The sequence below is a fragment of the Heptranchias perlo genome, chromosome 11 (assembly GCF_035084215.1).
Source record: "Heptranchias perlo isolate sHepPer1 chromosome 11, sHepPer1.hap1, whole genome shotgun sequence".
Lineage (NCBI taxonomy): Eukaryota > Metazoa > Chordata > Chondrichthyes > Hexanchiformes > Hexanchidae > Heptranchias > Heptranchias perlo.
In genome coordinates, this window is record NC_090335.1 from 31,967,108 (window position 1) to 32,108,462 (window position 141,355).

General features: G+C 41.6%; 1 protein-coding gene across 4 annotated transcripts; it reads left to right on the forward strand.

Moving 5' to 3' along the window:
* The first annotated feature begins 24,401 nt into the window (after positions 1-24,401).
* Positions 24,402-120,378, forward strand: tab3 (TGF-beta activated kinase 1 (MAP3K7) binding protein 3). 4 transcript variants are annotated; one of them, XM_067992799.1, is made up of 8 exons: positions 24,402-24,625; positions 73,422-73,617; positions 78,036-79,551; positions 82,160-82,320; positions 93,816-93,909; positions 100,312-100,404; positions 108,041-108,136; positions 118,561-120,378. In XM_067992799.1, exons 2-8 carry the CDS (start codon positions 73,516-73,518, stop codon positions 118,707-118,709), a joined length of 2,211 nt encoding a protein of 736 aa, XP_067848900.1. In that variant the 5' UTR covers positions 24,402-24,625; positions 73,422-73,515; the 3' UTR covers positions 118,710-120,378. The 4 variants fall into 4 exon arrangements, with proteins under 4 accessions (XP_067848900.1, XP_067848903.1, XP_067848902.1 ...); XM_067992800.1 differs by lacking the exon at positions 24,402-24,625 and adding an exon at positions 76,941-77,055 and having other exon boundaries at positions 73,532-73,617; XM_067992802.1 differs by lacking the exon at positions 73,422-73,617 and having other exon boundaries at positions 24,403-24,625.
* The last annotated feature ends 20,977 nt before the right edge of the window (positions 120,379-141,355 follow it).

Genomic DNA, 141,355 nt, shown 5'->3' on the forward strand with positions numbered 1-141,355 from the left:
TATTGGCCCAAATATTGCTGGAAAAATAACGACTATTATTAATGCACAAATCGGCCAGCAAGTTTAGGTGAAGAAGCGATGTGCTGTGACTTTGCGATTCGCCATAACTTGCTGGACATAAGAACATAAGAAATAATAAATAGGAGTAGGAGTAGGCCATACGGCCCCTCGAACCTGCTCTGCCATTCAATAAGATCATGGCTGATCTTCAACCTCAACTCCACTTTCCTGCCCGATCCCCATATCCCTTGATTCCCTTCGAGTCCAAAAATCTATTGATCTCAGTCTTGAATATACTCAATGCCTGAGCATCCACAGCCCTCTGGGGTAGAGAATTCCAAAGATTCACAACCCTTTGAGTTAAGAAATTTCTCCTCATCTCAGTCCTAAATGGCCAACCCCTTATCCTGAGACTATGCTCCTTAGCTCCTTAGCAGCCAGGGGAAACAGCCTCTCAGCATCTACCCTGTTAAGCCCCCTCAGAATCTTATATGTTTCAATGAGATCACCTCTCATTTTTCTAAACTCCAGTGAGTATATGCTCATTATACTCAACCTCTCCTCATAGGACAACCCTCTCAGCCCAGGAATCAATCTAGTGAACATTCATTGCACAGCCTCTAAGGCAAGTACATCCTTCCTTAGATAAGGAAACCAAAACTGTACACAGTATTTCAGGTGTGGTCTCACCAAAGCCCTGTATAATTGTAGCAAGACTTCCTTACTCTTGTACTCCAACCCCTTTGCAATAAAGGCCAACATGGACAATTTCCGTCACTCCACCATTTGCCTCGTTCAAATAGCAACTCGCCCTCAACCATCCCGTGATTTTTAAGAACTTGCTGGATTTGAACATTAAACTCAAATTAAACTTGCTGCAGAAAGTTAGAGCTTGTAATTAGCAGCTAATGTACCCTTTTAATGACATGATAATTGTTAATGTAATACCAATCAACCTCTTCAGACCAGAAAGGGAACTGTTTAAACTGTTGAGTCTCACTCCTGCTAAAGTAATAAATTCTTCTTAGAGATTTAAAACATTTAAAATTTTTAATTTTAAAATCTTTTTCTTACTTTTCCTTTCTGTCTCTTTTTTCTCTCTCTCTTAATCCAATCTTTCTTTCCCTCCCTTTATTTCTCTTTCTGTGCCTGATTTGACTCCAATTGACTCGAATTCACCCTCCTTCTCTGTTGTTCCTCTGTTTTTTTCCTCAATTCTTAAATCTCATTGGTTAAGGAGATAGACTGTTGCTCCCAATGTTCAATAAGGTCCCAGATGCCTCGTTACCCTCACCATGCCGTTATCAGCTCGCACTTCCAGCAACTTACAGGGCAAAACATTTTTTGAGCTGAACTGTCTCAGGTGGAAAGCACAGCCTCTGAGACACTGCCTTGCAGAGAAACTCAGGAAAGTCCGCCTTTGTTTCTAAGCTTTCTGGTGTGGATATCTGCCTCTAGAGGCTAGACTGCATTGATGCTGCTGGATTAGCCTGACCCCATCTGCTCATCCTCCTGATGCTCATCAACTTCTTCCTCATAGCAGAGGAACAAGGGAATTATTTTTGAACGTCTGCAATATTTTTAAATTTTTGCACTGGAATATTCCTGCTTTAATTTCCGTCTCAAGTACAAATGCCTATAAAATACCAAGTATACTCGCAGCTCTTCACAATCCTACAGTTATGAATTCCACAGTCTCCTACAGCTTCTGGGATACAGCACTCCAATTTACAACACCATTCTTACAGTGGCGTTATCTCCTGGGGGTAGGAAAGGGACGGGACTGAAGGAAAATGGAGTGGTGAAGGAAGACCCGCCTGTTTCACCAGCATTTCCATGAGGCGGGTGGGTGGCTGCCATCGAATGCCGAGAGCTGCAGGAAAATCTCTTTTGGGGTCTGCTTTTGGTGGAAGGCCTCCGTGTCCCATCTTTCTTTATTTTCCACCATGGTGTTGGGTGGTAATTTGGAGGAACATCTTCCTTGAGTTTCTGGGGTAGGCAATGCAATAATAAAAAGATAATGGGCACGATGTTATCCCCGAAGTCCGGGTGCATCGGGGGCGGGGTGGGGGGCAAACAAAATCACGGATTTCCGGAGCGGGAAGGAATCCTGGCTCCAACCTGCTGAAAAACACGCACGACCCAGACCCATCTGGGCGCATGCGCTTCAGGAAGTCAGGAGTCCCGCCGACAATTAAAGCCGGCGGGCCAATATTTAAACCATCTATGAAGGTATTTAAAGTCATTGAAACATTTAATTTAATGTTTATTGAGGCAGGGAAAGGATTTCAACTGTGCCTCAATGTGTTTCCCGTGCCGTGTGAAACACACCATGATAACAGAGGCAGGTTGCAGCCAGCAGCCTTTTGACCATTTAAATCACTGTTTGACAGATGGGGATAAAAGGTGAGTTTTTGCTGCAGGGCAATCAGTTCTCTCAGACAAACTTTTGGCTGGGAGTTCTTTGTGTTTAGACTCTCAGATTTCTTGGTTCACACTCAGAATTCTTCTGTTTACACATATTTACCTACTTTTTGGACACCCTCAAACTGACAACATCAGGATAGGGCCGGTGGGGCACATTGGCTGCATTCACCAGTACATCCGAGGAGGAGGCACATCACCATCCACGCCAGGCAAAGCGTGCAGTTCGTTCACTTGCAGCAAGACAGAGGTGAGCCACAAGGACCTGCAGAAGAGCAGATAGGGGAACAACGGAGGGGCCGACGTCGCAGAGTAGGTAGACGGGAAAGTAGGGTTGAGGTCACAATCAGATCAGCCATGATCTTATCAAATGGCAGAGCAGGCTGGAGGGGCCGAATGGCCTACTCCTGCTCTTAACTTGTATGTTCGTATGTTCTCTGGCAGCTGCCATGACTCTTTCATTCTGCAAGAATCCAGCATCCCGGCCCTCTTCCACGCACCAAACAGACCTAAGGGCTGGTTCCTCGGTGACAAGGGATACCTTCTGCAGACGTGGCTCATGACACCTGTGAGAAACCCCACCAGCGAGGCACAGCACTGGTACAATGACAGTCACATCACCACCAGGCCTGTCATTGAACAAGCCATTGGAATGCTCAAGATGCGGTTTCGGTGCCTGCATCGATCTGGGGGAGCCCGTCCGTACTCATCGGTGAGGGTGGGTAGAATTATAGTTGTCTGCTGCGTCCTCCACAACATCGCGCAACATAGAGGGTTACCAGTGGATGAGGTCCCATGCCCTCATGAAGCATCTGCATCTGCCATCAACATGGAGGAGGAGGAAGACGAGGAGGATAATGATGGGCAACCCATCGGCAGAGCAGCGGCTCACCTGACTGCTCATGATGCTAGGGAGTCACTAATATTTGACAGATTCTCATAAGGACATCTGCAAAGTGAGGATAGTCAAGTCCTCAGACCACCTGGAACGAGCACTGCCAAGACCAGCCCCCCACCCCGGAAAACAGTCCTACAACTACAAATACACCCACTGTAAATGCACCCAGTGGGTGGCATCAAATCTCGCCGTTCATGATGAAGCACATGAAAGGGCGCTATCACGAAAGGGACTCAAGAATGGGTAAGGCGTGGCAGTAGGGTGAAAATGATAACATTTAATGTGAATTTAACAAAAAACAAATATAAATGAAAAACATGACAGTCTGTCAGATACCCTTGTGCATACCCTTTGTAATCACAAATCCTTAGCTTTTCGTTTTCTACTACTTCTACATGGTGCATTCCTTGTGGCTGTAGCAGAGGTAGTGGCAGGTTGCTCATGTTCATGCCCTGACTGCTGAGATGCTCGCGGCCTTCGCCCTCTGGTTTTTGGAGCCCGTGAAGGCCCCGCCAAAGTCTGCTCCACCTGCACCTGTGCAAGGGCAGACTCGGCCACCTGGAGAGGAGGCAGCATTGCGGGTTCTGGTTGAGAGGGGGGCAATGGGTGAGACGTGGGATTGCTTTGAGTGGAGTCCCCACTTCTATGTCCCCTTTCGCCATCATCCTTCTCCTGGGCCAGGGCCACATCACTCCTACCACTCTGCTGGACAACAGCTTGGAGGACATGTATGATGCCTTGTAAGGCCACTTCTAATATCTCTGTCACCCTGTTTAAGGCAGCAGAATGTAGTTCGCCCTGAGTCCGCAAGGCCCTTGTCAGGGCTTGAAGGGACTCATTTCTGAGCCGTGCTTGAAGCTCAATGGAGGCTGCCATTCTCTCCATTGCAGACATTCCTGCATTTACCTGTGCCGCCATTCACTAATTCTAGAGGTGGCTCCTCCATTCTTGCCGCTATTGTGGAGAGTGTGCGTGGCACATCTTTCAGTACCTTGCAAATATGCTGCTGTCCCTCAATCATTCTCCTTTTAAATGATGGCCCCCAGGGTTCAGCATCTGTGTCCAGCTGAGTAGAGCCTGGAGGGGAGTGCGCCCACCGACACGGACTCTCCACATCTGCCCCTGCCACCAGTGTCTGCTCTTGCTCACTTGTATGTGGTGACTCACCAGGTGCCAACCCAACTAACTCACTACTAGGACCCACCAAGGTATGAGTTTCTGTGCTGGTGCATGGCTCACTAAGGTGTGACAGTGCACCCTCGAAGGCCAGTAGCTTCTCTGAGGAATCGCCCTCCCCTCAACCCGTCACTTCAGTCATTGAAGGGCCTGGAAGAGAACAGAAGGCAATATTAAGAATCATCACAGATGTAATGTTGTGATGAGCAAGCTGAGGTATTCAACATGCCAATCATTATTAACATCAATTCATGTTGTGCGTGATGGATGTTAAAGTTCTGTCACCAGACGTTTGTGGGGTGCCATTCTTGGCATCTCCGAGGGACAGGCACTCGACGGTGCAGCTGATCTGCAGGACCTCCTCTTCCATCTCTGTGAGGACCACTATTTGTTGTAGGCCCCCTCCAGTCCTCGCCCTCTCCCGTGCATTCTGAGCTCTCTTTTCCTACAAGGGGAGACGTGTGAGTGAGTGAGGGTGAAGTGGTCAGCCGATGAATGTATTGCTTTGGGTGAGGCTGACCATGAAAGAGATGCATCAGAGGGTGAGTATCAGACAGAGACATCACCTTGGATTAGGATTGGTGTGAGTGGTAGTGGTGGGTTCACAAATGGGGAGGTGAGGAAGCGCTCAGAAAGTGAAGGTAAATTGACGATGAGCCTTAAGTGGGTGTGAGGAGTGATGTGATGGAGTAGTCTTGGCAATGCAGAATGTGAGGAGGAGTGGTGGTGATGATGCAGGAGAATCAGTAAGTGTACTCACTTTTGCTGACCTAGTTAGGTCATTGAAACGCTTCCTACACGACACCCAAGTGCGGGAGATCTTGCTGCTGCTGGTCACCTCCTCAGCCTCCTCAAGCAAGGCCTTCTTGGCGGCAGAGGCAGGGCACTTCCTCTTGTCCGCTGGGTAGAATAGTTCCCTCCTCCTCACCCTGGCCAGCAGCACCTCAAGTGAGGCATCACTGAACCTTGGAGCTGGGTTGCATCTCTGCTGCTCCATTCTGCCCGGTTCCTCGTTTCTCCAGCAAAAGCCATTGCATCTTTGACCCTTTAAATACATACAGTCCAGCTGACAGCAGGTCATGCAGGTGTGCAGTCCGCCCGCTGTGCAGCTTTCAGACGGCAAACCCGGAAGCCACATTAAGGGCCATCAATTAAGTCGCGATTGCGTGGGGAAATGTAGGGATTTTTTTGGGGTTTCCCGTATGCCCATTGACCCCCCCCACCACTGCAGACATCCCACCGGCATATTAAAATCATGCCCAATATATTTCAAATATATTATTGCCTGTTCTATAAAAAGAATAATTTTACTTTGAGGGAATAATTGTTTACAGATATCATTTTAATTAAAATTTTCATAAAATATAAATGTGTACATTTGATAGTCTGCATCTTTCTAAATTTAGAAAAGGAATAAAAGCAGAATTTTTTAAATTATTGAATGCCATTTCATTTCTGATAAATACTGGTTTAACACACTGCTGCCATATTACTCCCAGTGAACAAAAACACAAAGCAAGCCAACATTTATGGGGTGAAACAAATTAATTTAACTGGCAGTCCTTCTTCTGCATTTTAAAATTGCATACACTACAAGCACTGCAGGTCGTAGTTGGACCAAACTTTATTACTGCTGACAGAGTTAAGTCAAAACATTTTTCGAATAGCTTTTTGCCGTCTTGGCAGAATTTTTAATATAAAAGTAGTGTTTAATGCTTAAAGTGCAAATTGTTAAGAAACAACGCTCACCCAATACCCCTGCAGCCCAGTGCCCTGAATAATCTCTGACTCCCACCCCATAATCTTTGAATCCAGCCCATTAACTTTTTGCACTGCCAACTCATATGATTTTAGCTTTTGTTTGTTGACATTTGTTGATTTTATAATGTTATGACAGTTCAGTTATAGAAGGATTTCATAAGTACTCAGTCATATCCACATAAAAAGATTAGTAATACATGTTTGTACAAGGCAATGGTTAGGCCACAGTCAGAATACTGTTTGCAATTTAGGGGATTAAAGGATATTAAGGTCATAGCAGGCATTCAGCATAGGCTAACTGGGATGCTACCACGGATGAGAAATTATAGTTATTAATAGAGACTTGAGTTACTAGGACTATTTCCACTGGAGCCGAAAAGACTAAGAGGGGATTTAATAAACATCTTAAAAAATTTGAAGGGCCTTGATAGGCTGAATCGCAGAAGATTTTCCTGTGATTGGGGAATCAGTGTTGAAGGGTCATTAATTTAAAATAATCACTAAATGAGTGAGGGGAGAGGTTCAGTTCTTCCACCATAAATTGGGACCAGGGGAAGGGATCAAGGAAAAGGAGTGAAAATTAGCAAAGTTCAATAACAGGCAGGCGATCTGCCCTGCCAGTTTACCGACCAATCAGTGAGGGTGAAAATTATCCCATTGATTTCATAGATTTCAGTAGAGATGTCAACATTCGAGATTAGATCGGGTAGGTGGATGAAGGAAAAGGGAATAAAGGGATATTTGTTTCAGGGCGGCTGTGTGTGATTAGGACTATTTGCTCACATGGAAGGTAAATGCCGCCATGAACTGATTGGGCCGAATTGTTTGTTTCCATGTTATAACTTCCACATATTTAGATAAAGTGATTATAAAACGATTCTTTAGCTGAGAGTTTCAGAGTTTGATAATCGTGTTGTGCAGTAAACTCTGGCAAAGAAATTCAGCTTGGCCCCAGTATTCTTTACTTGTGCATAATGGCCCTGAAATTCTGGCTGGGGCCAAGGTGGAAACCTGGCAGACTGAAAAATGAGGTGGAACCTGGTTCTGCCAGGATTCTGCATTGCTTCCTTGGTTTTGTTATTTTCTGGTGGGCAAACAATCTCAAAATTTGTTGACAATGCAAAAGTAGGAGGATTAGCAAACATTGAGCAAGACTGTAAGATGCTTCAGAAATATATAGATAAGTTAGGGGAATGGGCAGATAGGTAGCAGATGCAATATAGTGTGGATAAGTATGAGATAATACATTTTGGGAGAAAAAACAAGGAACTGGAGGTAGACACGTCTTAGAAAGACACTGGGGCATAAATTCAACATAGTTGCACCCACTTTACGGGTGTAAAAAAGGCACATTGATAACCAATTTAGCAGAGCAGAGGCCTGCACCCTGCATGGACGTTTGGGCCTCTGCTAAATTGGTCGGAGCTTTTTTTTTTAGGCGACCCCTGGTGGCTGCCTGAAATGAGTGCTGGCCTCACTTCAATATTGGAATGAGGCTCCTGTGCCCATTTCCGACCCAAATTCCTAAATTTGGTTAGACTAGTCAAAGCTTGGTCTGCGCAAGTTCTGACTAGAATTTCTGGCTCTTCAGCAACCTAATCAGCAGTCTTTAAAGCGACTGCTGAGGCCGCATAAAAAAAGGCCCCAGAAATTTGAGAAATTTCACTTACTGTGAAGGAACAGGAGTGATCCTCCTGGCTCCATAAAGCAACAGTGGGCTGATGCGGCCCATTTTCACCGCTCCCCCATCCCCACCCGATCGCCTCCCACTCCCCCCGTACTTACCTGTGGACCTCGGCGCCGGACGAAATTGGTTAGGCTCCGACCAATGACATGTGTTGAGGCTCCCAATTGGCACCCGCAGCTCACCAGAGTTATGATGATGAGGTCCGAGGGCCAATTTAGGATGTTCCTCAGGCATCTCCATTCTGGCCTGCCGTCGCTGTGCACCACCAGAATCGCTTCTGGTTTTGTGCGCTGTCCAATTTCTGCCTCCTGGAATGCTGTGAATGAACAGAGACCTAAGGATTCAAATACATAATTCCCTGAAAGTGCAAATAAAGGTAAAACCATAAAAAAAAGCCAATAGAATTTTGGGTTTTATAAATAGGGGAACAGAGTACAAGAGGAAAGAGGTGATGATAAATTTTTGCAGAACGTTAGTTGGGCCATAATTTTGGGCACCCCATTATAGAAAGGACATTAAAGCCATCGAGACCATTCAGCATTGATTAACTGGCATGATGCAAGGGATAGGAAACTATAGTTAGGAGAAGAGACTTGAGATATTGGGATAATTTCCACTGGATCAGAGAGGGCAAAGCGGTGATTTAATAAAGGTTTTTTGTAAGAATATAGATATGTTTTTACATTACTTTTATGCAGAACAGGATAGACGCATATAGATTATTAAATAAATAAGCTGGGTGGATAATATTGAGTTAAAAGGGTTGTTAGGATTAAAACACACAGGGGGTTAAATTGGATAAGCCCCGAAAACGGGCTCTGGGATCGTGGTGCATGATTAATCCGCACCCGTTGGCTGCGACGCAGGCAGCATGTAACATTCGTGCTAAGAACATAAGAAATAGGAGCAGGAGTAGGCCATACGGCATCTTGAGCCTGCTCTGCCATTCAATAAGATCATGGCTGATCTTCGACCTCAACTCCACTTTCCCGCCCGATCCCCATATCCCTTGATTCCCTTAAAGTCCAAAAATCTATCGATCTCAGTCTTGAATATACTCAACGATTCAGCATCTACAGCCCTCTGGGGTAGAGAATTCCAAAGATTCACAACCCTCTGAGCTAAGAAGTATCTCTTCATCTCAGTCCTAAATGGCCGACCTCTTATCCTGAGACTATACCCCCTAGTTCTAGACTCCCCAGCCAGGGGAAACAGCTTCTCAGCATCTACCCTGTCAAGCCCTCTCAGAATCTTATATGTTTCAATGAGATCACCTCTCATTCTTCTAAACTCCAGTGAGTATAGGCCCATTCTACTCAGTCTCTCCTCATAGGACATTCCGCTCATCCCAGGCTGCCTGATGATTTGAATGATTACTGTGTGCAGCCAGTGTTACCTGCACTATTGATTGGCTGCACGCATCAGCAGGGGGCCCCGATATAGGGAGCGGCTAGCACTACTTAAATGCATGTCTTAAAGGGGAGGTGCACTGTGGCTGCAGAAAGTGGTGTGAGTCATGTGAGATTCCTGGGCTGTGATACTTGGAAGAATGGTTGCCCCTGCGAGAGAGCGTGCACCAAGGTTCTCTGATGAGGCACTGGAGGTCTTGGTGCAAGAGGTTGACAGAAGGAGGGGCATCCTATATCCGCCGGGGGGCATGAGGCCCTCCTGACATATGCTCAAAAGGCAGTAGGAGGAAGTAACGGACGAGGTCAATGCCAGGAGCATAGCGCCAAGAACATGGATGCAGTGCAGGAAGAAGTTCAATAATTTAACACGGGTGGTCAAGGTGAGTGAGTTCAAGTTTCAAGTGGTGTCTCCTACCAACTGTACCACTAGCCTCATCCACTCCTCGATGCACTACACCCCCCATCACCCACCTACCAACTATCTTTTTCACTCAGTTCCCAACCCTTCAAATCAGATGCTTCATCTCACCCTCACACATTACCATTGTTGCAAACCGCACAACCACAACTCACAGGTCACACACACTGGCAGCTATTCAACCACGAGAGCCACATCACCCAAACATCTTGCAGGACACTCACTGACACACTTCTCTCTTTCTTGCAGGAGAAGATGGCGCCTGACATTAGGCAGCAAGAAAGAACTGGAGGACAGGCACGCCTACACGTCCTAACCCCCATGGAGGAGACAGTGCTGGCCATCATTGGAAGGGCCAACGCAGAGGCCGTGGCCACTGGTGATGCTGGAGGGATTGATGATGAGGGTCTCTGCATACCTAATCCTCCTTCTCACTTCCCACTTCTCCCTCAGCCCACAATCCTTTCTGACTCACATGCTGCAGATGATGTAATTACGTATTTCTTACTTTCTCCTCTCCCCTCACCACAACTCAACCCGTGTCGCATTGTCATTTCAGATACCCAAGAACTGGAACCTGCCCAGTCAGAAGAGGCAGAGGCAGAGGCAGAGGCAGAAGACAGTGATGATGAAGACACACCGTCGCTCGATTTTACACTCGCAGCCACCAGCTCAGAGACTGACACTGCGCGTAGTTTAGAGGCTAGGAAAGAGGAGGGACCTGCATGTGGTGAGACACCAGGCACAAGTACACCGGTGCCAGGGGAGGGGGGGAAGGAGACCCACAGGTGCTAGCTCGCCGGAGGGCGAGGTCGCACACTAGTTCTGCTGCCGAGGAGTTAGATGATGACTTCGATGGGCCAGGCTACAGAAGAAAGCTGATGGGCGGACACAACCAAATGCTTGGTGCACTGGAAAGCCTGCCAGAAAGCCTGTGCACAATGGCAAGGAGTATAGAGGAATCCAGCTCCAACTTGGCACATGGCTTTGCACAGAGCTTGGAGCCCATCCTTTACCACATGGAACGGGTGGTCACCTCCATCAGCGCACCTGTGAAACCCACCATGATGCAGCTTCTGATGACCAAAATCACAGCTTCCATTGCAGCACAAACAGCTGCCATCAACAGCTGCCAATGACTGCTGCATTTGGAAGCTCAGATTGCTGCTATTGTGGTTTTGGGTACCACTGTTGAAAGGGGCTTACAGGACATCACAGCAGTCCAGCAATCTGTTCTCCAACAGATCACCAGGATTGCTGAGGCACCGCCCCGGGAAAGTGACAGTGGCGCCATGGAAGACGAACCTGCTGTCCTCTCTCAGGATGACAGCATTCCTGCTCCCACCCCTGCCACTCCGCCAGTGCCCTTGCTGTTGCCTGTCAGCCAGCCAGGCCAGACTGCTGCAGCCCAGGCCAAGATGGTGCAGTCTGAAGCCGGGCCCTCCTGGCCCAGAGCTGCTCAAGGTCATTCTGCAAGCCATTCTGCAGCCTCCTCAATTGAAGGTCAGCAGCCTTCCACCACCCATGCTCCGGTCACTGGGGATGCACCTCGCAGGAGCACTAGGGTAGGTAAAGGCACACAAACAACAGGCACTAAGGGAATGCACAAGGGTGAATAGTCTCATTTTGTTTGCATCATTTCATGTGTTAATTTATAAATGTGGATTTGAATTTGCATTTGCTGTTGGTTTTGATTTCCGCGATGAGCTGAGGGAGGAAGCATTGTGTAATCATAAGGAGGGTGATTTGATGTTCATGTGAGAGAGGAAAAGGTAAGGCATGTGGGACTATTGGTGAATGGGGAGGTGTCATTGAGGTTACTGGTATCGCTCATTAATAATCTGATCACATAGAGCCCTGGCAGACAGGGCCTGTCTACCTTGTAGCCTCCCTGCCTCTTCCTCCGCTTCCTGCTGCGCTTCATCCTCCTCCTCCTCCACTTCCTCTTCCACCTCTTCCTCCCCTTCCTCTGCTTCTTTGTCTTGCTCAGGTTATCGCCTCATAGACAGTGGCAAGGGCTGTTCCCTCATAATGGCGATGTTGTGCAGCATGCAGCATACAACAACAAATCTTGATACTCGCTCAGCTGAGTACTGCAGGGCTCCTCCAGAGCGGTCCAGGCAGCGGAAGCGTTGCTTGAGGGGATAACCCTTGTTGCGCACTAGTCAGTCTTTGACTTGCCGTGCTGGTTGAAATATAGGTGGAACAGAGGACTGCCACAGAATGAAGGAGTCATGGCTGCTGCCAGGAAAGCGAGCATTCATCTGCATGATGCATTGCGTGTGGTTACACACCAGCTGCACATTGAGGGAATAGAATCCCTTTCTGTTCATGAGCATGGCCGAGTTCAGATGTGGAGCAGGCATGGCAATATGCATGCAGTCAATGGCACCCTGCACCATGGGGATGCCTGCAATGCGAGGAGACCCTCATGCTCACTCCTGCTCCTTGTCTCTGGCAAGAGGGAATGAGATGAATCTGTTTCTCCATGCATACGGAGCCTCAGTGACCTCCCTTATACAGCAGTGCACTGCAAACTGTGAGATGTTGCTTATATTGCCAGCAGCAGCCTGAAAGAAGCCTGAGCCGTAAAAATTAAGCGCCATGGTTACCTTGACAGCCACAGGCAATGATGTCCTTGCTCTGCTTTGATGCAGCAGCTGTAGCTGCAACAGTTGACAAATTTCAGTCACGACCTCTTTAGTGAACTGAAGACGTCTGATGCACTGGTCGTTGCTGAAGTTGAGGTAAGAGAATTGGTCCCTGAAGACTCTCTGCGGATATGGCCTCCTGCTGAGTGCCCTCCTCCTCTTCCCTCTTCTAGCAGCTTATCCTGCTCTGCGTGACCTCTCTTCATTCTCCCAGTCATGTTCAATTACCAGAGGAAGCCCTAGCAGGCCACCCACATCTGAAAGCAACTTCTTCAGCACTATATTTTAAATGCCACTAAAAGTACTGCAAGACCAGCTACGCCACTCTCTACAGAATATTGAAACTTTAGCCAAGTATAGGAAACTTCCAAAAACATGTACAATTGCACCAGCAGCCAGAATAAATGATCCAGCAGCTAACCTGTAAGTACTTCATGTTCCCTTTAAATAGCGCTGGTGGGGGGGGTCCTTCATGCCGTTTAAGTCTTGTTCAGCTGTGCGAGGTAAAGATAGTGCGTTGGCTGGAGTGTGGAGTTCCAAAATGTCACCGGCTGCTTCAAATCAGCGTTGCACACTGATTCACATCATAATCTCCCTACTCTACCTGCTGCCAGCAGTCGTTAGGTTTGAGCAAACCCCTTTACCAAGATGGCATCCTGCGCACTTCACATTGGAAGTGCGCTCACGCACCTCGGACGCCATCTTTGGGACTTGGGTGTCCACATAGCGCCTACAAAATGGGTGCTTCACTGACCAATTTCGCCCCCGTAAGCTTTTAAAACACAAGCTTTTGATCACAGCAGTGGGGAGTGTAAGAGAGGAGATTACTGCAATATAAAAAGGCAAAAGGTTGCTATAGAGCATACATCAAAGGTTTGTACAACAAAGCTATGGCCCAGGAAGTAACAGCATGGTATGAATAGACACGAGGCCTGTCTTCCATATCTGGCAATTTATTCAAAGAATTGGGAGTCATAAAACACTCGATAGTGTTGCATCCAGTAGGAAGTAGAAAATGGTATAAAAAGAGATTCAACATTTGACTCAGTGGGAACTTTGCTTTGCCAACAAGACCAGGTACTTGATTAGACTTGGATAAGCCATTCTCGTGATTTACCCCTGGAAGTTCCCTGCACAGATGGTTTCAGACGTGGGGCTGAATGTACATTATACCGAATGAAATGTCAAATGATGAATGTTTTGAAGCAAGAATAAATTAAGTTAATTCTTAGACATATTACCGTCGCTAGCTTTACAAATCTGTTAAAAGGATAAGCAAGGAATGATCCAACAGTTTTTGGATAGAGCGAATAAGGAAAGATTATTTCCAATGGAAATGAAAATCAGGAGAGATGTATAATGGGCAGAGGAATCAATATCACCCGTTTTACACCATCATCCAAAGTCAAAATGACCTGTTACCAAGGAGACCACAACAACAAACCTTGCAACATTGAATCAGGAAAGGCCAGATACAGAAGTTGGCTTTAGCTGGTTGTTAAAGTTTCTGGGCAGAATTTTTCAAGGTTCTGCACCACTAGTGGAGCTTCCCACACAGCGGCCAGCTTATGGGAAACTACTGAGTGCATTTCCTGCGATTTTCCATTCATTAACGTCAATGGATGGACACTGCACCCGCGATATTCCGATAAGATGCTGCCATGTGCAAGGCCATGCAAGTGGCACAGGGCCTCAGAAAATTCTGCCCATTCTGTGCAATGACTGAGATTTAAGGTAACAGCTGCCACAGCAAAATTATACAAAAATGCATAATTTTTGTTAGAGTGGGGGCGAAATTGGACCTCGTGCTACCTGCTACTCGGGTACCAAATGGGGGAAGAAAGGTTCAGTTTCACGGGATGTCATATTGACATCACTGCCGGGTGCCTTTAACAGGCATTAGGCCCCTTGCATATGTTAATGAGAGGCCTAATGTCTTTTTTTCAAACCCCTCTCCAAAATTGGTCAGAAACTGAGCAGTGCAAGCGCCAGGCATGCTTTGCTTAGTTTTATCCTTCTGTAATCTAACCAGCGGTCCCTTTAAGGATCACTGGAGGCCACCAACGGAAAGGTAAGTTTTTTCTTTTTAATTTACTTTAACTTGGAACCAAGCAGAGCAGGAGTGCTCCTCCTGGTTCCATAGCATTTCTGTGAGCCGCTGCTGGCCTGCGCTCCCCCCACCTCCTTTTAGCTTTTCTCCCAGGACCTACCTGAGTGCCACTACCAGCATCGTAGCTGGCCCAAATTGGCCCAGAAGAAACTGGTGTGCTGTCTCAGGAAGCCCGAGAGGCACCTGCAGCTCCCTGGGATTATTAAGATGAGGCCCAAGGCCCAATTTTAGATGAGCCTCGGGCCTCCGGCTTCTGGTGCGCTGCGAGCGCTGCGATCATTTTGGGCCAAAACCCCAGTTACTCTTCATCCATTTGTCTCTTTCTGAAGAAGTTCCTGGTGTTCGAGATATCACGTACAAGAGTATACACCGCACCACCCTGCCTGGAGCTCCAACATGCTCTGTCATTGCACTGATGAACATGTAAGTTTCATTTTAATATTTAACTTTGACTACGTGTATATCATATAAAAATGATATTGCATACATTGAGTGGTCAGATAATGGGGTAGATTTTAAACTTGCTGCCCTGGTGTAAAGCTGCTGTTGTGGATTGGCTGTCACCCAGTTTTCATTTCTCGGGCAGCAATTTGAAAACCTACCCCAATTTTTATTCCGCTTGTTAATGAGATCTGCACGTTATCTTCTTCTTAAATGGAATAAATATTAAATTCAACAATAGCTACATATGGAGTTTCCTGCATAACATCCTCTGTTTTGTGTTCAAAGTATTTCTGACTATTGCATACTCCAGCCACCCTAGCTCGCAAGTCACGGTTAACTCTGTGTTCACACTTGTGCAAACAGGAGATGAAGGTGGGAGGGGGTGTGGGGTAATAATGTGACCACAGCGCAGTGCTACTGATGACAGCACTAGATAGGCACTCTGTACGCCTGTGTGCAAAAGAGCTAACATTACACCCATAACATGAGGGCACCTCAGTTCCATAATTTACTGGAAGTCTGGGGGTGTCTCTCATGATGCACTGGGAAGTGCAGGGCTGCATTTCTTGCATCAGCAGCCAGTGAAGGGCCACTGACTGCCTGATGTGCATTGAGCACTTTCTGAGGGTGGGAGAGAGAGGTGCATTGTATGAGGGGTCATGGGGGTACCAGGCAATGGGAAGCACTGGTGCTGGGGGTGCAGGACAGAGGTGCCCAATTTTTTTTGTCATTTAATGATAACCTCCCTTTCAAATATCCAGCAGGGTCCTAGTACCCACCACACAACTTGTGCCCTGGCTCCTGACCCCTTTTGCGTTCGGCGCCCACATTGAGATGTGCTGAGTGCCTTGGACTCAAGCCTGAACACTTGCTATTCCAGGGAACTGCCATTGTTTTGGCCCACAGGACTTTGGCACCAAATTACAAAATGTTACACACTTCTTTAAAGTGCTGCTCTCTCCTCCCCACCCGGCACCGACTGATGAACACAGTTTTAGATAGTTCATGCTTTCCAGGAAAATTTTGATTGTATTTTTTACATTAAAATTGGTGTATTCTGGATGATTTTAAACACTTTCAATTTTACTTCACAATCGATGGATTTTTAATCTTAAAAAAAATTATCCGAAAAATAAGTAATATTTGGGTTTATCCATATTCTATACCCATAGATCAACCAAACCATAATTTGATTGGTTGCAGATTTGATAGACGTGTTCAAAATCATGAATGGTTTTGATCGAGTAAATATGGAGAAACTGTTTCCAGTGGCAGAAGGGTCGGTAACTAGAGGATAAAGATTTAAGGTGATCGGCAAAAGAGCCAGAGGCAACATGAGGAAAAAATGTTTTCGCAGTGAGTTGTTAGAATCTGGAATGCACTGCCTGAAAGGATGGTGGAAGCAGATTCAATAGTAAATTTCAAAACGGAATTGGATAAATACTTGAAGGGAAAATATTTATAGGGCTATGGGGAAAGAGCAGGGGAATGGGAATGATTGGATAGCTCTTTCAAAGAACCGGCACAGGCACAACGGGCTGAATGGCCTCTTCCTGTGCTGTACCTACTATGATAACATCCCCAAAGGCTACTTCATCGGTTACTCTCCCCTTCCTTTACAGAGGCATTCCCCTCTCTTTTATCATCTTTCCCCAATTCATAGAGGCACTCACTTCCTCTAACCTCCTATTCCCAGTTCATATTGGTGGTCTTCCTTTCCTCCCTCAGTTTACACCAGCACGCTCCAGTCCACCCAGTTCATGCTGGATTCTACCTCTTCTCCTGTCTCAGTTCATGCTGACACCTTTCACTCTCCCTGCCCCTACCTCAGTCAGTTCTGACATCTTTCATCCCTCTACCGCCTCAGTTTTCACAGGCAGATTTTACTCTTCCTGCACCTCCTTTAGTTCATATGGTTACCTTTCACCTTTGCATTCCCTGTTCTTCCCGAGGTTCATGTTGGAACCTTCTACTGCCCTCAGTTCTTGCTGGTATTCGCTTCCCTTCCCTCTGCTTTTGCTCCTACCTCCCACTGCTCTGGAGATGAAGCAATACTCCCACAACAGTTTTTGCAAGATTGGGATTTCTGACCATTGTGAGAATCCCCTCCCACAGCAACGTTTCATTCCTGGAGCAGTCGGAACTTAGAACAGGGAGCGGCATTGAGGGGCTGAACAGGGACCGGAGCTAATTTTTGGCACCCAGCGCTTAAAAAGTGCACCTGGCTATACTCATGCAAGGGACAGACTGCTAAGCAATGAACCTGGCTGGGAAACAATGTCACAGGCAGGAAAAGCAATATTTGAAACTTTGCCACTGATATATTGTGCACGCATTTTGGATAGGTGCAGACAGTTTAGATGCAGCTGGAGCAGCTCTTGTCTTGCTGGCGTAAACATGGAGGTCTGGCTTAAGCACTAAGAACCTTTTGTTGCTGATCCTGTCATAATCTTACGGAGGATTAACAGCCAGCCATGTATGTATGATGTTGTAGAAGGTGTTCTCTTAGATGGAGTAAACCATTTTCATTATGTACATAGCACTGCATTGAATGCAGAAGTGAGGGATGGGTTTAACATTGCACAAAAGAACATAAGAAACAGGAGCAGGAGTAGGCCATACGGCCCCTCGAGCCTACTCCGCCATTCGATAAGATCATGGCTGCTCTTCCACCTCATCTCCACTTTCCTGCCCGATCCCCATATCCCTTGATTCCCTTAGTGTTCAAAAATCTATCGATCTCAGTCTTGAATATACTCAACGGCCCTGATATTAAAGCGGAGGCCGAATGGCAGCGGGGGGGGGGGGGAATGAATGGGCACGCAGGTAACCCGCCCAATAAAAATGTCCGCTCCCCACGCGATCGCGATTCAATTGGTGCCACTTAACGTGGCTTCCGGATTTGCCGTCCGAAAGTTGCGCAGCGGGCAGACTGCGCACCCACATCACAGGCTGTCAGCTGGACAAGCTCTATTTAAAGGGGCAGTCCTCCAATGGCTATTCCTGGAGCAAACACCCACACACCACAATGGAGCAGCATAGGGGCAAGGATGCTCCAAGATTCATTGATGCCTCACTCCAGGTGCTACTGGATGGGGTGAGGAGGAGGAGGGATGTGTTTTACCTGGCGGATGGGAGGAAGTGGCCTGCCTCTGCCACCAAGAAGGCCTGGCTCGAGGAGGTCACCAGCAACAGCAACATCTCCTGCACATGGATCCAGTGCAGGAAGCACTTCAATGACCTGACTAGGTCCGCAAAAGTGAGTACGCTTACTGATTCTCCTATATTTCGTCTTCCACATCACTGCCCCCACCCCAACTCATTCTGCACTGCCAACACTACTCTATCACATCACTCCTCACACCCACTTAAGGCTCATCCTCAACTTACCTGCACTTTCTCAGCACTTCCTCACCTCTCCATTAGTCACCCCACTGCTACCACTCAACCCAATTCTTATCCAATCTCATGGCTCTGTCTCATACTCACCCTCTGATGCATCTATTTCACGGTCAGTCTCACCCAAACCAATGCATTCATTGATTGGCCACTTCACCATCGCTCACTCGCACTTCTGTTCTTTATCCCCTTCTAGGAGAAGAGAGCACAAAATGCACGTGAGAGGGCGAGGACCAGGACCAAAGTGGAGGGACAAATCGTCGTCCTTACAGACGCAGAACAGGAGGCGCTGGAGCTCAGCTGAATCCTCGAGTGCCTGTCCGTCGGGCAACCCACAAACGTCTGGTGACACAACTTTAACATTCATCACACACATATGAATTGATGTTAACATGCCTTGCCATCTCCAGCACCTCAGTATGCTCATCGCAACATGACACAAATGTGATGATGCTTAATATTGTCTGCTGTTCTCTTATAGGGCCTTCAGCGACCGCTGTGACACCAGAGGGCGATTCCTCAGATGACCTGCCGACCTCTGAGGGTTCATCGTCACATTTTAGTGAGCCATCCACCAGCGCAGATACTCACGCCTCGGTGGGTCCTAGTCCTCAGTTAGTAGGGTTGGCACCTGGTGAGTTTTTTTTATTATTCGTTCACGGGATGTGGGCGTCGCTGGCAAGGCCGGCATTTATTGCCCATCCCTAATTGCCCTTGAGAAGGTGGTGGTGAGCCGCCTTCTTGAACCGCTGCAGTCCGTGTGGTGACGGTTCTCCCACAGTGCTGTTAGGAAGGGAGTTCCAGGATTTTGACCCAGCGACAATGAAGGAACGGCGATATATTTCCAAGTCGGGATGGTGTGTGACTTGGAGGGGAACGTGCAGGTGGTGTTGTTCCCATGCGCCTGCTGCCCTTGTCCTTCTAGGTGGTAGAGGTCGCGGGTTTGGGAGGTGCTGTCGAAGAAGCCTTGGCGAGTTGCTGCAGTGCATCCTGTGGATGGTGCACACTGCAGCCACAGTGCGCCGGTGGTGAAGGGAGTGAATGTTTAGGGTGCTGGATGGGGTGCCAATCAAGCGGGCTGCTTTATCATGGATGGTGTCGAGCTTCTTGAGTGTTGTTGGAGCTGCACTCATCCAGGCAAGTGGAGAGTATTCCATCACACTCCTGACTTGTGCCTTGTAGATGGTGGAAAGGCTTTGGGGAGTCAGGAGGTGAGTCACTCGCCGCAGAATACCCAGCCTCTGACCTGCTTTCGTAGCCACAGTATTTATATGGCTGGTCCAGTTAAGTTTCTGGTCAATGGTGACCCCCAGGATGGTGATGGTGGGGGATTCGGCGATGGTAATGCCGTTGAATGTCAAGGGGAGGTGGTTAGACTCTCTCTTGTTGGAGATGGTCATTGCCTGGCACTTATCTGGCGCGAATGTTACTTGCCACTTATCAGCCCAAGCCTGGATGTTGTCCAGGTCTTGCTGCATGCGGGCTCGGACTGCTTCATTATCTGAGGGGTTGCGAATGGAACTGAACACTGTGCAGTCATCAGCGAACATCCCCATTTCTGACCTTATGATGGAGGGAAGGTCATTGATGAAGCAGCTGAAGATGGTTGGGCCTAGGACACTGCCCTGAGGAACTCCTGCAGCAATGCCCTGGGGCTGAGATGCTTGGCCTCCAACAACCACTACCACACACAAGTGAGCACGAGCAATTACAGGTGGCAGGAGCAGCTGCGGAGAGTCCGCGTCGGTGGGAGCACTCCTCTCCACGCTCTGCACAGCTGGACGCAGATGCGGAACCCTGGGGCCATCCTTTAAAAGGAGAATGATCGAGGGACAGCAGCACATTTGCGAGGTACTGGAACAGGTGCCACGCGCACTCTCCACAATAGCGCAGAGGGTGGAGGAGTCCAACTCCTGAATGAGTGGAATGGTGTCACAGGGACATGAGGGAATCTCTGAGATAGTGTCACAGGGACGTGAGGGAATCTCTAAGATAGTGTCACTGAGACGTGAGGGAATCTCTGAGATACTGTCACAGGGACATCAAGGAATCTCTGCAATAGTGTCACAGGGACGTGAGCAACTCTCTAAGATACTGTCACAGGTAAGTGCGGGAATGTCTGCAATGGAGAGAAGGCTAGCCTCCATTGAGCTTCAAGCAGGAGTCCATTCAGGCCCTGACAATGGCTGTTCGGACTCAGGCTGAACAACATTCTGCCGCCTTAAACAGGCAGACAGATACACTATCACTGTCCTCACAAGGCATCACACATGTCCTCCAAACTGTTGTCCAGCAGAGTGGTAGGAATGATGTGCCTCTGGCCCAGGGGAGGGATGATGGAGAAAGGGGACATGGAATTGGGGACGTCACTCAAAGTGCTCCCATGTCTCACTTGTTGCCCCCCCTCTCAACCAGTACCCACAATGCTGCCTCCTCTCCAGGTGGCCGAGTCTGCCCTGCACAGGTGCAGATGGAGCAGTCTTTGGAGGGGCCCTCACTGGCTCCAGAACTCAGAGGGCATGGGCCCAAAGCATCTAAGCAGTCAGGGCATAAACAAGAGCAACCTGCCACTACCTCTGCTGCAGCCACAGTGGGTGCACCATGTAGAAGTAGTCGTAAGAGAAAGGCGAAGGTTTTGCGAGCACAAAGGGTATGCACAAGGGTGTTTGACAGACTGTCATGTTCTTCAATCATATTTAGTTTTTGTTAAAGTGACATTAAATGTTATGATTGTCACCATTACTGCCACGTCTCGCCCATTCTTGACTGTCTTTTGTGATACGGCACTTTCATGAGTTTCATCATGAACGGCGACACTTTTCGCCACTCATTGGTTCACTTTACAGTGGGTGTATGTGTAGTTGCAGGACTGTTTTATGTAGGGAGGGGTGGGCGGCCCGGTGTGGGCAGTGCTCTATCCAGGTGGTGTGAGGACTGTACTCTTCACACTTTCTGATGTTAGGAGAACTGTTCACATATCAGTGACTTCCTGGCCTCACAAACAGCCAGTTGAGCCGCTGCTCTGCCCATGGGTTCCTCCTCCTCCATATGGTTGGCAGATGTGGATGGGGCCTCCTCAAGCGCTGCCCCTCTCTGTTGTTGCCATCTGTGCTCTTGTGCAGGTGCCTGTGGCGCAGCACTGTGTTGTGGAGCTGCAAGTGGCGGAAGTGCACGCCGTGCCTGGCGAGGCTGGTGATGTTGCTCGTCCACGAATGTAGCGGTGAATGCAGCCATGGCGCCCCCCCCCCCCCCCCCCATCCTGATTGTGTGAGTTTGAGGGGGTCCAAAAAGTAGTTAAATATGTGTGAACAGAAGAATTTTGAGTGGAAAGTAAGAATTTGCAGTGAAAACACAAAGATCTCACAGCCAAAACTTTGTCTGAAAGAACTGAATGCCCTGCTGCAATAAGTGACCTTTGCTCCCCATCTGTCAAATAAGCACTTGAATGTCCCACTGGCTGCTGGCTGAAACACATCTGTTGCAACCTGGAGTGTTTCCCACAGCACGGGAAACACTCTGAGGAAGCTTCAAAATCGCACCCCTGCCTCAGTGTGGAGAAAATTAAGTAGTTCAACTACTTAAACTATCTAAACAACTGTGTCAAGTATCATCCCGCTGGCTTTAATTGCCGGTGGGATTTCCACAATCGGGAGGCGGCACACACCCAAACGTGTCAGTGGAGAACCCGGAAGTCTGCGGGTTGGAGCCGGGTTCTGAACCCGAGCGGGATTTCCCCGATTTTTGGAGCCCCCACACACCCGCAATTTCCTGGCAAAAATTGAGCCCAACGACTCAGCATCCACAGCCCTCTGGGGAAGACAATTCCAAAGATTCACATCTCTCTGAGTGAAGACATTTTTCCTCATCTTGGTCCCAAATGGCCGACCTCTTATCTTGAGACTATGATCCCTAGTTCTATACTCTCCAGCCAGGGGAAACAGCCTCTCAGCACCGACCCTGTCTAGCCCTCCAAGAACTTCATATGTTTCACAACACAACTGTAATGCTGTAGCATATCCTAATATATATTGTGATTACCTCAGAGGATGCAAACATTAAGTAGTAATAATTGCAAGTTTTTTGCCATAACAGTTCAGTAAAAACTCTTGAGTTTTTCTTTTTGTTGAAAAATAGATTCAGCTTATGAAAGTCTGAACTTGGTTTTTGGCTTGATTTTACCAAATGCCTAAATGTCATTCCTGAATTTGCATCCATAGTACAATTGTTAAAGTAATGTAAAACTTCATTGCCAACACTATAGCAACTGTAGCCAACCTCTCAGCGTAAGATTTTACTCCATTCATGTTTCAGCAAAAATAAATTTTGATTACAAATTAATTTTGCCAAGATGCAAATAAGTGCACTGATTCACCACCCCCCCCCACCCCCATTTGCCTTGGGGTTTGTGTATGGTACCCTGTAAAAAAGAAGTCTACATTAATGCAGCTCACAGCAATGCCCAAAGCAGAATTTGGTGCCTTTTAGGGTGGCATATCTGGTACAAAATGGAAAGGTGCCATATTAGCAGCATGTATGGAAAAATAATAGATGTTTTAAATTAAAAGTCAAAAAATCCTCTTAAAATTGACCCCTTTGCTTTTACATCCAGAAAATGTGCAAAAACAGATTTAAATGTCCCAGCAGGTGGTTATTTAGCAGTGATAAATGACACTTTGAGCCATCCAATAAAATAAGAAAAAAATGTGCTTAGAGTACCCATACTGATGAATGCATCATAAATAGAACCCTGCCTTTTGAAAGGTAAAATAAACTGCTTGTCCTGTACCACAGGGCCTCTCAGCGTATCTATTGTGATATAGTTTTTGCCAAGCCATTTAAGAGTATTAGTACAGCTTTTTAAATCATTTTTTTTAGTGCAACCATGATTGATGATGCCATCATAAACTTAATTGCACATCACTTTTTAGAGATACTTTGTAAAATAATCAATTTTTCACTTTACTAGGATCATAATGCCTCTTTAAAGTTAAAGTAATTTAAAAAAATATATTTTGGAATCCTCCTTTCCTTAAGTAAAAAGCAAAAAATTAAATTAAATCTAAACAGTTCAACAAGTTGTGCTTGTATCAAATTTGATTTTCCATCATCTTTTGTCCAACTTTATTGTTATAATTTGCTTATATTATCATTTATAAGCTTACACAATTTAAATGTTTATTTACAAGAAATATTTGCAGTAAGATTTAGATTACAAAGGAAGACATGGAATGCAAACTCATTGAACCAAATGGAATTACGTACGAACATACAAATTAAGAGCAGGAGTAGGCCATTTGGCCCCTCGAGCCTGCTCTGCCATTTGATAAGATCATGGCTGATCTGATTGTGACCTCAACCCTATTTTCCCGTCTACCTACTATAACCTTTGACTCCCTTGTTAATCAGGAATCTATCTAACTCAGCCTCAAAAATATTCAATGATCCTGCCTCCACTGCTCTCTGGGGAAGTTCCTCAGACTCACGACCCTCTGAGAGAAAAAATTTCTCCTCATCTCTGTCTTAAATTTAAATTATTAAATTATTTTTAAATTGCGTCCCCTAGTTCTAGTCTCTCCCACAAGGGGAAACATCCTCTCAGCATCTACCCCTTCAAGCCCCCTCAGGATCTTATATGTTTCAATAAGATCACCTCTCATTCTTCTAAACTCCAATGTACACAGGCCCAACTTGTCCAACCTTTCCTCATAAGATAACCCCCTCATCCCAGGAATCAGTCGAGTGAACCTTCTCCGAACCGCCTCCAAAGCAATTATGTCCTTTCTTAAATAACATTCAACAATGACTTGTATTAAAACATGTCAAATCAAAACAAAAAGTGTTATATTCTTTCTACAGTAAAGTTTTATTTTAAAAAATAAAATAAATAATAATGTCGTCTAACGGGCACACCTGGTGCTGCAGATTTCTGAGTCTAGGTGGCAGCACTGAGCAATCAGTCCCAGAGACCGGAAGTGTTGTCTGTCGGGCCTATTGGGGAGGAAGTCTCGCGAGACCTGGCCTCCGTGGCCGCCATATTGTATTTTGGCTACGGCCTTTTAATAAGTTAGAGAGGGAGCGGAACAGGGGGGAAAGAATAGAGAGAGAGAGAGAGACGCAGAGCGGGCTCGGGGTGGCCTGGAGCAAATCGAGCTACCCAGGGAGGGGGGGAAAAGAGAGAGCGAGGCCGCAGACAGCGCCCGCCCGCCCGCCGGCTGAGAGGAATGAGACTGTGGGAGGAATGAAAGGCGGTAAGTGGAGGGAGGGGAGGTTTGTGTCTCAGTCTGTGTGTCTGCAGAGGGGCTGGGACCAGCCGGCGAGCAGAGCCTCTAACCACCGCCCCCCCCCCTCCCCCTGCCTGCAGTGAACCTGGAGGCATTTTCTGCTGCTCCTCCTCCCCATCCTCCTGCCCACAGTCCCACCTTCAGCGAGGGAGAGGAATACATCTCTGCTGCATTGCCACTCACCCCCTCCCCTTCCTCCCTCCCTCTACCTACAGCACAGTATTTTACACACAGACCTGCTGCTGTGCTTGTTCACTGTGTCACTGATATGTTGACATGATTGGGAGACATCACTGTATTATGGTAATTTGTTTTGAAAAGCTAGGATTCTGCTATTTGGTGGCAGAAGGTTTTGATTTGTCACTGTCAACTGTGTCCTGGTAAACTTAGTTGATTTGTCAATATATTATAATTGATGTGCTGTATGATTTTGTTTTGTGTTAGGAAAGTGCCATGTCCAGCCATATTTGTGTGTTGGCACAAGTTGGTGCCAATGCTATTGTGGTGCTTAATTGATAATACTAAGGTTAAGTAAATGTTTAAATGTCAATTTTTGCTAGTGGAACAGTTAAAATAATACTGTAATGACAATACTGAAATATCAAAATACAAGACCTATAATGATGGGAAATCTGCCTGATAAAACTAGAACATCTATGACTGTTAAAAGTTGAGCACTGCTGCAAGAGGTGTAAAGTCTAAGAAGCCCTGTTAATGGTTATAGATTGGTATGTGGTGTGTACAGTATGGTGATTTGTCTAGGCTGGTTTTAGCAATCTTGTTTGTATTATTTTAGTATAAGATGATTTAGTTCTGATGTAGTTCCATTCATGTGTGTTGTCATTCCATGTTATACAGTACAATTACTGGCAAAATAAAATCAGTTCTGGTGTGACCATATTTCCAGATGTTACCAGACCCATTTATTTACAGTATTTTCTGTCTTACTCCAGATCCTAATAGTTTTGTATAATATGCTTCATCATAGTCAGTGCTATGTGTTATTCATGCCATGGCCCTCAATTATTTATTTCTGGTGGAGTGGTTGAAAATGGTTTACTCCACTTTGCAATTAGTTGCAATACTAGGAACTCGAATGTCAATTTGACACAAATTTGACACTGTCACAGTATGAGTGCTTAATTTCCCTACAAAGTTGGTCCCATTATCTTTTAGGGATAAATTTGTACCTGAATAGCTTCAAGACAATGGTTAGGCCTCAAAGATGGTCCTAATTGATGCAGTGATTGCTTCAGGGGCAATTTTTGGCAGTGTTCAGGCTGTCTCCTGTGGAACCAGAGGGTTTAACTCATATTTGTTCCAATCTGCTTTAGACAGCTCTGCTCATTCGAAAGTGTGCTCCAGATAGATAACATGTTTAAAATAATTTCATTAAAAGGGGATTGAATTACTGAAAAATAGTGAAAACATCTATAGTGATCGTTTTAGTTCCAACCTGGTTCTCTTTCATACATACAGTCACCAAGTTGCAACTGAGTAGGAATGTAACAAGTACAATAGAAAGTTTTCTTTTTTCCTCTTGGACTTAAAACCTATTTTGTAAAGACAATTCTAGATATAGAAATGAAGGAACTGTGAAACAATATCCATGAAGCTGAGATTAGCTTTGTTAGTGTGCAGTGTAGTTGTGTATGCAATTACTTCAATCCATCCATGAAAATTAAGTAGCTTGTGGGGCTATACTCAACATGGATTACAGATCATGCATGATGCTAATAGAAGTTGTATATTTGTATGTGTTTAACATACATATTAAACATTACATCTGAAAACCTGCACATGTATATCGCACAATACTTATTGGCTTCTCTGAAGACTTCAGTATGTCACATTGGTGTTTGCATTAACTACTTACTGCTGTTAATTTTTACATGTAGTTATGCAGCCAAGAAATGCATGTTATGATTTGTGGAATATTGGTGCAACTCTTTGTACATCCAAATTTTAAAACCTGCATTGAATGATCACATTTGGGATTGCACCAAACGGGTGCTGAAGATAGGCAGTTGTTGAATCCAGGTGACTTAAGTATAAGAACTTCAATCATTAACCTGAAAATGAAAATTGGAAACACTGATAATTTTTAAATGAATACTCTTGGGTATTTATGAGGAAAATATCCTTCATATTAACAAAATTCTCTATTTAGAAAGACTTGTGATGCAGTGGATGGCTTCCTGAGCAGGAAATAATTTTCACATGTTTGAGGTGCTAAACATTGCCGTTGCTTTCAGCCTTAGTTTCCAGCACCCTTCACTATTTCACTAAAAGCATTCAGCAGCCTTGTAAGGTGGGAGCAGGCAAAGAGCACCCTGTCTTGGAAATAGTGCTGAAGTTGTTGCTTCGATCAGGAGGCTAGTCACTGTATTGTAAGGCTTTTTAAAAATTGACCTTCCCCATTTGCAAAAAAGAAATGTTTGTATATTTCCCATAAATACTTGAGTATCATGCAATCAAAGAATCATACAGCACAGAAGGAGGCCATTCAGCCCATCATGCCTGTGCCTACTTTGAAAGATCTAACCAATTAATCCCACTCCCCTGCTCTTTCCCTATAGCCTTGCAAATTTTTCCTTCTCAAGAATATATCTAATTCACTTTTGAAAGTTACTATTGAATCTGCTTCCACCACCCTTTCAGGCAGTGCATTCCAGAATATAAGCACCATTTCTTGAGGTTGAATATGGTTGCTTGATCCAGGTATTTACTTGCAACTACCATAAGAGTAGGACCGTAATAATGTTGAAATTTCATTCTGTTGCAGGTCTTGCACTGAATTGAAATTAGAAAATTGGTAGGTGAGAGAAAATGTCTGCTGAAGCCAGATGGCTATTTAATCAAAATGAACAGGCAGCTTACTTTCCTAATAGTGTAGTCAAGTCTTCCATCTGTAGGTTTGTTTATGCTTTCATTTTATTATTTATTCCTAGAAACTGGTGGTATCAGTATCAGGATATTAGGTTATTTGTCAGTTTACAATAAGTGAAGTGTGCTGGATCATTAAGTACCTGTATAAGGTGCAGTTAATTGCACCATGTTATATGGGACCTTTTAAATTTTTTTTTGTTTGATATTGGACAATAGCTGCTGTTCTAATGGTTTGTTGTAGAGGGTATCCAAGTTTTGGAACCAGTGCAGATAGTATTCACCAAGACTTTTTGCTGGTAATCCTTATAGGGACTGCTGCTACCATTCCTTTTATCTATTTGTCTGTGTAATTGTGTGCATAATGTAATATGTCTGAATGAAATTGATTATTAAATCCCTTTTTTGTAAGACTCCCTGATATAACATAGTCTATCATTTTATTTTCATTAAAGTCCTCCCTTTAAGGAACTTTAAAGAGACTGTATATAAATTACCCTATTAATGTACTTTTTAAATAAGGCAGAAAAAACACCTAGCAGTTTTTTCCATGCATGTCTTTATATCACAGCACCTGTAATGGTTGTGGGTTACTGGAAAAGAACATTGGGATTTCTAATGTATATTGAAGGGATAGTATTGATTTTGTTAGAGGTATTATCGTAAACTAAGGTCGAAAGAGGGAACTAGGTGGTGCACTGGTTTAGACACTGACTTTTCACTTCAGGGTCTTTTGTTCAAATTCAACTCAGACTAAAGGGATGAAAGTTTTCTCTACTAGTTGCAAGAATCCTATGAGTTTGAGTAGTCCCAGTCCAGTTCCTAGTGGGCATTGGCCTAATTTGGCATTAATTAGCAATCTTGCTCAAAGGCTACAAGCTGACTGGTGTAAGAAATGGAAAAAATGTCTCAATGGTAGGGGAGACTCTTGAGTCTAGAACTGAGGTACGTTATTGGAGGAGACTAGGGGGAGCTGCACTTGGCTGTGCTATATCTGACTTGGGAGTGTTTCACTGGGTGCGTGAAATGGGGAGTTCCATTCCCCAGCAGTAATGTAACTTGCCTTGGTATGCACAAAAAGTGTAAAAACAAATTGTAGATGAATATACAGATGGTAATATCACATGTTTTGTAAAGGACTTTGGCTGTGACCTAACCATAATGAAGGTTTTTTTTAACTTCCCCTTCCTGAATGTGTTGCTTTTTTAGACACCATATGCTGTTTAAATATGGGACGTGACATGAGTAGCTTCCCTGCTGGACTGAATGAGAGTTCATTGGTTAAAATTAAGGAAGAACAGGGAGCAAGAAGGATCAGAACTTGGTTCGAATACTCCAGTTAGATGCTACCATTAACAAAGTGCTGGATAGGAAGGCAAGGTATTGGCAGAGAGAATTTTTGCTTGTGTTGTGACGAGTTTGCTTGACTCTTAAAAATAGAGGTTTTTTGTTTGTGTATATGTGTCCTTTTTTAATGATGTTGTGAGACGTGCAGTGACTAAGCTATGAAGTTACAATACTTGGTCAGTGATTCAGCACACAATAACTCAGCTTACTGTACATCGTAACTAAAGGTGGTTTACGGGTACAAGGCATTGTTTGACTTGTGTGCTGACTAAATACCAGGCCATTTAATCAGCACACATAGTAACAGTTTATGGCGACTTCGATATATGCCATGAGGAAAAGTATCTCAGCCTCTCAGAACTTATTTTCTTGCCTTTTTTTAGATGCCATGGCTAAGGTTGGGAATCTGTGTGATGGATCCAAAACCTGTACTCTACCACTTGGTGCATAGCAGATACCACAAAACTCCCTCTCTTTCTAAGGCAAAACCACATCAAACACCCCATTTTTAACGTGCTTTTTGTAGAGCTCTCAAAAAAAGCAATGCAGAAAATGCTCTTGCACCATATCATTTTATGATATTTCATCAGAACCATTTGAGGGACATGGCCTTGTTAGTTTCTGCATGTTATCCATTAGAACTCAGTGGTGTACTACTCTATTCATGCTTTCCTTCTTTTAATTAGTAATTGTACCGATTTAAAAGGTTTTGGGTATAAAACGGTTTTGTCTTCTACAAAGAATTGTGGGTATGGATATTTTAGATTGTTTTCTGACCGGTTTTTCAGAACTTTCAACTTTTGTTTTCAACTTAGATATTTCTAAAAAGAAAACAGTGTGCAGTGATCCAATTGGAAATTTGACAATTTCCCCCTAAAGAGTGTTTTGAACAAGTTCTACTCTTGTGAACCCATTGTGATTTGGTTTTTTGTTGATGGCACAAGGCCACAAAGTACAGTTTATGGATACTGACTGTCTAATAAACCTGGAATATATTCCTAATGGGACTTTTTTCTCCTAAATGGACTCTAGTATTACATTCTTTTTTTAAAAAAAAATAATTTTGAAGTGTGCCCAATGGCTAGGAAATGCATTACCAGGCATGGTACTAAGTCTTATTAACCAAAGAATTCATGTTTGATTGCTCTGTGCTGAGTTGGCTGATCTCAGCTGAGATAATATTTATCTCTATTCCCATGAGCAAGGGAGGGGTATAATTAATCATCCAGAGCTCCCACTTCAATTTCAAGTTCTATCCAGTGTGTGGGGATCAGGACAGTTCAGGATAAGGCTTGAGTGTGATGCATTTCATGGTGAAATTGCCTGCTCTCACCCATTGCCTAGTTTCACAGGTGAAGAGTGGGCACTTGGGTGAGGTACTGTGGGGCTGGCTGCACCTTTAGACCTGTACCACATTAAAAGGGAGCTTCGTAAGCAGAGGAAGGGAGGAAAAAGTCTGATTTAGAAGAATCAGTGTGATTATTACATTTTTGAAGTATACTGGCTGATGTTCCATGGCATTGCTCACAGTGAATCAGAGATTTTATAAGAGTGTGTTATGCTGAGTAGTATTGCTTGGGACAATTACCTTTTCAGCATTGGGAGTGGTCCTGGGAGCATTGCAAATGGGGCAAGGGGTCTGGCAGTACTGGAATTGGGTCTCGGGGTCTAGCAATATTTTGAGGGAAGGAAATCCTAGGTTTTGGGAGCTCACGGAGAAGGGGCGATCCCACTGTTTTTGGGAACGTTGGAGAATGAGTTTTCAGAAACACCGACACAGGGTCTGTGGTCACAGGAATCAGACCCTGAGATCTGGGCCTGTTGGGAAGGGGGATCTTGGGTCTGGGAGCATTGGGGGCAGTTCCAGGATCAGGCAGCACAGAGAATGCGGTCTGGGGTGTTATGAGCACTGAGAGGACACCTGGGAGTTGTGGGGTGGGGGGGGGGTCCCTTGGGTCCAGCAGGACTGGAAGAAAGTTCTCGAGTATTTGCGGGGCCAGAACCTGGCAGTATTGGGGGTTGCTGGGATCTGGCATTTTTGGGCATGGGGTAGGTGCAGAGTGAAGTCTTGTTGGGAGGAGGAGTCCAGGATAATGGGACCAAGAAACTGTTATCTAGTTCCTGCCTTGAAGCATTTAAGTGTAAATTTTATGCTTATTAAAATGAATGGATGGAAAATCAGAGTGGGAGTGTGCGATTTCTTGAAATTCACCCGTGGCATGTGCCAGTAACGGAAAGTTTAGTACATCGTTAGAGTTTACTGACTTACACAGCCTTTAATAAACATAAATTCCCACCAGAGAATGCTCAAAAGTTTATGCAGTGCCCAAGATTTTTTAGAAAAAAAATCCCTAAGCCTCAAAAATGGTTCATGAGAGACGTTTTTAACTGAATTTTAAACAGGAATGGCTAAAACAGTCTATCTTCTGTCAACAATATTTTTGTTTTTTCTAACCTTCAACAAAGATACTATGATCATAAGTACTGCTGTTCACAGGTGTTGTCTGTCTGAACAGTTCATAATAGAAAATAGCATTTGCTGATCAAATTATATAAATGCCAGACTTGCTTGTAATTAAGTTTTAAGAATTCAATCTCCATTTTCTTGTAATGTCTGAGAAAAAGCAAAGCAGCTCTGAAATCCTTGTAGGATTAGGGGTCACACTCTTCCACACTTCAACTCCCATTGATGAACAGATTACATGCTCAATGCACATATATGATTGAGAGCTCTAATCAATTGAAACGCAATGTAAATCCAATAGTAGAATTCCTGTATATTTGGTTAACACCTGTCACAATCGGCTTGGAGTTGCATTGTATATTACTATATAATGGTTTCTCCTCACTTTGATTTTTGCTGAATTAAAATACTTCTCTGTCCTTGCCGATTAACATTGGTTCCTGATTCCCCAACATCTCAAATTTAAAATTCTCCTCCTTTTATGTTTAAATGCCTCCATGGCCTTTCCCCTCTCTATTGCTAACCTCTTCCAACACAACATTCCTCTGACCCAGGCCGCCATTGAGGGCCGTGCCTTCGGTCATCTAGGCTCCATGCTCTGGAACTCCATCTCCCTGAAGTCTTCAGTCTCTCCACCTCACTTCTCTTTTAAGATTCTCCTTTAAAACCCACTGCTTTGACCAAGCTTTTGATCATCTCTCCTAATATCCCCTTCTTTAGTTCAACAACTTTTTTTCCCTCTTGGGCCTGTGAAGCACCTTGGGATGAATTTCTACATTAAAGGTGCTATATAAATCCACCATCTCCTTCATAATGGCATATGGCTGAATACATTTTCCTTGTATTTCAACTTTAAATTTGAAAGAACACAACTTAATACAACTAAAATGCGCTCAAATTAACTTGATAGAGAAAAAAAAATTATATCAAACCAACAACTGTATATGAGTTTTGTATTTTTACTGATGGGGTATAAACAACCAAATCAACATGTATTGCATTAGCAACTGAGGTATTATTGTAGTTAATATAAGCTACTTGATTCAGTGGTAGCACTCTCGCCTCTGAGTCAGAAGGTTGTGGGTTCAAGACCCACTCCAGAGACTTGAGCACAAACTCTGGGCTGACACTCCAGTGCAGTACTGAGGGAGTGCTGCACTCAGAGGTGCTGTCCTTCTGATGAGATGTTAAACTGAGGCCCCGTCTGCCCTCTCAGTTGGACATAAAAGATCCCATAGCACCATTTTGAAGAAGAGTGGGGAAGATCTCCCCGGCCAATATTTATCCCTCAACCAACATCACTTTTAAAAATAAAAACAAATTATCTGGTCATTATCACATTCTGTTTGTGGGACCTTGCTGTGTGCAAATTGGATGCTGTGTTTCCTAGATTACAACAGTGACTATACTTCAAAAGGACTTAATTGACTGTAAAGTGCTTTGGGACCTCCTGAGATCATGAAAGGCGCGATATAAATCCAAGTCTTTTTTTCTTTTTTGACTTTAGTGCTCCAAACTAGGGAGAGGAAATATCAGGCAAGGTTTCCCTTCATCACTATTCTAGTGGATGTTGGGTGAGGATGATTGGTCAAACAGCTTGCCAACACTGTCCAGGCTCATAACTGAATAATGGTGCCACATAAAAGATTATTGCTCAAGATAAAGAATCACTGGATTGGGGGTAATATTCTGGCATGGGTGGAGGATTGGTTATCCAACAGGAAGCAGAGAGTTGGGATAAATGGTTCATTCTCGGACTGGCAACCAGTAGCCAGTGGTGTTCCGCAGGGGTCGGTGCTGGGTCCCCAACTCTTTACAATCTATATTAACGATTTGGAGGAGGGGACCGAGTGTAACATATCAAAGTTTGCAGATGATACAAAGATGGGAGGGAAAGTGGAGAGTGAGGAGGACATAAAAAACCTACAGGGGGATATAGACAGGCTGGGTGAGTGGGTGGAGATTTGGCAGATGCAATACAATATTGGAAAATGTGAGGTTATGCACTTTGGCAGGAAAAACCAGAGAGCAATTTATTATCTTGATGGCAAGAGACTGGAAAGTACTGCAGTACAAAGGGATCTGGGGGTCGTAGTGCAAGAAAATCAAAAAGTTAGTATGCAGGTGCAGCGGGTGATCAAGAAGGCCAACGGAATGTTGGCTTTTATTGCTAGGGGGATAGAATATAAAAACAGGGAGGTATTGCTGCAGTTATATAAGGTATTGGTGAGACCGCACCTGGAATACTGCATACAGTTTTGGTGTCCATACTTAAGAAAAGACATACTTGCTCTCGAGGCAGTACAAAGAAGGTTCACTCGGTTAATCCTGGGGATGAGGGGGTGGACATATGAGGAGAGGTTGAGTAGATTGGGACTCTACTCATTGGAGTTCAGAAGAATGAGAGGCGATCTTATTGAAACATATAAGGTTGTGAAGGGGCTTGATCGGGTGGATGCGGTAAGGATGATCCCAAGGATGGGTGAAACTAGAACGAGGGGGCATAATCTTAGAATAAGGGGCTGTTCTTTCAAAACTGAGATGAGGAGAAACTTCTTCACTAAGAGGGTAGTAGGTCTGTGGAATTTGCTGCCCCAGGAAGCTGTGGAAGCTACATCACAAAATAAATTTAAAACAGAAATGGACAGTTTCCTAGAAGTAAAGGGAATTAGGGGTTACAGGGAGCGGGCAGGAAATTGGACATGAATTTAGATTTGAGGTTAGGATCAGATCAGCCATGATCTTATTGAATGGTGGAGCAGGCTCGAGGGGCCGATTGGCCTACTCCTGCTCCTATTTCTTATGTTTTTATGGCGACTTAGGCAAGGTAATGGCGGACAGGTGACAATCATGGAACAATACTGCAGCTTAAATCTGTGCCTTCAGGAGAAGTGGAAGGGTGGGACCAAAAACTGCTGAATTTTGATTTTATTTTGATTATTGTAGATCATGGGCTAGTCTGGGTATGCATTCTTTTTTATTCATTAATTTTCACATACAGCAACCAAAAATTGCAATTAATTATATTCCTGAAATGGAATTATTGTGACATGCATTTCATATATCAATGTCCATGACGCTGGAATAAATACCAGGGGTCAGGTAATCCTACTTGTATCCTGATCAAGTGTGATCTGACAGAGTCAAAAAGGAGGGGGGAGGGTCTGGGTGGAAATAATAGGAGCCTAATGATAAGGGATAAGAGAAAAGGCCAAGGGTACAAAATGTGATAAAGATAACATAAATACTCTGGGAACAGAAAAGGTCATAGGAAGTAATAATAAAATACCTGTTTAAAAATATAGCAGGAGTGATTTTAAAAAAAAAGATATTAAATTGTCTGTATAGCAATGTACAGAACATCAGCAACAAAAAATGTGACTAATTCATTAGTGGTAATACACCATCAGGGCACAGGGCAAGGTGAGGGCAGTTATGCAAATAAGTTATGTACACAAATGCACATAGCATAATAAATAAAACAAAAGTTAAAAGCTTAAATTCAGCTTAAAGGGGATGATGTAGTAGCCATTACAGAGACTTGGCTACAAGCTAGGCGTGACTGGGAGCTAAATATTTCCGACCACAGGATCTTTAGAAAGAACAGGGTGATTGGGAAAGCAGGAGTAGTCACCATATTGATAAAAGATACAATTACACCAGTGGGGGAAAAAAAGGAATTCAGTAAAGGTGATCAGGCAGTGGTAACACTGGAACAGCAAGGGGTGTTCCAGGAGTTGTCTGCAGACCTTCTGACACTAGTGATGTAGTGGGAATGTATAAATATGGAGATCGGGGAGGCATGTAGTAGAAAAATGTGGTTATAATGGAAGATTTTAATTTTCATGTGGACTGGAAGAAGCAGACAGTTCAAGTAGTAAAGTCAGTGAATTTCTGGAATGTATTCGGGGCAGTTTTCTGGAACAACATGTTTTAGAACCGACTAAAGAACAGGCCATACTAGATTTAGCGATGAGTAATGAACCAGAAATAGCTAACAATCCAACATTGAGAACATTGTGAATAGTAATAATAAAATGATTGAATTTGCTATGAGGTTTGAGAGGGAGAAGGGAGAGTCACAAACCAAAGTTTTAAATTTAAGGAAAACTTCAAAGGGATGAGAAATAAATTGATTCCAGTATAGTGGTCTGAACTGTTAGTGGGTGAACCTACCTCAAACAGACAGTGGGAAGTATTCAAAGAAATATTCGATAAAATGAAACCAGTACATACCCCTAAAAGGCATTGGCTCCACTTATGTAGTTAAGCACCATGGTCAACAAATGAGGTAAGAGGTGTGGAAATCTAGCGGACTGGGCGTGCCATAAAAAGCAACAAAGGGATACAAAGAAAGTAATGAGGTGCAGAAAGGGAATGTGAAAAAAAACTTGCAAGGGATAAAAGTTTTTACAAATATGTTGAGTGTGTGTGGTACGGGGTAATATGGACCCATTAAAGACAGATACAGGCAAGACAGTAACGGATAGTAAGAAAATGGCAGACATGTAAAACATGTACTTTGTGTCAGTTTTCATAGAGGAGGAAGAGGACAAAATACCAGTGGTACCATGGAACCTAAAAATAAGTCAAGGGCAGGAATTTAGTGGATTTAATATAAGTAAGAAAATGGTGATGGAGAAAATAATGGGACATAAGATAGATGAATCTCTAGAACCTGATGATTTCCACCCTAGAGTATTACAAAAAACAGGGGAGGAAATTGCAGACATAATTTCCCAAAGTTCTCTAGATGTGGGAATTTGGAAAATTGCAAATGTTACTCCATTATTTAAGAAAGGAGGGAGGGGGAAACCTGGAAACTACAGACCTGTCTGTTTAACATCAGTCATGAGGAAATCTTAGGAATCTTAGTGACTGAGCACTTGGATAAGTGTAAGCCGACTTGGAACTATATCGCCGTTCTTTCATCGTTGCTGGGTCAAAATCCTGGAACTCCCTTCCTAACAGCACTGTGGGAGAACCTTCACCACACGGACTGCAGCATTTTAAGAAGGCGGCTCACCACCACCTTCTCGAGGGCAATTAGGGATGGGCAATAAATGCTGGCCTCGCCAGTGACGCCCACATCCCATGAACGAATAAAATAAAAGCTGATCAGAGACCGCTTGGATTTGTGATGGGTAGATTATGTCTGACTGATCTAGTTGAATTGACTCCCAGAAGGCATTTGATAAGATTCTGCACAAAAGATTACTGGCAAAAATGAAAGCTCATGAAATTGGAGGTAACCGTGACATGGGTTGGTAATTGGTTGGGTGGGGGGGTAGGAGAGAGAGGGTAGGGATAAAGGGAATGTACTCTGATTGCTGGGATGTGAAAACTGATGTTCCCAGGAATCTGTATTAGGGCCTTAGCTTTTCACCATATATATCAATGACTTGGATAAAGGAGTATAGAGCCGTATATCCAAGTTTGCAGATGACACTAAGTTAGGAGGAACAGTAAGTTGTGTAGATGGGGGCAGGAAGTTACAAAGGGACATAGATTAAGGGTGTGTACAAAATTATTCAGAATAGGGAAGTGTGAGGTTGTACATTTTGGATCCAAGAGGAACATATCGGAGTATTTTCTTAATGGTGAGAGACTAGGAGTTGTGGAGGAGCAAAGGAATTTGGGTGTCCATGTATGGAGATTATTAAAAGCTAGTGCATAGGTACAAAAAGTAATGAAAAAGGCTATTGGAATGTTAGTCTTTATCTCAAAGGGGCTGGAATACAAAGGGGAGGAAGTTATGCTTCAGTTGTACAGAGTGTTGGTCAGACCCCATCTGGAGTACTACTTTCAGTTTTGGGAACTGAACCTCGGGACGGAAAAATTGGCCTTGTAGGGAGTATGATGCAGATTAAAGGATTACATTATGACTGCAGGTTGCATAAACTTGGCTTGTATTCCCTTGAGTTTAGAAGGTTGAAGGGTGATCTAATTGAGGTTTATGTTTGCATACAAAGTAAAAGGAAATTGAACCAGTCCTTGACTCGACAAAGTTGATTCTGGTAATGGTAATCTGCGTGACAGACCACTGGTATTCCAGGTATCAAAAACCTTTGAACCAAGGGGACCTAGTAAAATTGAAGTAAATGGGAATCGGGGGGAAAACTCTCCAGTGGTTGGAGTCATACCTAGCATAAAGGGAGATGGTAGTGGTTGTTGGAGGCCAATCATCTCAGCCCCAGGACATTGCTGCAGGAGTTCCTCAAGGCAGTGTCCTAGGCCCAACCATCTTCAGCTGCTTCATCAATGACCTTCCCTCCATCATAACGTCAGAAATGGGGATGTTCGCTGATGACTGCACAGTGTTCAGTTCCATTCGCAACTCCTCAGATAATGAAGCAGTCCGAGCCTGCATACAGCAAGGCCTGGACAACATCCAGGCTTGGGCTGATAAGTGGCAAGTAACATTCGCGCCAGACAAGTGCCAGGCAATGACCATCTCCAACAAGAGACAGTCTAACCACCTCCCCTTGACATTCAACAGCATTACCATCGCTGAATCCCCCACCATCAACATCCTGGGAGTCACCATTGACCAGAAACTTAACTGGACCAGCCATATAAATACTGTGGCTACAGGTCAGAGGCTGGGTATTCTGTGGTGAGTGACACACCTCCTGACTACCCAAAGCCTTTCCACCATCTACAAGGCACAAGTCAGGAGTATGATGGAATACTCTCCACTTGCCTGGATGAGTGCAGCTCCAATAGCACTCAAGAAGCTTGACAGCATCCAGGACAAAGCAGCCCGCTTGATTGGCACCCCATCACCACCCTAAACATTCACTCCCTTCACCACCGGCGCACTGTGGCTGTAGTGTGTACCATCCACAGGATGCACTGCAGCAACTCGTCAAGGCTTCTTCGACAGCACCTCCACAACCTGCGACCTCTACCACTTAGAAGGACAAGAGCAGCAGGCATATTGGATCATCACCACCTGCACGTTCCCCTCCAAGTCACACACCATCCCGACTTGGAAATATATCGCCGTTCCTTCATCGTCGCTGGGTCAAACTCCTGGAACTCCCTTCCTAACAGCACTGTGGGAGAACCTTCACACACGGACTGCAGCGTTCAAGAAGGTGGCCCACCACCACCTTCTCAAGGGCAATTGGGGATGGGAAATAAATGCCGGCCTCGCCAGCGACACCCATGTCCCATGAACGAATATAAAAAAAAAATTACTGAACAGATAGCTAGAGAGGGGAGCTATTGGTTGAGGTGAATATTAGGGGGTGGGGGAAGAGAGAGAGGAATGGTATGTGCCTTCCCAAACTAAAGAAAACTGCCTCAAACATGGATGAAATAATGCAGTAGGTGAAATTTTTGAGACTGAGGAAATCAAATTTGCTGATGGACTCAGCTGGCCACACTCTGGTTCCATACTTGCCTCTTCGACCCCACCACAGCTTCTATGTTTGCAGAGTGCTTGTCTGACATCCAATCCTGATTCAGCTGCAATTAAACATTGGGAAGACGAAAGCTATTGTCTTCGGCCACCCCAACAAACTCTGTTCCTTCACCACCAATTCCAAGCCCTCCTTGGCCACTGTCTCGGGCTGAACCAGACAGTTCACACCCTCAGCGTCCTACGTGAACCTGACCTGAGCTTCCGACCCTAAATCCTCTCCGCCTACTTCCACCTCCATAATGTCGCCCACCTATGCTCCTGCCCATCTGCTGCTGGAGCCCTAATCCATGCTTTTGTTACCTCCAGACTTGACTATTCCAATGCTCTCCTGACTGGCCTCTCGTATTCCAACCTCCATAAACTTGAGCTCATCAAAAACTCTGCCTGTATTATAACCCTACCAAATCACGTTCACTTATCACCTCTTTGTTCGCTGACCTACATTGGTTCCCAGTCCACCAATGTCTCATTTAAAATTCTCATCCTCATGTTCAAATCCCTCAATGGCCTCATCCCATTCTTTGTAACGTCCTCCAGCCGTACAACCCTCCAAGAACTCTGCTTTCATCCAATTCTGGCCTCTTGTGCACCCCCCCCTCCCTTTGCCCCACTTTGGCAGCCATGCCGTCAGCCATCTAGGCCCTAAACTCTGGAATTCTCTCCCTAAACCCCTCTACCTTGACACCCCTCTCCTTTTAAGACGCTCTTTAAAACCTACCTCTTTGACCAAGCTTTATCACCCATCCTAATATCTCCTTCTTTGGCTCGGTGTCAGTTTTTGTCAGATTATACTTCTGTGAAGCGCTTTGGGACCTTTTACTATGTTAGAGGTGCTATATAAATGCAAGCTGTTGTGGTTACCTGGGTGCTGCTGAGGTGCAGGGCTCCATTCCAGGATGGACGTTAGCTGAGCCGACCAATAAGAAAACATGCAATTAGGAAGCACTAATTCTCCCTGAGACGCAGTCGCCTGAGGTAACCTGTATGCGTGGCTACCTCCATTCCAGATGAACCGAAAGAGCATTCGAGCTACAGATCTTAAGGAAAATAGATCCATATTTTCCTTAAGAATCTGCACTGTTGGTTTGCATCCTAGTAACTTGCGTAAGTACTACTTCATTATTTGTATAACTTTTGTCTAAAGATTTGTAATGCATGTACAGTCGTCAGTCCAGTGCAGAAAGTACTGCATGCAATTCACAGAAATGAACATCTACTCAGTATCATTTTGTTAAATTGTTTTTAATAGGAGCACTTTTCAAGAGTCATTCCTCTTTGTTATGGCTTTCACACTACCATTACATTCTAGATTTTGTTGTATTTTTACTTTCCTACAGTTTGTTATGACTTCTTTATTACCTTGCATCCATTCCTGGATGCGAACTGTTGTTATCACTGTTTTTCTCAACCTTGTTTAGTTGGCCACAGGTTGGGTAATTCGAACCATACTTTCCAAATTGCTGTTGCACTTCCTCTGACCATGAACAGCAAATACTTCCATGCTGTTTAAAAAAACATTGTACAATAAGGAGTGTACTTGCATCTTGTAGGTTCCTTTCATGCTTAGTAGACCCAGATTTAAGCTTGAGATTTTTTTTATTGGCTCTGTCTCTTCAGCAATATGTATCCTGTCAATGATTGGATTGTACGCAATGGAAAATAAGTGAGTTATGGAGAGAGACTTAAGTGAAGTGCGAAATGTAGCTACAGAAAGTTGCAAACTGAGTAATGTAGGAACAGGAAAACAAAAGGAAGAAAATGCACTTTAAAATGTGATGAGTATATCTTGGAACGGTAGTGTGGCTAGTTATGTGATGCAAGATCAGTTTTAATTTATGGATGCCCATCCAATTATTTTGGAATGTCATTTTGGCTTAATTGGTAGTCCGCTTGCCTCTGGGTCAGAAAGTTATGGGTTTGAGCTCCGCATCAAAATTTGAGCATATAATCTAGGCTGATGTTGCAGTACTGAGCGAGTGCTGTGACTGTAGAAGAAATAACCATTGAGAATGAAAATTAACACGTGAAAACAAAATTTGAAAGAAGAGGTGTTGTAGACTGTGATCTATTTTCTTTTGTGCGTGCCTGCAACATGGACCATTCCTAGCTGTCAGGGTGGGGAGGATAATCTCATCGCAGCTAGGAGACAAATGATAGTAGTCAGGAGTGACTGGCCCTTCAAGTTTTCCTCCTGCCTGTTGGAGAAATGTCTGAGTCCCTTCGCTTCCTTTTGATGACCCAACCAACATTAGGAGCATGTGTGGATAACGGGATAAATGACTACTATCATTTGTCTCCTAGCTGCGATGAGATTATCCTCCCCACCCTGACAGCTAGGAATGGTCCATGTTGCAAGCACGCACAAAAGAAAATAGATCACAGTCTACAACACCTCTTTTTTCAAATTTTGTTTTCACGTGTTAACCAGCTTTGGCCACTGTATAATTTTATCTGAATTCAGGGTATGTGACAGTCTTGTTAATTTTTTTTCTTGACCAAAATGTTTGTACCAAGTTTCAAGCGCTGCTAAAAGTCTAAATACTGAATGATACTTAGTTTGTGTTTGGGGGCCCAAGATATGGGAAATGCGACACACGAACAATTTGGAATCCAGCAGCTTTTGACTTAAAGTGCTTCTATTCACTTGTACAGTACATTAAGTAATGTACTGGAGATGGGAACTGTCGGACCTTTATACTGTGGTGTGCACATAATGGTGCAATGCTTGGCTAGTCCCAGGTTTTCATTTGTATGTTTAGTTTAAAAGTGGCTTTGGACTCTGTCTGCTGTAGTGTATAAATGACTCAGTGGAATTATATTGTGAGGTTATTCTGTCTAATCTATTGATGTTGAAGTGCAATGTGCAGTCTAGCACTGCAAGTTCATTCCCTGTACAATAAGCATGGAGGAGTTTCTGCTAGCAATGCACAGCAATCCTTCAGAACTGATGACTTAAAAGTTCTTCAATATAATTGTATGTTCTGGTTTGGATTGATTACTTTGGATTGATTACTTACCAGTACAGTAGATCTGACATATACTGCAGTTAAAATGGTTCTCACTAGGTCTGCAGTGTCTCTGTTGTCAGACTATTTTAATAATTCAAAAAAATACTGGCAGATGTGCCACAATGTTACTCATGGTGAGTCGGAGGTAACACTGTTGCAAGAGGAGGGGAAGTGGGGGAGCTGTGCATATGGCTGCTGAGAAAATTTGGAAAGAAGATTTTGAGCCACTGTGAAGTGAGTGTTTGTTTGTTTTTTGTCCTGTTCCCTCCTGACCAGCTTCAGGATGACAAAGGATATGGCCTTAAACTGCATTCTGGGAGTTATAGTGCATAGATTGTTTGCACAGTGACATGGGGTTTTCTAAACAATTGTACTTGGATGCAGAACCACAGAGATTTACATCACAGAAGGAAGCCATTTGGCCAATGTCTGTGCTGGGTCTTTGCGAGAGCAATCCAAAACTAATCCCACTTCCCTACTCTCTTTCCATAGCCATGACTCTCTTCCTCTGCTTCCAATATTTATCCAGTTTTCCCTGAAAGGATGCACATGGTCTCTGCCTCAAATACTCCCTATGGCCAAGAGGAACAATAGGGGGCATGTCAATTTACAGTATAGACAGCAACCATTCGGCCCATTGTACCTATGCTGGCTCTCAAAGAGCTCACTTAGTGCCAGTCATAGGAATTGGAGTAGGCCATATCCATTGACATCCTTATCTAATAATAATCTATCAATCTCAGTCTTGAAAATTTTAATTTACCCAGAATCCACAGCCTTTTGGGCGAGAGATATGGATTTCTGCTACTCTTTGTGTGAAAAAGTACTTCCTGATTTCACTTCTGAAAGTCCCAACTCTAATTTTAGTTCTAGATTCTCCCACCAGAGGAAATAAATTCTCTATCTACCTTATCAAATCCCTTTTATTATTTTAAGGAACCTCATTAGATCATCCCTCAACGTTCTGAACTCAAAGGAATAAAACCAAGTTTATGCAATCTGTCCTCTTAAAGGATTAAATTATGATCTGGTATAATTCTGATAAATCTGTTCTGTACCCCCTCCAAGGTCAAAATATCTTTCCTGAAGTTCGGTGACCAAAAGATGGGTTCTGATCAAGGCGCTGTACAATTGAAGCATCTTTTCCTCAATTTTGTATTCCAACTCCCTTGAGAGAGGCCAACATTCCATTAGCCTTTTTGATTACTTTTTGTAACTGCACTAACTTTTAGTGATCTGTGTACATGGACACCCAAATCTCTTTGCTCCTACACAACCCCTAGTCTCTCACCATTATGAACATACTCCAATTTGACTGTCTTGGGTCAAAGAGGATGACCTCACTTCAGGACACTGAACTCCACCTGCCACAGTTTTGCACACTCCCTTAATCTGTCTATATGTCCCTTTGTAACTTCCTGCTCCCATCTACACAACCTACTGTGCCTCTCCTAACCTTGTGTCATTTGCAAACATGGATATATAGCTGTCTATTCTTCAATGCAAGTCATTGATGTATATGGAGAAAAACTGAGTGACAGATCCCAAGGGAACACCACTTTTCACATCCTAGCCATCAGAGGACATTCCCTTTATCCCTACTCTTTATCTCATACCTCCAAACCAATTACCAATCCATGTCACAAGGTTGTTTCCAATTTTGTGTGCTGCTTCTCCCAGTCTGTGAAAATTAAAACCTCCCATTATAACCATTTTTTTTACATGTTTCCCTGATCACTATATTTATAGATTTCCCCCCCCACTACATCAGTACTATCAAGTGGTCTGTAGACAACTCCTACCAGCGTCTTGCATCCTTTGCTGTTCCTTCACTCTATCCATAAGTCTTTCCACTGCCTAATCACCCTTACTGAGATTTCTACTGCTGTAATTGTGTCTTTTATCAATATTGCTACTCCCCTCCTTTCCCAATTTCTCAGTGCTTTCTAAAGATCTTATTGTCTGGATTATTTAGCTCCCAATCATGCCCAGTTTGTAGCTAGTTCTTTGTAATGGCCACTACATCATATCATTTAAGCTGAATTTGTGCTTTTAAATAACTTGTTTTATTTCTTCTGCCACGTGCATTCATGTACAGCACTTGTATTTTGACAACTGTCCCCACCCTGCTCATGAGTCCCGCTGGTCTTTATCTTACATTCTTTGCCTTACTGTGTGGATTTTCCCCTCCCACTCCCTTAACTAGTTTAAATCTTTCCTCACTGCCCTATTTACCCTTCTGCAATGCCATGGGTGCCTCTCCTGTTTAGGTATGATGTGGAGATGCCGGTGATGGACTGGGGTTGACAATTGTAAACAATTTTACAACACCAAGTTATAGTCCAGCAATTTTATTTTAAATTCACAAGCTTTTGGAGGCTACCTCCTTCCTCAGGTGAACGATGTGGAAATGAAATCCTCGAAATGAAATCGCATATAATTCACAGAACAATGCTTGGTGATTACAGACAGTTTTTTCAACTGCCCGTTGCCAAGGCGATCAGTGTGCAGACAGACAGGTGTTACCTGCAAGGTCTCCGAATATACAAATCACCAAAAAAAACAACAAACAAAAAAAAACAGAGATGGAGAGGTAGAAACATAGAAAAGACAGCAACTGACCCGTTATATTAAAAACAGATAACATTTGTTCGCTGGTGGGGTAACGTGTAGCGTGACATGAACCCAAGATCCCGGTCGAGGCCGTCCTCATGGGTGCGGAACTTGGCTATCAATTTCTGCTCGACGATTTTGCGTTGTCGTGTGTCTCGAAGGCCACCTTGGTGTACGCTTACCCGAAGGTCGGTGGATGAATGTCCATGACTGCTGAAGTGTTCCCCGACTGGGAGGGAACCCTCCTGTTTGGCGATTGTTGCGCGGTGTCCGTTCATCCGTTGTCGCAGCGTCTGCATGGTCTCGCCAATGTACCATGTTCTGGGGCATCCTTTTTATCTCCTGTTTAGGTGAAGGCCAGCCTATCTACTGGCCCTGAAAGTGGCCCCAGTGTCCTAGGAATATGAAACCCACTTTTCTATACCATCATTCCAGCCATGTGTTGGTAATCTTAATCTTTCTCTTCCTGTCTTGCCCAGTACATTCCTGATATTCTTTTAATTCTTTTCAAATATTTATCCATTCCCTTTTTAAAAGCGAATATGGATTCTACTTCCACCACTGATCATGCCTTCCATATCCTAACAGTCCTCTGTATTAAAAAAATAGTAATTCTCCTAACTTCTCCTCTTGATGTTTTGGTGATAACCGTAGAATAGTTTTCCTCCATTTACCTTATCAAAACCCCTCATAATTTTGTACACATTCATCAGATCTCCTTCCAATATTCTTGATTCTGATGAAAAGAACCCCCATTTCTCCAGTCTCTCCTCATAACTAATGCCTCTCATCCTAGATATAATCTTAGTGAATTTCTTCTGTACCCTCTCCATGGCTTTGATATCTTTCCTAAAGTAAAAAGCCCAAAACTGAACACACTATTTGAACTGCAACCTAACCAATGATTTGTTAGGCATTTTGCTTTTGTACTCTATTTTCTGATTTACATAACCTAGGATCCCATTTGCTTTTCTTTTACAGCTTTAAAAATGGGAGGACAAGTTGATATTTATTTATCTGAGCCATTAAGTCTCTATGCTGCTCTCTCTCACTTTTTACTGTTCAGTGTATTTGTCTTCTCCTTCGTCATCCTTCCAAAATGTATCATCTCACATTTAGAAACATAGAAACATAGAAAGTAGGAGTAGGCCATTCGGCCCTCCGAGCCTGCTGCACCATTCAATATGATCATGGCTGATCCCCTATCTCAATACCATATTCCCCCCCTCTCCCCATATCCCTCGATGCCTTTTGTGTCTAGAAATCTGTATAGCTCCTTCTTAAATATATTCAGTGACTTGGCCTTCACAGCCTTCTGTGGTAGAGAATTTCACAGATTCACCACCCTCTGAGTGAAGAAATTTCTCATCTCAGTCCGAAATGTCCTATCCCGTATCCTGAGACTGTGACCCCTCGTTCTGGACCCCCCCCCCCCCCCCAGCCAGGGGAAACATCCTCCCTGCATCCAGTCTGTCTAGCCCTGTCAGAATTTTATACGTTTCAATGAGATCCTCTCTCATTCTTCTAAACTCGAGTGAATACAGGCCGAGTCGACCCAATCTCTCCTCATACGACAGTCCTGCCATCCCATTTCTCCAATAAATTTCGTAAGATATCTATTGGCTCAGTCTACTAACCTGTGTCCTAAAGGTCTTTTGACAGCTAACCACTCTGCCTGTTGTCTTTTCGAAAAATTCTGATATTGTGCCCTCCGTACCAGAGTTCAAAAACAACTAACTCTCTTTCGCTCTGACCTGTGTTTGGTGGGGGGGAGAGGCGGGGGGGGGGGGGGGGGGTGGAGGGGATGCTGCCATTGTCTACGACTCTTCAGTTCCAAATACATCTATTAACCATGATTCTTTTATGTCATTTAACCAACTTCCTATCCATACTGCCACACTCTTCAATACCATGTGCCTTTTAAAAAAAAAAATCAACAAGCCTCCTGTGTGGCACTTTATGAAACACCTTTTGATTATCCATATGCATGACATTTCCTTTATCATTACAATCTGATTTTTCTTCGAAGAATGTTATTAAGTCTGCCAGACACGATTTGGCTTTTACAATTCCATGTTGAATGTCCTTAATTAACATATGTCTTTCTAGATGAGTATTCTATAGTTGCCTGGTTTATCCCTTTCTCACCTTTTAAACAAAGGTGTTACATAGGCAACTCTCCAGATACAACTTCTATATCCAAGAATGTTTGAAAAACTGTGGTCACAGTCTCTGCTAGTTACTCTCCGACTTCACTACGCACTCTTGGATACATGCCATCAGGGCCCTTTTTCGCTGAGTTCCACCAGCATTTTCAGCAGTACTACTTCATAGTTATCCCATCTAATTACTTTACTTCTTCCTCTTGTACTCTTTCATTCCCACTGTCCCACACTCATGTGAAAACTGAGGCAAATTACATATTTAGTATCTGTGCTATTTCTTCATCCTCCATAACATTTCTGTTTTAATTGGCCCTAGCTTTTTTTCTTTTTTCTTACTTTTGTGTTTTGTATGATCCTTTACTGTTGACTGATCCTTTCTAATCTTTTTTTGCTCCCCCCTCTGTTTTCTATATTTGCCTTGATTGCTTTTGTATTATTAACCTTATTTTTGTTAAATTCTTTTTTAAAATCTCAATTTAATTTCTCCACTCATCCAAGGAACTCCAGTATTTGCTGCAGTACCTTACTACTTATGTGAATATGTCAAGTCCACACCCTAATCATCTCCTGTTTGAATGCATTTCATTGTTTGTATACTATTTTCTTTGCAAATTTTTCTTTCCAGTTTATCTGGGCTAATTCTTTTTTTTAATCTTGCTGAAATAGGATGTGGCAGTTCAACATGGAGAAATGTGAAGTAGCATGTTTTGGGAATTGCAGTGAAAGAATGAGTGTATCCTAAATGGTGAGATTCTTAACAGGAAGCAGAAATACAGATCTTTAAAATTATGCAGTTAGAAAAGGCCATACAAAGGCAAATGGAATTCTGGGTTTTATATTTAGTGGCATTGAATATAAAGGTGACTAAGTAATGTTTAATTTGTGCAAGAGACTGGTTGGTCCACAGCTCAAGTATTGCATGCAGTTCTGGCCATGCCATTACAGAAAGGATATTGGAGCAAAAAGAAAGGGTACAGTGAAAAGTCACTAGATTGATATTTGGAATAGATGTGGCTCCAAAAATTTCGAGTCTGAAACAGAAGGTTAAAGGCAGCAGTTGGTAATGGGGACAGGAACATGTTGAGGCCTGATCTCAGACAGAATTGGCTGAGTGCCAAAACAACGAAACAAAGAATATCCAGAAGTCAAGAAACTTCAAAAATCAGAAAAACTTGGAGCGAGGCCGAATGAGTAGGAGAAAGGTCTCTGGAGGTCTGATTTTTGAATCTCTCAGACAGCAGTCAGGGCTGGAAGGCCGATCTCAGCAAAACTAAGTGCTTTTAAAAACAAAAGGGTGGGGGGAAAAGTACTATTTAATTTAAACTTATCTCTAACCCATATTATCTAGACAAGGAGGCTCTAAGGTTGGTTCTGCCCTCAAGTGTTGAAATGCCCGAACCTGTTTAATGCTAACTTAGCAGTGGGGGACTGGAGCTTTTGAAACACCATCTGTTGGTAGAAGTGGAGCTGAAGCATGACTAGGACCCATCACTGCTCATAGCTACTCACTTAACAATGGGCAATCCTATTGAGATACCACCTGGAGGCATGACTGGTGATGCACAAAATGATGCATGCACTGATTTTAATATATATAGGTACAATAGGAAATGTGTGCAGTGCAAAACTTCAGTATATAAATAAATTACCTGATGTAGTTTTATCCCTTATTTTTGATAAAGTTGAGGATGCGCAGTAAATTTGCATTTAAAAAAAAATTACCAGCTTTGGAGGTATGTGGCTGGTGTTCAGCATTACTGCAGAGGGGAGGAGGTTTAGCAAAACTAATATAGTCTTAGATTTTGGTAAGAGTGAGGGGATGGTCCTAAAGTTTGGTAGCATAGGCAGAGGTTGTCTTGTGGTTAGTAGTACTGTGGAGAGGGAACCTGGGTGTTAGGCAGAACTGGGAGTGGTATGTAGGTTTTGGCTCATAGATTCCTGAGGTTTAGCTTTGAGGGTGGGGTGGGGTGGGGTGGGGGGGTGTGTGGGGAGGGAGTGGATGGGATGGGCATGACTTTGACAGCACTGGGTGGGGGGGATTGGTTGCGCTGGGTCTGGCACCACTGATTGTCAGTTTCTAAGATGCTTGTCAACATTGAACAATTGTGAGAGGTAACTGTAGGAAAGGAATTAGTTCTGAAAAAATATAGCTGAACTCCGGGTTAATGAGATACTGGCCTGGATGACATGCCCCTGAGAATATTGAAAGAGTCAGAGAGGAGTAATCAGAGGCTCTGGTCACATCTTTTCAATCCGTCTTAAATACAAAAATTGTCCCTTGATACTAGAGAGTAGCTAATGTAACACCTTTTATTCAAGAAGGATAAACCAGATAACTATAGACCAGTTAGTCTAACTTCAGTTGTGGGAAAACTCTTGGAATCCATAATTTGAAATCAAATTAGCGAGCATTTAGAAATGCTTCGGTTAATCAAATGTAAGGAATCTTACAACACCAGGTTATAGTCCAACAATTTTATTTTAAAATCACAAGCTTTCGGAGATTATCTCCTTCGTCAGGTGAGTGAGTGAAAGGTTCTCAAATCGCATATCTTATGTTAGGTTGGGACGCCATCACACCAATCAAAGGTGTCGTGGTGTTCAGACAGGTTAGCCACGGAAAACAGTAGGTCCCAGTATACTCAATACACAATGTGTCAAATTACACAGACAGAGAGAAAGAGACCCGAAAGGCAGAGAGAGAGAGAATTTCCAGTTGTATTAAAAACAGATAACTTTTTTTACCTGCTGGTGGGGTTACGTGTAGCGTGACATGAACCCAAGATCCCGGTTGAGGCCGTCCTCATGGGTGCGGAACTTGGCTATCAATTTCTGCTCGACGATTTTGCATTGTCGTGTGTCTCGAAGGCAGTCTTGGAGAACGCTTACCCGAAGATCGGTGGCTGAATGTCCTTGACTGCTGAAGTGTTCTCCGACTGGGAGGGAACCCTCCTGTCTGGCGATTGTTGCGCGGTGTCCGTTCATCCGTTGTCGCAGTGTCTGCATGGTCTCGCCAATGTACCATGCTCCGGGGCATCCTTTCCTGCAACGTATGAGGTAGACAACGTTGGCTGAGTCACAGGAGTATGAACCATGTACCTGGTGGGTGGTGTCCTCTCGTGTGATGGTGGTATCTGTGTCGATGATCTGGCATGTCTTGCAGAGGTTGCCGTGACAGGGTTGTGTGGTGTCGTGGACGCTGTTCTCCTGAAAGCTGGGTAATTTGCGGCGAACGATGGTCTGTTTGAGGTTGGGTGGCTGTTTGAAGGCAAGTAGTGGAGGTGTGGGGATGGCCTTAGCGAGGTGTTCATCATCATCGATGACCTGTTGAAGGCTGCGGAGAACATGGTGTAGCTTCTCCGCTCCGGGGAAGTACTGGATGACGAAGGGTACTCTGTTGGTTGCGTCCCGTGTTTGTCTTCTGAGGAGGTCTATGCGATTCTTCGCTGTGGCCCGTCGGAACTGTCGATCGACGAGTGGAGCGTCATATCCCGTTCTTACTAGGGCGTCTTTCAGCGTCTGTAGGTGTCCATCGCGTTCCTCCTCGTCTGAGCAGATCCTGTGTATTCGTAGGGCCTGTCCATAGGGGATGGCCTCTTTGACGTGGTTAGGGTGGAAGCTGGAAAAGTGGAGCATCGTGAGGTTGTTTGTGGGCTTGCGGTAGAGTGAGGTGCTGAGGTGCCCGTCTTTGATGGAGATTTGTGTGTCCAAGAAAGAAACCGATTCGGAGGAGTAGTCCATGGTGAGTTTGATGGTGGGATAGAACTTGTTGATGTTATCATGTAGTCTCTTCAGTGATTCTTCGCCGAGGACACCACCCACCAGGTACATGGTTCATACTCCTGTGACTCGGCCAATGTTGTCTACCTCATACGTTGCAGGAAAGGATGCCACGGAGCATGGTACATCGGCGAGACCATGCAGACACTGCGACAACGGATGAACGGACACCGCGCAACAATCGCCAGACAGGAGGATTCCCTCCCAGTCGGGGAACACTTCAGCAGTCAAGGACATTCAGCCACCGATCTTCGGGTAAGCGTTCTCCAAGGTGGCCTTCGAGACATACGACAACGCAAAATCGTCGAGCAGAAATTGATAGCCAAGTTCCGCACCCATGAGGACGGCCTCGACCGGGATCTTGGGTTCATGTCATGCTACACGTAACCCCACCAGCAGGAAAAAAAGTTATCTGTTTTTAATACAACTGGAAATTCTCTCCCTCTCTGCCTTTCGGGTCTCTTTCTCTCTGTCTGTGTAATTTGACACATTGTGTATTGAGTATACTGGGACCTACTGTTTTCCATGGCTAACCTGTCTGAACACCAACGACACCTTTGATTGATGTGATGGTGTCCCAGCCTAATATAAGATATGCGATTTGAGAACCTCTCATTCACTCACTCACCTGACGAAGGAGATAATCTCCGAAAGCTTGTGATTTTAAAATAAAATTGTTGGACTATAACCTGGTGTTGTAAGATTCCTTACATTTGTCCACCCCAGTCCATCACTGGCATCTCCACATCTCGGTTAATCAAGGAGAGCCAGCACGTTTCTGTTAGTCAAGTTATGTTTGATGGTGTTTTTTGAGGAATGACAGTGTGTCTGTGTGTGATTCGTTCGTTCGTCCGTCCTGAGGCATTGTAACAGCACGGGTACAGAGTTGGTTGACAGAGTGCGCTTTGTCCAGCTGATGCCTCCATTCGCAAGAGATGTGCCGAATGTGTTACCCTAGGAGAGGTAAGTGACTCGCTTGTTGCATGTATGCACTGCAGACTACCCGATGTGGTAGATGTCTTTGGCGGGGAGAGAGATGGTGGTGTTTGAAAGAATCTGGTAGCAGGAAAGCTTCATGTTGTGATGACATTCGATTCTACAGGAACTTCAGTCCCTGATCCAGAGGTTGTGTGCAGGTCATTGTGTAGCATTGGCTCAGCTCAGTGGCAGTTGTCTTGTGAATCAGGGGGGCTAAGATACCTCTACTTTAACATGTGAAACAGTCTATAAACATGGGTCCATGCATAATGACAGGTGTGGTCAAAATACCTTGGAGCTCTTTGCACCTGCATTTGTTGGTCCTCACAAACTGCTCCCTCCTCTCATTATGCATTGTGTTCGGAACCACGAAAGGAATATCCAGCCTCACCTCTTTGCAAGGAGACCAACAGTAACCAGGAATAGGAAGCACAGCAGAAAATAGTTGCTGAAATGAAGGACTGCATATCAAAACCAACTAATGCATTGAGCATGATGCAGCAAAGGGTAGATAAAAATGTAAGACAAACCCCAAGAAAGTAACCATGGAAAGTTTACCATCTCTCTTTCAAGAGTTTGTTTCAGCATGCCAAGTCCTGGGATTTCCTTGCATTTACTCTTTATGGGTGAAGCTCGTTCTATGTGTGGAGGCTCGTCCAAAGATGTAAAATTTGGTGCAAGAGTCTTTTATAATAGCATGAAATAGTGTGGCTTCATTATTTCCCCCTGACTCCCATGAATGAATTGACACTGCACGGTTAATGATCAAATACACTGGTTTGAAATCTGTCTTAGATTAAGAACTGCGTGCAGTGATCCTCTGACTTAAAACTGACCGTGCACCCCTACCATTGCACTAAAAAACTGACTGCATGCCCAGACCATTAGGCTAAAATCGGACTGCACACAGTGACAACCGACCGAGTGCCCTCCACCTTACACTAAAAACTGACTACGGAAAGTGACGGACTAAAAACTGACAGCATGCAGTGACCCCCTGACTAAAAACTGCATGCCCCGACTGATAGTTTGAAGACTGACCAAGTGCTGCATCCTTTAGATTTAAAAACTGCACACAATGAGCCTCTGACTAAGAACTGACCCACAAAGCAGAAACTCAGTTTTGGTTAGCCTAGTGATTATGCTACTGGATTAGCAACCCAGACGTCGAGTTCAAATCCCACCATGGCAAATCTTGAAATTGTAATAATCATCAGAAAAATGACCACGAAAAGCTGCCAGATTGTCATTAAAAACTCAAGTGGTACAGTATTGTCCTTTGGCGAAAGGGACTCCAAATGGTATCTGAAATGGTCCCCACTGCTTTGAGACCAACTAGGGATGGGCAATAAATGCAGCCTTCTCAGTGTTGCCCACATCATCAGAAATTTTTAAAAAAACCTCCAATATATTCCTCTAATTAAAAACACCAGCATAACCCATACAAACATAGTGGAGAACCACAAATACAAATGCATTTTCAAAAAAATCAACTTTGAATCAAATATAATTGTACAGTGTCAAAAGGTCGCCATCAGGATCACTAAATTCACCACCAAGAACATAAAAATGCTGCAGAAACGCACATAAAAATAGAATACGGAAGAATCACTCAAAATGACATGCCTAACTGTTCCCGTGTTGTCAAGCTGGATAAGTGCATGCACGATTTAACCCTGATTTTAAACAAAAAATCCAGAAGAAACGTGGAAACAATTAAAACCGTGTACCGTTGGAATCAGCAATGGTTTACTTTTACTTGAATTCAAATTTTAAAGACAACAATGTTGCAGATCTGCGAGCACACATTTTTTGAGACCCAGTACCGTGATGTGCGATTGTACACTATCTTTTTAAAACTGCACCAGTTAGAATTGATGTAATAAAAATGACAGGAAACTAAGTTTTAAAAAATTGATATAAAATATTAAGCATACACAGATTATACACACTCGTGCAATAAAGCTCACTTTTGGCCAGAAGAAAACAGCAAATTTTTCAGCTGATGGGCAGTTCACACAAACTTCGCAACCTTTTTGGAGCCTTTTGATTCTTTCAGTTCTGATTTCTTTTATTAGTTTTTGCAGACTTATGCTTTATTTGTTGCTTTCATATATCCATAGTCATTTCTGGTTCCTGTTCTCAATTTTGCTCTTTGCTTTTCCTACCTCAGTTCTGATTTATTGTTTTACAAATACAAAATTTAAATTACTGAGCTGTAAGAATTTGCATACAAAAAAATATGACAAACCCATGTGAGGCACCATTTTTCATAGGTAAGGTACTTTGATTTTATATTCTCAGGCTCCTAATACACATGTATGGCTCACCTGAGGGTAAAAAAAATATTACTTTGCGCAGGAAATGTTTCATAGAAAAGTGCAGCTGAAATGAAATTCGAACAGCCACAGAAGTCAGTTTAGTGCAGGAAGGGTAATTGATGTAAAAAAAAGCTCCGTTCATTTAAGGCAGGGATGCCTAATCTTTTGGAGCTTAGGACTGGAAATGTGAGTCCAAACCAGTGAGTGGGCTGCACGACTACGTAAAAAAAAATCCAAAAACCGCATTGTTCCCCCCCCCCACCATGCACAATTCAAACACTGTACACAAGTGCAGCACCTATGCACAAAAAATTAGATACTCTATACAAAAAATTTAGAACCACGCAGACACACCAAAATCAAGACCTCCATATAGCAAGTCCACCCCTGTTTTTTTTTAAAAAGCCAGACCCATAAACAAAAGCAAGATGCTCTAAATGCACATATTTCAAACCCCCTACACAAAAAAAAAGCTTTCCCTTTCCACCCTCCAAAGTTTAAAAACTGAGAGGTTTTCAGCCTCGGCACTTCAGATTTCCCAGCCTGGAGCACTGATTGGTGTGACAGCCTCCTTCCTGATTTGTGTAAATACACCAATTGGGACAGCCTTTTCTCATTTTTAAGGACCAGGAGATTTAAAGAGCTGAAGCTGAGCCATAGCAGAAGTCAGCTACTTCACGCTTCAGATAAGAATAACCGGCAGGGGGTTTGGAGCCAGATGAAAGGAACTTGTGGGTCAGATTTGGCCTGTGAGCCACATTTTGGATGCCCCCAACTTAAGGCGCTTTTAACATGTTTTAATTCAATACATGTTGATCCAAGTAGTGTAGCTGTACAGTATTTGTATGTGTGGAAAATATACATGTTAAAACTTGAATCACTACTTTTGACAAGTCTTGAATCAGACTTTCCCACTCAATAACCCTTGCAAGTCTGTCGTAGCCCAGCTTCTGCTATTGAAACTTGATGAGGAATCACTTTGTTATACAAAGGGAGGTGGAAATCTTGAACACTCTCCCCAAAAAACTGTTGAGGCTGGGTCAGTTGAAAATTTAAAAACTAAGATTGATAGATTTTTGTTAGGCAAGGGTATTAAGGGTTAAGGTGGGTAGGTGGAGTTAAGATACAGATCAGCCATCATCCAATTGAATGGAACAGGCTCGAGGGGCTGAATGGTCTACTCCTGTTCCTATGCTCTTAAGTAAGGTACAATACATTATCATTCCATAACTGGCAGAACCTGTGAATGAGCCTTGCAGACTGCAGGCACACCCACATGTTGAATAACTGATTGTATTCCATTTGAAACTTGGAAGTACTAGTTTATTGGCAGTAATTGATGTGTACAGTAGATTAGATAAACTGAATATTTTCAAATGGGCTTAGTGATAAACAAGCATGGTATTGACAATAGACCGTCTAGTGGAACACAATTTGGAGGGTTTCTATAGAATCATTAAAATGCATAGTTTTTGACAGTCAGTGCAGATAATACCACTGAGCTAAGGTGTTAGGCTCTGAGTTAGAAGGTTGTGGGTTTAAGCCCCACTCCAGAGACATGAACACATGATCAAGGCTGACACGTGCAGTACTGAGGGATCGATAGACTATCAGAGGTGCCGTGTTTCGGATGAGACGTTAAATCGAGATCCCATCTGCTGTCTCAGATGGACGTAAAAGATCCCATGGCACTATTTCGAAGAGGAGCAGGTGTCCAGGCAAAAATTTGTCCCTCAACAAACATTACTAAAACAGATTATCTGGTTACTATCACGTTGCTGTTTGTGAGACTTTGTGCACAAATTGGCTACTGCATTTCCTATACTACAAAGGTGACTACACTTCAAACGTACTTCATTGGCTGTAAAGTGCTTTAGGATGTCCTGAGGTCATGAAAGAGTTGTTTCTTTGTTTACCACCGCTTCTAAATTTAAAATTAATTTTTTATTACCACTTATTGTAAAACCCTGACTTTCATCCATCCTGGTTGTTCTCCCTGGTATGGCCCCCACCCTCAATTCCAAGGGGTGCAGACTTGAACGTTTCTGGCACACAACAGATTTAGCTCTTCGCCAAGTGTGGCTGAATCACATCATGCACCATCTGCTTTCCTCTGCCAAAACTGCTCACTATTCCAGTATCATCCTGGAATGCAAAGATAACTTCCAGCTTCTTTAATCCACTACTAACCGTCTCCATAAACCCCTCTCCCCTGCTCCGTCCACCCTCCCCTCCAAAAATAAGTGTGAGGAGTTCATGGACTTCTTTGTCACTAAGACCAACCATGCAGCTGCCTCTGCCACGGACCCCCTTCCCTTGCCCACCAAATTTCCCCAAGGTTTCCCACTGCCTTAGCCGTGAACCCAGATCCTTCTCTAGTTTCTCTCCAAACTCCACTTATGCCCCCTCCGAGCTCATTTGAGACCCACTTCCTGCTCTCTCGACCCTATTCCCATTAAACTGCTAACCACTCAACTTCTATTCCTGGCTCCCATGCTACTGACGTTGTAAATGGTTCCCTCTTCTCGAATATAGTTCCACTCCCTTTCAAATGTGCCATCTTTATCACCTCCTCAATAAATCCATGCTTGACCCCCGTGTTCTTGCACACTACCACCTCTCCTCCAACCTTCCTTCCCTCTAAAAAGTAATTGAATGTGTTACCACCTCCCAAATCTCTCCCCTTCTTTCCTGCAATTCCATATTTGAACCTCTCCAATCAAGTATGTATCGCTGTAACAGCACTAAAACAGCCCTAATCAAAGTTACAGATTACACCCTTGTGACTGTGACCATGGTTCACTATCCCTCCTTGTACTTCTGGACCACACTAGCCTCCCCAGTGCCTTCCACTCTGTTGTACAGCTGAGTGGGACTGCCCCCTCGGTTCCATTCTCACCTATCCAATCATAGCCAGAGAATCTCCTACAATGCATTCTCTTTCCAGCCCCAGCCCTAGCCCCACAATGTTAACCACTGCAGTACCCCAAGGATCTGTCCATGGCCCCCACCTATTCATCTACATGCTGTCTCTTGGCGACACCATTTGAAAACATGACACCAAGTTCCACGTATATGCTGACGACACCCAGCTCGACCTCTCCACTGTCTGTGTTCCTGCTGGTCTGACATCCATATTAAATGAGCAGAAATTTCCTCCAATTAAATATTGGGAAGACCGAAGCCATTGCCTTCGGCCCCTGTCACAAACACCGTTCCCTAGCCACCAATTCTACTCCCCTCGCTGGCCACTGTCTGATGCTGAACAGAATGTTTGCAACCTTAGCATCCTATTTGACCCTGAGCTTCCGACCCCCTATCCTCCACCAAGATCGCCTGTCTCCGCCCATGCCTCATCCCGTCTGCTGCTGAAACCCTCATTCATGGCTTTGTTGTTTCCAGACTTGACTAATCCAATGCTTTCCTGTATGGCCTCCTATCCTCCACCGTCTATAAACTTGAACTCATCCAAAACTCTGCTGTCCAGATAATGACCTGCACCAAATCTTACTCACCCATCACACCTGTGCTTGCTGACCTACATTAGCTCCCAGTCCACTAGTGCCTGAAATTTACAATACTCATCCTAGTGCTCAATCTCTTCATGGCCTTGTCCTTCCCTATCTCTGTAACCTCTTGCAGCCCTACGACCCTCTAAGAATTCTGTGTTCCTCTGACTCTGGCCTCCTATATATCCCCCACTTCCTTCGTCCCACCATTGACGGTCGTACCTTCAGCTGCCAGGCCTGAAACTCTGGAATTCCTTCCCTATACCCCTCTGCCTCTCCATTTTTCTCCTCCTATAAAACCCTCCTTAAAACCTACTTTTTTGACCAAGCTTTTAATCACTTCCTAATAGCTCCTTCTTTGGCTTGGTGTTGATTTTTGTCTGGTTATGCTCCTGTGCATCACCTAGGGACGTTTTCCTGTGTTAAAGATGCTAAATAAATATACAATGTTGTTTTGTACCTGAACAATGTATGTACGTTCATCCTTTGACTCTGGAGTTTGTTTATTTTGTATTTTTCCTGCATGAAAGACATGCTAGCATGTTTTGTTTGTCTATGCCAAAATGTAAAGAGATACCTTTGTGTGATTCCATTACTAATGATGCTGAATATTTCAATGCACACCAAATTGAAGAGAATGGATTAGATGTTGCATCTGTTATTCATGGTACTTGGAGAATTGCAATTCATGACAAACCTTTGAAAATAACTTCCTTATGACTTTGAAGCATACGAGGTGATCCACATTCTACAGTTGAGTCCAGATCAAATTTGTTGTTTTTGTAATGATTCAATTACCAATATTTTCTTGCATTTTGTAACTCCTCTGTGCTGACTTGCTGAGATACAATAGACATGTTTAGCAGTGGTACATTGTGTACAGTACTGTGAAAACTTTCGTTTCCTCAGCCTTCAGTTTATCCAAATTTAAAAACTGCATGCTCTGTGATCCAATTGCAACATGCTGAATATTTTTAAAAAATTTAAATCAATATCTCTCTGTCCCAAACCTAATTGACGTGCTCTACCTTCGCATTTGATCATTCTGATAGGAAACTTCAGAATTTCCGAATTCAAGGTTTCTTTGAAAGTAGATAAATCGCCAGGCCCGGATGAAATGTATCCCAGGCTGTTAGAAGCAAGGGAGGAAATAACCGAGGGTCTGACCATCATTTTCCAATTCTCCCTGGCTACAAGCGTGGTGCCGGAGGATTGGAGGACTGCTAACGTTGTCCTGTTCCTTAAAAAGGAGAAAAGGATAGACTTAGTAATTATAGGCCAGTCAGTCTAACCTTGGTGGTGGGCAAATTATTGGAATCAATTCTGAGGGACAGTATAAACCGTCCTTTAGAAAGGCACGGATTAATCAAGGACAGTCAACATGGATTTGTTAAGGGAAGGTCGTGTCTGACTACCTCCTCAAAAAATTCAATCAAGTTAACGAGGAGGGTCGATGAGGGTAGTGAGTTTGATGTAGCAAGGCTTTTGACAAGGTCCCACATGGCAGACTGGTCAAAAAAAGTAAAAGCCATTGGGATCCAAGGGAAAGTGGCAAATTGGATCCAAAATTGGCTTAGTGGCAGGAAGCTAAGGGTACTGGGGTTTTTGTGACTTGAAGGCTGTTTCCCCTGGTGTTCTGCAGGGCTCCGTACTAGATCCCTTACTTTTTGTGGTATATATTAATGATTGAAAGTTAATCATGCCCCCTACATTTAAGCAGTTTGCAGATAGTACAAAAATTGGCCTTGTGGTTGATAGTGAGGAAGAAAGCTGTAGACTGCAGGAAGATATCAATGGACTGGTCAGGTGGGTAGAAAAGTGGCAAATGGAATTCAATCCAGAGAAGCGTGAGGTACTGCATTTGGAGAGGTCAAACACGGCAAGGGAATACAAAGTAAATGGGAGGATACTGAGAGGTGTAGAGGAAGAGAGGGACCTTGGAGTGCATATCCACAGATACCTGAAGGTAGCAGGACAGGTAGACAAGGTGATAAAGGAAAGTATCCCATATGTCGTCTTAATTAGTTGAGGCATAGAATATAAGAGCAGGGAGGTTATGCTAGAAGTGTATGAAACACTAGTTAGGCCACAGCATGAGTACTGCGTACAGTTCTGGTACATTACAAGAAAGATGTGATTGCACTAGAGGGTACAGAGGAGATTTAAGAGGTTGTTGCCAGGACTGGTAAATTTTAGCTATGAGGAAAGATTGGATAGGCTGGGGTTGTTTTCTTTTGGAATAGAGGAGGCTGAGGGGTGATTTAATTGAGGGGCCTAGATAGGTCCTTCCTGTCCACTCTATTTCCCTTACCAGAAGGGTCAATAACCAGGGGGCATAGATTTAATGTAATTTGTAGACGGATTAGAGGGGAGCTGAGGAAAAGGTTTTTCACCCAGAGGATGGTTGGGGTCTAGAACGGCACTGCCTGAAAAGGTGGTAGAGGCAGAAACCCTCATCGCATTTAAAAGGAATTGGATGTGCACTTGAAGTGCCATGGCCAACAGGGCTATGGACCAAGTGCTGGAAAGTGGGATTAGGCCGGGTAGCTCTCTTTCAACTGGCACAGACACGATGGGTCGAATGGCTGCCTTCTGTGCTGTAAATTTTCTATGTTTCTAAGGTTCAGATTTTGCACTCTGTTTATGGAGAGATTGTGTGTCATTTTCTTCAAAATCATGTTGCACAAATTGCTCTTAAAAAGCCTTCATAATGGCTATCTTGGAAGGTGACTGATCAGCTGGGGTACTCTAGGTAAAACCAGAATGAAAAATGCCTTGTTATATTTGGGGACAAAGACTGATGTATTAAGATGGGAGCCAGTTCCCACGCACCCAGCCAATTGTACATGGTGGTGACAGATGGGTTATCCAGCTTTGAGCAGCTAAGTTTCTCTGATAAATTTGTCGAGTGGCTAAGTTTTAGATTTCTTTGCCTCCTATTATCTGGAAATGTGTGGGTACACAGTACTGTAGCAGCATAAAACCAGCATCTTGATGCTTGTTGCTGGTGGCACAGGTAAGAACAGGACTGCCGAGGTCAACCTTTAGTGCTGCATTCATGGTCATAGTGATGTGAATGGCATTAAAACTGAAGTACAGAAGGGATTTGGTTAACTCTCTGACAAATATATAGATGATAATGGAAAATGTATTTAAAAAGTACCATATATGAGATGTATTCAAAAGATTGAGTCAAGTGTTTTTACAATATATAGCATATATTTGATCTCTTGCCCTACAATATTCTATCAAGTATCTCGTGTGGGCTGGCATTTAAGCTTAAGACTTCATTAAACAAAACAAATGATGCCACAGGTCACAAGGTCGGCTTCAAGTCTATAGGGACCTTAGAAATTGTACTTGAAAAGTTTCCGCACTTGTCTTCATGAAATGTCAGTCGGTGCAGTAGTGAGAAGATCAGGAAAGGGAAACTCTCAACACTCTTGTGGAGAGGTCCCTAGAATGCATCGGTTACTGCAGTAACTCCTCTCTTTCCCCCCCCCCCCCCCCAACCCTGTACTTCCCTAGTTAGACAATATTTCCTTCAGACACACAAACTAATCTTACAGCTGGTGAATCGGAGGTCTTCTCAAATTACTGTAAACAATTTTACAACACCAAGTTATAGTCCAGCAATTTTATTTTAAATTCACAAGCTTTCGGAGATTTTCTCCTTCCTCAGGCAAATGTTTCAAGAGCTCCTTGAAGCCTACGCATTTATACATATAGAACAATACATGGTGTTTACAGACTGCCCCTGCAACTGCCCGTTGCCAAGGCAATCACCGTGTTCAGACAGAGAGGTGTCACCTGCAGAACCCCCGAATACACATTCAACAAAAAAACAAACAGAGAAAAAAAAACACAGAGAGAGGCAGAAACATCCGGAAGGCAGAGAGAGCCAGCAAATGACCCATTATATTAAAAACAGATAACATTTGTTCGATGGTGGGGTAACGTGTAGCGTGACATGAACCCAAGATCCCGGTTGAGGCCGTCCTCATGGGTGCGGAACTTGGCTATCAATTTCTGCTCGACGATTTTGCGTTGTCGTGTGTCTCGAAGGCCGCCTTGGAGTACGCTTACCCGAAAGTCGGTGGATGAATGTCCATGACTGCTGAAGTGTTCCCCGACTGGGAGGGAACCCTCCTGTTTGGCGATTGTTGCGCGGTGTCCGTTCATCCGTTGTCGCAGCGTCTGCATGGTCTCGCCAATGTACCATGCTCTGGGGCATCCTTTCCTGCAACGTATGAGGTAGACAACGTTGGCCGAGTCACAGGAGTATGAACCATGCACCTGGTGGGTGGTGTCCTCTCGTGTGATGGTGGTATCTGTGTCGATGATCTGGCATGTCTTGCAGAGGTTACCGTGGCAGGGTTGTGTGGCGTCGTGGACGCTGTTCTCTTGAAAGCTAGGTAGTTTGCTGCGAACGATGGTCTGTTTGAGGTTGGGTGGCTGTTTGAAGGCGAGTAGTGGAGGTGTGGGGATGGTCATAGCGAGGTGTTTGTCCTCATTGATGACATGTTGAAGGCTGCGGAGAACATGGCGTAGTTTCTCCGCTCCGGGGAAGTACTGGACGACAAAGGGTACTCTGTTGGTTGCGTCCCGTGTTAGTCTCCTGAGGAGGTCTATGCGATTTTTTTGCTGTGGCCCGTCGGAACTGTGGATCGATGAGTCGAGCGTCATATCCCGTTCTTACTAGGGCGTCTTTCAGCGTCTGTAGGTGTCCATCGCGTTCCTCCTCGTCTGAGCAGACCCTGTGTATTCGCAGGGCCTGTCCATAGGGGATGGCCTCTTTGACGTGGTTAGGGTGGAAGCTGGAAAAGTGGAGCATCGTGAGGTTGTCCGTGGGCTTGCGGTAGAGTGAGGTGCTGAGGTGCCCGTCTTTGATGGAGATTCGTGTGTCCAAGAAAGAAACTGATTCTGAGGAGTAGTCCATGGTGAGCTTGATGGTGGGATGGAACTTGTTGATGTTATCGTGTAGTCTCTTTAGTGATTCCTTGCCGTGGGTCCATAGAAAGAAAATGTCGTCGATGTATCTGGTGTATAGTGTTGGTTGGAGGTCTTGTGCAGTGAAGAAGTCCTGCTCGAACTTGTGCATGAAAATGTTGGCGTATTGGGGTGCGAATTTGGTCCCCATGGCTGTTCCGTGTGTTTGGGTAAAGAACTGGTTATCGAAGGTGAAGACATTGTGATCCAGGATGAAGCGGATGAGTTGTAGGATGGCTTCCGGAGATTGGCTGTTGTTGGTGTTGAGTATTGATGCTGTCGCAGCGATGCCGTCATCGTGGGGGATACTGGTGTATAGTGCCGAGACGTCCATCGTGGTGAGAAGTGTTCCTGGTTCAACTGGTCCGTGGGTACTGAGTTTTTGTAGGAAGTCTGTAGTGTCACGACAGAAGCTGGGGGTTCCCTGTACGATGGGTTTCAGGATGCCCTCGATGTATCCAGAGAGGTTCTCACACAGGGTTCCGTTGCCTGATACGATGGGACGTCCGGGTGTGTTGGCTTTGTGTATCTTTGGGAGGCAGTAGAAGTCTCCCACGCGGGGATTACGTGGGATGAGAATGCGTAGGATGCTTTGAAGGTCTGGATCGAAGGTCTTGATCAGTTTGTTGAGCTGGTGGGTGTGTTCTTTGGTCGGATCTGCGGGTAACCGTCTGTAGTGTTCCTGGTTGTCCAGTTGTCGGTATGCTTCTTTGCAATAGTCTGTTCTGTTCTGTATGACTATGGCTCCTCCTTTGTGCTTCTTTGCAATAGTCTGTTCTGTTCTGTATGACTATGGCTCCTCCTTTGTGCTTCTTTGCAATAGTCTGTTCTGTTCTGTATGACTATGGCTCCTCCTTTGTGCTTCTTTGCAATAGTCTGTTCTGTTCTGTATGACTATGGCTCCTCCTTCGGGTAAGCGTACTCCAAGGCGGCCTTCGAGACACACGACAACGCAAAATCGTCGAGCAGAAATTGATAGCCAAGTTCCGCACCCATGAGGACGGCCTCAACCGGGATCTTGGGTTCATGTCACGCTACACGTTACCCCACCATCGAACAAATGTTATCTGTTTTTAATATAATGGGTCATTTGCTGGCTCTCTCTGCCTTCCGGATGTTTCTGCCTCTCTCTGTTTTTTTTTCTCTTTTTTTTCCCCGTTTGTTTTTTTGTTGAATGTGTATTCGGGGGTTCTGCAGGTGACACCTCTCTGTCTGAACACGGTGATTGCCTTGGCAACGGGCAGTTGCAGGGGCAGTCTGTAAACACCATGTATTGTTCTATATGTATAAATGCGTAGGCTTCAAGGAGCTCTTGAAACATTTGCCTGAGGAAGGAGAAAATCTCCGAAAGCTTGTGAATTTAAAATAAAATTGCTGGACTATAACTTGGTGTTGTAAAATTGTTTACAATTGTCAACCCCAGTCCATCACCGGCATCTCCACATCATTCTCAAATTACAGTAGAGTGCAGTATTATGGTTTTAGTTTTGGTTATTTACTTGGTGCACTGTACAATCTTGAGTTAAGATCTATACTAATGTACTGAACATGCCCCAGAGACTATTAATGGACATAATTATCCACCCATCTGCTTTTTTGGCAATAGTTTCTATTGTGATACTGCCCAACAAATTTTCTTTTAAGTGCATTTATTGGAATGCAGCAAGACCAGTTTAACCACGCTGTCCTGACTGCATGAAGTTTAAATATACATTTTGAAAGCTTACCTTGACGTTTTGCAGCTGTACTATCTGTAGACACTTTGACAAAGCTATTGCAATTAGGAAATTATTTCTCTGTTAAAGTAAGAATCCTCCTCCCTGGCTATGTAGATGCACCACCTGAAGCTGCAGAACTGGAATATGTATGTAAGATTTGCCTCCATGCAAATCGGGACAAAGAGATAACTGGGCCTTGCTTTATAAAAAAAATATTCTGGTCTACTTCCAATCCCCAACAGGTCCACCCAAATACACCCCACCCTTTTGTTCTATGTTCACCTCCAAATGAATACAACAAAGTCTGAATGGGGCCTGGGAACAAGACTTGGGCCATCAAAGCTGAACAAGAATGGAGAGAGGTATGGAAACAGACCCTGATGACTAGCACCTCATGAAAATGTATCAAATGTGTGGCATTCCATGGATGCTTCTCAAATTCCATCCCTCCCAGGAGAATGACTGTTGGAGGGGTTTTAATCAGAAAGACACACTGCTACACATGTTCTTGTCGTGCCCCCACATTCACGTGTGAGAATATGAGCAAACTCTCAATTGTTGCACACCACAGCTTGTGTCTCTTGGAGTTATCTATTGGAGTATGAGCCCAATTCTGGTAAACCTAAGGTACTGCTAGCTGTAAGAACGTGCATTCTTCCCCTGTGACAAAGGGCAACACTCCCTACAACAAATGCAAGTGGAGTACCTGAGCAGCATTTGCCAATCAGAATGGGTGAAGTATGGATTCTGCCCTGAACTCTGGAGCCCCTTACTGGAAGCATAAATGATCCTGGCATCTCAGACTGCTCTTTCTCTTTCTCCCCCCACCCCTCCCTCTCTCTCTGTTCCCAAAGGAGGGCAAGATTGGGCTATCTTGATACACACTAGCAAGGGATTTCTTCTGTTCAAGCCACTGAAGCAGCCCATAAGGTAACAAGTCAACACTGCAATGCCCCGCTCTGTGTTAATTATAATCCTGTATCTGCTTGACTTAGCAAAACACCAGGGACACAGTCAAACTGTTATGACCCTGAAAGCATTCTGTAAGCTGTATAATGACTGCACAAAATAAATTATATATTTTCTCTGAATTAAATGGTTTAAAATATTGCCTGGTACTACAGGTTCTTCTCCATGGGCAAACACAGCTTACACAACAATTTGTATTTACATCGCACCTTTTCACACAGGTGCAATCAGTCAAAAGTGGACTCTGAGCCAAAGAAGGAGATATTAGGAGGGGTGACTGGAAGCTTGGTCAGAGGTGGGTTTTAAGGAGGTTCTTAAAGGAGGAGAGGGATGTGGTGAGGCGGAGGGATTTCCAGACTGTGGCCTAGGCAGCTAAAGGCATAGCTGCCAATGGTATATGTTGGTGCTAATTCTCTAAGTTTCCCACAATTTCAGATATGTCTTTAACTGTATTGTAGAAAATGTGCACTAGCAGGAAGTAAAGAGAGAACGAACTTGTATTTTGTAGCTTTTAATGACCTCGATGCCCCACAGTGCTTCACAGCCAATGAAGCACTTCTGAAGTGCAGTCACTTGTAATGTAGGGAAACGCAGCAGCCAATTTGTGCACAGCAAGGTGCCACAAACAGCAATGAGATAAATGAACGGATAATCTGTTTTAATGGTAATTGAGGAATACATGTCGGTTAGGATACCAGGAGAACTTCTTTGCTGCTCTTCAAATAGTGCCATGGGATCGTTTACATGCACCTGAGGTCAGACTCTGTTTAACGTTGCATCCGAAAGCTGGTACTTCCTATAGCGCAGCGCTCCCTTAGTACTGCAGTGAAGTGTTAGCCAAGATTATGTTCTCAAACCTCGAGTTTGGCTTAAGCTTGCGACCTGCTGACCTGGAGGAGAGAGTGCTACCAACAGAGCTAAGATAACACTAATAAACTTAGGATAAGTACCAGAAGCATAAAGGAGGATCAGTTTAAAAGAAGTATTTTCATTGCGAAGGGATATTAGAATATTGAAAGCATTACTACAAATAGCTATTGAAGTCAAGTTACTCACGTAATTTAATAGGGTATTAGATAATTACTTGGAAGAAAAATATTAAAGGGCCAGGCCACTACAGGACAATGTAATAAAAGTAGATAGCTCAGATATGGAGATGGCACTGGCAGGGGCATGATGGAGTAAAATGCCTCTTCCTGTGCTGAAATATCTAATTGTGTGAATCATTATGATAATGGTACGTAAAATTCAGGATGCCTAGTTTGGTTCGGCACTAACGTATGTGATGACGATAGGAAATCAGCAGACATTGTGGAGTGCCAACAGGAAACTTGTGTTTCAAAATAGTTGCCAGCTAGCTTTGTACACTGCTTTGTAAATGGCAAATTTTCCATGCATGACCCACATTTTTCCAGAAATGTGCTTTATAATATGAAGTTGTTTCTAATCAACTTTGGGAGCAGAAGAATTAAAATATATGAAGGAGTCTTAAAATTGATGGTTTTAAAGAGGATCATTTTGTTGGATGAACCTTAATAACCTATTCAGCAGTAAGCTTTATTTCAGCATGAGGCCGGTGAGCCCTTTCCCCTCTGATTCATTACCTACATTTCATAATAACCTGTAATATGTTTTTAAAATGTGCAGTTTTCCTTTTTTTGTGGACCATGGGAATTTAAAAATTACAAAAATATTCAAATGATGTAAATATAATCAAATATTTTTAAAGTACAACTCCTTATAAGACTGGAGTGTTGTGCTGCATTAGCCATCAAATGATTGCAGTGTGCCTGTGAGGAAAGGTTGCAGTACATCAGTCCATTTTATTTTTTTTGCTTTCTGAAGCGATTTGGCCCTGTTTCTCTGTAAACTTTGCAATAGGAGAATGAGATTACTGATTCTGGGTTGCAGATGTTCTTTAGGGAGCTTCAATGGTTTGCTTTCATGTGGATTAAACCAACACAATAGGAGAAAATTGCCAGTAAGATTTTTTTTCTGAGGACACCAAATAGCAACACATCAAGGCTGGTAATATGAAAAACATACTTTTTTAAATTGAAGTATTTTAAGGTTGAATATCTACTGATTTTTTTAGAAATTACATCTATAGTACACTGAACTTTATCTGTCCTCCGCAGTCACTAACTTAAAGTACAATTTTACTGTGCTTTAGGTCAACAAGATATAAAGCTGTAGGTCACAGAGCATATTTTGCACAATTGACTTTTGCTGACATTTGTATTTTTTTGTACATATACTTGTGTTAAAACCTTACAGTGCATACGTTGTGTGACATATATTGAAGCTGTCTCTTTAGATTGCTATATGTTCAGGTCGACTGGTTATTGCTGTCATAGGCATAATAGGCTAAATCTGTCCTCTGTTCAATGTTGAGAACTTGAAACTGATGATCCAGCTTTCTTGTAATTTTGTTTTAGTTAATGGTGTAATTGAACTTTACAAATTTTAGAATTCAGATTGTTTTGCGGAAGATTATAATACCTTCATGAAAAAATGTTTTATGCTGTGCCTGTTTTGTATTGCAACACAAGGTATTTTGTCTCTTTGTTTGCTATAAAAGTGTCAATAAGCCACTTTAACCAAATGGGAGTGGTGTAGTGTTTTTATTTAGAAATACTTTTCAAGACTGGTCATTTGAATGTGCCTGCAATTGTCGCAATAACTTGCCATTCGGGCTGCTAAAAACAGTGGTTTGCTAAGTTCAGCAAGATTGTGTGACTTGGAGAGAAGGGGTTGGAAGGAAGGGAAGAGAGGGTAGAACTATCTTAACCATGGAAATTTTTTTTCAAAAAATATACTTTATTCATAAAAATTTGTAGCACAACATACAATACAGTTGTCATATCACATTCCAAATGTACACAATACAGATTATACAATTTGCAGGTTACATCAAGTACAGTTCAATGAACACATTGTACATAATTACAGTTCATGACACTCTGGGGTGTCTCTGCATTATACTCAATACAGATGATTCATTACAGGTACATTACAGATTCATTACAGGTACATTACAGCAATTTGAATTTTACATTCTGCCCTGGGTGGGGGGTTTCCCTGATTGCAGCCCCTTGGTATACAATGGCGGGAAGGCTCTAAATGGTTGCCTTTCCCCACAGATTAACCATGGAAAATGACACAGCTTGTATTCCTTCCTTCCTTCTTGCTGAAGGAAGCAGAGCAGTCTTTTAGGGAGAAATATGAATACAACCACCCTTGTGTATTCTGTGGCAGGGCAAGCATTTACAGTGTGCTCCATTGTTACATAAAGCATGAGAACAAAGGCCCAGGAGTCTTATAAAAAATCACTGACTTTTTTTAAACTAAAATAAATCAGGTTTGATGTTCAAATTTTGTGAACTGTTACTGTAGTATTATAATATGTAAAACCTGATGTAACACACCGTTGAGTGCCTGCCTCTTAACCAGGTAGCCCAGGTTTATGATGCAGAGCTAGCTCATTGAAGTGTGTCGGTTGGTTCCGTTTTTGGACTGCAAAGCTTGGTTCTTTAGAATAAGACTACCCCACTTCATAGTATCATAGTAGGTACAGCACAGGAGAAGGCCATTCGGCCCGTTGTGCCTGTGCTAGCTCTTTGAAAGAGCTCAATTAGACCCATTCCCCTGCTCTTTCCCCAAAGCCCCGTAACTTTTTAAAGAAGTTTTAACTTAAGTTTCCATCTGTTTATATCTCAGGACTCTGGGCTAACTGGTACTTATGACTATTGGCCACCAACTCCAAAACTTTTGCAGTTTTGGCTGCCATTTATACTAGGATTTTTAAAAAAATTATAAGTTGAATATTTTTAGTCAGTCATCACTTTCTTTCTCTTTACAGTTTCATAGTTTGTTTTCATATTCAATTGTATTCCTTTGATTTCACCTGTCTTTAGTGTTCTTTTTCATTTTCTGTATTTGCCTCCCAAGTTTAGAGCATTTTGGTTTTATTCTTGCATGTTTCATGGAGAAATGCCTTTCTATTCTGTGCAATTTTTAAAATTTATTTATGCCTGTGGACTCCACCGTGCAAAGTGATTCTAAAAATAGTGCAGCAGTAGTAAACAATTCTTCAATGAACATTTTTGCATGCAGGGATTTAAACACTGCTGTAAGATTCAAGATGGTAGCAAGCAGTTGCGTGAAATTCTTGGCCTTGTATTATAGTGAATTGTCGCAGATTGTGCCGTAGAATTGTTTACATGAGTTCCTGATCTAAGATGAGTCAATCTAGACAAATGTTAAATAGAACCCAACCAATACCTACAAGGTAGAAGAGGAGACCAAGGCAGTCAATACAAGCTACTTTTGTGTCCCTCCTGGCTAGTTGCAACGATGCATTGTCTAAGGTTTATGAGCAGGAAACTTAAACTTGACCTCTGAATTGGAATATGCTGTCAATTCTGAAGGGGGTGCCTCTTTCCTCAGTATAGTCACAAAGAATGTGTGCAGCTCTTGGTGCAAGTCAAGCACTTGACAGAACACCTGTGATATCCTCTCTTATGCAGGACGCCTGACACTGTTGCTCCCATTTCCTTGCAAACCTGGGGTGTGTTTGCAAGGACTTCGATTTAATTACATCAAGCATCTTCAGCAGTGAAAGAACATTGTCCAAAAGTTTCTCTCTTTTTGGAAACGAGAACTTCCATGTGTATGATGCAGTATGTTCTTACAATTTGGAGAGCAAAGGCCTTAATGCACATTGCAGCTCTCTTTTTTTTTATTCGTTCCCGGGATGTAGGCGTCGCTGGCAAGGCCGGCATTTATTGCCCATCCCTAATTGCCCTTGAGAAGGTGGTGGTGAGCCGCCGCCTTGAACCGCTGCAGTCCGTGTGGTGACGGTTCTCCCACAGTGCTGTTAGGAAGGGAGTTCCAGGATTTTGGCCCAGCGACAATGAAGGAACGGCGATATATTTCCAAGTCGGGATGGTGTGTGACTTGGAGGGGAACGATGGGGCTGGTACCATGCCTGTACATGTCAATGTACTTGTTCCATTTCAGGTTTTCTGGCTGAAAGAAGCCATCTACTGCTGCAAAGTTATCCACTATTGCGCAGCAGTCGCTTGCAATGTTGCGAGTCCTTACAAATAGTGCCTGTTCATGTATATAGTTCACAAACCCCCTCAGCTGGGCATAGCATACTCCTAAAGACAGGCTGTTAGCTGATACTAGTTGCCTATGTGGTTTTAATCCTGCAGTAAGTGGTATTATTGGATACAGGGACAACTTTTTAGCTTTGCTGCTGCAACCTAGTATTTATTCATTCATTCTCTCTCTCTCTCTCTCTCTCTCTCTCTCTCTGGTTAGTTAAGCCAGCTGCTATATTAAAAAAAATCCTTGGCAAAGGTGTATGACTTCTTGAACTTAGCTACTCAGTAATAAAAGCCTCCAGGGCTGCCTTCAAAGCAGTGGCTGCAACTTTGAAGGTTTTCTTTTGACAGGTGTAGGCACTTAAATAGTCCAGTGCTCTGGGTGTTTGAGTCAAATTTTGCTGAGGTGTGTGGAATTTCATTCCCTCATTGGGTAGGGTTGGCAGGTAGATGTTTCACTGCGGCCTTGAAATGTTTGTCAGTGCAGGTAAACCTGTACTACAGACAACTCTCTCTGAAATGCCAACCTGTTCTGTGAGTGATAAGTCTTTCCCAACAGATCAGTTCCATCCTTGTTGTTCCTTGTACTAAAGGTTACCACGTGCATGTTTTAAGAAATGATGCACGACTCTTCCTATTAATCTGAGACTGAAGCTCGTCAGAGACTTGGTCAAATTTCCTGCCAAAATAATGCCCTCCAGTGCTAACAGATATCTATAGGTCAATGAGCAGCAGTGTTAAAATAATTACCAAAAAATGAGCAGTGTAACGATTACTGTTGAAGTGGAAGTTTTCCTGAATAATGCCACAGAAATGTGTACGTGGCTTGAGACCCACGTGTCCTTATTCTGATATCACTGCTGCTTGATGATGGTTGGGCATGGGCAGAGCTGGAATTGTTCACAGTAGATTAGCAGTAGTTGTGTTGGTGATTTGTTGCTTTGCCGAATGTGCCTTTTGTTCTCCTACTGAGTTGGGAGATTTCGTATTGAACCTGACCTCGCTTCCCCTGCCCAATTCTGCTTTCTGGCTCTGAACACACACTGCTCAAAATTTCAAACCTTTGGTAAGGTGTGTATGGAGCTTCAAATGTCGTAAGTAAATCAGTTTGTTGTTACTTTGATGAAGATCTTGCATACATACAACATTTCCAAGTTGTTCTAATATAGCCAGTCTGTAATGTTGGCTGCTGGATATTTGATTGATGACAATGCTACTTCAAAATCAGTTTATAAAATGCTGCATATGTTTAGATTTGACTCTATGGAAGAAATAAAATAGCTTGCCTCCTATAATAATTATGAATGTATTTTCAAAAGCTCTAATTGTAAAGTTACCATGTTGTACTCCCATGTCTCATCCTTTATAGCTGTTCCCTTTTTACTTAATTCTAATGTGATATTTGGTCAAAATTTTGTTTGACATCAACTGTTTGAAGTGCAGAATTTCAGTGGAACATAATTTTTCTTTTTGCCTCATGAGAACACTTAAATTCAAAATGAATTGTATTTTGGGGATAGTTGGGACCAGATGGTAATTACAGTGGATTAGTTAATTGACCACAAGAAATGATTGCTTTTGTTTTTAATTCCAGATTTTTGCCAATTTGTAGCTTTAATCCTCTGATTTGGTGTTGTCTGGTTAGTTGCAGCATAAATTTGGCATTTAAAAATAATTAAAAATCTGCTTGTCAAACAAGTAAAACTTCATTTGATTGCAATCCTGGGATTTTTGATTGATTTACTTGATAACGTGAGAGTTTGCTGGCTGTAGCACACTGGAGCTATGAGGGGATCATTTGCAGGAATTTATGTAATTCAAGTTTGCTATGACTAATTGTATTTCAAATCCTTAATGTGTTAATGCAATCTAATTGTAGTTCCATTTATATGACACTGTAATGTAACTCTACCAGCATTAACCAGACATGTAAAATCATCACCAGTTCTATTCCATGCTGGTGTTTTGTACAATGTGAATGGTGTTTGCATCATTTAGTTGCTGTAAATGTTGTATTCTAAAATGTCTTAAGTGAGTTTTTTTTTCCCCAAAGACAGTATGGAAATAGCAGGAGGAGATTCAAAAGTACCACAGAAGAAGCAAGTCAGACAAGGCATATGAGCTTAAGAATTTTTTTCTCTACAGCTCATCGGGAGCAATATACTAAATAAGTGTAGCTCATTAACACTGTACTTGGCATTTTTCTTCAATTCTATATTCTTGCTTCTTTTTACATGCACCTTCAGTCATGGCCATTTGGCATTGTCCTACTATAAGCCCAATGTGAACAGTTGTTTGCATCCAGTTGGGCATTCGACAGATGCAAGCTGTTGGATCAAGGCTGTAACAGCTGCTGTTGCACCATCACTATAGTACCGCACGTAAAATTAGAAGTTAACTTTAGCATAGCGTATACTATTTCTTAATGTGCAGTTTATCCAAAAGTATTAGACAGATGGGGCAGCTTTTAAACTGCCCGTTTGGTGTTGGTGCATGGTCTTCTTGAGGCCCCTGACCGTCACCAAAATGTGGGATAGAATCAGTTGCTGTTGCTGTATAAAAGGAGCCAGTGTGAAGTCCTGCCACAAAGTTTTAAAAGTATGGACTTTGGTAGCCCCATGCATTGCTATTCCCATCAAAAATCATACTAGGAGCCGGATGTCATTTAGCAGTACTTTCTGTGCACCGTTGAGTATGCATGTACAGTGCTGTGTTTTTCTTCAGCTAAACAGCAGTGTTACCATATAGTGAAAATGGTTTTCTGCTCACGGTGCTGTGATAGTAAAGTCAACGTTAAGTGCTTCAGTGCTGTGTAAATGTGAAATAAGTGAGCCTCCTGTTGTAACTAAAAATTAACCCAGAAGTGCAGCTTCCATAATGAATCTCTGACATCGCTAATTTGCCAGGTTACATTAATGGTCTCCTGCTGTGCTGTATGGATCTATGGATGTATCTTATTATTTATGCACACTGTAATGCCTCAATCTCTGATGTACATTGAAATTGTGCTGTATATTTGACATACATCATTTCTGTGTAGTTGCTCAAACATTGCGAATCCGCATCGAGACATTTAAAATAACTGGATTCGATTCTGCTTCATTTACCTGGTTACTTTAGAGAATTCTGCTTTTCCCTTTAGATGTTCAGCATCCATTGGGTAAGGGAAAAGCCTTGAAGGCATGTAATACTTGCTAAGTGTTATATTTGCTTGCATAACAGTCACTGCACACCAAATGTAATTCACTCGAGCGTTTTGAGACGTTTTGACTTGATAATGTGCAACATAAACGCAAGTGTTTTTAATGACCTATTGGGGCTACAGCTCATTAAGGGGCCTTACACTCTATGAATGTATATACCCATTCTGCTGGAGGGGTTGGGGGTTAGCCTGTTTTTCTGACTAGCAGTAAAACTCAGCTGTTTTAATCCACTCCAATTTTCACTTTTTATTTCATCTTTCTCTCTCTGTACAGAAAATGCCAGAAGGGTCGGAGGACTGTAGGCACTGGCAGGCCCATTGACATCCATCCCCTGTAACTGTTCCAGTATATCCATCCAATCCTGACAATGGCGCAGGGCAGCCAGCAGATTGATATTCAGGTGCTGCATGACCTCCGGCAGCGCTTCCCTGAGATCCCAGAAGGAGTGGTGTCTCAGTGCATGCTGCAGGTACTGTGTGAAAATAGGACCCATCAGCTGCTAAATACCTTTTGCATTTGGGACAGCAACAAAATAAAACCTTGATGTAGTTGTATGTTCATTCCGTGCTGCTTTAAATAATTGCATAGCTGCTAACTCAATGCCACTATAAAATTTAGAAGTTTTTACTGTCCAAAGAGGATTATTGTGACTGATTACAATGGACTTCCAGTTTTGGGCTTGACAATTCTTTTACTGTAGTTTTAACCAAAATCATAACAAAAAAAAACTTACAATATGCAGGCAAAGTTGCTTTGACTTAATTGTCACCTAACCATTTGTTTCTGGCATTGTAACCTAATAGCATCCTGACACATTAGTGTATGTTCTGTATTTTTCATACACACTAGAATTTACAGTGAAAAGAACAAAATACTTTGTGGAATAATTTTTAACTAGTATAAAAAGCATTCACCAAAATAGATGAATAAGTAGCTCAATAAAAATAGAAATTTATAAAAACAGGACACGTGAACTCGGAGTGTTGAAAGGGATATTCGAGGTGCAAAGAAAACCCCAGAGATGAGTTTTGCTCAGCACAATACTATAATGTTCTTGCTTATCATAAAAGAGGAGTTAAAGAGGAAGTTACAACTAAAAATAAGTCAAGTAAAAAAGGTAGAAATATTTGAGTTTTTCAAGTATTCGTGAGAGGATAACTTGCTATCCAATTTCTGTAATATGCTCTATCAAAGAAGATTTTAAAGTCAACTTTGTAAAGATACTAAAGTTATGAAGACTTAAGACTAATATCCCCTGGGCCAGGTGAATATATATCCTAGGTTGCTGAAGGAACCCAGGGAGGAAATTTGTTATTGACTATCATCATGGTGGAATGACTGGGCACTAGTGAGGTTCTGCAGGAATGAAAGGTGTCCAGGTTACCTATGTTAAAAAGGGGTGGTAAATCTAACCCAGGCACGACAGACCCATCAGCTTAACATTGATGATGGCATATATTTCAAGGAGTAGGCTGGTGGAGTAAGTATGTGGCAGTAAATTAATTTAAACAACCCCCTGGATTTAAAAGGGGAAGATACATGACAGACTAATTAGACTTCTTTTAAGGATGTCACAGGTGAAGAAATGTAACCAATCTTACAACACCAGGTTATAGTCCAACAGTTTCAAATAAAACTATTGGACTATAACCTGGTGTTGTAAGATTCCTTACATTTGTCCACCCCAGTCCATCACCGGCATCTCCACATCACAGGTGAAGAAGGTTGTGGTGCTCCCTGTGGTATAGATTTAGACCTCAGAACACCTTTGGAAAAAATTCCACACCAAGGACTTTGAATTAACCAAAAGTCGCAGGAATTCAGAACCAAATTTGGGAGTAGATAAGGACCTGATTTTAAAACAAAATATAGGAAACCCTTCTCATTACAGGCATAGTGTTCATTGGGTTGGGGGAAAAGAGGAATGTTGGGTGGAGTCCTACAGGGCTTGATGCATGGAGCCCTATTTCTGATCTACATAATTGACCAGGATACCTAAACTAATTGTAAGCTTGTCATATTTTCTCAATACATAAATTTAAGAGCAGTGAAGACAAAGGATGTAACTAAAGATTTGCAAAAGGATTTAAATTGATGACATTGGACATACAAATGGCAAATTAAATTAACAGCATTAAACTTAAGCTGCACATGGGTCAAAATGTGGGTCATAAGCATATAGTGAATGGAATTAAATTAGCACAGGAACACTTTGGGTAGTAGAGGCAATTGTGTTGGTGTTCAAAATACAGTTGGGTGCTGTGCTAAGAGACTAGGGGATAAGCGTCAATGGAATCCAATAGCCTTTTCTGATCTCAGACTTATGTGCCCCCAGAATTCTGAACATATATTGGAATAAGCTTTGCACCTTCCACTTGTAGGACAAAATCTGTGATAAGAAAGTGACCATGGCCTTAAAAAGAAAACATAAATGTACATAAACACACTGATAGAAGTAACTGTGTAAACACGTCACTTTTTTTTGGTGTGTGCAGATAAGTAATTTGAGGACAATGTTTCTATTACAAGACAGATTGATTCTGGACAAAGCATTTTTGCTGACAGCATTGTTGAATTTGAAGAAAATGCTTGAATTTAATAATAACTGGCTATAAGAGAAAAGATTGTATGAGAGGACAATGTGTGATTGCAGATCTGCATTCTGTGCAGTGAGAAAGCAATGGTTAATAACTGCAGGCATAATCCTTAAATATGTTCAATTAGCTGTTCAGGCAAATGTCTTTCTCATTCTGTAACTCTTCAGCGATCTTTCTGATGGAGTATAATTTTGTATATCAAAACTGTAAATGTTGAAAACCCAAATATAGCAAGTTTGAAAGTTGATTTATTGTGAATGCTTTTGGTACCAGGCTATTTCACACACTATCTTACAGGATCAATGTAGGATATTGCACCAGTGATCATATGTTTATGGGAGTTCATTATGACTCTTCTTTCACAGAAGTAGAAGAACCTGTCTGGTACATGGTTTATTCTGCCCTCCTGTGGGGGAAGGGGGAATTTTGTACTTGTCCAGGTGAAGAACTCCTGGTATTGGGAGAGATGAAAGTTTGTTTTCCATTTTTTGAATCTACTATTAGCACTAAATATTTCAGATTAGCACAGCATGGCCCAGATGCAGTTTCAAAATTCCCCCAATGAATAACCTTAATGTCAACCTTATATAAGCACTTGATATTGCACCAGTGTGACATTTTCTATTTCCACACCCTAAGTCCTCTGAGCGAGGCATCTGGTCTCATACTGAATGGTGTGCAATTTGTATAGTGGAATCATGCATACCAGGATTTAAATGAAAACTGGCCATACTCATTTTATCTTGGAATAAACCTCACCCTTCTGTGGTTACTGTGATGATCCATCAGCCTGGAATGATTGGAATCTAGGTCCGAGGGGTAAAAGGTCTGTGTTGTAACCTCCTGGACTTTTCTGTTTGAGTGACTCACCAATGTATACCACTAACTACTACAGTAACCCCAACATTCACATCCTGAAATACTAAATAGTACCACTGATACTCTATATGGAGAAAAAATGCAAAGCATGAAGAATATAATTTTTGATTTATGGAAAACCATATATCTTATTAAATGGTAACACTTCTGAAAATGATCTGTAATTGGTTTGTAGACTGTAATATCAGCTTGCATATTTTTGAAAGCATTATGTTTTGGCTCCTATGGTTTGCTGGCCAACATAAAAAGAACTTTGCATTGTTTAATACAGTTATGGTTCAAGAGTTATAATAGATGCTCTTTCTTCTAACTTGAGTTTTTGTAAGTTGAACATGCTGTTGAGAGGATATTGAACTGGCGCTGGTGGTACATTCCCATTCCTTCGCAGAGGTGGTGCTTCCCAATGGTGCAATGACGAAATGCACCTCATGGTAAGGTACCTGAGCAGTACAGATTAAGGTTCCAGGTTTGATTCCTGGTCTCTGTTAATTTAGCTGATCTAGGTAATTGGATTTTTCTCCTAGCTGGGCAAGAGAGGAGAACAATCTGCAGGGTTCCTACTTCTGATTGCTATCCAGTGACCCCTGGAAAGTGTACAGCTAAGATGAGACTTAACTGTGATGCCCCCTGTGGTTGAATAGCCTACCAGCATTCACTGTTCGCATCAACTATGAAGAATGGTGTTCAGAATGAGGTACCAGGGGGTAGCCAGCATTCGTGGAACTATATCCCAGCTTTAGTCGCAACCTTATGGGAAGAAAAGTTTTAAAAAGTACATAAGTTGTATGAATTACAATGTTAACGTCTATTTGAGCGAAAGTGTATTTTGGAATGTTCCCTGCATTCTGTGGGTATTGCTAAGCTGGGATTTAAGACTATTCCCAGCAATAAGTAGTGTGGGCTCTTTAGTTATATTTGACATGCACAAGATTTTATTTCCCAACAGCAAACAGCCCACCGCGCACCACCAGCCCACTTAACTTTTACCTGTCTGACATTTGCGCATGCCACTCTTGTGTGCGAAAACCTTGAGTGACTTTTTTCTTTCCTCCTGCCTCAGCTGCACTCTTTCCAAATGGCTAGGCTATTGAAAATACATCCTCACAAGCCCACTTCTCATTTCTCAATGCTTAACATGTAGCATTTGCCACAATTTAAGATGAGCTTAACTCTTCTCGCGACTTCTTAGTCAAAAAGGATAGTTAACACACTCCTCTTCCCCATCATAGCATTGTATAGTACTTTTAACAACCCTTATGTTTTTTAAGTTTATTACTTTGCTTGTTACAAGATAAATATTTTCCTCTCATTATGCATTGGATTCATATTAAAATTGTGCATGTTTGAAACTGTAATAATGCCTTCGTAACTAATGTTCCTTAATTTATTTAATTTCTTTTTTTAAATTAAGAATAACAATAATCTGGAAGCCTGTTGTTTGGCCCTTGCCCAAGAGAGTAACAAATACCTTTATGGGGAGTTCCACAGCCCTGATGATGCCAGAATGAGCAGGAACCACATGCTACAGATTAATCTGGGTATCCAGCCTCCAGCAACATACCAGACAGGGGATGGTGGTCAAATGAATGGGGGTCGAACGCTGGTCCATAGCACAAGTGATGGCCACATCGAGCCTCAACGTGGAGGTGGTAAACAACTTGTGCGACTAATACAAGAACCACATTCTGCCCCTGCAATCGTAGCTAATCCATCTGGCTACAACCCTTTCTTTGTAAGTGACCAGGGTCGAAATACAGGTACTCCTCCCCCACCATCTCAACAACCAACTTCCCTTCAACCAGGCATGAACGCATCACCTATGCAAGGTCTTTCTCCAACATATCAGCCCATACCTCGATACACCATGAATCCTATTACCGTAACCTTGTCACAGAACATACCATCTGGTCAGACTGCTCCTACTGCTTTGCACATACATGGTGGTCCATCACAGATGCAGAATACTCCCTATGGGATTGGTAATTCTATTTACATTAGGCCAGCATCTGGACGACAGACTCCTCAGAACACAGCTTGGACTTCTAGCCAGTGCCCTCTTCCACAATATAATCATCATCCTCCACCTGTTTATCAACCACAGCAGACCTATCAGCCTTCTCAGTATTCTCCCAAGCAGCCACAGCTTCCTCAGCAAGCATTTCGTTCACCACCTCCATCACAGTTCAGCTCGCCCTACAGCTCTCCACAGCATCAGGTACAAGCCAACCAACAAGGTCATCAGACTTCCCATGTCTTCATGCCTATTAGTTCTCCTACAATGACGCACCTCCCGTACCAGCCTCCACAGAATTATCCACAACAAGGCAATCTGCCATTGTCCTATATCCCTTATTCTGTGTCTGGATTGTCCAAAGGTCCTATGAAAAACCAGATAGAAATCAAATTGGAAACGCCCCAAAGATCTGGTGCCAACATTACACGAAGTTCGTCCCCTGTAAGCAGTCAGCCTGCTTTACGGAGTCAACCTACGCTATATATTGCCACAAATTCACCTTCTAGCTCACCGTCAAGAGGAATGTCGGGACAAATGAGTGTTGTTCAACCGCAGCCAGTGTACAGTGTACCACCCACGTATATTCACCATCAACCGTCACGACCCAGGTCGACAACTGTTGGCAGTAACCAAGTGAACTCTCCTCGTGTGGTTGTAACTCAGCCAAATACTAAATACACCTTCAAAATTACAGTTTCCCCAAACAGGCCACCTTCAATTTCACGAGGTGTGGCATCGCCTACTTTTGACCCTGGGAGCATCTTGAATTTAGTTGATTATCAAGGAGAGCATCCTGGAGCCCCAGAACCTATACAGCCAATCTCGGCACTAACTGGATCTAGTGTCGACAAACGAAATGAGGAGCAGCGGAGAAAGTCAAGTTCAGGGTCAGATGACTATGCTTACACTCAAGGTACAGTACACTGTTCCACAAAAGTTGGAAATTTTTATACATTGTACTGCAAGAGCATGGATTAAACTTTGCAGTTTATTCCATATATGAGATATAAGGCAATGATTTGAGATTATTTGGATACATGCTGTCCCTTTTAGTTTTGATAGCAATTCTACATAGCTGTTCCCCTCACTGTAAATCAGGAACAAAATTCATAGGCTTGTTGCAGCCTAAAAGAGAGGTTTCTTCAATAAGTTACAGAATGCAGCTTCAATAACATAGTTCAACAGGATGTTATTTAAAAATGAGTTTGGATCCCAAATGTAACGCAAACAAAAAAAGTTTTAATTTTCATACATTGGCCAAACTGGTGTTAAGAGGTTACATGATTTTGTGGTAGAAAATTAAATATGGGAACATAGGAACAGGAGTAGACCATTCAGCCCCTCTATCCAATTAGACCATGGCTGATCTGTACATCAACTCCATTTACCTGCCGTAGCTCCATATCCCTTGATACCCTCACCTAACAAAAATAACTATGACCATGTGCTAACTTTATGATTTGGTGCTAAAATGCCAGTGTCTTTTTGAAGAGAGGATGCTGAAAATTGCCTGCAATATTCTAAATCTAACCTTGTCAACGAGTGTTAGTGTAACTTTTTCCAACTTACAATCAGAGGCCATTTGTTGTATGTTGGAATGGATTATTTTAACACTTTGGCAACGCAATTTTGGGACCCTACTTCAAAAGGAAGTTAAGATATTGGAGAGAGATCAGAGAAAGTAAACAAGGGTGATTCTAGAGCTTTATAAAAGATAGGACTACTCACCTGACGAAGGAGAGAATCTCCGAAAGCTTGTGATTTTTAAAATAAAATTGTTGGACTATAACCTGGTGTTGTAAGATTCCTTACATTTGTCCACCCCAGTCCATCACCGGCATCTCCACATCATATTTATAAAAGATGGCAGAGCTGAACTTGATTTGTTGAAAAGACTGAGCCGGGGATCTAATTTAGGTATTTAAAATGAACGATGTGGATAATTTTGAACAAAGATTATTTGACTATGATTGCAGAATTAGCAGTCACAAAGACATTAAATTAGAGGAAATGTGTGTGGTTTGGCAGAATGGATTTGCTGGGCCAAAGAGCCTTTTCCTATTCCCTGCCTTATGTTCTACTTTTGGCTGATCTAGCTTGAAGAGATTGTCAAGATAGTAGCCACAAAATTCTGGAGTTGAGGCACCTCACTTAACTGGAGCTTTATTAAACCATCCTGTGTGCTTTTAATTGCTCATGGGTGACGAAGAGTTTGTTCCATTTGGTAAGGAAAAACTTCAACTGAGTGTCGAAGTTATGCGTAAGTTAATAGGTCTTCCTTACTTGTAGAATTAATTTGATTTTTGAACAGTTTGTTGAAATAGCTTCTGTATTGCATCTGGCCTAAGGCTACAAATGTAGAACTGAGAATAGCTACTCACTGTTGGGGAACAAAATGCTTCTCTTTACAGTAACACATACTGCAGCACCAAAATATGTGATTGTCAGTTAGAATCATTAAAACTCCATTTATTTACCCGGATACTGGCTATATAATTGTAGTACAATTTTCTTTTTAAATTACTGATGTCATTTTGCCAATATTGTAGATTTTTGAATAGCTGAACTATCCCTGGATCTCATAGTAAGTAACTCATGGTTATGATTTAGGAAGATGCTTAAAACCTCCTTTAGTTTGACCAAAATTGAAGAACACAGCTCCTTTATGAAATTGCCACTTATGGTAGCAGTGTTTGGGGCTCAATATTTTTGTACTGGGAGATTTGATTTTAAAATCAGATATTTTACTGGGAGAGAATCAATAGTACTTCAGTATCTGAAATACAGGATCAGATATTGAGACAAAAATAAGATCATTACGATATTGAAACTAAGCTTTCATCTGAAAAAAGTACTTTTTACTTTATTTTGCAAATTACAAATTATAGCTTGACTAGATTTAATATCTTTGCAAAGTTTAATTGTAGCGATCAGTTAAATGCAGGACCCATGGACGGAATGTTACCGTAAAGAGATTATCAGAATGCAACCCCTCTAAGATTGTCAGGTGAAAATTATTTGATACAACATGTGATAATTTACAGTGTATTCCTGTCTTAATCATTTTATAACCCCACTGTAGTCTCCATTGGCAAGAATTGCTGTCTTTGCATCTTTGTGACACTGATTCTTATCTGTGCTGTCAGTAAAGAGGGTTATGAGTAATCTGCTAAAAGTAAATTCCTTTCTCTATACATAGTAAGCCGTTGACATTTATTTTTATAATGACCCCGGAACGTACAAAGAAAATTTTCATTTTAGATGTACTTGATATTCTGGATGCCTGAGTCACTGATGGAAGGATCAATTTTGAATTGGGCGACTAGTCTTCGTTTTCAGCGTTTTGTTTGTTGGGGAGAAGAAAGCAAAGAGAATGCTTATGAAAAATAGCTTGGGTTTATCTATTCAACCTTGGTTTAATATGCATCGTTTCTCTACCGAGCAGTGCTTATAATACTTGTCCATCTGAACTACATGTCAGTTTTTCTGCTTTGTGACTGATTTTTACAATACGTCTTTAGCACTATTGCTCCATCAGAGAGCCCGAATGGAGCGATTACTAAAAGAGCTAAACCTGGAAAAGCAAAAGCTGGAGAAGCTGAAGGCTGAGGTGAATGAAATGGAATATGATTTAATGCAACGACGGCTGAGGAGAGTGAACTCCAACACGTCAATACCTACAGTAAGCCCATTACTTAATTGCAGCTTGCTGTCTATTTGGGAAGTAAATAAGACTTTGTACGTTTTAGATTGAGCATGCTTTAACTTTCTATGGGTCTTTTATATCTTAAGCTGACTCATCCAACTGGAAGTATCTTGTACAGTGGGGGGGATGGGGAGGTGTGACAGGTAGGAAATATTACAAGTCAACAATTGCTGGGATACCATCAAATCAATTTTTCCCAAAGGTACCAATCACTCATATTCAATTTTTTTTTTGTTTGACAGACTGTTGTTTCCTCATACATTCAGGTACATAGAAAATAGTTAAATTTATATCAAAATAAATGCCATATAATTTTTTTTAAAAAGTAAAATTGCCTGTAAAGTTAGCCATTATAGGTTTAAAAACTCTTCCAGAAAGTTTCCCCTGCTCTATGGGGCTTACATTCTGCTCTGCTGTTAGCAATTTCTGAGGGTTGCATTATTGGACTACAATACCCTTGGTGCACTGCAACAACCTCATCATATGAAAACCAAGCAGAAAATTTTACAAATAACATGAGGTAGGTGTAAGCGGGTATGGGTAGGAATGGAGGAATCAAAAATAAAATGTTCACTTTTCACACCTTTTTAGAGTTTAAGCTGTTAAATAACCTTTCTGAACTGAAAGTGGTATTTGGGATGATGTTGATGCTAAGGGAAGGTTTGAAGTGCTTTGATGCTGAGCTAATATGTCATTCAGCCAGCCAATCAGTCAAGTCCAAGTGATGGTGAATGACCACTTAGAATCATAGAATGGTTATGGCACAGAAGGAGGCCATTAGGCCCGTTTGAGCAAGGAGCTGGTAATTGGAAACTGGGGGAAAAAAATCTGCATTGAGGTTTTGGGAAGGGAAGAATAAATAGTTACTTACAATTTAAGCAAGTTTTCTGAAGTGATAGGTGAAGAGTACTGCAAATACTGTATCTGTATGGTCACTTGGAGTTGCAGATAGCAAATTTTAAAGTGTACATTGTTTTACCTCATGCCAGTCTCTAGATGTATTGCATCAGTAAATAGCCTGCCCATTGTTGTAATCCAGTATATTATCAAATCTAGACTGCTATGAAATGATGCTACTGGTCTTGGACTACCTAATAAAATATGTCACTGGTGACCTTTTGGTTAAAATATAAATTGATTATGTACAAAGACAAAAGCAAGTAGAAAAACACAATTTTAAAACAAGTCCTTATAGGGAGATGTGGAGATATGTATACATTTACATTTACCATTAATCATTGAGATGCAAAAATCACCAAATACCAGGCAAAGTTGTTGCTTAGCCAATACATTTTATTTCTTGAGAAAATGTGTAATACTACAGCTGTATTTGTTCCATTTAAAGCACAGCACTGCATTGGGATGTTGTAGTATTGTGAAATTGGCTTCAAATGAGAGGACAAGGCCAGCAGGTGCATGGAAACATGATCACCTCCAAGTTCCACTCCAAGTCTCACCATTCCAACTTGGACATGTATTGTCATTGCTTTGTTGTTGCTGGGTCCAAATCCTGGAACTCCCTACCTAACAGCATTGCGGGAGTACCTTCACCACACTGACTGCAGTGGTTCAAGCATAAGGCCCATCACCACTTTCTCAAGGGTAACTTGGGATGGTCAATAAATGCAGGCTTTGCCTGCGATGCCCATATCCTGAGAATGAATTAATATTGTATTCAGGGCAATACCCCAGGACCCATGCACCTCAAATTGCATAAGATTTTACGGTGTAACTTATTTGCCTAACTATAGTGGTTATCACTTCTCTCGTAAATAATGAACATCTCAAAAAAATCAGCAGTAGCCATGAAACTGATTTCTGTGTGCTTGCATCAATATTAACCTGAACAATTGTTATGAATAATGCACATACCTGTGTAAACTGAAGTCTTAATTTGTGTCAGAAGGTCACTGCTGGCTTCTTGTACTCAATCGCAAAATTTAATGCCTTGATCGATGTCTCAATATTTATGGCTTTTCTAACCAAATTTGTGGTATATTTTGGTCGGGAGTATAAGGAGACCACGTACTCCTTGGAAAATAAGACTCTAAATGGGGTAGAGGGATCTGGGGGTACGGATAAACAAATCACCAAAAGTAGCGACGCAGGTTAATAAGGCCATTTTTAAAAAAAATAAAGCAAACCAAGCACTGGGCTTCATTTCTAGAGGAATAGAATTGAAAAGCAGAGAAGTTATGTTAAACTTGTATAGAACCTTGGTTAGACCACACTTGGAGTACTTTGCACAGTTCTGGTCTCCATATTATAAAAAGGATATAGAGGCACTGGAGAAGGTGCAGAAAGGATCTACTAAGATGATACTAGAACTGAGAGATTATACCTATCTGGAAAGATTGAACAGGCTGCGGCTCTTTTCTCTAGAAAAAAGACCTCTGATAGAGGTCTTTAAATTATGAAAGGGTTTGAAAAGGTAGACGTAGAGATGATTCCATTTGTGGGGGAGACCAGAACTAGGGGCCATAAATATAAGATAGCCACTAGTAAACCCAGTAGGGAATTCAGGAGAAGCTTCTCTACCCAGAGAGTGGTTAGAATGTGGAACTCGTTACCACAAGGAGTAGTTGAGGCAACTAGCATCAATGCATTTAAGGGGAAGCTAGATAAATACATGAGGGAAAAAGAAATAGGTGAATTGGATAGGATTTGAACTGGACTGGACGGATTGGATTTGGACTAATTTGAACAATGTATAAATGCACAGATTAGACAAGCATGTAGCAAAGACAGAGTGGTTTTAATGGATTTTAATTTTCATATAGATTGGGATAAGCAGACAAGCTCATGTCAGAAAGGTAGCCAATTTTTGGTGTGTTCACTCCAACAATATGTCCCAGAGCCATATTAAATTTAATGAGTAATGAGTCCGATTTAGCTAACAGCCTAACGGTGCGTGAAACTTTATCAAACAGCGATCATAATATGATCGAGTTCAACGTTGTGTTTGAAAGGGAGAAACCTGTAACAGCGACTAAGATTCTAAATTTAGGTAGGGCCAACTTCAATGGGATGAGAGAGACACTGTCCACAGTCAACTGGGCAAACCTGTTAATGGGTAAAATGACAGAAGATCAGTGGGAGGTGTTCAAAAAAGAATTTAACGTGATACAGAACCAGTTTATAGTGCTAAAGGGCAAGAGCTCTACTTGCCAAAAAAAAGCCATGGATGACGAGGTAAGGGACAACATAAAACTAAAGAAAAAGCATACAAAAATGCAAAGAATAGTGCAGATCCTGGCGAGTGGGAGAGATACAAAGAACAGCAAAGGGTAACAAAACAGATAGTAAGAGCTACAAAAAGGGAGTATAAAAAGAAACTTGCAAGGGATATCAAAAAGGAAGTAGGTGAGAATATTGCAGAAGCCCTAACTATAATCTTCCAAAATTCTCTCGCTTCAGGAACCGTTACTTTAGATTGGAAAATTGTACATGTCACTCCGCTATTTAAGAAAGGTGAGGGGTAAACCAGGGAATTATAGACCAGTTACCTTAACGTCTGTTGTCTGGAAATTACTAGAGTCTATAATTAAGGATAGAGTGATTGAACACCTTGAAAAGTTTCAGCTGATCAGAGAGCGCCAGCATGGATTTGTAAAGGGTGGGTCATGCCTGACGAACCTGATTGAATTTTTTGAAGAGGTGACTAGGGGAATGTCTATGGATGTTGTTTATATGGACTTCAGAAGGCATTCGATAAAGACTGTTAGCTAAAGTTGAAGCTCATGGAATTGAGGGCAAATTATTGACCTGGTTAGGAAGGTGGCTGAGCGGCTGGAGACAGAGTCGGGATAACGAGCAGGTACTCAAATTGGCAGGATGTGACTAGTGGTGTCCCACAGGGATTTGTGTTGGGGCCTCGACTATTCACTGTATTTATTAACAATTTAGATGACTGGATAGAAAGCCATATATCCAAGTTTGCCGATGACAAAGTTAGACAGAATTGTAAGCAGTGCAGAAGGAAGCATAAATTACAGATATTAATAGGTTAAGTGAATGGACAAAACTGTGGCAAATAGATTTCAATGTAGGTAAGTTTGAGGTCATCTACTTTGGACCTAAAAAGGATAGATTAGAGTACTTTCTAAATGGTGAGAAGCTCGAAACAGTGGAAGTCCAAAGAGACTTGGGGGTCCATGTACATAGATCATTAAAATGTCATTGACAGCTACAGAAAATAATCAAAAAGGCTAATGGAATGTTGACCTTTATATTGAGAGGACTAGAATACAAGGGTGTAGAAGTTAAGCTACAGCTATACAAAGCCCTGGTTAGTCCACACCTGGAGTACTGTGTTCAGTTCTGGGCACTGCACCTTAGGAAGGATATATTGGCCTTGGAGGGAGTGCAGCGTAGATTTACTAGAATGATACCTGGACTCCAAGGGTTAAATTACGAGGAGAGATTACACAAACTTGGGTTGAATTCCCTGGAATTCAGAAGATTAAAAGGTGATTTGATCGAAGTTTTCAAGATATTAAAGGGAACTGATGGGGTAGATAGAGAGAAACTATTTCTGCTGGTTGGGGAGTCTAGGACTAGGGGACATAGCCTAAATATTAGAGCCAGGACTTTCAGGAGTGAAGTTAGTAAACACTTTTACATGCAAAGGTTGGTAGAAGTTTGGAACTCTCTTCCACAAACAGCAGTTGATGCTAGCTCAGTTGTTAATTTTAAATCTGAAATTGATAGATTTTTGTTAGCCCAATATCCCTTAATAATTTTGGTTAAGGCAGATATATGGAGTTAGGTCACAGATCAGCCATGATCGCATTGAATGGCAGAATAGGCTTGAGGGGCTAAATGGCCTACACCTGTTCCTATTGCCTATGTTCCTAGAAGGAAATGCTGATAGGGTTGGATGAAGTAGGGAGGGAGGTGGCTCGTGTGGAGCATAAACACCAGCATGGACCTGTTGGGTTGAATGGCCTGTTTCTGTCCTGTACGTCCTATGTAATAGTGCAACATCTTTACTCATCTCTTTCAATCAGTAGCTTATTTATGCTGCTTTCATTCTGCGACTAGGTGATCATAATTGGGCATGGTGTAAGATAAATGGTTAGAGTCATCAATTATACAAAATAGGGAGGAAAATGCAAAAAAGCGCCCATTTCCAGATTCAAGTTCATTTAATGGAGACCCAATAACCAAACATTGAGCCTGCTTGAGGGTACAACTTATGAGATTTTGTTAGCTTTCATCTCAATAGATGTCAAAATAAAAATTATAATATTTCTGGTAAATTGCTGACAGATCACAAGCTAAATTTTTTTTTAGCCAAAATAACAGTATTTTCTAAACTATACATTTGTTCAAAAATAGCTGCCCATTAAATGACTAAATTCTTAACTATTTTTAAATCGGTTGTTCCTTTGAAGGGAGTCCAAACACCTGGACTCAGTTTAATGTAAACTTTCAAGTCATGTATCGCTGCCTATCCAGCTTTTTTTGTGGGGAAGGGGGGGAAACTGAACAATTCCAGTATATCATTGACACTCTGCCAGGCTAGTTACGTGACTAGGTCAAGTGCTGACCATCTAGTTTATAGCTCCATGGATTGTGAGTTTGTTACATTAGTCTATATCCTGACAAACATGGCTATGTTTCAGCTACCTACCTTAGTGAAAAATTGCTATTTGGAAGCAAATGCTCTCTTTTTCTTTCCAAGGAGATGATGATCCTCACCATGTTTTAAGCGACAGTAGGCAGGCAACAAAAGCAAGTCATTGAAATGCAAGAATAATTACCAGTCTCCACTATCTGTCATTTCTTTTTCTGTTGTTTTGAAAGACTGACTTTTGTGTTGCAGGAAAAGTCCTGTGGACACGACTGCTTCATTTTTTTCCAATAATGACTAGGCCATTGGCATCCTTGTTTGCAAGACTGAAGGTCCAGTTAGATTTCAGGTTCAGCACTAAATTCTCCTGTTGAGAAGGCTGTAAATCCCTCGGGGCTGTTGCTGAGTTACAACTATGAAGGGCTATATAAAATTTGAAAAACATTGTACCATAGGTTTTTGCCCAAAGAAATATTAGAGGCGAGTTTGCATGCACCCAATTTTGCTGAGATTCTATGCCTGCAGCATATCTATTCCAAAGAGGCTCAAGAGGGTTCAAACTCATTCTAGACCTCCTGACAGCTCAAATTTCTCAAGGAGGAAAGTCCAAGATAGCAATCTTTCCCAATATCATCATATTGGGTCACAATCATCCACTTCAAGTCTAGCTATTGATATGTAGCTGTTGGGGAGAGCCACTGAAAATACCTACGGCTTCAGGTTGTCAGCAAATGCTACTGCTACAGATGCTGAAATTTAACCTCTGCTCACCAGTGGGGTGAAATCGTGCTGTACACTATTAGTGTCAAAGTGTTAACTTTAAAATAAAATAAAGCCCCATTAAAATAATGGACCATGGAATTTCATGGGAGCCTGGGAGAGGTAAAGAAGGAGGTCCCGCCGACACTGGTCCTATCCAACAGGTATGAGATTCTTGATACCTGTGAGGATCAGGATGAAAGTTGCAGGGAGGATCCCCAGAATGCTAACCATGAGGCAGTCCAAGGGTTGGGGGAAGGATCAGAATGGAAAGGTTGTAGTCATAGGGGATTCCACAATCAGGGGAATAGATAGCGCCCTCTACAGTCACAACCAAGTCCCCAGGGGCTGTGTTGCCTACCTGGTGCAAGGGTGAAGGACATCTCTGAGCAACTCGAGAGGAACTTGGAAAGGGAGGGGGAGGATCCAGTTGTTGTGGTCCATGTTGGCACCAATGACATAAGGAAGAACAAGGAGTAGGTCCTGCTAAGGGAATATCAGAAGCTAGGAACTAAATTAAAAAGCAGGACCTCACGGGTGGTAATCTAATTACTACCCGAGCCAGGTACTAATTGGCATAGGGTTAGGCAGATCAGAAAGGTGACTGTGTGGCTGAAAGAGTGGTGTGGGAAGGAGGGGTTTCATTTCATGGGTCACTGGCACCAGTACTGGGACAGTAAGATGCTGTACCGCTGGGATTGGCTCCACCTGAACCGGAATGGGACCAGAGTCCTAGCGGAAAGGATACATAGGGCGGTGCATAAGGCTTTAAACCAGCAAGATGGGAAAGGGATCTGGTAGCAACAACAAGCCTAAAGATAAAAAACAGGAGATGAGTGTAAAGGTCAGACCAGGGTAAGGAATAAAGATAACAAATGGTCAAGGAACAAATACAGATATAAAACAAGTTTTTTTTTAAAAAAAGGACTGTTTTAAAAATAAAGTAAACTATTAAAGACTAATTAAACTGCCTGTACAGCAATGTAGACGGCGTCCAAAATAAGACTGGGGAACTGGAGGCAATCTGTAGCGAGGAACCAGATGTAGTAGGAATAACTGAAACATGGCTACATAAAGAACAGAACTGGCTACTAAATATTGCAGGTTATAATATAATCAGAAAGGGGAGGAAGGAGGGGGGTGGAGCAGCTGCATTAATTAGAGATAACATAATGGCAGTCGAAAAAAGGGACATAGCTAACAGAAGGATAGAAACAGAATCCACATGGATTGAAATTAAAGATAAGGGATTGATCATGCCAATAGGGGTATACTCCAGACCACCTAATAGTGGTAAGGAGGAGGAGGAAGAAGTTTGTAAGCAAATATGTGAAATGAGTAAAGGACATAGAATAATAATCATGTGAGATTGTAACTAGCCCCAAATAAACTGACGAGAGGCAGGTAAAGGGGTACAGGAAATGGCGTTTTTACAATGTGTGCAGGACTCCTTTCTTACCCAGAATGTAAAAAGCCCAACAAGCGTGAAAGCACTGCTGGATCTAGTAATGGGAAATTAACCAGAACAGAAGTGAGTGTAGGGGAACATTTAGGCAGTAGTGATCACAACATAATAAAGTTTAAGATAAATAAGGATAGAAGTAAGACAAAGACCAAAGTAATAAATTGGTAAAAGTCTGATTTTAAGGGGATGAGAATGGAACTAGGAAAAATTAAACTGGAAAAATTTACTGACAAACAAAGAAATAGAACAGCAGTGGGAAACATTTAACACAGTGATCAATAGAGTCCAGGAGAAAAATATCCCACTAAAAAACAAGAACAAACGAGCCAGTAATGACACACCATGGATACCTGCAGAAATAAGGGCAGAATTTAAACTAAAGAGAAAGGCATACATTAAATTCATAGACACACAGAAGAGGATGACAAAAGGGAGTACAAAAAGATTAGAAAAGAAGGCAGAGAAACTACAAAATTAAATTATCAAGGAATATAATAAGTATTCTACAAGGCATATAAATAACAAAAGGAAAATCAGGATAGTGAGGGCCACTAAGGGATACACATGATAAACTTACAGGTAATGACAGTGAAATGGCAGAAATATTAAATAATTACTTTGCTTCAGTATTTACCAGGGAGACTTAACATGGTGGTCATGACATTAGAAGAAGAGATCAAAAAAGATATAATGACAGATAAGGTACAAAGGGGGAGAGATAATTGATAAATTAATCAAACTCAGAGAAGACCACCCCTGGACCAGATGGATTGCATCTGTGCATATTAAAAGTTAGGGAAGAGAAAGCAGAGGCGTTATTACATATATAAATAAAAAATCATTAGAAAAGGGAATAACAACAACTTTCATTTATTTAGCACTTTTAACGTAGGAAAATGTCCCAAGGCGCTTCACAGGAGCGATCAAACAAATTTGACACCGAGCCAAATAAGGAGATATTAGGACAGAGGTCAAAGAGGAAGGTTTTAAGGAGCATCTTAAAAGAGGAAAGAGGGGTTTCAGGAGGGAATTCCAGAGCTTCGGGTCTAGATGGCTTAAGGCCGCCCGCCAATGGTTGAGCGATTTAAAATCGGGGATGTGCAAGAGTCAAGAATTGGAGGAGCGCAGAGATTCCAGAGAGTTATAGGGCTGGAGGAGGAAGGATGTTGCACAAGGATCGGTGCTGGGACTACTGCTGTTCCCATTTGCATAAAAGATTTGGACTCTGAAATTGGAAGTACAATTTCAAAATTTGCAGACAACACCAAATTGGGGGTATAGTTAATACTGAGGAGGACCGCGACAAAATATAGGCAGACATTAATAAACTTGCAGAATGGGCATGTAATTGGCAAATGAATTTCAATATATATGTGTTGGGTGGTACATTTTGGTAGGAAGAATAAGGAGGCCACGTAACCCTTGGAAAATCAGAGTCTAAATGGTGTATAGCAACAGTGGGATCTGGGGGTACAGACACACAAATCACAAAGTAGCAATGGCAGTTAAGACGGCCATTTTATTTAAAAAAAAAAGCAAACCAAGCACTGAGGTTCATTTCTCGAGGGATCGAATTGAAAAGCAGAGAAGTTATGTTAAACTTATATAGAACCTTGGTTAGACCACACTTGGAATACTGTGAATAGGTCTGTTCTCCATATTATAAAAAGAATATAGAGGCAGTGGAGAATGTGCAAAATAAATCTACTAGGATGATGCCAGAACTGAGAGATTAAACCTATCCAGAAAGATTGAACAGGCTGGGGCTCTTTTCTCTGGATAAGATAACACTGAGGGGGTGACCTGATAGAGGTCTTTAAGATTATGAAAGGATTTGATAGGGTAGACGTAGAGATGATTCCACTTGTGGGGGAGACCAGAACTAGGGGCCATAAATATAAGATAGTCACTAATAGGAACAGGAGTATGTCATTTAGCCCCTCATGCTTGTTCTGCCATTCATTGAGATCAAGGCTGATCTGTGACCTAACTCCATATACCTACTGTAGCCCCATATCCTTAATACCTTTGGTTAACAAAAATCTATCAATCTCAGATTTAAAATTAACAATTGAGCTAGCATCAACTGCTGTTTGTGGAAGAGAGTTCCAAACTTCTACCACTCTTTGCATGTAGAAGTGTTTCCTAACTCCATTCCTGAAATTCCTAGCTCTAATTTTTAGGCAATGTCCCCTAGTCCTAGACTCTCCAAACAGCGGAAATAGTTTCTCTCTATCTATCCAATCAGTTCCCCTTAATATCTTGAAAGCTTCGATCAAATCACCCTTTAATCTTCGAAATTCCAGGGACTACAGCCGTAGTCTGTGTATTCTCTCCTCATAACTTAACCCTTGGAGTCCAGGTATCAATCTAGAAATCTTTGCTGCACTCCCTCCAAGGCCAATATATCCTTCCTAAGAATAAATAAATCCAATAGGGAATTCAGAAGCACCCTCTTTACTTGGAGCCGTTAGAATGTGGATCCCGCTACCACAAAGTAGTTGAAGCGACTAGCATGGATGCATTTAAGGGGAAGCTAGATAAACACATGAGGGCGAAGTGAATAGAAGAATATGTTGATGTGGTTGAATGAGGAAGAATGGGAAGATTTTCCTGTGGAGCATAAACACTGGCATGGACCTGTTGGGCTGAATCATTCTGTGTAAGTTGACAAGTTGCATGCTAATATGGCTGCTTGATTCCAACCCATGTGCCTTTGTGGTGGTTGTCCATTTCCAAATAAGGGCTATATATGAACCCATATATCAAAGCCTGCTTGTTCTTTTAATTCATTCTGGGGATATGGGTATCACTAGCAAGGCTAGCATTTATTGCCCATTCCTAGTGCACACCTTGGAATATGCTTTCAGAAATTTTGGTCACCTTGATAAATCAAGTAGTCACACTGCTCTTCTAAAACAGCTTTTATAACTAGGTTCATGATTAGTTCAGTTGACATCGTCTTGTCCAAAAGCATGTCCAGGGAGACTGGATCACCTTGGACTCTTCCGATTAAAGGCAAGATTCTATTATAGAGCTTTGGAATTGATAGTAAGCAGTAAAGAGATGAGCATCAGGGATTTTAGTTCTTACTGGATTGATTGCTTTACCTGTGGTACCTGTTGATGACTGATTGCTACACTTAAAGATGAGTGATCTTTTTTTCCCACAGCTGCTGTTTCAAAGTGGCTAATGGTCATTTTGGAAAAAAAAGTTCAATATTATTCAGTGGTTATTATCAATCAGCACTTTTTTTTGCAACATTCTAATGTTTAGAAGTTTTTCTTGATGAATGAACAGTAGAGCACCAGGTATTTTATCGATATAAAATGTGCAATTGTTACCATGGTTCTGGAATGATGGCATAATATATTGCTGTCTTAATATAGAAACATGTACTTGACTTTTTTTTTGAATCACTCTTTGTTATGGCAGTGTTGCCCTCTTTCTCCCACCTCCTCCAAGAAGAGTCTACTTAAGTTATGTCAAATAAAAATATTTATCGAATCTGGTGGTATGACTGGTATTTGTGACTTCAGCCAGTATTATCATTCAAGAGCATCTTGGTCAAATGTTGTAAAACACTAATCTTAGTATAATAGTGTATTGTATGGCTTTAAGTTTAATATTTTAGGAAATGTGTAATTTCTTATCTGTTTTTTGCCTTCACAGCCAGAGGAGATGACTAGATTCCGAAGTCTAAACAGACAGCTGCAAATTGACATCGACTGTACTTTGAAAGAAATTGACCTTTTACAGTCTAGAGGTTTGTGGTCTTTCCTACATTTCATGAAAGGAAAGGAAGTGTTAACTTGGATTTTGATCCATACTCTTTGTGGGGCCCCCCACAAAGAGTATGGATCAAAATCCAAGTTAACACTTGGATGTGTGGATGAGTGTGTGGGGAGAGACGTACTATATTATTCAGTGGCTATTATCCATCAGCCTGAGAGTTGATGCTTGACAAGATAGCAAGCTTAATGAAACTATTCTTGCATCTTAATTTGTGTGGTTGTGTATGCTGATCACAAAAAATCATGTACTGTATTGAACAACACCTGTTACTTGTTCAAATATATTTATGCACTTAAAAAACAAAAACTGAAAATGCTGGTCAGTCAGCAACTATAAAGAAACAAAAAGTTTAACCTTTTGGGTATAAACTCATCAGAACATTCTCTGATAATTATACACCTGAAATGTTAAATTTGTTTTTTCAGATACTGACTGACCAGTGTATATCCAGTATTGTCTGTTTCTATTTTAAATTTCCCATTTGTTAAGCTTGTATATACAATTGAATGTAATCATCCAAATAGGGGGAGGGGGATTATCATGTACTACAAGATACTTAAGAAAAAAATAATTGACAGACAAATAACCACAAGAGCACAGAACACTCCTATTGCCTCCGCCCCTCTCCCAAATTGCATACGAGACCTTGTGGGTGTTCGACTTTAGCTCTTTGTCATTCGTCTGCTTGAACTTTCTCCTGTTGCGTCTGTTTATATCTATTATACGGTCAGAATGTAGTGCAACAGCATTTTTATAGTTCCTTATGCAGAACATTTTTGCAGGCTTTTGTAATTGCTTTGCCAAGTTATTTTTTTGCATTTGCTGCAGTTATCGCTGTTGGTTCTGGTTTCAGAATGCATTTTTATGTTCAGTCCTTTGATCAAGACCTATGTCATTGTCATCAGTCTTGATCCAAGCCTTTCACGGTCACCTTATTCAATGTCAATGCTTCAAGCTGAGGTTTGCACTTCCTGCCATGATTGTTTCTGATGACAGTTACTTGATGCTTTTCACGAGTGTAAACTTTCCTTGTATTTGTCCTGCTGCCAAGTCCTTCAGAAAAATGGATTGATACCAGAATGTATGCAGTAGTAGGCAAAGGAAACCTGATGCATATATGGTTTGAGCCTGGAAGTGCACTATCTTCCCTCTCTGGTTGTTTACTTATATGTGGATGTTTAGATGTGTTCAGAGAATGAGGAAAACTACCAAAAACAGTTAATCTTTCCAGTGGAAGTTGATAATTACCTAAACTTTTAAATGTTTTGTAACAACTGGTAATGACCTTAGCCATAAACAGAGAAACTTGATAATTAGTTTATGAGGAAGTCCCAAGATACTGTGCACGTTTTGACCATTCTTACAGGATGGTCAGAATGCAGACAGCATCTCTTGCAGAGTATGATTTCTTCTAGCATTAAGGTACCACCATGATGCTTTTATTGAGTTCATCCAGATGAAGGATATTAATACAGGTGAATGGAACATTTTTCTATTTCTAGTACCAGTATTGGCAATCAAGCAGCAATAAATTGGGTAAAGCTCATACCACTCTGCCCAATGTTGCTTCTGTTTACTGTCATTTTTCCAATTCTCACACCACTATCTTGTAACTTTTTTGATTTGAAGTTGCAAGTGTTGAATTGAGCAGTTCTGCACTGGACCTGTGCTTACTGGGATCTGGGTTGATTATAATGCTTAAAACTGGTTTTCAGCCAAGGAAACTTTAGTTTTTAAAAACTTGATTCCAGCTCCCAAGTGGATAGTTGGAGCCAAGAAAAGGAGAAATAAGGTAAAAGATTTTAATTTTTTTTAGGACAGTAAAGGTTATGCATGATGGGATTGGTTAGATTAGGCAGGGAAAATCAAAAGGCAGTGAGAAAGAATAGAAGGAAAATGAGTATACTTAGATGAGCAGAATTATTCGTGTTTAATTTTTAACATTTTAATATTATGTAGAAAACTTTAGCTCTGCGGAGCAATACAATAATAAAGTAACTTCTAGAGTAGTTTAATTAGTTTAAATTTCTATTTCAGGATCACCGTGCATAAGCTGATAAAAGACAAAACCGGTGAGCCTAATCAGACAGGAATTTCCTGGAGTTATTGGCAGTTGTCAATTAGTTTGATAAGGGTCCACTTATCAAAAGTTTTAATGGCCAGGGGTCTAGAATTCAAGTGGGCCTCTAGTTATGGGAAATACAATATACCTGCTCTGGTAGAATTCTGTTTCAGACTGGTGACACTCTGCTAGAAGTGCCACGTTGCATGCTGTGCTAACAGCAACATTATGTGCCAAATAGGACATCTCAAAATGTTCTGTGTAGGAAATTACTTTATTCCCTGCTGTGCTCAGTTTGAAATGATATTGGCGAATAGTGTTGAAATGTTACGCAGCGGAATGGTTCCTGAAAGGCCCTGCTATGTGCCATTGTGTTAATCTTGAGCTTTGCATTGTCCCAGCTACGCTATGTTGCAGCTGAGTTCTATTCTGTCTCAGCCTTGCTCCACCCTCCCACCTTTCATTGTCATCAATCACGTACAGTCTGGTGGTGATGGTTTCCCACTTTCAATATGAACTGTGTTCCATTATTTGAGTAGCTGAATTATTTTTCTTATCCTATATTTCTCGCCTTCCTTCCATCCTCTTCAGATTGACAAAGTGACTGTTAATCCTCCTGGACCTTGCTCAAATGGCCATTATGCACATATGAATCTTGACAGTCGACTAGTCAATCACAGGTGCATCACAGCTGAGCCAGATTCTATCCTCACCTGAAATCCAAAAGTGCAGTTCCAGCATGTGTTGCTGAAATGGTCAAGTGGGAACCCTGATTGATTTTCCTCTTTGAAGACAATTCAGTGCCCCACTGATGCCCTGGCTAACATTCAGCTAACTTGGCACAGGCTGGGGCTCAAACCTAAGACTTAACTGTGTTGTAAATCTTAACTGCTGACTGGATAATATCACTTAATCATCAGAAGACCTGAGCTCTTAAGCAAAGGGTTAATCTCATTTTCATTAATTTCTATGTAGTTCTTTTGGGTCAGTCATTTATGATTTCATTTTTAATTTGATGGTGATGCCCCTATCTTTTTTAATCAAATCAGGCCTGTGCTTCAAGCTGTCGTAGCAAGTCTGCATCGTTATACTTGCCATGCGAATTGGGATGCTGTTTAACATCAGCTGATTTTTCTTTCCATTTGAACTTCAGAACTCCATCTTGAGATATTATTACTCTCCATCACAAATTTCCTTAGAGATTGAATGCAGGTTTTACTAATTAAAAGTCTTTAATGAACTTTTGATATACTAAGCTATTAATATTAAATGTTTCAATAAATCTGTACAGTTTTTTGTTGATGAAACAATCTAAAAATCACTAAACAAATGTATTGCCAAAAGAGTTACAGAAATGGCGCATTGACAACTGCCAGATGAACTGAATGCTCATTTCAGTTGAGCTATGGCCACCTTCCAGGAAGTTTTATCAGTCCCTCTGAACTCCAGCTATTTGGAACAATTTTAGTCTTTTTGCCTAGTAGCATTGCCTGGAAACTTTGTGAAGATGCTGTTTGGTGCATCTGTCATTAAGCCAAATCTGAGCAACAAATTATGGTTCGCTTACCCCTTTTTTGATGCTGCTTTTGTTTATCGTGTGCATCCAAAACCCCGGTGGACTACTAGAAAACTTTATTACAATGGCAAAACAAACTTTGTGAGTTCTCAAATAATTGTTCACCTATACTATTAAAGATATTACAATAATTAGGCTAGTGTGTGGTTTGAAACTAGAACACTAAGGGAATTCATAAGATGTCACAGTTTGCAAGAATGAGGCATAGACAGTTTAAAATTATGCAGATGCAAAGATTATGTTAAAACTTTGAAAGTCCCAATAATATCATTTTTTGACATGACAGGTAGATCATTATGTAACAGGCAAGTCTAGCAATATAGGCATCATTGGTAGTAGGGTGCTATATAATTAAGTGTTTAGGACTGTTGCTCCTCCTATAACTGATCTGGACCTGGGTACAGGGTGCACAATATCAACATTTGCAGACAATACCAAAATGAGGACATAGTAAGCTCAAGAAGACGTAGTTAGTAGATTGGATGGATAGATGTCAGATGAAATTTAATGTGGAGAAATGGAAGGTGATTCATTTTTGGGAGGAGGAGTGAAAACTTAGCACGACATGGTAAAATGTATTGCTAATTTATGAATTGTGTTCAATCTACTTGGATATGAATGTAAAAGGTATGATCAGTAAGTTCGCTGATGATACAAAAATTGGTAGGGTGGTAAATAGCGAGGAGGATAGCCTCAGTCTGCAGGACGATATAGATGGGTTGGTCAGATGGGCGGAACAGTGGCAAATGGAATTTAACCCGGAAAAGTGCGAGGTGATGCACTTTGGAGGGACTAACAAGGCAAGGGAATACACAATGAATGGGAGGACCCTAGGCAAGACAGAGGGTCAGAGGGATCTTGGTGTGCAAGTTCACAGATCCCTGAAGGCGGCGGAACAGGTAGATAAGGTGGTAAAGAAGGCATATGGGATACTTGCCTTTATTAGCCGAGGCATAGAATATAAGAGCAAGGAGGTTATGATGGAGCTGTATAAAACACTGGTTAGGCCACAGCTGGAGTACTGTGTGCAGTTCTGGTCGCCACACTACAGGAAGGATGTGATCGCTTTGGAGAGGGTGCAGAGGAGATTCACCAGGATGTTACCAGGGCTGGAGCGCTTCAGCTATGAAGAGAGACTGGGAAGATTGGGTTTGTTTTCCTTGGAGCAGAGGAGGCTGAGGGGGGACATGATTGAGGTGTACAAAATTATGAGGGGCACAGATAGGATGGATACTAAGGAGCTTTTTCCCTTCGTTGAGGGTTCTATAACAAGGGGACATAGATTCAAGGTAAAAGGCGGGAGGTTCAGAGGGGATTTGAGAAAGAACTTTTTCACCCAGAGGGTGGTTGGAGTCTGGAACTCACTGCCTGAAAGGGTTGTGGAGGCATTCAAGAAGCATTTGGATGAGCACTTGAAATGCCATAGCATACAAGGCTACGGACCAAATGCTGGAATATGGGATTAGAGTAGACAGGGCTTGATGGCCGGCGCGGACACGATGGGCCGAAGGGCCTCTATCCGTGCTGTATAACTCTGACTCTACATTACTGGGAAAATATATTAAAGTTTTCTATTAGTCCACCTTGGTGTTTGGCAAGCACGGAATAAACAAAAGTTTATTCATATCATTCATGAGTACTCCAGTGAGAGCTCTCTTTCCTTTTTTCCCCTCCCCCCTCGCGCGCTCTTTCCTTTTTTCCCCTCCCCCCTTGCTCTCTTTCTTGTTTCCCCTCCCCCCCTCGCGCGCTCTCCTTTTTTCTCCCCCCTCGCGCGCTCTCCTTTTTTCTCCCCCCTCGCGCGCTCTCCTTTTTTCTCCCCCCTCGCGCGCTCTCCTTTTTTCTCCCCCCTCGCGCGCTCTCCTTTTTTCTCCCCCCTCGCGCGCTCTCCTTTTTTCTCCCCCCTCGCGCGCTCTCCTTTTTTCTCCCCCCTCGCGCGCTCTCCTTTTTTCTCCCCCCTCGCGCGCTCTCCTTTTTTCTCCCCCCTCGCGCGCTCTCCTTTTTTCTCCCCCCTCGCGCGCTCTCCTTTTTTCTCCCCCCTCGCGCGCTCTCCTTTTTTCTCCCCCCTCGCGCGCTCTCCTTTTTTCTCCCCCCTCGCGCGCTCTCCTTTTTTCTCCCCCCCTACAATTTTGTCCTTTTCTTTTCTAATGCTGCCTTAGCATGTCTCTAAGATTGTTATGGGATGAAAGTCTCCTGTATCTGTTGGCTACAAGAATCACACTAATACTGTTTTAACTCAGTTTCTAATTAGCATGGGCGCGCAGCAGGAAATTGCCCACCATTTGATATAAATTGGCAGTTTTCGCTCCGGTTATGAAAATAATTGGTGTGAGCAACAAAACATTATTGTGGGACATTGCCTTTTAAAGTTGTGACTTGAATCATGTTTGACCAGAGTAGTCTGCATCTGAGTATGTTGTACCTGATCTGGAGTGCCTGATGCTGATTCTGAGCCCCCAAGCTGGAGAAGTGTTTTCAGTTCTACAAACAGTTTGATTAGTGTTGATGATGCAATCACAACCCTTTCAGTTTTTAGAGGTTCAAGGTAATGTTCACATATGCTTTTTTGTGAGCTTGTTCTGCAATTTGTATTCCCTTAATTTTTTATGCTTTCTAAAATTTGAGTTTAATTTTAGCTGTTAATTGCCCACTTTGGTTAAATTGGCTTAAGTGAAAGCGATTTTTAAAAAAAATGTTAATCTTGTTCCTTAATTCTCTCAATTTTGTGTTTGTTTCAGGGAACTTTGATCCAAAAGCCATGAACAATTTTTATGACAACATAGGACTAACTGGCCCCGTAGGAGCTGTTCCCCCAAAGCATAGCAAAAAAGGTAAGTTATTAACTAATTGATGTGCAGTGTTGCGTATCATTCATAGTGTTTTTTTCTTATCAATGTGTAAGACTGTTTTGGCTCTATCTGTACCAGGGATAGCACTATGGATTAGAAAATGCTTATTCTAATTATTCACTCCCTAGCTACCTCTGAGAAAATAGGATATACCTCTGTCTGTTTGTCCGTCTATACCCAAATAGCAATGGGGAACTAAATCTAGAATGGCATTACAGTATAGATAGCCTCCCTGAATGAGAACATTCTGTCAATTGAACTGGTGGATTAAAATTTAGTCTCTTTATACTTGCACTTGGACTACACAAATGCATGGAATGTTAGGTTGTTTCATTCCTGTATGTATTTAGATATGACACTGTAGATAAGGCCTGTTGTAAATGGGTTTTAAGGAAAAGGCATGGATGTTTAGAATAAGATACAAAATGTGTTGCTAATTTATGAATAGTGTTCGATCTAGTGGGGCAATATGATAAAGCTTTCTATTAGTCCACCTCGTCCTTTGGTTAGCTATGTAACTATATTTTTGAACAGTAGAGATAGAAGAAAGTAGAAATCATGAATTTACAGAACTTAAGGAGGCAATTTGGCCCATCACTCCTGTTCTAGATCTGTGAAAGGGCTATCCAACTAGTCCCATTCCAATTTTTCCCTTTCAATTTTTTCTTTTTAAAATATTTATCCACCTCATTGTTAAAAGCTATTACGGGATTCTGTATCTACCACTGTTCTGATTGGACATTCCATGTGCTACTAACACTCAGATCCCTTTGATCTTTTTGTGGTGATAAATTTATACCTTTTTGGTTACTGACTCACTGACCAGTGAAATTGGTTGTTCGGATTTACCATAGCAAAAACCCCTCAATTTGGGCACTCCATCCGATCTTTTAACCTTTTATTTTAATCAAAAAGTGTCCCAACTTCTCTAGTCTCTCCCCTTAATTAAAGCCTCTTATTTCTGGTATCACCTGCACCCTCTCCATGACTTCTTTCCTAAAGTAAGATACTCAAAACTGGACACAGTATTCCCACTACAACCTAACCAGTGATTTGTATAGATTTCCATTACCTTTTTGCTTTTGTACTCTATACCCCTATTTATAAAATCTAGGATCGCATAAACTTTTTTTACAGTTTTATTAACTTGTCCTCACTTTTAAAGAATTGTGTATTGAATCCCTAAGTGTGTCTGTTCCTCTACTCCATTTAAAGTTTTACCATTTAGCGTCTATGTCCTCTCATTCTTCCCAAAATGAATCACAGTATATTCCTTCACATTAAATTTCATCTGACGTCCATCTGCCCAATCTACGAACCTGTCTATATCCTCCTGAAGGTGCTTATGGACTTTTTCACAATTAACCAGGGGCCCTATTTTTGTATCATCTGAAAATATTGATATTGTGCGCTCTAGTTCAGATCAATTATAGAAGAGCAATGGTCCTAACCAGCTGTTAATTATATACTACCCTACTACCAACGATTCTTATATTGACTGACTTTATGGTCACAATTATGTACTGTGTCTTTTGTCAAATAAGTGTGGCCTTGCCCTGTTTTAATTCTTTCACATGGTATAAAACCTGCCCTGTTTGAAGGTCTGTTCTAGGACACTTCACTTCCCCATAACTTCTCATAAGTACCAAATTAACAAAGCTATATAATATGTTGCTGAATATTAGTTGATGTGTGATGCTCACAGAAAAACTATGGGTTTATAGTAGCATACCTGAAAAATTGTTAGGTAAACATTTCCTTTGGGAATTTCAATGTAATATTGTCCACTTTCCCTGTGACACCAGTAGGTGGTACTTAAATAGGATTTCCAACGTTAATCTAAACGGTCCAATCATAGCTGGCTGTTACTTAATTATGTGTGGTATTATCTTTCCTCCATAAATCATCAAATGCTTTATGGAACATTTTTGTTTGCCTTTTTTTTCTCAGTAACTGAACTTTCTAATGGACCAAAGTTCAATTTTAAACAAAATAGAAAAAAAATTATATTTCACAATAACATTAAATATATAAATTGAATTCTCCTTTGTCTTTTAATGCCTTCATTAAAGTTTTTACCTGAAGGCCTCAGTCTTTCCCAAAACCCCAGGCATTCAAATTTCACTTTAAAAATATTAGAAATAATCACTCCACAAAATACCAAATGCAGGATGTCTGCAGGTTGTTACCAATCACACTTAAATAAGAGACAAAGCCAGTGTTCTGATCTGCAGCTGGAAAGCAATTAAGCTCTGAATGAGCTCAGCCAGTGTTTAGTTAACACAGTTAGACCATGTGGCCTTAAAGGGACATAAGTTTACTTTAGCGGCAGCATAGTATTTTGACCATTATGTGGCCTAGCTGTCCTGGTCTTATAAAACATATCACATGACTTATCTCGAGCACTACCATGGGGGATCTGCGTGCACTTCCTGTCAAGTTTTGTGTATTATGCCCTGACGTTGTGCTTTGTGGATTGATGCAGATTTCATATTCTTGAAACCGCAAGATATCAACTGCGGTGATAGTGAACATGTGAATCAAAAGCTAGCAGAATGGCTATAAAACTACCAGTGAGCAGCTACTAACAATACGAAGAAAGAATGTGTATTTCTATAGTGACTGTCATGTCCATGGGGTGTTTCCAAGTGCTTCACAGCATAAAAATGCCAAAATACTGTGTCAATTGTAAACAATTTTACAACACCAAGTTATAGTCCAACAATTTTTATTTGAAATCTACAAGCTTTCGGAGGCTTCCTCCTTCCTCATTTACCTGAGGAAGGAGGAAGCCTCCGAAAGCTTGTAGATTTCAAATAAAAATTGTTGGACTATAACTTAGTGTTGTGAAATTGTTTACAATTGTCAACCCCAGTCCATCACCGGCATCACCACATCAAAAATACTGTGTCATCACTGTAATTCAGTCACCCTGATGCATTTTGCATTACATGATGCTTCTGTCATTATAAAATAGCTTATCTTAAGCAATGCCACCAAAGATCCATTAGTAATATATTAAACACTACGAGAGTGAGCACTTCCTGAACATCACACTTTAGGAGCATCACATTTCTGGTGTCACAATTTTTGATAGGCTTGAATTTTATATTTGTAAAACAGAAACAAACCAGGGCTTCAACTATTAGGAAAATCTACCAATGGGAGGGAAAAGAACAAAAAGCAAAACAATCAAATCGCCCAATATTTGTTCAAAATCTTTCAGCTTTTTTTTCTTTTAGCCAACAATGCACTTTAAAAAAATACAATTTCATAAATATTTTGCAATATTAGCCATAAGAGTGACGCATTCTGGTTGGGAATGAATTTATTGAATTTTGTTTGGGGCCTGGGCCTCTAGTTTGGCTCCATTGCCACTGCCTGTGCTCGTGGTGCAGATGCTTTCTGGTCTCTTGATGTGGCCCTAAGCAATGCCACAAGAGATCTGTTTATAAAAAAAAACTGTACTAAATTTGCCTGTGGCTCTACCCATCCTGAACTGCTGCAAAATATTCCCAGTAATCAATCTCTCTAATGGCTTGGCCTCAGTCAGCAAATGTAGTATTAAAGCACATATAGCTCTACAAACTGGCTTCAGGCCGGGAACAGCGTTGTGAAGGATTGGTAGCTTGTGTATATTATGGTAGTGGACAGGCCATGATGAATCCTGGGAATTTTAGTCCAATTTGGCACAGTTCCTGGTGCTTGAGATGTCTTTTTTTAATATATGCACAGTGGGAGCTTGAACTGGGTCAGATTCTGGCTAAGATCTAGGTTTGGGAATGTTTGAATCCTGACACTGCATCCAACCATGCAAAAGGAAATTGTTGAAGTAGTGAATAAATTTTAGAATTTTCAGTGTTATTTTGTGTTGAATATTATAAATTTAGTGATTTTGTGGTGATTGTTGCTCCTTAATCTGTTCTTTTTATTGAATTGAATGTCTTGTAAAGCAATAGTGTCAGCCTTGGCTCAGTGGTAGCACTCTCACCTCCTGAGTCAGAAGACTCAGCACATAACCTAGGCTGACACTTTAGTACAGTACTGAAGGATTGCTGCACTGTCAGGTACCCTCTTTCGGTTGAGACATAAGGAATCCATGGCAATATTCGAAGAATGGGGGAGTTCTCCGAGTATCCTGGCCAATATTTATCCCTCAACAATCATCGCTAAAAACAGATTATCTGGTCATTATCTCATTGCTTGTCATGTTTCCCTACATACATACAACAGTAACTACACTGCAAAAGAACTTCATTGGCTGTAAACGTTTGGGATTTTGAGGCCATGAAACGTGCTATATAAATGCAAGTTTGTTTCTTCTTTCATTAGTAAAACAAAAAGTAGAAATAATAGTTTTATTTTGTGGCTCTTTGGCTCAAATGATCCATCTATATAATATTCCATTTATGCATTTATCTAAGTTCCATTTAAGCACCAGTCAACATTTAGGAATTTGAAAGAAAAAGCAGCGTAGATAAACAGACAAAGTGGAATTCATTTTAGTAATGTTTGGCATTTTTTCACCTGATTAGAGAAGAGGTGGTTACTATACTTCCTCTGGATTAAACAAGGTTGTACAGTACATTACAAACTGGTACTGGGGGTCATTTCCAGCTGTTGAACACTGCAAACACTTGACAATTCCTCATCTGTCCTATTTTCAAATCTCATCTGCAACCACACAAACCCTAGGCCTGTATTTGTTTCCCTTGCCTCCAGTCTTCCATCCCCACTATAATCATCAAACCTGCACAGGTATTATACAGAACCAAGCTTGTATACTCTGGTTGAGCTGATTTGATGAGTGAAAGAAAAGCACTCAATAGTAGCATAGATTCTTGAGGCTTGTTTTAAATCTATGTAGAAAAGTGCAGAATTTCAGTCTTTCCTAATTGGATTGGGAAAAACCCCATATTCATTACTGAATATGGGCCTATGGTGCATTCACACCATTTTGTACAGTATCCTTTAGCAATTCAGACAGATTGATTTAATTTGTGGTCCTATTCTGGTGATTAGTAAAATTAAACATCTCTTAAATGCATTTTTGTTTTTCCTTTTACGGTAAAAGCATGTTTCAGCTTAAGATTCATTGATCTATTTTCTGTTGGTGCATAAATTTCACAGCAATAAGTGGAATATTGGATATTTGTTTGTTTGTTTCTTTCTTTCTTTCTTTCTTTCTGCTCTCTTTTCCTCACTCGTGCACTCAATGGGGAGGATGGGGGACAGAAAAGAGCAGTCCTTTCTCAAGGTCATTGATCTTGTGGCCAGAGTGCCATTCGAAGTGACCAAGATGGAGTTAATTGGTTATTTCATGCTGCCAGATGGAGGAAGCATGGTAACCAGAGGCTCTGTTTTTAAAAATGTTGTATTTTATGTAGAGCTTTCTGTCCCAAAGTGCTTCACAGCCAATGAATTTTTTGATGTGCAGTGACTGTTATGTAGGCAAATGCAGCAGCTACAAGAAGCAAATCTCAATGAGCAGTTAATCTATTTCTGCTGGTGTTGTGAGGGAGGAATGTTCGCCAGGAGAATTCTCTGCTATTCTTCCAATGGTGCCATAGGATTTTTTTTTATCCACTGCAGCAGGCAGATGGGGTCTCAGTTTAATTTCTCTGCCAAAGAATGGTACCTCTGATAATGCCTGAGTACTGCACTAAAATGTCAGCCAAGATTATGTGTTTAAGGGGGCAGCAGAGTAGATGCAGAATACAAATATTTTGAAAGTTGCAAAAGCTATTTGTTTTAATTTGCAGATGTTTAGTATTTCATGTGATACAAGTTCAACAATAAATAAAACAAACACTAAGTTAATTCACACGGAGTGGGACAGCAACCAACTAGAACTAGTGGAAAAATTATTGAACATAGTGACACACCCGATGTCGGTTACGATGTGTGAATTTCTCATTTTCCCCAAAGCCATATGTTAAAGGCCTTGAAGAAACTGAGTCATGTTTTGTACAAAGTAGTGTTTGCATGTTCCTAAACCTTGAAATTATTTGTCTAGGATGGTTTGATTGTGAGCCAGCATTTGCTAAAGGAAAGATTTAACGTTACCATTTAACTTTCGTTTTGGAAAGCTTGGGAAAATGGTTCTACAATCTTAAAAGGCAACCTTTTGTGATAGGCTTAAGTTGGTATCTCCTTTATTGTAGTTTTAGTACAGAAAGCAATTATAAAATGATGTGGCTTTCCCATTATTTTAATTGGGTAGATGCAGCTCTTGGTGTTTGAATGCATTCTGCCATGGAGTGGTAGAGCAGGGTTTTATCCCTGTGAACTGCTTTTCCCATGCATTGAAATCCTGATTTTATTTCAGTCTTCAAGTACTGAAAAGAGATGAGGCCTTTTGCTGAAGTGAAGGAAAATTTGAGGGTAAGCCAGTCACACCTTTCTTGAACCAGCTGTTGGGGTGAAGGAAGTGATAAAAACATAGGCTCGGGAATATGGAAAATGACTTCTAGTCAGGAAATGGTGTGGGATAAGTGGAGAAGAAAAATGAGAAAGTAAGTGTTGGGCTCTACAGATATAAATCCATTTGGGAAAAAAGAAAACCTGCATAGTTGAGTAATTCTGGGTCACATAGAATTGACAGTCTTCAGTCAGATTTCAAAATTGATTCAGGTTTATGGAGCTGGAAAGAGCTAAAATAAATTATCTATACCAGTTATTTGTTAGAATATCTAATTTGGAGATTGAATAATGCCAATCTATTATAGTTATTGTAGCTCAATTCTACAAAGTGTTGCAGGATGAGAATTGAACTTTAATTAGTCGCATTTTAACATAATTTAATTTTCAAGTTGAGCAACATCTCTAATTAAACTCAAGCCTTTGCAAGATTGCTGGCTTTGATATTGTAGGTTAAGTTATAAAAAGTCAAAATGTCTCATGAGTCAGCCTTTAAGCTGTTCTGTAAGTTTTTTTTGCCTTTGGTAACATCTTTGCAGTTGCATTTATTTGTCAATGTCAAGTTACTAACATGCACATTTATTTGAAAATGTGCATGTTAGTAACTTGACATTAACATTTTCAAACAGCTCTGTGTAGCCTGAAGTTTCAGCTGTTTATAAATACAGACTTGAGAATAAAAAGGACTAGGATCTCTCTTAGTGTAACAAACTTGTTTGCACAATGTAATATTACTACAAGTACATTATTACATATAGCTTCTGTTAACTGGACCTTCCTTCAATACCTTATTGTCCTGTTAAGATCCACTGTTCTTTTATTTGGGTGGGAAAGAGGTTCTTGAGCCAAACCTGGGGTCATACTTAATCAAGTCAAATTCACTTCACAGTAAAATTGAAGAAATTGTTAATTATTTTCTAGCCTTAGTGCTATCCCACCAATGATGTCTGTGCAGGATTGTCTGTGCATGAACCTTTGGGTTTCATGAAGGTGACAGTTGATCTATGTTTGTGTTGGATTTCTCTTGTTCAACAATTGTTTACTATAGTGGTGTGAAATAGCTAGATAAATAGTTAAGAAATGTGCTGTATGTATTGTATCCCGTTGTGGTGTCTTACTTGTGTGTTGGGGTTGTGTTTTAGGTTTTTAGAGGTTTGCCCCTTTATCCCTCTCAATCTTCATGACTTGTCTTGTACAGACCCTTCAGGTACTCTAGAGAGAAAAGCAAGGAAAATTAGTGTGACTTCAAAGTTAAAGAAGGACTCCTCTGATTCCCAGGCTGCTCCAGCTGAGGGTGGGTACTTCCGTGAATGTCACCTGATTACCAGATTGGAGTAGATATTCACAGTTCATAAGGCAAAAGGACCAGTCCAAAATGGTTTTTAAAAAATCTTCTTAAATTTCTTGACTTTATCCTGATTTTTTTAATGTAATTTTTTCAGACTTTTAACATTGTTATAAGCATCTTTGATTAACAGTCTGAAGTATTAGAACATATCATTTGCTTTTTAATATAATATTTGCATAAGATGCTTTGGCCTATTGGCCACTGAAGAAATCAGTTTTATTAACTGTATATTTGGAGTATTAGCACTAATGTTTAAGGTGTAATGTTTTGTTGTCTGCTACTTGTATAGTAAACATTGTAATGTGGCTTAATTTGAATTCCAGTTTACACCGTTTTTAATAACAATGCATTCCTTTATCAAGCCGCCTTCAAAAAGAGTTACAGAATTGAGGATTTAATGGGATTTTCATACTGCACAGTTCATAAGGTTTCATAATATCACAGACTTTGCATGTGCGTTGTAATAGTGTAATGATTTTGGGCACAGCTTTTCATGTTGATCCCTAACTTCTTATTGCAGCAATGAGGTTTAATTTTCCAGGTCTGCTGGAGGAAATATGGAAGCTGATACTTAACTTTCAATTTACAGTACACATTGTCTAGGAAATGTCACATCAAAAAAATCTCACCTGTAATACATTGTATCAGCTTCAAATTTATTGCAAATTTAGTGATTTTTTTTGTGATAGGAAGAATCAAATGATCAAAATTAAAATTTTTCTAAGCTATATGATGAGATTGCTGAAGGATTTTTTGGGGGAAAAGGGTGGGATCTACAGTCCACTGACAACAGAAGATTTTTGAACTATAAAATTTGAATTATTCAATAATTTGAATTTAGCTATGAGAGCAAAATGGGAATTTAATACTTTTTTAAAAAAGTCATCCTTAAGAGTAGAATAATTTTTTTTCAAACTGTTGAGTGACTGCTAAATATGTGTCTTTGGATGAAAATTAAAGATTTTAAAATGCAGATTCTGGGAGTAAAGTGCTGAACTTGCATTCAGAAATCCTGAATTTGCATCCTAGTCTTCACCATCAAAGTCAATTTTTCACTGCTTTCCTGTTCCCAAATATTCCTGTAAACTTCTCCATTCATATGTATAATATACAATGCAAGACAGCATTGTTTTCTCCCCACTGAACTATCTGCATTTTTACATGCTGACACATTATAGGAGTGTGTGTGTGTTTTGTATAATGCATTAATATCGATCCGATTAGTGTTTTAAGGAATATTATTGCACAACATCAATCAAGCAGACTTGGTCCATATTCTTGAATTGTGCTTTTGATTAAGATAATATGCCAATCAGCACCACCACTGTTATGCCGTACGTCAAGTGACATCCTCTGTGACTTTGACCACGGTGCTTTATCCTCCTTGATCTCTTTGCTGTCTTCGATGTGATCAATAGTGCTATCATTCTCCACGACCTCTCCTTTGTGATCCATCTCTGTGGGACTGCCTTACATGTCTGACAGCCAGTACATTTCCAGGAATGCTGCTCCTCCGGCCCCTGCATTATCACCTCCAAAGATCCATTCTTGTACCCTTCCACTTCCAAATGCCATGGCTCAGTGAAATCATCCCCAGGCACAGTTTAAACTTCCATATGTGTGATGGCACCCAGCTCCATCTCTTGCTCCAGTTTCCTTAACCCCATGCCCGCCTCTGTGCAGGCAGACTGTGGATGAGCCACACATTCCTCCAATTGAAGGTCAGTAAGACCATTGTTTTTGGCACCCGCTAAGAACTCTGCATTTTGGTGCCAACTCCACCCCCCCAGCCCCAGCCTGGCTACTCCTTCAGGCTGTATGCAACCTGTCCGACCTATAGAATCATAGAATAGAATCATAGAAGTTTACAACATGGAAACAGGCCCTTCGGCCCAACATGTCCATGTCGCCCAGTTTATACCACTAAGCTAGTCCCAATTGCCTGCACTTGGCCCATATCCCTCTATACCCATCTTACCCATGTAACTGTCCAAATGCTTTTTAAAAGACAAAATTGTACCCGCCTCTACTACTGCCTCTGGCAGCTCGTTCCAGACACTCACCACCCTTTGAGTGAAAAAATTGCCCCTCTGGACCCTTTTGTATCTCTCCCCTCTCACCTTAAATCTATGCCCCCTCGTTATAGACTCCCCTACCTTTGGGAAAAGATTTTGACTATCTACCTTATCTATGCCCCTCATTATTTTATAGACTTCTATAAGATCACCCCTAAACCTCCTACTCTCCAGGGGAAAAAGTCTCGGTCTATCCAACCTCTCCCAATAAGTCAAACCATCAAGTCCCGGTAGCATCCTAGTAAATCTTTTCTGCACTCTTTCTAGTTTAATAATATCCTTTCTGTAATAGGGTGACCAGAACTGTACACAGTATTCCATGTGTGGCCTGACTAATGTCTTGTACAACTTCAACAAGACATCCCAACTCCTGTATTCAATGTTCTGACCAATGAAACCAAGCATGCTGAATGCCTTCTTCACTACCCTATCCACCTGTGACTCCACTTTCAAGGAGCTATGAACCTGTACTCCTAGATCTCTTTGTTCTATAACTCTCCCCAACGCCCTACCATTAACGGAGTAGGTCCTGGCCCAATTCGATCTACCAAAATGCATCACCTCACATTGATCTAAATTAAACTTCATCGGCCTACTGGCCCAATTTATCAAGATCCCGTTGCGATCCTAGATAACCTTCTTCACTGTCCACAATGCCACCAATCTTGGTGTCATCTGCAAACTTACTAACCATGCCTCCTAAATTCTCATCCAAATCATTAATATAAATAACAAACAACAGCGGACCCAGCACCGATCCCCGAGGCACACCGCTGGTCACAGGCCTCCAGTTTGAAACACAACCCTCCACAACCACCCTCTGTCTTCTGTCGTCAATCCAATTTTGTATCCAATTGGCTACCTCACCTTGGATCCCATGAGATTTAACCTTATGTAACAACCTACCATGCGGTACCTTGTCAAAGGCTTTGCTAAAGTCCATGTAGACCATGTCTACTGCACAGCCCTCATCTATCTTCTTGGTTACCCTTTCAAAAAACTCAATCAAATTTGTGAGACATGATTTTCCTCTCACAAAACCATGCTGACTGTTCCTAATCAGTCCCTGCCTCTCCAAATGCCCGTAGATCCTGTCTCTCAGAATACCCTCTAACAACTTACCCACTACAGATGTCAGGCTCACCGGTCTGTAGTTCCCAGGCTTTTCCCTGCCGCCCTTTTTAAACAAAGGCACAACATTTGCTACCCTCCAATCTTCAGGCACCTCACCTGTAGCTGTCGATGATTCAAATATCTCTGCTAGGGGACCCGCAATTTCCTCCCTAACCTCCCATAACGTCCTGGGATACATTTCATCAGGTCCCGGAGATTTATCCACCTTGATGCGCGTTAAGACTTCCAGCACCTCCCTCTCTGTAATATGTACACTCCTCAAAACATCACTATTTATTTCCCCAAGTTCCCTAACATCCATGCCTTTCTCAACCGTAAATACCGATGTGAAATATTCATTTAGGATCTCACCCATCTCTTGTGGTTCCGCACATAGATGACCTTGTTGATCCTTAAGAGGCCCTACTCTCTCCCTAGTTACTCTTTTGCCATTTATGTATTTGTAGAAGCTAGAGTTGAACTTCAAAGCCCATATTATTTCCATCACCAAACTTGATTACTTTCACCGTTGCAACATTTCCAGCCATTGCCCCTATCTTACTTCCAAAATGTGCTTATGTCGCTTTAATGCCCTGCATGTTGGCCTTCTGATCCCCATCTTCCATAAACTCAATGATCCAGAGCTCTGCCACATACATCCTGTCCCACACTAAACTCTGTTTGCCCATCATCCCAGTCCTTGATGACCTACACTGGCTCCCTGTTCCCAACAATCAAATTTAAAATTCTCATCCTCATTAGCAAACCTCTTCATGACCTCACCCCACAATATCTACGTAACTTCCTCTAACCTCAAGTCCCCTTGCTTTCCCTTTGGTCCTGTGCACCTCCCCTCCACACCAATAGTATCAGCTTGAGCAGTGATAGGACACTTGCCTTTGAAGTCACGGGTTCAAGCCCCACTGCAGGACGTGAGAACTTAATCTAGGTTAACACTTCATTGCAGCACTGAGGGAATCCTGCACTGTTGGAGATGCTGTCTTTCACATTAGACATTAATCTGAGACCCTGCCTGCCTGTTCAGGTGGACATTAAGGATCTCACAGCATATTCAAAGAAGAGCAGGAGAGTTCTCCCATTCCAGATTAATTAGTCATTTATCTTGCTGTTTATAGAACCTAGCTGTGCACAGTTTGGCTGCCTCATTGTCTATATAGCAGTGACTACACTTCAAAAATAGTTTATTGGCTCGCAAGTGCCTTGGGACATCCTGAAGATGTGAAGGCACTATATAAGTGCAAGTTTTTTCTTTGTAGTGGCAGTGCCTTCAATCATCTTGGCTCCATTATTCAAGATGCCCTCTCTAAACCTGTCCACCTTTTCCCTCCCTGGCTTTAAAAGGCTCCTCATAACCCATCACTTCAACCCAGCTATTGGAAAGAGGTGTTTCGTCTGAAGCTGTTGGAAAGCAAAACTGGCTCAACATCTGTTTTACTTCCTTTGTGAAGCGTGTTAGGATGTTTTAGTTAAAGGTGCTATATAAATGCATGTTGCGATTATCTAGATTGGCTAAGAGTCCTAAGGGATGACACTTCTGGCTTGAGTTGACATGCTTAGCATATTAAACAATTACTGAGATGTGCAGAGCAATTTTATAAAGTCATTGGGCCAAAACTTCCTGGAGAAATAACGGCGAGTTCACAATGCACACCGTTATTAATGTGCAAATTGGCCAGCAAGTTCAGGACATGGAGATACACTGAGTTGTGAATCACCAGAACTTCCTGGTCGATTTACGCCGTGCCACCGTTGGTTTTGCACAAACAGCATCTCACCCTTGGTCTTCCTGTTATTTTTAAGAACTTGTTGGATTTGCATGTTAATTGCCCATTAAACTCGCTGCAGAAAGTTAGGGCTCATAATTAACAGCATAAGTACCCTTTTAATGATGTGATTGTTATTGCAATGCCAATCAATCTCTTTGGCCCACAAAGGGAACAATTTAAACTGTTGAGTCTCATTCCTGCATGCAGTAAATTGTTGGAGATTTAAAAAATGTCATTTAAAATTTCAGATTTTTTTTCTTGCTTTTCCTTTCTGTCGCTCTCTTTTCTTTGTCCAGTTTTTTGTTCCATCTCGATTTCTCTTTCTGTACCTGATTAGACTCTAATTTACCCTCCTTCTCTGTTGTTCGTCTGTTTCTTTCTCAATCCTTAAATCTCATTGGTTAAGGAGATAGACTTGGTCCTGTCGTTTACTAAGGTCCCAGAAGTCCCTTTGCCCTCGCTGCACTGTTATCAGGTCACACTTACAGAAAGTTACGGCGCAAACTATATTCGAGCTGAAGGGTACAGGAAAATGTCTAAATAACAGGGCACGCCTCAAGATCGAGCTCCAGCAAGGTTTGACTCATTGTTTTTCAAAATGCAAGTTGCAGCATGATTTGTTTGAGTTGTCCAAAATGGAGAGTTCCTCTAATTGCGGACATTTTAAAAATGCATCCTCAGTTCTAGCCGTTTTAGTAGTAGTAAAGGAATGTATTCCACCTGAGAGCATAAGATTGGGTAAAAGTGTCAGCTCTGATTAGTAGTTCAGCCATAGATAAGTACATGTTTAACATTTACTTAGAAGAAAAATAAATATAATCCAACTGTTGTTGTAAAGAATACACTGGACTAAAACTGTTATGGAGCCTCATTGTGTGGAGCTCTTGTTTAGATCCTGGACAGTTGTTAAAAGTTGGATGACTAGAAATAAATGCGTCCGTACTCTTGTCATGATATCAAGAAATGTCAATGTTACAGAGGAACAGGAGTCGGCCATTCAGCCGATCTGTGATCTAACTCCATATACCTGCCTTTGGTCCATATCCCTTAATACCTTTGGCAAAAAGCTATCTATCTCAGATTTAAATTTAGCAATTGAGCTATTATCAATTGCCGTTTGCGGAAGAGAGTTCCAAACTTCTACCACCCTGTGTGTGTCGAAATATTTTCTAATCTCACTCCTGAAAGGTCTGGCTCTAATTTTTAGACACTGCCCCTTACTCCTAGAATCCCCAACCAGCGGAAATAGTTTCTCTCTATCCACCCTATCTGTTCCCCTTAATATCTTATAAACTTTGATCAGATCACCACTTAACCTTCGAAACTCCAGAGAATACAACCCCAATTTGTGTAATCTCTCCTCGTAACTTAACCCTTGAAGTCCGTGTATCTTTCTAGTAAACCTACGCTGCACTCCCTCCAAGGCCAATATGTCCTTCCGAAGGCGCGGTGCCCAGAACTGCTCACAGTACTCCAGGTGCGGTCTAACCAGGGTTTTGTATAGCTGCAGCATAACTTTTGCCCCCTTGTACTCTAGTCCTCTAGATATAAAGGCCAGCATTCCATTAGCCTCCTTGATTATTTTCTGCACCTGTTCATAACACTTCAATGATCTATGTATCTGAACCCCTAGGTCCCTTTGGACATCCACTGTTTTTAACTTTTTACCATTTAGAAAGTACCCTGTTCTATCCTTTTTTGATACAAAGTGGATGACCTCACATTTGTCTACATTGAATTCCATTTGCCACAGTTTTGCCCATTCACCTAATCTATCAATATCGCTTTGTAATTTTATGTTTCCATCTACACTGCTTGCAATGCCACCAATCTTTGTGCCATCGGCAAACTTAGATATGAGACTTTCTATGCCTTCATCTAAGTCGTTAATAAATATTGTGAATAATTGAGGCCCCAAGACAGATCCCTGCGGGACTCCACCAGTCACATCCTGCCAATGTGAGTACCTACCCATTATCCCTACTCTCTGTCGCCTTTCGCTCAGCCAACTTCCTAACCAAGTCCGTACTTTTCCCTCGATTCCACGGGCTCCTATCTTAGCTAACAGTCTCTTATGTGGGACCTTATCAAATGCCTTCTGGAAGTCCATATAAATAACATCCATTGACATTCCCCTGTCCACTACTTTAGTCACCTCCTCAAAAAATTCAATCAGGCTTGACAGGCACGACCTACCTTTCACATTCATGCTGGCTCTCTCTGATTAACTGAAAATTCTCACGGTGTTCAGTCACCCTATCCTTAATTATAGACTCCAGCAATTTCCCCACAACAGATGTTAGGCTAACTGGTCTATAATTCCCTGGTTTCTCTCTCTCTCCTTTCTTAAAAAGTGGAGTGACGTGCAATTTTCCAATCTGGAGAACTTTGGAAGATTATAGTTAGGGCATCTGCAATGTGCTCACCTACTTCCTTTAAAACCCTGGGATGGAAATCATCTGGTCCTGGGGATTTGTCACTGCTTCGTGCTATTATTTTCTTCATTACTGTTGCTTTACTTATGTTAATTTTATTGAGTCCCTGTCCCCGATTCAATATTAGTTTCCTTGGGATTTCTGGCAAGCTATCCTCTTTTTCTACTGTAAATACTGACGCAAAGTAATTGTTCAACATGTCCGCCATTTCCCCATTGTCAATGACAATATCCCCACTTTCAGTTTTTAAGGGGCCAACACTGCTCCTGACCACCCTCTTTTTTCCTAATATAACTGAAAGTTCTTCGTATTGGTTTTGATTGGTTACCTGTGGTTTTTATTCAGTTGATGCAACAGATATTTCAACCCTTTCACTGGCCAACAGACCCAAGTGTTCAGAACTCAACTCTAATTTTTGTTTTTAAAAATTGCTGTTTATGTTCAAGGCGAGAGATGTCAGGACTTGGGAATTAATGTTTTTCTCGATCGGGTACAGCACAAGACAACTCCAATATAATGCTTTTTCTACTTGGCTCCAACGGTGTATGTATTTTTCTATAGTTTTCTAAGCCAGTTATCCTTGTGGTGTCTTGAGTGTACCAGTCTGTACTTCAGTTATAGCATTTTGTGTTGTGGAGCTGTACCCACTGGAGACAGTGTTCAGACTGTCCAGACTCATTTCATGTCGGAATGTTGTAGCCTGGAAAACAAGAGTTTCATGTCATGGATTGCATTCAAACCTAGATTCCAGTGTTGTCACCCACTGCACTATTTGTTCCCTTTGAGGTTTTCTTTCAGTAGCATTTTGCCTGTTACTTTACCATCTGTTGTATGGTAAAATGCATCCTGATTTTATGTTCAGATATAACCGTTAGAGCTCTGCGACTAGTAAAAAAAAATTGTTTGGATAGGAACACCATTGTATGATAGGTGTAACATTAGATTTCTTAAGTGGCTGATCTTAAGATTTGTAATGGATTTGATTTATATGGGACTGTAGAGATGATAACCTTGGACCAGGTGCCAGTAAGTGCTCAGTGAGAAATGCCAGCATTAGGGAAAGCAGTATTGATAGTGTCTGGGGGGAAAAAAATGTTGTACCCATTTTTAAAAAGGAAGACAGAGTTAATCTGGGTAATCATGGGCCAGTTAGCTTAACATCTGTGGTAGGGAAAATTTTAGAGTCTGTAATTAAAAAATAATACTTCAAGGAAAGCTCTCAAAAATCATGTGTTCTTTCTTTGGGAGTTTCTAACTTCCAAAATGGGAAATAATATTTTTGTTTCCTTTCATTTCTTTTCCTTTATTTCTTTGTTACTTTTCAATTTTCTTAAGTTTTTGTGCTCATCAAGAAGTCTTCCCATTTCAGGTGCTCAGTGTCAGCATCGAGCACTCATCGGTTATAGCACGGCAAGAAGCAGATTCTCCTCTACTCAACCTCCAGAAGAGCACCCCATGTTGCACCAGCGTGATGTTTTTCCCTTTTCCCACACCAGCCATCTGTAGCTCTTTGAGTGAGATTGGTATAGTTTTGTTCTGCAGGCCCGTGCCTACTAGAACTTGATTGAGACTGTTCTAACCTAATTTCACACAGGGCCCTTACAGTCAGCATAGAGAAGAGTCTTGCATCTCATCAGTTTGAGCTAGTTATGAACCTATGTCCCAGAGATGAAAGATTTGTTTCTGACCCTCTGCATCACTCAGTTCTTCTTTTATTTCCTTACTCACATATCTTGTAGCCATAAGTACCTGAGGTGTTTGAGGGAAGTGCTGAGCAGTGGCCAGGCTCTGTTCCCCTATCTGTGTCCATTGTGAAGCCCCTTGGGAAGTTTCTTGCGTTAAAGGCGCTATATAAATGCAAGTTGTTGAAAATCCAAACTGTTATTGTACACTTGCTAGTAGTAGTTAACAACATTGCAATTTTATTGCATGAGCAGTTTCCCAACCCTTGGTTGTTCAGTAATGCATGGCATTCAAAAGATTATTTTATTCACTTATTTTCCTCTGACCCTCCACTTAAATTTTTGCGCTCATTATGGTGGCAAGTGCTGGCGCACTGAAATGGAACACTATTCCACATTGGGGCACCCAGTGTATCGCGTATTCGCAGTTTAGGTGGACAATGGAAGATCCTTCGACACTGTCCAAGCAATGTATCTTAAACCCACCTGAGAAGCAAACATCCATCTGGACTCGTCGGACACTTCTGTTTCGGATGCCAACCATCTGTGTGGCGGCTCTAAGTGAGACTGAATCAGTGCTGAATTACTGACGCCTACAAGGAACAAAGTGCAGACTGCACAAATTAATTTCACAGCTATCTGCGGACACTCACGTCCCATTTGAGTTCAAATCCAAGTACCAGAGATGAATGGACAATATTAATCAGCTCTATAACACAGGCCTTGGTTGACCTACTTTGACTACCATCTTGATGTACAGCAGAAAACTCTGACCGTTTCTTTCTGTATTGCATTGGTTGATTGTGCATTTCAAAACATATAAACCTAAAGCTTTTGAAATTTTTAACCTTAACATCCAGTCTAATTACTGTGATTTGAATTTTAAAACCGGCACATTCAACAAATTAGAAATTAAGGTGAACACTGTTTGTTAGATGCTCCATAGGGTTTTTTAAATGTTAATCTGTGGCATAGTGAGTATGCCAGTACTTCATTATCGCAAAGAATTGCCAGCATGCTGTTTCTCTAGAGACAAAAGTATGTACGTATATTTGGTAGCCAGGCTTGTGTGGATGGTTGAGGTTATGGTGAAAAACTTTGAATTTAAGCAACTTTTTTTCCTACCTGATCTTAAATCTTAGTTATTTGTACTGACTGAAATATATTCTGGATCCAAAAACTTTCATTTTATTGATTTCATTTTATTTGACACTATTTGAGACTACAGTGTGCAAATTATCATTGTCCTGTCTGAAATTGGTTTTACTTGTATTGCAGAACCTGGTCATGTCACGACGTACAGCCCAAGACCTCATCAACGAGATGAGGATTTTGAAGGTGCCCCTTGGAATTGCAACAGTTGCACCTTCCTCAACCACCCGGCGCTGAACCGCTGTGAACAGTGTGAAATGCCGAGATACACCTGAACTGAAGTGGGCTTGCACTTGCCAGCGAGCAGGATCCTGAAACTTTAGGGGATGGAAGGGGACTGAAAATTTGCAAACCATCTGTCGAGCCTTAGTGAAGATGAAAATTCAAATAGCATTGAAGCAGCATATTGAAACAGTCAGCTAAATTCACAACACAATCATGGCTGTCTACATCACAGTAGAAATGCTAAACTTTAAACAGCATCTAGTCACAGTGATGTTTCTTTATGTGATGCACTCAGCAAACATTCAAATGCCATGAGGATGGTCCTCGGTGAAGTTGACCGTAGTTGCCACTTCTAGGGCTGTGGATCACAAGTCGGGATGCTGTTTCGTTGCCCTTCCCTTGTAGGGTATCTTTCAGCAGGATGAATTTGGTTGCCTAAATGAAAGTCTATCTGAAGAAAAAATGGTGTCAATCGTGAAGGATTCTGGTTGCTTTCAGTTGGAGTGGATTGTCCCTTGTGCTGCATCTCTGTTAACTGTTGGTATATTGACTCAGTCTTGCAGACAAAAAGGACTGCCGTGACACTACAGTAGGGTAAAAGACTTGAGTTACTTGTAATTGCTGCTTTTTTCAGGGTAATTGCAATCTTTACACAAATCAGTTATATATTAAATTTATGACTGTCACAATGGACAGGTGATGAGGTATTGCCTTGTGATGAGGTATTGCCCTATGTGTGTTCTAAAAATACAATCATAATCAACAATCCCGTTTTGCTTGTACTGTGTCCTTTGAACAACATCATTGACACTGGTAAATAATTGAGTCTTTCCAGATCAGAACAGTGCTGCATGCTCTTATTAGGGAAATGATTTTAGGCTGTGGGCCCTTTCCTTGATTTTAAGTCATGTGTGCTTTTAAATTTTTTTTTAAACAAAGCTTCCTTTAGGCCTTGCTCCGTAACTGTACAGCAAACCTATGCCAAAGGCAAGTATTCCACAACCTGCTCAAGACTCAAACCCACCCATTCTTGCAAGGATTTGTTCTGCTACTTAAGCAATTCCTGAGCTTCCACTCTGTAAAGAAATCATCTTGTTTACAGCACAGAAGATACGTTTTGTACCCCTCCTCCCCCATGTAGGTGCATTTAGTAATCAATAGCTCTTTAATAAGAGTGAGTTTGCACACCACTTTAAAAAAAACCAGCCTGTACTAAAACTTGCTAAACGCAGCCTGAAAATAAATGGTCGCACACTGCAAATGTAAAAGAAAACTGTTGGGACTTTTTTTCATTCGCAAAGGAATGAAACTTGCTGGACCCGCAAAACAAAGTTCATTACGAACTTGCTGGTACTTTTATGCATACAATGTTATACTGTATTACTAAAGGTGATGTTTAGTTCAAATGCTTCAGGTTGCTATAACTATAATTAAGTACTTGTTCTTTGTGAAATCACACATTTGTTGGGTCTGGACAGCTGAATGAGAATAAAGTTTGTGAGTGAATAGGATGTTTGTGTTCCTACACAATGAAGCACCTATCTTTGTATGGTTCTGCTCTCTACAATTTAAATAATTGTGTAATGTATGATCTTGTCCGAAGTTTTAACTGGAGGCAAAATTGTGCAAAGGCAATAGGGGCAATGCATGTATGGTACATATATGAACATTCTGGTGGCCGCAATATTTTACAAATAAAGTCACAGTGAAGATAAACAACTTACTTGATTTTACTTGGAGTGTAGTGAAAGCACTAACAATGTATTTTTAGCAAGGTCAAGTGTTTCCAGTCTGCCTGAAACGCTAGTAAATGGTACAGTATTGTACAAACTTTATTCAGTTCTAATATGAGCATGACTGAGTTAAAGTCTTCAAACAGCAAGTCTCCTCATTGGTACCTTTTTAAAAAAAAAACACTAGAGGTGATTTAACATTCTTTGATACTGGTGCGTTGGTACATTGCCCTTGCAAGAAGTGATCTTTTAGAACAACATAGTTAATGGTGCGGAAAAAGTAAATGTGGGAAATTAGTTCAAAGTAAATTGCATGAATGGGACAAGTAGACACAGGCTCAGATTAATAAAGGACAGATTTAGGACTGATATCAGAAAATTCTTCAGTGATCAATACATGGAATGGTCTTCCAGATAGACTAGCAGAGGTAAAAACTGTGGAATCATTTAAGAACCAGTGGAATGCTGCAGTGGGGGAATGTAGGATATCTCTGGCTGAATAAGCTACTAAGATTTCTAGGTCTCTTTCAACTTCAAGCTTATCTGTTTCAACACTGTTCATGGAATGTGTGTTGTCTGTCTTCCGATGGCAGTACATTATATTTGCATTAAAATTCATCTACCAATTTTCTGGCCATTTACATATTTTGCCTAGCTCATTCTGTAATTTCTTAGCTGCCTTCTAGCTGAATCCACTACTCCTAGTTTGATATCTTCTGCAAATTAATAATTTGAATTGAATTTATGAATTGTCATTGACCTAAATTAGGAACCGTAATGGTTCTATCACTAATCCCACTATAGAGCATACCACTGAGTACCCCCATCCCCAAACAGAACTCCTTCAACAGTTACCCATTGTTTACCCTTCAGTAAATTTCCATTCAAACCAAGATTTACTCTGAATCACTACAGTTCCGAGCATGACTAATAACCTTTCATGTAGAATTTGTCAAATACCTTTTGGAAGTACAACACATTGAAGGGGTTTTCCACATTCCACTGGGGATGTCACTTTCTCAAAGAAGTCGAGGTTAGTCAGGCAGGCTCGTTACGCTCTGAGCGCATGTTTACTTGGTTATTGTACAGTTAATCCTCAAGTTTATTCTGATTGATTCCATTTATGTTGTATGGAATTGAAGTAAGACTAATGCACTCGTTGCCGTTGTCTGTTTTGACACTCTTTTTGAATATAGGCACCACACTGGCCTGTTTCCAATGTATGGCCATTCCCCCAGTGCCCAATTACACTGTCATAATGACTGTCATGGCCTTGCAGATCTGCTCCCTATTCTGTCAGTACTCTGGAATAAATACCATCTATCCCTATGGATTTATTGGTTTTGCGACATTGTAGTCTGCCTATGATTTCCATATATGTGTTGGTAATTAATTTTTCCTAGATTATCTCCATTTTAGAAGAGCATGTTGCTCATAGTTTCTCGTGAGTATTTGTCGGAAATAACCGTTCAGAATGTTTGTTACCTCATGCTCATTTTGTTCCCAGTTCATGAGCAACCACCTCTTCCCTGACTCTCATCTTGCTGTTGAAGTACTGAAAAAAAAACTTCTATGTTTTGCCTCTGCAGCTATGTCTTTTTCTAGGTCAGTTTTTGCTTCTTCGATCAGCTTTTTAACATGTTTCTGCATGTTCCTATATTGATCACAGTGAACCCCTTTCTCTTTATCTATCCGGGATTTGTAGAGGTAATTTTTCTTCTTTATTTCACTTTTGATTTGTTTCTTGATCCATGTAGGGTCATGCTTGTATAGTCTAAGCTTGCTGATTCTTGGTATGTGCTTATCCTGCATGCTCAGCATTAGTGCTTTAACACCATTCCACTTGTGATGTACCGACGTGTTGTTCAACAACCTCCCCCGGTTTCCTTGAGTTCATCCCTCATTTCTTTGACATTAACCCGTTTAAAGTTATATACCTGACTTCTCATGGAATTTCTTAATCCCAGAATGTAATCATTCAGCAGTGCCACGACTTCCATTTTCTGCATGAGGTCTGGACCATTAATGGTCAGGATGAGCACTGCCTCTTGTGGCTTCCCTAACACACTTGTGTTATGAAGCATGAAACCACTTGGGATTAAACCACTTGGGATTTTTCCCAATTTATTTAATTAAAGTCTCCCATTTAAAATGAATTTATTTTTCTTGTCCCATTGTTACATCTTCATTGAGAACGTTTCCTTCCTCCTGCCCAGGTGGGCTGTAGGATACCCCCTAGTGTTAGCTTTCAAACAGAAGTATTGACAAAACAAATGTTAATCATAATTATTAGTGATTTATTCATTTCTCTTAAAATAAAATGCACTCTGGCTTGGTAATCCTTCCCCCATCCACCTGTGTCATGACCATAATCTGAGAGCCTGATTTGTGATTAATGCTAGGGATTGCATAAGAGCTGGAGATTTCCCCAGCCCTGCACACTGGTGCAGAATGTGCTTTGACCTGTGTACCTTGTGGGAATGATCTTACAAACAGACCGTAACTATGTTTGATTCTCTGACCAAGTAGTTTGCAATAGTTTTACCTGTGGCAGAATTCCCTTGAGTTGCTTCATACAGCTGGTCATTGATGAAATGCATCAAAAACTGGTGTTATGGGTGTTTCATTGGAAATTACCTATGCCACTCAATTCGAATTTTGTAGTTGAAAACTGTCCAATCAGTGGGTAGAAGACAGAGGTTGGTAGGGGATGGGTTAGTTGCAGCTTGTGATCCAAGACTGCCAGCTGAGCGATATGTAAACTTGTTTCGAGATAAATAAATCTGACAAACTTTGTTACTGCCCAGTGGTAGGAAACACACAACTGAAGGCTTACAGCTCTCTGGAGAAAACCCGGTTGCTCCTGAGTCAAAGCCGCAATGCTTTTGAATATTTAAAATTTTTGGATGTTTAGAATAAGAATCAGGTTGCGGGGAATGCTCTAAATTCAGTTTGGTCTTATACCAAGCACATTGTGAAGTTGGTGCACAAGCAGTCTGGAACCATGTGTGGACTAAATGTGGTTCAACATTGGCCAGATGTGAAGTTGCTGTCGCAGTCTGCCTTGAATGTCCTGAATGCAGATGCCACAACTGGGCACTGTTCTGTGCTGGTGTATGTGACTAAGAATTTTGAGTTTTTCTAATTTACAGAAGTAGCTCATAGTTTCCTTTCCCAAGAAAGAGCTTGTTTATTGAGCAGGTTGATGTGAAGTTGAAAAGCTTTAAAAAGAACCAGCTCAGAGCACTTATTGAAGAGCGTAGGGAATCACTGCAGGAAGATTCTATCAGGCCAAGAAAATTGTTTTACTCCTGCTACGATATTCTTCTGAAAACTATTGGAAGAGGAATTCTGATCCATGTAAAACCTTTGGGCCCAGATCTTTGTTTTGAGGGATGGTACGCCTGAGAAACAGCCAAGCCATAATCAACATACGAGACTAATACAATAAGGGCAGGATGAACTGTCCGTTCAAAATATTGCTATTTGGGCTGCCCTTGGGTTGAAGGTCTTCAAGCTCTTTTCTGTAGTGGCAGTCTACCTGCAGCAAAGAAGCCTTCAAGATTATTCCTACGGGTGTGACTATCTGGTATGAGCGTCCTCAGTGGAGATCCAGCACATGGGATTTGTGATAAATTAAAATCTCAGTTGTGCCTTGCGTAGGATCTGTACCCAGTTCATGAGGGGGCGGGTGTCATTTCTTTACCAAAGGCAGGTTTGCAGTAATTTGATTGGAATGCTGCATGATTCAAGTAGGATCTAGAGTATAGTCACAGCACCATTTGCACATCACTGACTCAATGGCATCAACCACTCTTGGTATGCCATACACATGCTTTTCATGTGATCACTGCATATTGGTTCTCTGCTGTTCATAAGAACATACCACAGAATGGTCAAAGCTTATCCTGTGCCACCACTGGAGGAACTGAGTCCAGTGTAGCGATCAGTCTGCAATATCTGGACTCCCCTAAGTGATTACCAGTGCCTTCCTCACAGGATGGGGAGCTCAGGGAGGAGGCCAAGCATGGGGAGTGTTGCATCTTAGACTTGAGTACAAGGCAGTTTGGGGTTGTCCCTGAACTGCAAGTCCAGCATCTTGTGCAGGACAAATTAGCGATTGCTCTCAGTAAATGTTTCAGTGCCCTCACCAATCCCTTAAGCTTTACTGCTGCCATCTCCAGGCAAAGAACTGACTCGGCTCAAGGCTGTGATAAAGCAGGGTGGGGCAAATTTTCTTAAAGGGACAATGTCCTTGATAATTTCTTCTGTGGAATGACGGCATTTTTGAACTGTATATGAAGGTTGAATTCAGAATCAAAGACTACTTTAGGTAAGTAATCAGCCATTCTTCAACTGACTTTTAATGTTGATATTACTGCTGAGACTGATTCTTAGAAAACATTTTAAGAAAGACAGTGACAGATAACTCCTCTTCCTCCTCTTCCCTGCCTAGGATTAATGGAAATTATGCAATGTAAACTTTTGTTTTCATGTATTGATGAATGACTTAATTGATAAATTAGCACAGGTAAGTTTATTAGTAAGAGCAGTATAATGCTTAATGAAAAAATTCTTTAGAATATGTTTTTAACCTTTTAAAGAAACGCTCCACTTATTCATTGTTCAGTTTTGGGGCAGGGGAATGGGGAGGAGTTCAGCTACAAATCACCGCTCAAACAAAATATAAAACGTCCTTTTAAACTCTGGTCTGTTTTTAAACTTAGATTTTATAAATTGGGTGATTTCAACGAAATCAACCACAAACTGACATTTGTAATCATTCAGAATTGAAAAAAGTCTCTGTATATTTGTATTATAGGGAATTTAAATTTTGACATTTTGCACAAATTTCAGAAGTAACTTTGTTGAAGCTGAATAGTTTTTATATTTTAAAAAGGTCGATGAGAAGATTTTAATTTAAAATGTTGCATGAATGAAGTGACTTACTGATATTATACTAGAATTAATTGCAACGTTGAACTTTGTTTCAGTAAAATTGACTGAATTTTCTTATCTGTTCGGTAAAAGTATTAATGAACAAGGTACACCCCTGAAGAGAAGGATATCTTTGGATTATTTATTGCACTTCATCCTCTTCACAGCATCCTGTGTTAACGAGAATAAGCAAATAAAGGAGGTACTGCACCTTTTATGGAAAATTAAAGCATTGTGGAATAAACTGGAATTTAATCAAGTTTTGCTGAAACTTTAGTAAATATCCTGTTTGTATATCTATATATGATTGATTATAAACTTCATGAACCCTTTTTTTGTTTAATATTTAGTTCAAGCTATGTTAGTTGATTGAACTGATATCTGCATGAGACTCAACCATTTGCTCTAAGTTTATTTACTGTCTGCTCCAATGATTTCAATGCATGTGTATTTGCCATTTAATTACAAGTTTATGGATTGGTCCAGTGACTGAGTTAGCACAATACTCGAAGAGCTCGTCAGTTCTGATAAAAGCTAGGATATAGAGATTTGAGACTGTTCTTGGTAGGGCCCGCGTTCTGTTAGTGAGTGGAATAGCATAGAAGTTTACAACACAGAAGGAGGCCATTTAGCCCATTCTCTCTGTACCAGCTCTTTGCTCTTGCCTGCTTCAAATGTTTGTCCACTCTTCCTTTAAAAGATGCAATGGCATCTGACTCCCTGTGGCAAAGCATTCCATGCTATAACAATTCTCTACCCAAAGAAATTTTTACTAACCTCTCTTCACTCTCACTGACAGTTTTAAATTGATAACCTCTTGGAGCTGGGCTGCCCCAACCAGAGGATTGTAAACAATTTTACAACACCAAGTTATAGTCCAGCAATTTTATTTTAAATTCACAAGCTTTCGGAGACTTCCTCCTTCCTCAGGTAAACATTTACCTGAGGAAGGAGGAAGTCTCCGAAAGCTTGTGAATTTAAAATAAAATTGCTGGACTATAACTTGGTGTTGTAAAATTGTTTACAATTGTCAACCCCAGTCCATCACCGGCATCTCCACATCATGCCAACCAGAGGAAATAGTCTTTCCCTTGCACAGTTGCTAGAAAGGTTCCATTCTATGTGAGAATCCCTACGTGGTCAGTTTTTAGTAAAATATTAAAATGCCTACGTGGCAAAGAAGCAGAATGCAAAATGGTTAGAAAGGGTTAATTAGTTAGTAACTGAGATTGATACAAGTGGGCTGGCCCTCCTGCTGGGCCATATGTTTGCTTAGTCAGCAGGCCTGCATTGTCTTATCAATGATAGGTCTTTGATGTGAGTCAAGGACTGGTCTGAATGTCTCCATGTTTATGGCAGATCAATATAGGTAACGAGCTTAGCCAAAGTTGAAAGACATTCCAGGTTGGGAGATAAGGAACAGAAGGAACAGGGAAGAACATTCCAAGTTGGAAAGTGAGGAAGTATCCCCTTTGATGTCTAACAGCAACATGGTCAGCACATGATTATTTATGATTGGCCGGAAATAATGTAACCTCGCATGGCAACCTATGCCCGGCTTATGATTGGTGTTGACCCTCGTTAAGTATGTTCCAACCCTATTGATTTGTATAAAAACGTGTGGATTTCTGTATGTTTTTGTTCTTGCTCTGCCAGCATAGAGGGACTCTATCAGGAGTCCAAATCAATGCTGCAGACTAAGAACCCTGCTATTAAAGTTGTGCTGAACTTTAAAATGTATTCGACTTCAGTTATTACTGAACCAGACTGAGGGGAAAGAATCCGGATCGTCATTTGGTGTCAGAAGTGGGATTTTAACGGTCGTTCACCGAGAGTTCGCGGAGTAAGAGGCGGATTGTCTCAGACACGGAGGAAGGAAATGGCGCCCCGATGTAAGTAGTCTTAATTTACTATGTCGGTTTTCCTCCAATCCGTCAGTCTGACGACGAATCGTCCAATCGCTAACACTCGTGTGGCGTCCTTACAAGATTCAGGTCAGTCTGGCGAATACACAGAAATAGCAGGAAGAGGTCAGTGGTCGAATATCACTGAGGGAATAACTTGTAAGCGGTAGGTCAGTGGTTAATATCACTGAGGGTAGTCAGGGTTTAAGTTCCTGATGATTGGATATAAACAGGAACTATTGATAAAACTTAGATGCCGCCAAAAAGGCTCAGGAATTAATTTGGAAAAATAACAGAGGTACCACAGCCAAAGAACTAATTGCTTTATGGAGACAGTACTGTAAAAAAATATGGATAGAATTAAGTGACTAGACAAATGTTTAAAAGACAGAGACCCGAAAAAGAAAGGTTTTGTTGTTTAAGTGTACTGTCCCTTTAAAAAGCCTGTCTTGATCAGTGTTTTTTTTGTTGGTGTTGTGGGCCACGCCCCCTTCTTACTGTGTCTTGCGTGTTTTCTTCCTTTGTGTAATGTATCTGTCTTGTCGTGTGTTTAATTCTGATACTGCTGAATTAAAATTGGAGTTATTGAGGTTAAGTGACCTATTAAATTCTGGTTCTTATAAAGTGTGGGCATGTTAAATTCCAGACATGGGATCTTCAAAAAATTGGCATTTTGAATGTTTATTTTGTGATTGGCTGTGGTTTAAAAAGAGGTTAAAAATTAATGGGATACATTAAAAAACTATCAGGATCATTGTGATAGGAAAAGTCGGAAAGCTGGAACAGCTCGGAGCGTTGATTATAATCACATCCACTAAAAGTATGTGAAAAAATAGTGTGCAAAAATATAGTATAAAGCAATCCACAAATGTGAGAAGTAAAAAAATCAGTCAAACCTGTGTGAAGTGAAATTTTGAAGGTGGAAACTTAATCTCAAAAGGGAGAAGGATCAAGTTACTCCTACCACAAGAGCAAGTTAATATTAACCCCTTCCATCCCGAGAAGCTAGACTGTCATGCCAAGACCAGTTCAAACAGATAGAAATGACCCAGTCGGTTGAGAACTGTCTGAGGCTAACCATTACACAGGTGAACATGAGGTAACAATTGGTATAGGTTATATTAGTAAAATTGTCCCAATCACTCGGAAATGCCAAAGACTACAATTGACTGAGATATAAGTTTTCACGCTACAGTGAAAAATTGATAAGAAAGGAATGTAAAACAAATCATATGAAAAGGAAGCATAGGTTAGACAATTGGAAGTCCATTACTTGAGCTATGTACTGACACAGGGTACTAAACGCCTATCAGTTTTACCCTGCCACAGTATGATAAGGAAGTTTTGACAAGTTCTGGGGCTATTCAATTTTATTTGAAATTAATAGTAGAATACAAGATCTGACCAAAGAGGGGAGACCTTCCCTGACAAATTATATAACTTGCATTGAGAATGCTAAGAAAACTCAACAATTAGATCAACACCTCCTAACTCAAGTGTTAAAACAAAGAGCCACATGGAATGGAGGTGGACATCGTAAAAAGAGATAGGCAAATATGGAGACGTAAAGATCTGTGATAAGTGATATAGCAACTGCCTTTGCCTCAGTTGTTAACACCATTGATTTGACAACATTAGATCAAAAGGTCAGAGATTTAGGGTCTCACATTAAAGATATATTAAAAGATAAATGAAAATACAGATAAGGAATTGTCTGAGGATCAAATGCTGACCATATATTTGCAAAGGATAGCTACAGTGCTAGAAACACATGCCCAAACCATTAATAAATTAATAAAAGAGGAATATAACGTATCTTAGCAAGCGGCTGCTAATGATATCTGCTTAATGTGGTTACATCTTGAAAACACAGAGATTAGGACTTGGAGTTAGAAATTCCAGTCTGCAGCCCTGCGTACATCTGTATGAGGGAGAGACTGTGTTTATTTCAGACAGGCTGCGTGCTTCAGAGAGAGAGCAAGAGTGGAACTAGGCAATTTCTCTCTCCTGTTTTGTTTTCTAAATTTGTTTTGGGTATAGGGATTATTCCTTTGGATAAATAAATAATAAATGAAGATTTGACAAATTAATCACTTGGGCTCTCAAGAAGAGCCGCAATGGATTTTCTGTGTTTCTTTTAAAACAGGTGACCCTGGTTTTTTTTTGGGACCACGTGAGTGTTGATGGTGCAGGATTACCAAGAGTAGTTACAAAGTTACGGTGCAACCTTTGCTGGAGAAATTTGGTGCAGGAAACGATCCAGTGGTGTTAAAGATTTAAGACTTTAGCTGCAGACATCAGCGGATACCAAATGTCACAGCGTGGTGATATCAACCTGATTCTCTTCTTTTGAAAACATTTTGATTTGTTTTGTTTTAGCCTATTTGTTGTCTTCCGAGACAGAGTGCTCGAGGTGGGGAGATATGGGAATTTCTCTAAAGTCATTGAATTGGGCATGATAAAAAAATCAATCTGGCATAAATATACAATCTAGTGGAAGTCAGGAAAGTGTAGTTGAGAATAGTAAATTGATAGCTTTCTCGTGGAGATATTTGTGTCCTTGCCTATAATGAATAATGAGAAAACTACACTCAATAGCCTGGCCACTACCCTGACATCGGGACCATTCAGGGGGAGATAAGCACTCTAGACACCCCTGATCTTTTTGATAAGATAACCTGAAAACCTAAGAATGGCTACAGTGGACATAAAAGATACAAATGTATGTTGCCATCATCTGAAACGGAGATCAGGATGAAGAACATGATTACAAAGGCCTATGGCCTGGTGAGCTATTGCAACCACTCTTTAAACAAACCAGTTGCTTTTACAGGACTGAATCCTACATGACATATGATGTGTGCCATGGAAAATGTTCGGAAATACCATGAGGATGAAGAGACTGGCCAGCAGAAAGTTAATATCCAAGAACACTAAGCTCATTCCTATGAGATGCTGCTAGTATGTGGAAATACATGAAGAAGATACAGTGAAGAATGAGTCTCAGACAGGCTCAGTTACTTGACAACAGCACAACAGGAAAATGGTTAATGTGGTCCAGGCGAGTGAGAAATCCTTTTAAATAAGGCACTGACACATGGTCCATAGAGAAACCAACTAATTAATGAAACAGTCAGGAAACACTGGTATCAATCAAAAGGACTGAAATTAAAGTAAAGAGGGACACAGTAATTTGGATTTCCAAAATTCAGGGTTAGGTTCCCATCAGTTAACAATAAAATTAGGCGAAACAATATTTAGAAGATATCCGCACGATGGATACAAAATTACAAGATTATGAGGGGCCCAGATAGAGTAGACAGGGAGTACCTGTTTCCCCTAGCAGAGGGTTCAAGAACTCGAGGACGTAGATTTAAGCTGATTGGCTGGAACAAAATTAAAGGGATGTGTTACTAGACATGCTGTCACTGTGTGTCCACATAGTGTTGGACACAGCCTAGAAGCACAGTGTGGGTTTAATAATACTGGTACCAATCGGGATATTAACTGTACCATGGAGGCCCTAGAGGCGGATCTAAAACCCACTTAAGTGGTATATGCCGGAGAGGGCGAATACTGTGTTACAACTAATTTGAAAACGTTTAAATATGCCAATCTAACTTGTGATATTTTAAGTCCAGAATTCTACTCCATTTCTGAAGTCCTGGTTCGGATTGGACCCGAGGAACTGGTAGAGATACACCGGCATAACCTCACCACCTTACAAGTTTCTGAGAATGTCAGAAAGGACTTAAAAGAATATCAGGACACATTTGGGTATCTGACACCCCTGTTGCCTAAATACTTGAAAGCATTGCGAATGGAGATACGCCTCTCCCAGAAGGTTTATTATAACCTACAACAGGACAATAACAACATTAAGCATGACATTGACCAAATTAAAGTCACCACCTGGTGAAATGACCTCTGGAATTTGGGACTGAATATACAGATCCAACCTTGGATTAGATTAGTTTCATATGTATTAGTCGTAGTGCAGTTTGTTGTAATGTGCTTCTTGATTTTCATTGCATGTAATAAATGTAAGTAGAGGATGAAGGGTTTGGCAAAGATAGTAAAACAGAGCCTGGGTGAGAATGTCCCCATTGTCTCTGTGGTTTCAACTAAGAACACATCTTAATGGTACCGGGAGTAGCACCCGCTGGGGTAAGGTGCATGTAAAAGGGAAGACAATTATAGCTTGATAGGATTATCAGATGCTCTGCCTCTCTTCCACCCGGACTGGTGGCCAACACGAAGGGAACCTGGTTAAGATGAGGTACAGCATCTAACGGGATATTGTAGGGAGAATTTGGATTAAGGGATATAATGGGGAGGGCACCAATTCACAGGTGTAAAATGGTCTGAAAGGTACCATTCAGTCTAGTTAGGCTGGAAACAAAATATAAAGCACCATAGGATATTTGACTATGTTAGCCTTTTCAAACTAACATGAATAGGTTTAGCTGACCAAGGACATTCGCAGCTTACTTGAGAGATGTTTAGAAGGAGTCTGTTCCTGAGAACAGATAAGAGTACAAAGGCGTATTGATGAAACATGTCTGTGTTCTATTGGGACTTCTCTAGTTCAAGGGCTAGTCATATTCATTGTTGTAACTCTTATAGTTTATTGCTTACTTAAATGTTGCTGCGCTGCAGAACCTGCAGAACCAGTGAGCACCGTAATAATTGGTTATCATGAAATGATAAAAGGGGGGAATGAGAATCCCTACGTGGTCAGTTTTTAGTAAAATATTAAAATGCCTACGTGGCAAAGAAGCAGAATGCAAAATGGTTAGAAAGGGTTAATTAGTTAGTAACTGAGATTGATACAAGTGGCCTGGCCCTCCTGCTGGGCCATATGTTTGCTTAGTCAGCAGGCCTGCATTGTCTTATCAATGATAGGTCTTTGATGTGAGTCAAGGACTGGTCTGAATGTCTCCATGTTTATGGCAGATCAATATAGGTAACGAGCTTAGCCAAAGTTGAAAGACATTCCAGGTTGGGAGATAAGGAACAGAAGGAACAGGGAAGAACATTCCAAGTTGGAAAGTGAGGAAGTTATCCCCTTTGATGTCTAACAGCAGCATGATCAGCACATGGACGATTTATGATTGGTCGGAAATAATGTAACCTCGCATGGCAACCTATGCCCGGCTTATGATTGGTGTTGACCCTCGTTAAGTATGTTCCAACCCTATTGATTTGTATAAAAACGTGTGGATTTCTGTATGTTTTTGTTCTTGCTCTGCCAGCATAGAGGGACTCTATCAGGAGTCCAAATCAATGCTGCAGACTAAGAACCCTGCTATTAAAGTTGTGCTGAACTTTAAAATGTATTCGACTTCAGTTATTACTGAACCAGACTGAGGGGAAAGAATCCGGATCGTCATATGTACCCTCCAATAAGTTCAGAAACAACATGTTCTTCTCAGAATGTTGCTCCTCTGGCTTTAAAAAAAGTGTAACTTCTCTCTGCTGCCTCTTAGAATGCAAAGGTACTTGAGTCATTTTATCAAACTACAATGATTCTAAATGAAAATGATAGAATAATGCAATGTTTTGTCTTTCAATTTTGTTTCCCCTCATTTTGTATTTCAGTATTGTTTCCTTTCCTGAAGGCGGTTGTTTGTGCCCGGGGGCAGTACCACAGGTGCCAGCAGCTTTTCCAGTAACTTTCCCAATTAATCACTGTTCACACATCATGCGAGAAAGCAGGGGGTGGCAGGCTATTGATGGTGGACATATCACAGCCGAGCTTCATCCTGCCCTTACCCATTGTTTACAAATACACTCTTTCCAGCAGAATCATTAGATAGTGTGCAGAAGTGGCAACCCCAGCTGCGTTTATAAGAAATCATTGGCTTTCATGTAGTTAGTGAGTTTATAAATGGTGCTGGGAATTTTTTTTTTAAATAGACTCCATAGAAAATTCCAGCAAGCTGCTTTTTTAAAAAAAAAGGTTGCAACTGCACAGAATCAGGAAATTTTTGCATTCCATTGAATACTCCTCTCTAATTTTAGCCATATTACTTCACCTCCCATGTACTATTGGACTATAACTCCTGTGAGTCATTTTCACCTGATATAAAACAATAAATCAACTGAACCAGACTGGAAAGAAAATGTTGGAATTCAATAAAACTCTCCAATGATTTAACTTTAAAAGGCATCTTCACGTCTTTCCCTTTGAATAGTTTGACGAGATTGTTAACAGTATTCTGACACCAGTACATGCCCAGGTACCAGCTGCTATTGAAATATTGAAACTAATACTGGGAACAGTTTGGCTCTGTCTAGGATTGCAAGAAGATTATGTCAAAAAAAAATGCAACATTTTGACCATCCCTAATGGCCTTAGCAGTATTAGACGTCCTTCAGGTAGGGACTCCTCTGATCCCACCTGAAAAGAAACTGCTGAAACTTCCCTGGTGACAGCCAGCAGGAGGCAACTCTGGATTATACTCTAGTAGCAATATTCCAAATGAAGCATAAAACTAGATGTAAATATTTCTCTGAGGGGGGAGTTAGGAAGGCTACTCAAATCAGAATCCAAGAAAGTATCTTGAGACAAATTAGGCTTAGTGTTACTAAACAGCGAAGGAAGACATGATGGTCAAAACGTGGTCAAAAAGTTGGGAGTATCTTCCTCTGAGACGTACATATGAAAATCCACCCAAAGGTGGCTCAAGAATTTTCAGAATTTGAGGGGGTCCACAAATAGATCTGCCACAACCTAGCTCTACAATGTCACTCCTCTGACTCGTCTTCTGTGCCTACTTCCCTTCGATCCACCATTGGTGTCACAACTTTCAGCTGTCTTGGTCCTGTTCTATGTAACTCCCTCCTAATTTTTTTCTACCTCAGTACCTCTTTTTTTTTCACCTTCAAAAATCTCATCAAAACCCATCTCTTTGTCCTAGCTTTCGACCACTTCACATAATCTATTCCTTCCTGGCTCCACATACATTTTTATTGCACCTATTTGAGAGGCGCCTTGGAATGTTTTTGTGTTAAAGGCAAAATGTGAATGCAAATTATTGTTATCGTCGCTTGACTCCCGGGGCAATCACCGGCTCATATGTTTCTGCTGTATGACAGGAGCCCTGTCCGTCTGAAGGCCTGGACAGTTTTTCCTTTTCCTCATGATATGTATGTATGTCCCCTAATCTCAGGATGGAATGACAGGTGAAATAGCATTCTAATTTAGGGATATTCTAACTTATCTCCTCCCCCAATTCCAAATGGCATGCTTCTCCTTCCTTCTCCCCAGTTGAAGCTAGTACTCTTCTCCCCTTCTCCTTCAGTTCAACATGACACTCTTCTCACCCTGCTCACTTAGTTCAAGCTGGCACTGTTGTTCTCCTTGCCCCTGAGAATCCCTACGTGGTCAGTTTTCAGTAAAATATTAAGATGCCTATGTGGCAAAGAAGCAGAATGCAAAATGGTTAGAAAGGGTTAATTAGTTAGTAACTGAGATTGGTACAGGTGGCCTGGCCTCCTGCTGGGCCATATGTTTGTGTAGTCAGCAGGTTTGCATGGTCTTATCAATGATAGGTCTTTGATGTGATTCAAGGACTGGTCTGAATGTCTCCATGTTTATGGCAGATCAATATAGGTAATGAGCTTAGCCAAAGTTGAAAGACATTCCAGGTTGGGAGATAAGGAACAGAAGGAACAGGGAAGAACATTCCAAGTTGGAAGGTGAGGAAGTATCCCCTTTGATGTCTAACAGCAACATGGTCAGCACATGATTATCTATGATTGGCTGGAAATAATGTAACCTCGCATGGCAACCTGTGCCCGGCTTATGATTGGTGTTGACTCTTGTGTTAATGATGTTCCAATCCCTATCGATCTGTATAAAGGTATGAGTTTTTGTCTTTGTCTTTGTCTCCTTATTCTGTTAGAATCGTTCGGATTCTCTCAGGAATCTGAATTGAAGCTACAGACTAAGACCCTGCTATTAAAGTTGTGTTGAACTTTAAAATGTATTCGACTTCAGTTTTTACTGAACCAGACTGAGGGGAACGAATCCGGATCGTCACCCCCACCTCCAATTTTATTTTGGCTCTTCTGTCCCCCTTTCCCTCCAATTTCACACTAACATGCCCCTGCTAGCATGCAGCTCCCATTCCTCCCTCTCAGCATCACTGCCAGTTCCTACCCCTGCTGCTGCCCCATTTGTGAGAATACCAAAGGCACATTGTGCAGTGGTGTTCAATCACCTGGAGCAATAGCAGGAGGTAGCAACCAGTAGCAATGCTGACAGGAAGAAAGAGCTGGGACACACTCCATGCCTGCTGGATGGATAGCCCAACCTTGCAGGCTGCTCTGTGCACAAATCAAGCCTACAGGTTTTGCCTATGGCTATAGTCCTTGAAAACACAGGAATAGGAGAGAAACAAATGGCTCTTGAGGCTACTGCAAGCAAAAGCCTGAGTTTCAACATTTGATGGATCTACTCCAATGAATCTATAGCTGAACTTCAATCAAGAATGAGGAAGACCATATTAAAGGTAGGTAGACTAGACATCTGAACAATCATCAAATTGATGCAATAGGTTATTCCTGTTACTCCAAGGACAGGAATCTGGCGCAGCATCTTCATTTTGGGCTTCACTCTGCAATAACATCAGTTTTCGATTGCTATTTTTGTAAATTGCTGAATTTTTGTAGGAAAATAAGTGGATCCAGTGCAAACCACAGCCAACCTACTGCTCTTTGCTTAGCAATTCCCTGATATGGCACTGTTTGCACCAGGGCTGGATAACACATGTATTATACTGACAAATGTTTAGCCTCGTCTGACTTGCATTTACTTATCAAAATCTTGCTAAAAATTGCACGTGCACTAGGTGGTGCTGTTGAATGCTCCTAAAAGTATAGTGTGGGCTATACAGCCTTATGGACCCAAATCAATACCAAAAATACTAATCTTATTCCCAAGTTCCTCATTCTGGCCTGATTTCATATAATACAATATGGGTTATAAATTATTTAAGTGATATGCCTGCAGTCCCTTCTTAACCTGTTTTACCAGATAGAGTTTTAAAGATGAACCTGTTTATGAACATGTTTGGAATTGTGTTATATTAACTTTGTATTAGAATAATAAAAATTGGTTGCATGAACTGTCAGAAATTAGAGTTTAAATTCTATGTGATAATATGTAAGTGAATTAAGATGTTTGGTGCTGCTGGGTTGCATTATGAGGGATACCATAAATTGTCATTTAGAAAGGCTCAGGTTAATCAAGGACAATCAGCATGGATTTGTTATGGGAAGGTTGTGTCTGACTAACTTGATTGAAATTTTTGAGGTGGTAACAAGGAGGGTCGATGAGGGTAACGAGTTTGATGTAGTGTACATGGATTTTAACAAGGCTTTTGACAAGGTCCCACATGGCAGACTGGTCAAAAAAGTAAAAGCCCATGGAATCCAAGGGAAAGTGGTAAATTGGATCCAAAATTGGCTCAGTGGCAGGAAGCAAAGGGTAATGGTTGACTGGTGTTTTTGCGATTGGAAGGTTGTTTCCAGTGGGGTTCTGCCACGCTCAGTACTAGGTCCCTTGCTTTTTGTGGTATATATTAATGAATTGGACTTGAATGTGGGGGGGCTTGATCAAGAAGTTTGCAGATGATAAAAGAATTGGCCGTGTGGTTGATAGTGAGGAGGAAAACTGTAGACCGCAGGAAGATATCAATGGACTGGTCAGGTGGGCAGAAAAGTGACAAATTAAATTCAATCCAGAGAAGTGTGAGGTAATGCATTTGGGGAGGGCAAACAAGGCAACGGAGTACACAACAAATGGGAGGATACTGAGAGGTGTAGAGGAACAAAGGGACCTTGGAGTGCATGTCCACAGATCCCTGAAGGTAGCAGGACAGGTCGACAAAGGCATATGGAATACTTTCCTTCATTAGCCAAGGCATTGAATATAAGAGCAGGGAGGTTATGCTAGAACTGTATAAAACATTGGTTTGGTCACAGCTTGAGTACTGCATACAGTTCTGATCACCACTTTACAGAAAAAATGTGATTGCATGAGAGAGGGTACAGAGGAAATTTGAGAATGTTGCCAGGGCTGGAGAATTTTAGCAATGAGAAAACATTGGATAGGCTGGGGATGTTTTCTATGGAATAAAGGAGGCTGAGGGGAGATTTAATTGAGGTATATAAAATTATGATGGGACCAGATAGAGTGGATAGGGAGGACCTATTTCCCTTAGCAGAGGGGTCAGTGACCAGGGGGCATAGATTTAAAGTAATTGGTAGAAGGATTAGAGGGGAGCTGAGGAGAAATCTTTTCACCCGAAGGGTGGTGAGGGTCTGGAACTCACTGCCTGAAAGGGTGGTTTAGGCAGAAACCCTCAATTCATTTAAAAGATGCTTGGATGTGGACTTGAAGTGCCATAACCTACTTGGCTATGGATCAAGTGCTGGAAAGTGGGATTAAACTGGATAGCTCTTTTTTGGCCGGCACGGACGTGATGGGTCGAATGACCTCCTTCTGTGCCGTAACTTTCTATGATTATGATGGTCCATTCTCGGCAGGTTTATTTCTGTTTGAAAAGCACAAAAAGTAAATCATTGAACTAAACTGTAACCAACAATTATTCAGATTTTTTTTCTGCAGCTAAAAATGACTAATCAAAATTGAGTACTATTTTACAGCTAGAGATTTAAAAAACTGTATTTTGAATTATTTCATGTTTTGCAATTTAAAAAAAATGTAATGGGTGCACCATGTTAAACTACATAACTTGGAAACAGTAGCAAGAATCCTCCTCCATGATCTTGCCAAAAATGGGGCATGATCGTGGTGGAGAATGAGGAAAAATGCAGGTGGTGAGGCCGAACACCATTTCATCACCTGACCAGGATTTCCCTCCCCCAACCCCTGGCGGGACCTGTGCAGGTCTCTCCTACCCGTACATTCCGAGCAAACGGTGGAGGTGTGCGCTGGACCTGGTTCCCCAACAGATTTCCCTCCCAGCCACCTGCGTTATCGCCACTTCCTCGGGCCACGATGAGGAAGGTGAGAAGTGGCGGTAAGGCTCTGAGATGCCCCCGTGTAGCAACATCCTCTCCCTCCATTCTTCCCTCAGCACTTACCTGCTCATGGGCCTGTTCTCAGCAGAGGCCTTCAGTGGGACATTTGGTTGGAAATTTGGGGCAGTTCTCCCCTTTGAACAGCACTTCTGTCTCCTCTTGTGCTGCAGCAGTGTCCCCACTGCAGAACCGCTGGAATTATCTTCCCTTGCACTAGCGGGCTCTCTCTTGATGGTGGGAAACTTGCTGGGAGCCCGCTGTGCACACTTAATGGACCCCAACTCAGGAAAAGGGGCACATATCAATATGGTGGATAATCAGAAAAAGAACGTTTTTGTTTGGGGGTCAGTACAAATTGTTTTATGGGGTGTTTGTGCAATTCTGACCCTCAGTGACTTCAATAATTAGTGCTAATGCGATTTGTGATTTTAATGCAAATGGGACAGCAGTTTCTTGGCCCATTTCATTTCCCAGAACTAGATCAAACTTTTCTTGTTGGAAATTGTTCCTGAAATTGGCTCCTGTTACCCCTGTTTTACGCCTGTAAAATGGATGCGAGGTCCAATTTCTGCCTCCATATGTCAGTGTGGGTGTTGCATAATGATGCTGGAATCTCTTCCCTTTCTCCTTTTAAATGAGAGGTAACCAGGGTTTGGTTCTTTGAGAAATTTGGAACATTTTGTAATATGTGTGCAGAAATGGAGCAACTGATCTAGGCTGCCAGAAGCTGCCAATGGGATTGGTTCCGTAGACATCTTTTGCTGGAATAATTTACCTTGAGGTTTTTTTTTTAAAGTTAAGCAGATGGTTTCAAATCCACCTATATGCAGCCTGCAAGAGTCAATTTCTCAGCTTGGAACTGCATTTTCTTTGTTCAAGTAATTTTCAGTCAGGTAGACATAAAACATGGAAAGCCTAGCTCTGAACCCAGGGTCTTCTGTTATAAGGGCAGTGAAAAGGAAAATTGCCACTATGGGATTTAGTACAGAGGATTAGCCCTCTTTTGGGAGGGCTGGTCTGGGATTGTTAATGTAGGACTTTCCTATCTGAAATCTGTTCAAACATTTGGTGTCTGTGATTTTGTTCTTTCTCCCTTAGATGGATTGTATATCTTTGGTTGATGAGGGTGAATTGCAGCAGCCATAGCATCTGTTTAGAACTAATTCAATGCTTCTGCTTTCCCAATGAGGAGCTGCATTCACAGGAAGCGCAGGTTGGAGGTAAGACCACAGCATTAAAGCTCCGGTTCCTGATCTGCACTTGCTGTTGGGAGTGCTCAATTACCCCTTTCATTCCAGGAGTAAGTTTTTATTTTTTTGTTTTAACTTTTTAAGTCTCGTTAAGTTAGTGGTGCCCACTTCGGAGAAATCACCCTGAAATACAATAAGAATAAAAGAAATACCATCACAATTATTCATTAGAAGAAAAATTGCACTACACAGACATTCTTTTCATTCCTTGACTTACATAGAATTACATAGAATGCACAGCACAGAAAAAGGTTATTCGGCCCAACAGGTCCATGCTGGTGTTTATGCTCCACAAAAGCCTTCTCCCTCCCTCCCTACTTCATCTGACTCTGTCAGTATATCCCTCTATTCCTTTCTCCCTCATGTGTTTATCTAGCTTCCCTTTAAATGCATCTATGCTAGTCATCTCAACTACTCCTTGTGGTAGCAAGTTCCACATTCTAACTACTCTCTGGGTAAACAAGTTTCTCCTGAATTCCCTATTGGATTTATCAGTGACTATCTTATATTTATGACCTCTAGTTCTGGTCTCCCCTACAAGTGGAAACATCTTCTCTACGCCTACCCTATCAAACTCTTTCATCTATCGGGTAACCCCTTTCTCTTCTCTTTTTTCTAGAGAAAGGAGCCCACGCCTGTTCAATCTTTCCTGATAGGTATAACCTCTCAGTTCTGGTATCATCCTAGTAAATCTTTTTTGCAACTTCTCCAGTGCCTCTATATCCTTTTTATAATATGGGGACCAGAACTGTTCATAGTACTCCTAGTGTGATCTAACCAAGGTTCTATACAAGTTTAATATAACTGCTCTGCTTTTCAATTCTATCCCTCTAGAAATGAACCCCAGTGCTTGGTTTGCTTTTTTTTATGGCCTTATTAACCTGCGTTGCTACTTTTAGTGATTTGTGTTTCTGTACCCCCAGATCCCTCTGTTCCTTTACCCCATTTAGACTCTTATTTTCCAATGAGTCTGTGGCCTCCTTGTTCCTACCAAAATATACCACCTCACATTTATCTATATTGAAATTCATTTGCCAATTACACACCCATTCTGCAAGTTCATTAATGTCTTCCTGTATTTTGTCGCAGTATTAATTATACCCCCCAATTTGGTGGTGTCTGCAAATTTTGAAATTGTACTTCCGATTCCCGAGTCCAAATCATTTATGTAAATGATGAACAATTGTGGTCCCAGCACCGATCTTTGTGGAACACCACTCCCCACCTTTTGCCAGCCTGAGTAAGCAGACTTAATTTCTGCTTTCAATTTGTCAAGACTCAGCTCCCTTACCAATGTTGGAGAAAGAGCAGTGTGAAGCAAGATGAGGTGAAATTTGAGTTATATAACTGCTATGAAATTAAACTGTTCTTGACCGCAGAAATACAAACAATCCAATTCATATCATCACTGATGCATCATTCTCGCAAAGCTCTCCCCTCATCTTCTGAAGGCAGTGATTTTTGCTGGGGTTCAGGTGTCAACAGTCCTTCAGCATCTTGACCATGCAGCTGTTGTCTATGTGTTAGAATTGGCAGGCTACTTTACTGTGGAGTTGCATCAAGAGCAGGAAAACTGGTTGATTTTCTATCCCGGTGGAACTAATTGCCTAATTGTGACTATTATTGGTATAACGGGGGCATTTTTAACCCTGCCCGCCTGACAGAAACCAGGTCGGCAGTTAAAATCGCCTGTGGCTTACCTGCCGAGGCCCGCTCTCTTCCCGCAGGTTCCGAATTTTAACCTGCGCTTCTGAGCAGGCAGGAAAGACAACCGATTATGTCATTAAGGCCCGACTGCTATTTTAACCAGAGGATT

Coding starts and splice junctions, on each gene's coding strand:
- tab3 (XM_067992799.1), top strand. CDS start 73,516: ATGGCGCAGGGCAGCCAGCAGATTGATATTCAGGTGCTGCATGACCTC. Junction 93,910..100,311: donor TGACCTTTTACAGTCTAGAG/GTTTGTGGTCTT, acceptor TGTTTGTTTCAG/GGAACTTTGATCCAAAAGCC. Junction 100,405..108,040: donor CCCAAAGCATAGCAAAAAAG/GTAAGTTATTAA, acceptor TGTCTTGTACAG/ACCCTTCAGGTACTCTAGAG.